This window comes from Phocoena phocoena, chromosome X (genome assembly GCF_963924675.1).
Source record: "Phocoena phocoena chromosome X, mPhoPho1.1, whole genome shotgun sequence".
NCBI lineage: Eukaryota > Metazoa > Chordata > Mammalia > Artiodactyla > Phocoenidae > Phocoena > Phocoena phocoena.
The window spans coordinates 93,413,686-93,557,864 of NC_089240.1; the positions used below are offsets into that span (position 1 = coordinate 93,413,686).

The 144,179-nt window shown below is 42.3% G+C and overlaps 1 protein-coding gene across 8 annotated transcripts; it reads right to left on the reverse strand.

Annotated features, from left to right (window-relative positions):
• Positions 1–12,516: 12,516 nt before the first annotated feature.
• Positions 12,517–121,150, reverse strand: CHRDL1 (chordin like 1). Of its 8 annotated transcripts, none has more exons than XM_065900733.1 (11): positions 121,054–121,150; positions 97,973–98,085; positions 95,264–95,357; positions 59,154–59,296; positions 57,647–57,740; positions 34,000–34,067; positions 27,549–27,717; positions 23,934–24,128; positions 17,782–17,949; positions 15,440–15,529; positions 12,517–12,647 (listed from the first exon to the last, which is right to left on the reverse strand). In XM_065900733.1, the coding sequence occupies exons 1-11, from the start codon at positions 121,148–121,150 to the stop codon at positions 12,517–12,519; spliced, it is 1,362 nt and encodes a 453-aa protein (XP_065756805.1). The 8 variants fall into 8 exon arrangements, with proteins under 8 accessions (XP_065756805.1, XP_065756803.1, XP_065756802.1 ...); XM_065900731.1 differs by having other exon boundaries at positions 17,782–17,946; positions 23,919–24,128; XM_065900730.1 differs by having other exon boundaries at positions 23,919–24,128.
• Positions 121,151–144,179: the final 23,029 nt, after the last annotated feature.

Genomic DNA, 144,179 nt, shown 5'->3' on the forward strand with positions numbered 1-144,179 from the left:
TGTTATGCATTAGCTTGGCTGGCCATCGGTGGTCAGATTAAACATTATTTCTGGGTGTGTCTGTGAGGGTGTTTCCACATGTGGTTAGTGTCTGAATCAGTGGACTCAGTAAACTGCCCTTCCCAATGTAAATGGGCATCATTCGATGTGGAGAAGGTCTGAATGAAACAAAAGGTGAAGGAAGGAGGAATTTGCCCCTTTTTTCTTGCCTCACTGCTTGAGCTGGGTCATTTCATCTCATCTTCTCTGGCCCTTGGACTGAGTTATACATAATCAGCTCCCTGGTTCTCAGGCCTTCAAGCTCAGACTGAATTATACCACCAGCTTTCCTGGGTCTCCAGTTTGCAGATAGAGATTCATCTATCTAGCTTCAAAAATTTGAGCAAAAAGGGCGTATATTTTCCTGAATACATATCCTGAATATATATTTTTATTTTCCTGAATATATATTTTTCCTGGATATATTCAGGAAAAAACGCATACGCCCTTTTTGGCCCTTTTTGTCCGACCAAGCAAGCGGGCAATGCAAATCTGCACTACAAAAAAGTCTCACTTCTCACTGGTCAAAAGGGCCATCCGAAAAAAGTGTAAAAACCAGAGAGGCAGGCCAGGCCATGGAGAACAGGGAGCCTTGAAACTAATGTTCTAGTATGATGAATGTTAGAAATGGGCTCTTCTTTGTAAAGTGAAAGGTATTCAATATATGTGGATTAGCTATAATAAATTGAAGACACTCCCTATCTTTATACGAACAGAGTATACGAATCCACCAAGGCTTTTACCCTATTAAAACCTCCGTAGGCTGACATGAATGACTGAATCTCAAATGCGTCCTGTGCTCAGCCATTAGGTGAGGAGGATTTCTGACTGCATGGTGTCAACTAGAGGATATGTGCTGTGTCTTTCATAAGGATGTGCTCAGAGCACTTAAAAGGACAGAGACCTGGGGCTTCATCAGGTTTATGGAACAGGTTTCATGATGTGTTGTGCCTACTGTGCTAATAAATAAGGTCTGTATGAGGCACAATTTTATCTAAGCCCTTGTTTTATTAAAATCTGGCATGGAGGGCTTCCCTGGTGGCGCAGTGGTTGAGGGTCCGCCTGCTGATGCAGGGGACGCGGGTTCGTGCCCTGGTCCGGGAAGATCCCACATGCCGCGGAGCGGCTGGGCCCGTGAGCCATGACCACTGAGCCTGCATGTCCGGAGCCTGTGCTCCGCAACGGGAGAGGCCACAGCAGTGAGAGGTCCATGTACCGCAAAAAAAAAAAAAAAAAAAAAAAAAAAAAATCTGGCATGGAGAGCGTAGAGGAATAGCTCGACTTCTCTGCCTCAAACTTCTTTGCCAGCTATCATTATTTACCAAATAATAGTTGTGCATTACCAAGCGACATAGGTCAGTTTGCATCAGCTAGGTAGTATTCTAACCATTTTGTGTTCATTAACTCATTTATTTCTCAAAGCAATGTTAGGAGACGGGAGCAAATAATATGATAAAGCAGTAAGATGAGATGCAGAGAGATGAAATGACTTACCCAAGGTCATACCGCAAGGCCAGGGACCCAGGCTGTCTGATTTCAGTGCTGGTGTTTGGACCACTTCATTCCACTTCACTACTTGTTGTTTTTTAATCATCATCTTGGAAGAATATACCAAGTCAGATAAATGATATCAATAGGAATCAGCTTTCTGTGAAGCTGAGGACACATTAAATTCATAGGCTCTGGGTATTAGAGGTATAAGGGGCTCAGATATGGGGAGCTTAATATGGCAACTGTACTGACCTCAATACTCCTGATGACATTTGTGGTTATTTTTTTTCAAATAACACCTTTATTGAGACATAATTCACATACCATAAAATTCACCTTTTAAAGTGTACAATTAAGAAATTTCTATTATATTCTGAGCTGTGTGTCTCTTTTCTGTTAGCTCTGTTTGGGGAATTTGGTTCTTTTGGATTTGTGACAGTAGTCAGACTTTGATTCACAGCCTATTGTTTGGCCATCTTCGCTCCCAAAAGTCAAACCCTGGGTGTTCCACCAGCTTCCTCAAGCATTGATCTTCGTGGAAGTCATCCAAATGAGCATTTAGGGTGACTCCCTGAAACATACGCATTTAAACTTTTTTTCTTTTGTCAGCTATTAACTAGCCCTACCCAGACCTCCTATGGAAAATACACCTGTGAGGTAGATGGGAGAAGCTCCACCCTACCTTACTGGCCCAAAAATATCTTTGGTATGAAACTTTTAAAGAGATTAAACTTCCTGTTTCAATCATTTCTTCTGGTTCAGACAGTGGTTCTTCTGAGGCCACAATCCTTCAGTGAACCAGGGAGTTATCATGAGGGACCTGAAAATCTACCTGTGGATGAGGCATTGTCTTTATTTTGGATAAATATGTCTTACACGTATATTTACTACTTATTTATAAAACGTACATGGATGCTGTTGTGATTAATAAAGCACAGAACCTTCCAGACATGTAGCTGAATTCCTAGTAACTTTTCCTTGTATAGTTTCTCAATCAGCAGATATGAAAGTACAACCACCATCAAGAGATAATCAGAGAGTTTGGAGCCACAAAAGAAGTCATGTAGATTCAAAAGAGTTGAGGAATCGCTGAGTTAAATAATGAACCTACTTCATAGGATACAAAGTTTTCACTTAGTAGGACATCAACTTATCAGCGGTCATTAGTATGGTAGTCTGAATTCATTGGATTGCTTCAGGGTAGGCAACTGAACAACTCCACCATAAAATCAGAGTGGGGATCAGAAAACACCTCAGGCAGGTCTAGTGGGCCAAAAAGGTCAGCCTTCGGGGTACCATGTGTGCTTGGGGAAATTGATTCTTTTTGTATTTATGACAGCAGTCAAACTTTGATGGATTATTGTTTGGCTGGTACCACTCTAAAAAGCCAAACCCCAAATGTTCTCCAGCTTCTTCCAGTGTTGGAAGACACTAAAGGATGCTGAGCACCAAGGGTGGAAGCTAAAAGGGAGGAGGGAGCTGCCAAATACGTGACCAAGACCAAATCTGCCCACTTAGTTTGTTGGGAGTGCCAGGAGATAGTAGTGTCTACCCCCAAACCTTAGCAGACTACTTGAGACTTCTTTTGAACTTCTCCTTTCCCTTTTCTTTCCCAGAATCTCCTTCCCCTATACTTGCTTACAAACCTTTCCCATCCCATCCAACGCAGAGTCCCACTTTCTCTCCAAAGCCGTTTAATGAGCTTGAATTGTCTCGTGTTTTTCTGGAGGGGTTCCCTCTTCAACATTGCCAGACTGTCTCAATATTCTTGGAGCTTGTCCTCAGTTTCCAAAACTTCAGGGCATCCCATAGGGCACAGCTCTGACTTCAAATGCACACTGACCTTTTCCTCTCAACCAAACATCCTTCTCCTTCCCCTTTGCATTGCATTAGAGCCTCCTCAAGCCTGTTGTCTTGCTCCAGGCATGCCCCTGCCTGCGGCTTGGGGTTAATATCTGGTCCTTTCCAATCCCACCCCATGTGATTGTGTCTTTGTTTCAGATCCAGGAGAGTAATCATACTCAGACTGGGTCTCCACTAGCCAAAGCAAAAGAGACATTTGAGGAAACAGTTGGCCAGTTCCTGCAGAAGGGGGTTTTGGGTTGCCTGACAACCAACTGATTGCCTCAGTTCTCCTTTCTGCCTGACATGACCTCAGGGCCATAAATGGCTACTTTCCTTGGTGCTAACAAGGCAAGTGTACAATGACTTTAGTTGCTTGAGAAGAGGCTGTATCCCAAGAGGTACTCCTGAGAACTTATTTTCTTAGAATTGCGGAGTAAAAGGTTCCTGAGAACTGGGTTGAAAACTTTGTGTCTGCCTCTCTCCAACCTCTGTCTGACTGCCACCTAGTGGCATATGAGGGCGGGGGGTGAGGGGGTAGGAGTGGGAGTGGTCCACAGGGTGCAGTCAGTAAGTGGGTGTTTTGTCTCTGGAGAATTTGAAAACAATAATAGAATCGACTAAAGATTAGACTTATTATCACCATGCTCCAGCAATTCTAAACAATGTCAGTGATAAAATACTTCTCACTTTGGTATGTCACTTCCCCCATTCCAGCATCTAAGCAGTTCCCTTCTCCCCGCTGGAGAGCCATACTTAATGCTGACTTCGCAGCTAATCCTTCAGATTCACATCTATTCCCTTCATCAAAATTTCCCTGTCTTGATGAAGGGAATAGATGTGAATCTGAAGGATTACCTGAAAAGTCAGCATTACATGTAAAACTAACACAACATTGTAAATCAACTATACTTCAATAAAAATAAATAAATAAAAATTTTTTAAAAATTTCCGTCTCTTGTGTTCCATCCCTTTAGGGCTCTGCTATCTACTTTCCTTGGTGGAATTTCTTTATAGGGGAGGACTTCCAGTGGCTACCCCGCGAAGAATCAGTGCTTTAGTTCAATGCTTATTTAAATTCTTTTAAAGCAGTGAAACCTTGTTTGCAAACAAAATACTGTGTGGAACTCCAACTCCTAAGTCTTCTTTAAGCCTGTCCTTTAATATCATTTCCTCAGGGAGATTTTCTTTGCTCCTCCATGATAAAGACAAGCCCCCATGATCTACATTCTCGTAGCACGTTGGACTGATTCTTTCATCCCACCCATCACACCTGGAATTACGTGTTCTCAGGTAGACCTTAATCTCAGTGTGTGCAAATGCCAGGTTTCTCTTGTTCACTGTTGAAACCCCCGAACCAAGCATAGCACCTGGCCCTCTGCAGGTGTTCCATAAAGAGCTGATGAAAGAAGGAAGCCTACCTATTACTATAGCCTATAAGTAAATGAACACTGGAAATGGCCAAGTCGCATGTCACACTGTGGCTTTTATTGACATCATGGTCAACAACAACCTCCAGATCATTTTTCAGAACCGAAAAAGTGGTCAACCACGTTTTCATACCTTGTAGTCACGTAATGACATTTTAAAACTAAATGCAGCAGCCCCAGCTCTCAGTTTCTAGTGGGTAAATTTATTCCTCCCCTCCTTGGCATTAAAATCAGGTTCTTGCTCTTACTAAGTCCTGGCTGAAGTCCTGTGGGGACATGCCCTCTCCTTTTCTATACCAGGACCTCCTTTTAGCAATCCCAGGTTGGCATTTCCTTTAAAACCAGGCTCTGATTCCACTTTCTTCCTGAAACAACCCAAGCCTAGACTGTTTCCCCCTCTCTCTGAACTACTAGAGTTCAAGAACAAATGGTTCATCTAACTTTAAAAACCCCGGAATTTACTGTGCCCTTGTTACATGCCGGTCACCATCATGAGCACTTTACATGATCTCATTCAGATGTCACCACAACCCTATGAGGTGAGGATGATTCTTCTCCCCATTGTACAGATAAGGAAACTGAGAGTAAGAGGTGTAGGAAGCAAGGAGAAAGGGAAAGAAATGTGAATCGTTTGCATGTATTAGCTCCCTGTCTCCTCCTGGTTTCCTGATGGGAGTGGACTCCCTGCAAGGTTTGACCCCAAAATTCTTATTTTATTTTTCATTTTGCTGAGCCTTTAAACAGAGGTGAACATCTGGATCACAGGACTGAAGATGGCTAAAGCCCTTCTGCAGTGTTTCCTCGGGCAGCTATTCGGACAGGAACAGTAGGAACGCCTTGCTTACTCGGTGCCGCCTACTTCCTCCAGCGCCCCCCCCCCAAAAAAAATCAACCCTCCCAACACACACACACCTCCCTCCTACCGTCTCCATTGTCAGAAGGTTTTCGCTCACCCCAGCCCTCTGCCTGTCATCTTGTAATTGGGGAATTCATTTCAGGGTAATAAAGAGTAGTAAAGTCTTTAGAAGTGAAAAGGTATCTGAGGGTTAATCAACTCTCCTTCACTTCACTGAACCTGCTTCCTTCTGAAGGCCCAGACAGCTGCCCTGAAGGAACTCAGGTTCTGATTGTTGAGTGAGGTAGCTAATGGTGGAGTCCAAGGTTCTCTGAGGAGCAGGCAAGCCTGGGTCTGGGACGGCGGGATATGAAGAGGGGATGACAGCACGGGGGACCCAGAGAGCATGTGTGATGAAATGGAGAGACGAGGCTGGCAAGTACAAGCTTTGCCTTCTTTGAGATTTTTGCCTGGAGCCTGCTCTTCACCCCCTTCTCACCCGCCCTGCCCAGAAAAGTGAAAGGAAACTCCCTGCTTGCACATCTCTCCACCCCTCTGCCCGTGCCCCCAGGACCGAGCTTAAGCAGGTACTAATTAGTGCTCTATATAATTTGGCTACGTTCAAAGTTCAAGAGGCTTGTGTGGACTGGCCTGGAGACCTGAGCATCAAATAGAATGTTTCTATAAGAAAATGCATGCTGGATTCCAAATTTTGGGCCAATATTTCATTCCTAGATTGGGGACTGCTTATACTTGGAGGCAACTCAATTCCTCTTGTCTGCATTAACTTAAAGCCAGGCCTTGGGTCTTTTGTACTGTCCATTTTGTGAAGGCTCTAGATACACCATGTGGGAGTCTAATTATTCACTCAAACACATATAGACATGTAAGTTTTGTAATATGTACTGTAGCTATTCTAAATCTTGCACTACGATATAGATAGTATATATAGAAATATAGACGCTATACTTATCCACAATATTGAAGGGTAAGCAAGAATCCTTCACAGCTGTGAGGCTGATACCACAAATGCAGGGACATCTTGCTTTAAGCACTAAAAAAAAAAAAAAAACTCTATGTGTAAATCCAATATTTATCATTGATTTTAAAAGATACCTTATGCCATAATGGAAAAGAATATAAATATAAATATATATATATCTGAATCACTTTGCTGTACAGCAGAAATTAACACAACATTGTAAATCCACTATACTTCAATGAAAAAATATAGAGAGATAAAAGAAATAAAAGACACCTTACAGAAAATCATTTTTCAAGGCAAACAAACACTTTTTCATTTGTATTTGTTAACCCAGATTTTATTCGTTTTCCTTAGGTACAGAGAAAATGTCCTGAAGGCTGGCCTCACCCTTGGATATTTAAGTAATCCCTGGACTGCTTTCTTTCCCAGCTGGAGAAAGAATCTCATCACATTGACTATTCACTTGGCAAATATTTATTGAATGTCTGGAAGTGCTGGGCACTGAGTCCCTGCCCTCTCAGAGCTTTCCAGACTTATCAGGGAGACTGTGGCTGGGCAAATGCTTTAAATTTTAACACATGAAGGCATGTAAAAGGTGAATGCACTCAATGTCCTTATCTCTAAAATAGGTCAATAATGGGACCTATCACATTGGGCTGTGGTGAAGATGAACTGGGAAAACATACATGTCAATCGATGACTACAGTGGCTGGCACAGGGTAAGTGTTTTGGTTGTTATTTCCTAGGAGAAGAATGAACTGTGCCTGAAAGAGGTGGACAGTCTGAGATGAGCAACGTGAGTTTTAAAAAATGAGTATGTGTTCGTGAAGGAGAGACATCAGAGGCTGAATGTTCCAGGCAAATGGAGCTGTGTGCCAAGGCACAGAAGTACTAAGGACACAGTAGGTACCTGGAGAATGGATTTGGCATGTTGGAGGATAGAGTACATAGGGAGAAATGGAAAATGGTGGCAAACTCCGGGGAGGAGCAGGGAAGGCTCCAGAGAGGAGGTGGCATTTGGACTGGGTCTTGAAGGATAAGTAGGAGTTTGCCAGGCAAAGAAGAGGGAAGAACATACTAGTGGTGGGAAAACATACACAAAGGCACAAACTTGTAAATGTGTATGAAATATTTGGGAGACGTCATGCTGTAGCTGGGGCTCTGCATTCAAGGACTTCTCTCTTCCGCTTGGAGGTTTCAGAGGTATCCGAACTTGTTTGGCAGACTGGTGGGGTTGGGCTCCCTGAAGTCAATTTGAACAAGGGATTCATTGGGGAATAAAAGCAGTACATGTGCACCGAAGGAAAGAGGGATGAGGGGAACAGACTCACATCTGTCTTACAGGCTTATACGTGCAGACCTCAGAGATATTGCAGGTTCAGTTCCAGACCACTGCAATAAAGCAAATATGGCAATAAAGCATATTACACAAATTTTTTGCTTCCCTAGTTCATATGAAAGTTATGTTTACACTATACTGTACTCTATTAAGTGTGCAACACCATTATGTCTAAAAAAACAATGTGCATACCTTAATTTAAAAAGACTTTATTGCTAAAAACTGCTAACGACCCTCTGAGCCTTTGGTGAGCTGTAATCTTTTTACCATAGTAACATCTAAGATCACTGATCACAGATCACCATCATAAATAGAATAATAATGAAAAAGCTTGAAATATCACGAGAATTACCAAAATGTGACACAGAGACAAGGCATGAGCAAACGCTGTTGGAAAAGTGGCACCGAGAGACGTGTTTGAGGCAGGGTGGCCACAAACCTTTAATCTATAAAATACACAATAGCTGCAAAGCACAATAAAGTGAGGGTGCCTGTGTTCGGCAGAACCTCTCCATATTGGCAGCTGAGCCCTGAGAAGAGCTGAAAGTGGAACCTAAAGGGCTTGTTAAAGGCTTGTTTCCTTGAGAAACTCCAGGAGACTGAAGCACAGGAAGACTGTGCTTTGGTCCATATATTATGTACTCATCAACTACGTGTTAACTGTTTAATGTAAGGTGGCAAAGTTTAACATCGCAGGGGGAGAGAGGAGGGCCTTCTCTCCACTTGTGCACGGGATACGGTGCCACTGTGGAACACTGAGGACTCCAGAGCAGCACCAACGTGTTCTGATGGAGGCAGCGGATGGCCATTTTTTCCAGCAGTACCTCTCACAGAGGATGACCAAAGCAAGAATGAACTAAAAGGGTGGGTAATGTGGTCGCAGGCAGGACTTGTCCTTGTGCCCTTATGAGATGATCTTGAGGGCTTTCTGGGAATTCCTTGCAGGGGTGGGTAAAGACTATACAGGGAGGAAAAGACCCTGCGACAGGAAGATAAGAGCAAAAAGCAAGAAACATGGGCTACATTGAGGAGACCAAATTGATAGGACTTGCTGAAATCTGGATGTGGGCGATCAGGAAAAGGGAAGCCTGCCAGATGGAGCCGAGGCGTCTGGTTTACATGGGGTTCCCCCAACGGAGGCGGAGCAATATTGGGATATACAGCCCATCATTCCAGAAGAAAGTATGTCAGGCATAAAGAGAGACCAAGCCAACAGAGATGACGGGAATGAGGTGTAGCTAATTCACAGTAAGGGGATGGCAACCGAAGGCTAAAAAGCTGTCCAGGCTGTGGGTCAGGAATTGAGTTTCGAGGGCTCCTCATGGGGGCGTGGTTTCTCATGTAACCCACACAGCAGGCTCACCCTCCTTTCCCATCATCTTCCACCTGTTCCTCTCTATAGGACCCCTCCCTGCACTATTCACACATGGCCAAATATCTCCCATATTTAAGACAAAAACTTTCCTTTGACCTCATATCCTTCTCCAGCTACTTCCATCACCTTTTCTCTCCACTCTCCGTAATTGAGCATCTCTAAATTGTGACCTTGAGCTGCTGTCTCCAATTCCTCATCTCCTCACTCACTTCTGGCCTCTGCTCCTCTCACTTCTCCAATATTTCACCACCAATGACTTCTGTGCTGCTAACACCAAGGCGTCCTTTTCTGTCTTTACGTTGTTTGACGCTGCAGCTCTCATATCTTGGCTTCTGTGATAGCAGAGATTTAGCTGGTGTTAGGGGTTTGAGGGACTTTAGTTTGGATCAGCATATGCGACAACACTTTTACCCTGCTCCCTGTGCCAATTTGCCACTGAGCAGCGACCCAAAGTGAGGCCCTCTTGAAGCCCAAATCAATGGCCTTCTGTCCCCAAGCTCTTAAAGTCTTAACCCAAATAGAAGCCATAAATCAATGGCTGTTTTCAGTGCCATGCCAGTTTTGAACATCCACGGTCATGAATGAATGCTCACTACGCACAAGACCCTGGTCCAATCACCTCACACGAACTGACCAAATTAAATCTCACTGCAAGATTGAAGGCAAAGGGCAACAGTGCTACTATTATCCCCATTTTATAGCTGGGAAGACTGACACGGCTGCTAAGTGCAGAGCTGGGATTGAAAACCAAGGTCAGCTGACCGCAAAGTTCTTACTCCTAACCACAAGGTGGTAGTGTGAGAGGGGCGTCAAGCTGAGTGTGCAAAAGCCGGGCCTGCCCCTCACCTGTTACCCAGTCCAAGGTCAGTACTGCCCAGACTCAATCACTCACACAACACTCCTGGACAGGATTTTTCCAAATTAAGTTTTTTATTAATTTAAAAATCCAGAAATACAGTGACTACATAAATAAGTACCATATTGAGGTACATGTCCTGTGAGAAGAGTGAAAGGGTAATACTGGTATGTTACTCTTACTTGTTTACATGAGTTAACTAGACAATGGCTATAACTGCTAAATGGTGCTTATGGGCTTTGTTGTTCCGAGTGTTTATGGTATAAATAAATACACAAGAAGAACCACATCCATTCCTCTCTACTAACTGCAGGCGGTTTGGCCTCTTCTCTCTCCGTCCTACTCTGTACGCAACACTGAACACTGGAGGGATTCTACGTTGGCCTCACACAGCGCCCCAGCTCCTGCTTCACACAGAGCTTGGCAAAGGTGTGTCCCAGGGCCTGGGGGAAGGAGTCTATCTAGGGAAGCTCCCTGGGTGTTCCCTTAAGGTTGAGCTTTCAGAGAACACCTGGGTGGGAAGGCTTTGCGGTGAGTCATCTGCAAGGGGAAATCACTGCTTTGCTTCGGGATCCGGTGACTCGTTTCCACACTACGGGGATATTGTCACCTCTGGGAGGGAGGCAGCAGCTACTTAATCACGCCCCCAACCCCCTCCTCCACCAATAATGCTCTGTGGCCTTTCAGCCCTGGATGTCCTCCTTCCTTCCCTCCCCTCCCCAATCCCCCGCCCTAGGAGAATATGTCTAAGAGGCTCGTCCCCTGAAGGCCTGACCACCAGGCCCCTGCGTCTCTTTTATGAGAATAGACTCCTTTATGCCAGCTTGCCATAAAGACTGGATCTTTTACATTTTTCCCTATTGGTGTCAAATAAGGAAAAAAATTTTCCTCTTACCTATGGTCACAAAGTAGGAAACATGGGACTTCTCGGTCCTTAATATTTAAGTACTCACTAGAGTTCATCCATGCCCCTTCAGAGGAGATAAATCTAGAAGGCAGGCTTGAGATCCCTGCTGTGGAGAATTTATAGTTTTCCCACAAAGATGATTTCTAAAGCCAGGCCTCAGAATGGATCATCTGGGCTCTGGTATTAGGCTGCAAAGAGACATTTTCGGAGCAGCCTTCTCTGGGATCCATGATTCAGATCCATGCTTGGTGCATGAGAGGAGAATGGTAGGAAGGTTTAGATCATTATCAGAATCCCCATTTCCCCAAATAAGCAATAATTCTCCTAACTGAAGCTCCTGAGGACAGAACCCCTTTGCCAAGTAAAAACCAACTCCCATAAATGGAGAAGAAGGGAAACCGCCCTCTTAAGAAGCTTCTAGAATTTTATCATCTAACCGAAATTTGTGGACTAGAGAACTACGACTTCAAGAGAATAAGTGAGGATTGAGCTGTTAATTGGTGAGTTTTGTTGACTTGAAAACATACGGCTGGCCCTGCTGACTTCTATCAACCAACTCCTCTCTTCAATAACTATTTTGTCTTATATGGATTCAGTTTCTGAAAAGTTTACCCAATTCTAACTTCTTTATGGAGGCCCCATAGGTTCAGGGAGAAAAGAGAAGTGTGTCATTATGGAAAAGTTATTTCCCACCTCAAAGCGAAGGCAGCCAGGAAATGGTGTTCCTGCTCTTTCCCAGGGTTGGTGCCATCAACAAGCATACCACAGACCCAAGGGCACAGGCTTCTGTTCACAATTCCTTATTCATCCTCCAGGGTACCAACCGCCTCCAAGCTACTTGAGAGCCAGGCAAGGGAAAGAAGGGGAGAGCCTACACTGGCCTTGCCTCCGAATGAAGGCTGTAGTTCACTGTGCATGCGTGTGTGTGTGCGTGTGTGTGTACGTGTGTGTATGAAGATGGGGAGTTAATTTTTTTAAAACACAAGACATTCTAAAATTTGAAGAGCAGAATTTCATACAAATATTTTCTCTGTACTAAAAAACTCCTACTAAGCAATTCCCTTCTCTTTCTTTCACTGGAATAACTTCCTAGATAGAAACCCGGGGGTCTTGTTTACTCCTTAACCCATAAAGAAATGTGAAATGCGATTCTCCCAGAAACTAGAGCAGGGTTGCGGCGGCGTTCTAGCCCTCTTCCTACAGAGAATTCAAGACTCTTCCAGTCTCTTTGGAGGAGACGTTTAAGGGCTGACACACCACTCCAATAAAGGAGCAAGTTATGCTGTGCATGGCGTGAATAACTGACTGCATTTGAGTTTGGGGTTTTAGGGCACTGTTGATTTAAGCAAGGTAAGCCTGCAGTCCAGCCGCAGCTTGAGTTTTCTTGCTTTACTCTATCCAATACTGTCTGTCTCGTCTAACAGTGGCCCTTTTCAGACCTTTCCAGGTACAAAACTTTGACCAAATCTTCAAGCTCCGTTCGGCACACACGACTTGAACACATCTGGCTGATCTGGGCTTCTCCTTCAGTGAAGATCTTCCACTGGCCTAAAAGGCAAACACAGAGTGGCCCAGAGACGTGAGAGGAGGGCAGAGCCAACGAGGTGTAGAACCGATATACCCCACCCTTCCCCACGCACTCACGGACCTGCCAGGGGAGCTGGAAGATGAGCATCACGTGATTTCAGCAAAATAGCCCCTGAAACACTTTTCTGGGGACAGGTACGGAAAATGGGCCACGGAGTCTTCATTTCAACACACAGCATTTGTAAGAATCCCAAGAATAATACAGAACTGCCTCCTCAGAAAAACCCGAACAAACTTTTTCGCCAACCCAGTATTGTTCTTGGGATTTTTACAGTTTACTTAGCATTTGCGAATCGCTCCGCTATCAGGTCGTCAGCTATTAGGTGGCTCACCTGGCAGCAGGTCAAATAAGGCACTTTGGAGACCAGTACTTGGTGCATTACCGGGGCTTTGCTTACTCTTTGAGGCCTGAATATTAGTTTGGGTTGCTTGATTATTTACTGCTCTTTTCCCTATTCCTGCCGCCCTCTGTTAAAAACTGCTCCCCTCTGCTTTGTCTTCTGCCCACACGCTGGCCTCACACCACCTTTAGCAGCCCTTCCAGCCTCCTATGGCTCCGCAGAGAGTTCCAGCCTCACATCCGCCACGTGATCCCTCTCTGCTCTGGTTGAACACGGCCGCATCCCTTCCGTTCCTTGTCATCCCTGCTCCTGTCCCCCTCCACTCCCTGTTGTCTCTTCCCCCGCCCCCTGGAACTGTCCATACTTCCAGCGTGTCCTCACCAACTTCTCTATTCCCCCTCCTGAGCACTGGAAACCACCTGATGTCTCTGGACCATCCCTTTCTAACTTTCCTGGTCCCTCAGTGGTAAGACCATCCTTCCCCGGCTATCATCTTGCTCTGTCGAATAGCGTTCCTAACAAAATGTCTACCCTGGACGCCCTCTTCGGCCTTTTCAATCCTGTGCTCGTGGTGCTGCAAGCTGGAGAATTCTGCGAGTCCAAGGTCGGCAAGCGCCTCTTAATCCAGAACCGCTGTTGAACCTCTTTTCTTTCTCTCGCCACAGAAGACCATGCCCCGCTTCCTTACGGCCTCCATTTCTCTGCTCCTTTCTCCCTTGGATTCTTCACTTTTCCCTATTCTCTTGGATTCGATGAGAAAGGAGAGATGGGTCGGGCAAGGAAGCAGCTTCTACCAAAGCCCTGCGGTGTGCCAGGATCTGACAGGCACACTATATACAGGAGTCAGGCTTGCTCTGCTCTGTCCCCAGGTGACCCTGTGGGATCATCTCATTACCTACGTCCTTCAGAGGCACACATCATCTACCTCCATTATGCACCCTAAATCCTAACTGTGACAGGAAGACTTTGTTTAAATCATCTTTCAAGTGCCCCAGTGCCTAGCACAGTGCCTGGCCCACAGTATGAACAAATATATGTTCTTTGAAATTAATTGGTAATTTCAAGCCACATTATTGATCCTATAGACTCTGCCTTCTTATTCCTTCCAAGAACTTCCAGTTCGTCCATTTGAATTCTCCTACTGTCCAGTTGTCTACCTGTCATCCTAAGCTCATTTCTCTCTTTGATCCTGATCGTGATGGTTTACCCTCAGCCCCTCACAGGGACCCCTCCTCCCCTGTCTAACCGACTTAATACGGTCTAACAGCTTCCTGTTAGACTATCACCAGCTCTCTCACTAAAAGCCCACCTGCCACTGCATCCAGCAAGTACCACTTTCTAAAAAACAGATCTGAATGCATCGTTCGCTTGCTAAAACCCCCCACTGGGGTTCTCCGGTCTGGAGACCAAGTTCAACTTCTCAGCATGGCATACTGGGCTCTTTAGAATATGGCTTCTCAAAGTAGGTGCTTAATAAATGCATCTGACAGCCGAGAGACATCTTTCTAAAGCCCCATTTTGACGCCACTACACTGTGTGTAAGTTGGCAGCAAGCACCCATGCTCCTTCCGGGCCCTCTGACTACTTCCTACCTCCAACTCTTCTCAGATTTCTGTGCACCCTATGTGGCCTTTGTAATTCTTCCTCACCCACACCCATCCACCCACCTCCACATTTCTTGTTTGCTCCTGTCGAGTCTTCTCTTACACTGCACCTTCTCCCTAGACTGATTTCCTCACCTGTTGCCCAGTCACACCCTTCTCTTTCAAAACCCACCTCCTCCCTGAAGCCTTCCCCGACTAAGCCCACCTGGCTCTCATCTCATTGTTCTTTGCAGATTCCCCTGAGCACTTAGGTATTTAACTCTTCAGAAGTATACTAATTCATAATGAAGGCATTTTCATGTTCTGTCTCGCCCATTAGAATTCCCTGTGGATAGAAATTCTGTGCCTTTTATTCCTTCAGAAGTGCTTACCCCCACCCCCCCACGCAGTGCCTAGCAGGATCTAGTCCCAGGCTCCACCTAGCGTAGAAAGTGGGAGAGCCGCAAGTACGCTTGAGTGTCTGAGTGCTTTTAAAGAAACACGACCAACCGGGGCAGTTCCAAACAGTCAAACAGAGCTTTGATACAACACAAGAATCGATATGCAGTCATCTTCTCTCTTTCTCTCTCATCCCCACCACTGAGGACATAGCCTTCCAGATGTGAAGTCTCCACAGATAGACCAGACCTCCCACCCTCTTGAGAGTCTGGGTTTAGTCACCCACAGGAGAGAGAGAGAGTATCCTCTAATGCTGACATGGACCATTGCTCCTGTTCAGTGAGAGCACGGTGGGTACTTTATTTGGGGCTATGTGACATTGAAAACTGGATGTGTTTTCCAGGGAGGAGTAAAGAGAGTCACGACTTACTCAGGGTTGTCCTGGTCACCAGCTTGAAGTGATGGAGCTCCTCAAACATCCTCTTGGAGATCTTCTCAATATGGAAGTGCTGGAGGATGCCTGGGGCCAAGCACAAAGTGGGGCAGGTGGTCAGGCGCTCTCTATCTGGAACCACCAACCCCTTTTTCTGCTTGGGCTGAGCATATCATCTCACTACTGGGGCTTAGGAGTCTCGAGCGGGGCTGTGTAATGTGCTTAACCAGGAACTTGGACGGCTCGAGGGTTATAACTGACTCCATTTGTTTCCTTGGCTCACTGACCTCCCCCCTGGTTCTCTAGAGGACAGAGATAAGGGAGACAGAGCTGCTGACCGTGGGACCCGCTCCTGGAGAAAGCCACAGAGAATCAAGCATGGATGCTGGATGGAGTTTCTGCAGCCAAAGGAAGTATTAGACATTCTGCCCTTGCCCCTGGTCTGGGTAGACTATGTCCCTGCCAAGCCACCGGGCTACCCTCCTGGCTCGGCAGCGAGAACCAGCAGTGGGTCTTGCAGACAGGTTGTGTAAATGGAGAAGCCATCCTTATTCCTGAACTCACCAGAAAGCATCTTTCCCTTTGGGAAACAGTCACAGCTCCTTTCACTTTCCCTTATAAAAATGGGCAGAGTGAAAATAAGGGGGCTCCCACAGTCTCAACCTTGCCTGAATAGCTTTTATCGGAATAACACGTGAACAACTGAAAACTGCCACTTAAATAATCCTCGAGAGGTCTACAAGGAGCAACGGACATGGAGCCTGGGTTTTCCTCTATCCACTATGCACATATCTTGATTACCCAGTGCTGTGAACAAGAGCTTACTTAGAGGCGACACTAGCAAGTTGAAAAGCATCCATGCATTTCTGTGAGGCGAGAGATGTGGGGCGATGGATGCGTAGTGAGGTCACCGCTAGGGAAGCCAACAGAACAGCGCTTAGTCCTGGTGACCAGTTACAGAGGAGCTAGGGAGTTAGGGATGGCAAATCAACATTCCTGGGTCTAGAGCAAAAACAAACAGGGATGAGCCTCATATGTGTGTTCTAGCATATTTTTAAAGGGGTAGAGAGGAACTTGTTCTTTTGAGAAAGAAAGAAGGGAGAGAAGAAAGGCCCACAAAATACTAGAGCAGTTGTTTCTCAAAGGATGGGTCCAAGTGCCACCTGTATCAGCATCACCTTGCTATTTGTTAGAAACACAAATGTTTAGACCCTACTGGAGGCTGACTGAATTCACACTTCTTGGATGGGGCCAGGTAACTGTTTGTTTGTTTGTTTGTTTTAAAATAAATTTATTTATTTATTTATCTTGGTTGCGTTGGGTCTTCATTGCTGTGCGCGGGCTTTCTCTAGTTGCGGTGAGCGGGGGCTACTCTTTGTTGCAGTGCGCGGGCTTCTCATTGTGGTGGCTTCTCTTGTAGCGGAGCACGGGCTCCAGGCGTGCGGGCTTCAGTAGTTGTGGCACAGCGGGCTCTAGAGCGCAGGTTCAGTAGTTGTGGCACACGGGCTTAGTTGCTCCGCGGCATGTGGGATCCTCCCGGACCAGGGATCGAACCCATGTCCCCTGCATTGGCAGGCAGATTCTTAACCACTGTGCCACCAGGGAAGTCCCGGTAACTGTGTTTTAAACCAGCTCCTTGTGTGATGCTGAAACTTAAGTTCGAGCACTCTCGAGCCTTATGCGGGAGCCAATTGAAAAAGGATGTGCGTTATTTCCCAATTCCTAGAAAACTTGACCAGACTAGATCAGCCCTAGTCTCGTAGCTATGGGATGGTTTGAATAGCTGCAGGGATGATGGTTTAAATTTGTCTTACTGCAGAGTCCCCAGCATGGTTCGAGAGACTCAGCTGTGCACTGAATGATTGCATTTTCATGTTTGTTGAGCTTCCTCTGGGAAACAATGGTAGACTACAGTTTGGGAGTTTAAAACCCTGGGTGTACATCAGAATCACCTGCGGAGCTTTCCGAACAAACCCTTAAGCCCAAGCCCCACCTGGCCAATTAGTCAGACCCTCTGCAGGTAGGCTCAGGGATTTGGTATTTAAAAACCTTCCCGGACGATTCTGGTGTGCAGCCAGGGTTAAGAAGCACTCCTCCAGCCTTGGTTGTGTGAGAAAGACAACAAAACCCAACAGTCAATACTTACCTTTTAGCCCACGTCCTGGTTAAAGCTAAAGGCCACAACAGCAACGGTGGGAGTCATATGTTAGTTTCTAAGCAATCGGGAAATCTTCTGACCCAGAGGAACAGGTTGAAGCAAAATGAAGGTGAGTCTTCCATTCCTTCCCTGTGTCCCCCTTACAAAAATATTGACAAGAAATTAACGTCATCTGGCTCACCCTTTCGAATGGTCCAAACGTGGACCTCTACCTGAGGCGGTCTCTCTGTCTCCAGTGCTATTTTTCTGGTGGTCTCCCCATCCTCCATGAACACAGACTCATACACGGGCATGGTTTCTTCTCCACAAAAGTAGCCTTTGCTGTCAAAGCTTTGGCCAGGAAGTTCTTCTGGAATCAGGAAGCAAGTAGAGATTTGTCATGGTTTTCCAAAACTAGGAGCGAACCTCTGTATTTATGCATCTCTTTGTTCATAGCACCACACAAGCATCAAAAGTGGACAATCTACAAGAACATTCCTACAGAGATAGAAATCCCACCCATATTTCACTGGCTCGGCTGAGGCTGCCCCTGTAACAGCCACGAAATCACAAAGAAGCACATGACTTTTAAGTCCGCGTGATGACAGAACACTGGCCCCAAAGCTACACTGGATCCACCACCACCGCGTGAGAAGTGGATCTTCACAAAGAGGAAGAATGTGACGAGGTACAAATCTGCTGGGCGCTTAAGGGAACACAGGATTTTCGATGCTGGGTCAGGATCATGGTTGGGCTAGCTCAGCGTTGCCAACAGAGACCCAAGGAATGGGCTGACAGAACGCCTCGGTTAGCTTCCCTGACGTCAATTAGGTATACTTAGAAAACATTTATGACACTCATTGATGTGCATATACTTGCCCAAAGGATCTATCCAAATTGGCTTGACATTTCTGAACGCTCTTTGATTCGTTTGTAAGCGGAATGCTAATACCGGATCAACACCAGTGCCAAAACCTAGATGTCAGATTAGTCATATGTATGCTATGCCAAATGAACGGTTGGAAGACACAAAAAAATTGGTCAAATCCCTCAACTATGGATCATTTAAAGTATAAACTAACTTGTTGGATTTCAGCTTCCAGGCATAAAGGTACCAGCCCCCTCTTACTCCCCATTCTGCTCCACCCTCCTCTTTCCTCAGCCCGCTACTGAAAGAAGTTTCCCTTGGTTGGTTATCCATGACTTAACTTGCTTTGCTGGCCTTGTAATCAGCACCCTCTTCAGCTGTGCACTTAAAGTATAACACTCAAATCGGGAACAACAAAGACAAGCTGAGGACACCCTGAAAAATTCTGAATATGCGCAGAAGCCATCTGTAAGCACATCTGATGAAAGCGGTGGGTGTTGAGTGCTTTGGGCCCGTGACTCTAATTAGGGGGACTCATTGTTAGCCAATCAGAGGCACTTGGACTAGAGGTTGTAATCAAATTGCTATCGCATGTCTCTTGCTGACCTGATTAGCTCTCCCATCCCCACCACCATTTTGGCACTGGAAGGACAAAATCCTAGTCCTCTCTGGATGATTCCAGGTTGGATTACTCAATTCGTAGATTATCCTAGAGTCAAGCTTTCTTTCTCCTTTTGTCTTTCTTTTTAGTTATTTAATTACTCGGTGGGCTGGTCTTTGTTGGCGATGCATTAGGTGATGAAGGGACTTGCACGAGCACTTTTCAGTAGGTGGAGGGGGGAGGAGGCCATGGAGTATACAGGAACCTCTATGTATTTAATTACCACCTTTAGAATGAGAACCGGGTTCCTGTGTTAAATCTTGCCCACCAGCTTAATACTAGCTATAGCTATCACAGCCATATGAAATCCGTGATGGCACTGAAGTACCTATCATACACTACAAGTCCTCCCAGTGTCCTGAAGAGTTATCCTGCCCCACCACCCCTCCCCTCCAAGAACTTAATTTACTCACCAGAAGGGATCTATAAACAACAAGATCCATTAGTGACTCACCCCTGGCTGGCGCATGAAAATATTAAGAGTAAATAAACAGAGCGTGTCTTTCAAACTACCTACTCGGCAACCTCTTCATTCCACATGGTCCACTTCAAGGTGCTTCCTGATCACTGCACGTGAACCTACTTTCATTTCCTTCTGGGGAAGTATGCCATACCTGAAGTAATTTCTGGGCATTTCCACTTCCCACGAGAATGCTCCTGTCCTGAGCCCTCCAGAACTAAGAAATTGAGAAACCACTCCATATGGAAGTGGGGATGACTGATGCAGGAGATGTAATATCCCAGCCCAGGAAACAAACTTGAAGTCTTACCAGGGGCTTTTTATGCTGTAACCCAAAAGGAGTGTGTTATTACGGGAATTCCAGGTATATTGGGGTGGTATGGTGGGGTGGAAAGGTGAGTTGGGGAACCTTCAGGGAGTAGAAGTCCTACACAACCCTGCAGATGGCCACTGACACATGAAGCAAGGCCAGCCTCCACCAGAGCAAAGACGAGAGAGAGAGAGAGAGAGAGAGAGAGAGAGAGAGAGAGAGAGGGAGAGGGAGAGAGAGGTGGGAGACTTTCAATTTGCAGACATCCATGTGTGGCTTGCTGAGGGCAGGTGACAGAATGGGAGAGACACTCTCTCCTTCCACGTTGCCCAGTAAGTCCTCTATCTCTACACGTCTGAGCAGCACGGGAAAGCGGGAAAAGCCACTCTTCCAGAGAAACACATTGTCAATGAGGCTCTTCAGTATATTGCCAATTGGGATTCTGAGGGCAGTTTTTAAAATAATAGCCTCTATTACTTTTTCTAATTACAAAAGTCATACGCGTTTATTGTTGAAAATTTAGAAAATACAGATAAACAAAAAAGAAGAAAATAACTACCCATCATTCAGTCACCCAAAGATGGCCACTGTTACATTTTGCCATATGCCCTTCCAGTCTTTTTGTTTTTGGCTAAGCATATTATCAACGTTTTCTCTATTAAAGAGAAGAAAACTGAGGTGTATAAAGTGAAGTGACTTGCCCAGAGTCACAGAAATAGATAAGAAAACCAAGGTTTGGAACCCAGGTCACTTCCAGCCCATTGTTTTTTCCAGGCCAGCAGAAAATGTTGACTGATATTTTTTTTTTTTAAAAAAAAGGCAAATCAGTTACTTAAGTGTTGGTTTTGACACACGAGCTTGAGAAAAATACAGTCTGTAGTATTGGGGTGACAGAGTACTGGATTGATGGTCAAGAGTTCTAGCCCTGGCTCTGCCACTGGTTTTCTGTGTGACCTAGATCATAATATACATATTGTTTTCTAGCTTGAAGATTTTGTACTTAACAGACATATTGCAAGTATGTTTCTGTGCCATTAAATCTTGTTCTATAGTGATTTTTAGTGGCTATATAATATGCCACAGTACAGATATACCGTAATTTATTTAACCATTTCCATACTGGTAGACTTTCAGTTTGTTTCCAATAATTCACTATTGTAAACAGCACTGCAGCAAAAATCCTTGTTTGTATATCTCTGTACGTCTCTGATCACTTTCTTTGGATTTCTATAGCCAAAGAGTATGAACATAAAGGTTTTAATAAATGCCACCGCCTGAAAGGCAGTGCCTGTCCTGTGTACTGGGCCCACACCTTTTTGATTCCTTCGCTCTTATTTGGATCACGTACAGCAACACAATCCTAACCACACAAAGAAATGGGATGTGGTCTGAAGGTGTGAGATTCAAATTGGAATATGATATAGTGGGAGGGTTTATCTTACCTGGGTAGTTTAGGTAACTATTAGTTTGTGTACGAAATTATCTTGTATTGCTTTTATGATGATAGGCATTAGACCCTTGACAGGAGAGAAAATTGTGCTGGTAGAACTACTTCCAGGTGACACTAAAAGGCCTGGGGATCCAGTGAGGTGGCAGACTTGGAAGTTACAATAGGTCCATGGCTGGGTGGCTGCCATGTTCATATCCTCAGAATGTGCTCTCTCCGTGCCCCTAGCGAGTACATTTCCTCAACAATTTTAATGCCCCGATTCTCCACTCCATATCAGATAGCTCCTGTCCGTCCTACCCACACTCTGGCCCTACTCTGGAAGACGAAGCTTGTTACATTAAGAAAGATTTTGTTCGTGCCATAAATCAGTGCTTCCCAAACTTTAATGTGCATTGCACTCACCTGGGGGACCTTGTTAAAATCCAGGCTCTGATGCGGCAGGTCTGGGGTGGGACCTGAGAGTCTGGTTTTCTCACTAGCTCCCGGGTGCTGCCGGTCCATAAACCACACTTTGATTAGCAAAACCATGAGCTACCCTGGGCCTACAGCAGTGGTTCCCAAACTTGTCTGCAAATTAATGTTATGTGGGGATCTTCTAAAATTCCAAACCCCAGGCCACAACTCAAATCAATTAAATCATAATCTCTGGGGATGAGACACAGGTATTTTTTTTTTTTTTTAGTTTTAAGAGTTTATTTGAGCAAAAATTGGTTCAAATTGGGCAGCATCTAGTCTAACAGATAGAAAGGAGCTCCAAGGAGCTGTACAAAATGAAAGACTTTTACAGGCAGAAGGGAACAGGAACAAGGAAGTTATATTTGGAAAAAAAGTGGATTGGTTATTGCCAGGGCACTTTCCTTTAAGGGATGGCATGGGTCTATCAGGCAGGCGACCTCACTAGTAGTGCTGATCAGGTGACTCCTGATTGATTGGTGTAGGATTTCATTTCTGGGAGAGTGAAAATTAATTGTCTCGATTTGGTGACATGGGGCTTAGCAAAACTGACTCCATGTTGGGCCTGTTGTCTTGTTTTTAGCAGAAGAGACCACCTGGTCCTCGTTTCCATCCTCCGTCCATCCTGGCATCCTTCCACACTGCCCTCTGGTCCTTGGTGGTCCAGCCACACTGACGGCCTACTCATCCCCGGGCCTGTCTAGTCCTCAGTTGTTGGTCCAAGAGACACAGGTATTTTTAGAAGCTCTCTGGGGGATTCCAATGTGCAGAGAAGTTTGGGAACCATTGGCCTACATGAAGATGCTCAAAATGCATATATACTGAATACGCTGACGAAGTTCATGTCTGTCTGCTACTCATGAGGAATTGCTTAAATTGAATAAATGATTTAGCTCTCTGCCTACACTTAAAAACATTTTTTTTAAAAAAAAATATTTATTTATTTGGCTGTCCCGGGTCTTAGATGTGGCACACAGGATCTAGTTCCCTGACTAGGGATCGAACCCAGGGCCCCTGCCTTGGGAGCGTGGAGTCTTAACCACTGGACCACCAGGGCAGTCCCTAAAAACATTTGGTTTTTCATCTGTGTTTACAACAGTGCTTTGCAGGTAGATATAAGAAATGATAAACTCATGTGCCTGGAAGTGATTAATTCATTCAGTCCTTGAATGTTAGAGCTGGAAAGACCCTAAGAAATCTACTCTAACCCTCTCGTTTTGCAGAGAAGGAAACTGAGGCTCAGAGAGATGAAGTGACCTGTTCTAGGTCACACAGGAAACCAGTGGCAGCGCCAGGGCTAGAATGCTTAATTATCAAGCCAGTACTCTGTCACCCCAATACTACGGACTGTATTTTTCTCTAGCTCGTGTGTCAAAACCAACATTTAAGTAACTGATTTGTCTTTTTTTTTTTTTTTTTTATCAGTCAACATTTTCTGCTGGCCTGGAAAAAACAATGGGCTGGAAGTGACCTGGGTTCCAAACCTTGGTTTTATTATCTATTTCTGTGACTCTGGGCAAGTCACTTCACTTTATACACCTCCGTTTTCTTGTCTTTAATAGAGAAATGATAGTATCATTATAGCATTTTAGAATTGGAAGGAAGCTTAGATATCAACTATTCCAAACTTTTCATTGTATAGATGCAGCCTAGAGAAGATCTGGCACATTTCCAAGGTCACCCAGCAAGTTAGTTATTAGGACCGGAACCCACTCTCTTTCCACTATGCCTCACCTGTCTCTAGTCCTATCTGAAAGAGAAAACGAAGGTGATTGTGCTTTGATGAGTTAAACGGTGATATAAACGAAGGGTGCTATTGTCCTTCCTAATAATCACGATAACCTAATTACTATTTAGAAAAGCAAGGCTTAAGTTCGGCCCTTAGGGCTACGTGGGACCAAAGGTGTGGTAGACACAAGCAAATCCCCAGCCTGTTTCTGAGAAGTCACTTTCTTCCAAGCAGCCATCTTATCAGCCCTTCAAGAGAGGAGCGAACGTAGCTTGTTGTCAGTTATTAGAACTATTACCATTACAATTATATGGCAGGTTGTGGTTATGTTTCTGATACTCAAAGAACATTGAGAATGACTATGTGGGGATCTCAGTCAACCAACGGCAGGGCTTCCAACCAACGCACCTTTTGCCTTTTTACCTGGACACACCTTGCAGCACTTTCCATCTATTTTTTGAGGATACTTGCAGGGGTATCGACTGGGGCAGTGGATTTTCTTGCACTCTTGCTTGGTGACATTACAGGTGCACAGCACACACTCCACAATGCCAAATGCCCGGAGGTTTGGGTGCCAGGACTCGCCGTGGGAATAGGTCTTTCCATTGGAAACACACACTGGAAGAGAACACAGGACTGGAAATTAAAGGCTAGGGAGCTGAAATGGGGCCCGGTGCTCAAAGCCCAAGCCCTGAACCCCTTAAGACATCAAGCATCCTTTGTTCTTGTTGTGCCCGTGGAGATGTGTTTACAGAACAGCCTCTGTAACCGAAAAACAGCGTGTGCCTTGCTCTCCTGTCAGCAACTATTCAGGATCTTCAGAAGAGGCCTCTGGATGCCCACAAGGGCCTGACACATAGTAGGCCCTCCAATAGTATGTTTTAAATGGAGGAATGAATGGATGCATGAAAGCAGAGTTCTAGCTGTCCAGGGTGTCTGATAAGGAACATCTGCTAGAATGTAGTGTTCAGACCTGTAGTTCCATAGAGGATTGGGATGGCCCAAGTGGATGTGCTTCTAGGCATGAAAATCTCCCAGGAAGGTTTGCTGTCCAGGGAGACTAGTTGCAAAAACTACTGGTCTTCTCAAAGGGCCAAGTTTTTTCCAGATTCTGAAGCAAATCCATTCAGAATGTCAAATGCTATGAGAATCTGATCTGCTAACACAGATGGGTACGGAGCTCAGTGGTGCTGGCTTACTCTCTGGAGCGGGAAGGAAGGTGCTGAGACAAGACTGAGAAGGAAAGGACCCACCCCTCCCGGGTAAGTGGTGAAAGGTAGCCTTTTACGCCTCTAATCTTCTGGCAATGTCCTGTATCCTCATAGTAGCTGCAGAGATTTGGCTACAGCGAATCACTGACTGCTCTAGAGATACCCTTTGGTGGTCTCACATTTGCTGGGTGGAAGAGAAGTCACCGGCTCCATGTTTTCTGGGGGAGAGGTGCGGTTTGCAAGAGCAAGCATCCGGGCTGCAGGCTGAGGGGCCTATGAAGGGAAGGAGTCACAGGAACATCCTTCAGTGCAAACCAACCAAAACCTATCCGGCTTTGACTGTGAGGCACGGAGCTAAGCTCCAGTATAAGACCTGCACAGAGCCGCAAATAGGGAGGTCTGAGAATGAGTTCTCTCTTTTTTGAAAGTGCTGAGACATTCTGGAGATTTCCAGCCATGACGGGGACTGGGTGTGTTTCTCATTATTCCCATCACCTCATCATGCCCAGGGAGACCTGTCGGTATCCCAATCAACAACATCTCTAGGGTGGGTTGTATCACTTAAGGCGGGGCGAGGGTGGGAGAAGTAGCTCCACTTGGGGCGTTTCTTAGGAACTGACTGATTTGGCTGCAAGACAATGGCCTCAGAAGGATGAATCATTGGGCTATTTCTCTCATCAAATCCACTGGGTCACATTAGGAAATATGGACGATGTCGGCTGCCTTTTCCTGTCCTCTGCAAGAGCTGCTAGAGTACTAGACACTCTAACAGGTCAATCCATGTAAAGATTTCCAAGAACCTAAGCCAGAGAAGCTCCTAATCGTACAGTGAGATAGAATAGGGGCTTGAAATCTAAACTGTTGATGGAATCACAGGACAAGATGGACCAGATGTGTTGTTCTCTCTCCCGCCAACCCCTCTTCTCTCTCCTCCCCAGACAGTGACACACCCTTCTAGACAACGAGATCGTGTGGGTGCAGACTCTGCTTCAAGAAAGTTTAGGCTGGACTCAAGAATGGTGGGGTCCTACTGCTTCTCCTCTTGAACTCTAGCAAGGGACAAAGTAGATGTATCACAGAAGAACACATTGTTAGCAGGAGGGCTAAGGAGCGGGGCAGGCAGGACCCCCAGGGTTATATAGCCAGGTCCCCTGTCCCCTAAACATTTGGACTAAGGGAATAATCCAGACTGGGTAAGAGCCTACACTCTGAAGTGCAATAGGGTGAGATCAGCTCTCTAGGGGGAAACACAGCCTTCTCCCCACCAACAAATTCTCAAGATGATTTCGATCATCCAGCTGGGGTGCTGGGATTCGGAGACAGGGACAAGTGACTCTCCAATGAACTATAATAGAGAAAGGTCAGGAGAGAACAGCTGCATTCAAATCAGTGGGGTCAATGAATAAATGTAAACCAGCTGGGGCTTTTGTAGGACATGGAGAAATCAAGGGATGAGCCTCTGCCCTGAAAATGAAGAGGCCTGTGGAAATTATGGGATTTAGGATTTTCAAAGACCATTTCCCCACACGTTTTTTAAGGCTTTAAAATACTTTCAGAGCAAATGGAATCTATTGAAGGCAATTTAGGATTGAAAATCAAACTGCATCCTTACCTAACTCCTCCTCCTCATTTCATAAATTCATATCAGAATGCCTTGGAATTTAAAAATAATAAATTTCAAATCAAACCCAGATCAATAGTAAATATTTCCAATTCTTCTAATACCTCACCATTTTTTATTAAGAGTTTTATTTTGAATGTTCTTTTTTTAAGCCTGTTAGTTTCAAAAGCAATTTAATTTTTTTATCTGTAATCTGAAATTTACATCTAACTAGTAACAGATGTGATCAACTGGCTTTGGCCTGACCAGCTTTGTTGAGATTTATAGTAGGAGTTCTTTGTAACGGATTGTTTTTCACCCATGTTATTCAATCATTTGGTTTAATAATTTATTACTTTTAACCCATTCAGAGAACTGCCTTTGATTTGTTTTTCCTTTAAAGGAAACAAAACATGTTTGTGGTTTCATAAAAAGGAACCAGCTGAGCTTTTGCTCTGAAGAGCTGGTTGACAGGATGCCTAAAGGAGTAAGAAGCAGTCAATTGTTTGATCGAATTTCTCCTCCCCCCACCACCCCCGACCCCCGCTACTGGCCGGGAGGCGGCGGGGGTGGGGTGCACGCAGTGGCTGGAGAGCTCTGTGCAGGAAGGAACAGGCGGTGGACGTGCTTGGCCGAGTGGGTGCTCAGCCAGGAGGTTTCTGGATTTCTCACTGGATTACTCACTTCTAAGCATAATCTCCTCCTATGAATTAGAATCTCTGAGTGGGAAGCCTGGAATAAGTGCCTTTAACAAGAGCGCCAGGAGAAGCTGGGGCAATGAGGGGTGAGAATTACTATCTCTACGGTTCAGATGAGAGCTTTAGAGGCGTTTAAAGCCAACTACCTCTGAATATTGGGTGTCCTGCTGGAAAACAAACCGCCTTTCGTTCTGTTAAAGCCCCAGCAAACTTTCCCAAATGACCTTCAACCCCCAGAGGCAACGGAGAAAATGCTGGAGGGGGCATCAGGTCCACGGCTTTCTCACCTTTGGTCCTTAATAAGGACAGATACTCCTGAAATATAAACTATGGTCTTTGGACTGTATTTAGGAAAGTCCTAACAGTCCTCTGGAGTCACTTGTCCACACTCGCTTGGTAGACCGGATGGTGAGTGATCCACATGGGAATGTCTGATATGTATGGGAGAAAGGGTCCTTTCCCAGCTCTCCAAAGACCAGGGCTGCTGAAGCCCCGACAGGGTGCAGTACCAAAGAAGCACGTCCCTTACCCTGGCCATGCTTGTGTTTGTTATTGATGACGATCTGCACGATGGTTCCTGACGCTTGCTGCGAATCCATGAGCGCTCCCCGGTGACTTCTGGCTCCGGGAAAGCGGGGCAGACCTCCAGCCTGTCGGCTTGCTGGGGGATCATAGTGCGAGCGGTGGTAAGAATGTCTCTGTGAAATGACAAAGGACAAATTCAGCCCCCCCCCGAATCTACCAATGAGAAGACTGAGATGGACTTAGCTACCTCAGAAGCTGTTTGACCGTTTTTAGTGACGAGCTCTGATCTTAACTGCGTGTCCACCAAAACCAACAGAGAGACTGGGATGTGGCGGAAGAACAGCGCTGGCAGCATGCCGAGATTTCTCTCTCTTCTGGCAGGAGACTGGACTAGATTCACAGACAAGCTCCTGAGGGAGAAAAATAGCCCAAAAGGGTAAAGTATCTTTCCTGCTCCCAAGAATCTCACCTTCAGGTTTAGGAATTTACATAGTCACCTGCAAGGCAAGGCAGAGTGTGACAGAGGCCACAGAAGAAGGATAAAATGCTGTGCAAATTAGGACGAGACAGAGAGCTTCTAGTTGGGGAGGGTTTGTGACCTGGGCCATGAAGCATGAGTAGACTTTTTACAGGCAGACTTGGTGAAGAATATTCCAGGCAGGGATTTCCAAGTTGAGAAGGTGTAGCAGAGAACATAGAGTCCATAAAAGGGAAGAGCCGAAGGATAACATTCCAAAAGTGGGTTAGAGCCAGATCATGGAGGACTTGCAATGACAGGCTAAGAGGCGAGGACTTTATTTGGTAGGCAACAGAGGTGAGGGTGTAGAAGCCTTTCAGGGATTTATTTTTTTTAAGTATGTAAAAAAGTCAGAACTGTGTTTCAAAAGCATTGAGCCCTGACAATGTGTACGGTGAACTGGATAGGAGGAAGAGGTGGGAGGCGAGTCTGGTCTGGATAACAGATACTGAGACTCCAAACGCAGGCAACGGCATGAGGGCACAGAGCAGGGCACAGATACCCCAGACGTTTTATAGACAGAAGAATGGACTGTGCAGGATGGCACTAGAATGTCAGCTCCACAGAGGTGAGGACTTTTGTTGTGTTCACTGCTGTATCTCCAGTGCCTAGAACAGTGCCCAGCATCTAGAAGGTGCTCATCAAAGCCTTGTTGAATGGACGAAGGAAAGCTGCAGTCCCTCATGAAAGTTTAGAGTCTTGTAGTACAGACAACCCCATCATTGCTCTTTCAGCAAGGGTTCAAGACACACGATGAGCCCACTATTCTGCTACCCACCCCTCGCCCAGGAGATGAAGTAGAATGGGGTTACAGGAGGATGGAACGGATGAAGAATAGAACCTTAAGGCTTAAAGCCCAATAACACTGTGCGTTAGGGGTAAGGGAAGGGGGTGGTGGGTCCCACGAAAGAAGCTTTTGCAGCAATTACAAAGGAATATCCTTATATTCAGTGACAGAAATAGCAAGGAACATTGAGAAGGTAGTTATGGGATCCCCTGACCCCACCATCCCCTAAAACATTTATTTTAGTTGTGTTCCACAGACACACATGTTGCAAACTTAGCTTTGGGGATTATTATTACTCTCCTGGTTAGGGGGTGGGGAGGCATGGGTGAGAGGAGGCGAGAGCGAACAGGAGCTGAAGTAAGAGAAAGAGAACATTATCCTATATCTAAGGAGAGCCCATGCTGGTGCGTTGCTATAAAAACTCACACAAATAAGAGTTTGCACCAATTTATTATCATGAGCACAGACAGGATTCTCAGTGCAAATATTTTTCATTCCCACAATGGCTCATATGTCTCTTTCTGCCACAGTCACTCACATTCCACAAAGGCCATTACAGATTGTTCTGTCCTTTCTGGAGTTTGGCAAAGTTTTGCCAAAGGAACACAGAGAGGGACAGTTTGGCTGGTGGGTGTCCTACTGATGCTGGAAGGAGGGGGTTCGATGGGGCTAGAACTTGAAGGGGAAGGTAGCTGACCCAGGATAAACTGCAAGTACAAGGAGTTCTCTGATTCATGAGGGTGAACACGAATTGAAAAGCTGTTCTTCGGTACCGGGGACTCTGATCCTGGACATATGATAAGGGGAGAAAAATGATTCAAGACGCACAAAAAAGGAACACAGGGCTTTTGATCAGAGGCCAACCCAGCCCTCCCCAAACCTCATCTAAGTCTTTTATTTTACAGACAGAGAAACTGAGGCCAAGAAGAAAAGGGGTTTTATTTGGGGTGAGAGTGATAGTTGAGCTTTTGGAGACGGCAGGAGAGTGGGAGAGCGGGAAAGGAGAGAGGAAGGGGACGACGTGGGAGAGATCACATCTGCTTAAGCTCAGGGATCCCCAAACATTTGCTTAAAAGCTGCTCCAAAGAAAAATTCTCTCCCATATAGAAGTCTGCTACAGTGTTCACAATCACACACGCCACTGGTCGCCATCTCGGGTGCACACAGAATCACCTGGGGAGCCATAAAAACACTAATCCCACCCCCAGGGATTCCGATGGATCTGGTCTGGGGTAAGGCCTGGGCATCAGGATTTTTATATACTCCTCAGGGGACCCTAATTTGAAGCCAAGGTTGAGAATAACCGACATAAAGGATCTTCTGTTTCAGCCCCAGGGTTGGGGTGGTGGTGTGGGATTTTGATTTAGGAGTAATGGCTCTTTCAGAGTTGCTCCCCTGAACGGTCAGGGGCTGTTCTGACCTTGGAACTTATAGCGAAGGAGAAAAAGGCATTAACGCCTTGGAGTTGTAAGTGAAATTGGAGCTTATCTTTAAAACCAGCTGTGAATAGGCTGTTTGAGAGAGCAGGTCAAAACCAGTTAGGTAGAAGCGATCACATGTCTAGGCTTTGTTTTCTTCTGCTCAATATTTTGGTATTATTTGATTTACTGACTTGAAGGACTGACAAATATCTCGGGCTTCTGAGATGGCTGTTACACAGTTCTTTCCTGGTGTTGGAAAATCTCCGCCATTGAAGAAGTTACCCAGGAGTTTCTCTTTACTTGTTCTAAGGTCTAAGATATAAGGGTTTTAACGGCAGAAACAGGAAAACATGGAAGTTTAGAAATGGCCTCAGAAGTGCCTTCCTCGTTCTGATCCTATGCTACAGTTTTGCAAGATGTTACCATTGGGGGAAACTGGGTAAAGGGTACATGCCATCTCTCTGTGTTCTCTCTTACAATTGCAAGTGAATCTACATTTACTCACAAAATTAAAAGTTTAATTTAAAAAATGTCTTCAGAATTCATTCGAATCCACACAGCCATGAGCACATTACACCTTAGTCATGAGTAACCTAGGACTATCCCTGTCTGGGAGATACTTAGGCCAGTTTCCTATCCAGAGCATTGTTCTGAAAATGTGAATGAGACATGGATTTTTATGTGTTTCATATTGTTTCTATGCCAAATTCTTTCACTCTTCTAATGGTAAATCTCTGAGTAATCTATTGGGGGCAAAATCGGAGTTTGGCTGTTGTCCAAAACAAAAGTATGCTTGCTTTCATGTTTTGGCTTTCCACCCTGTGCCTATTTCTCTCTCCTCACATTCCTCCCCCCCACCCCACCCCCCACATACACTTCCCCCGATGGTACAGGGACCCAGTTCATATGAAATTATGATCTGGAAATCAAACAGAAGCCATTTCAGGTTTTTACAAAGTAGTCATCATTAAACCACTGGTTCTCCTTTCTGTGCACTTCGTAAAACTTGGTTAAAATGATGGTTTTGAGCCCACTTGGCAAAATAAACCAATCAGCTGTGTTTCTGTTGACCCAAGGTTGTGATGGTTCCCTAGGAATAGGAACAGTCTACTAAAAGGGACACTCTACTGAATCAGAAATGTGTTTTTTTTCTCCCATATGGAAAGTTGGGCCTGCAAATGCTTTTCAGAAGGGATTCTCCTACCTTCTAATAAGTTGGAAGAATTTCTCTCTGATTTGGGACAAAGTCCTATGCATTAACATTAAGGAGAAGCCCCCCCACCCCCTGCCTTTGCAACACACACACATACATTTCACTCTACCTTCCACGCCCATTCATTCAACACATATTTATTGGGTGCCAACTATGTGCCAGGTACATACTTTTCTGTTACTACAGATGCTATTTATTATTTAAATCATATCCCGCAATATCTATCCCTTGTAGAACAAAGGAAAATATTTATTTATAATAAAGTGGAACCATCTGGACATTTTGGCCTACCAGGCGCAAATGTTCATTTCTAAAGATAAGTCTTGAACTGCTTTGAAAATCTATAACTCTTTCAAGGCCCTGCCTTCTATATCTGACCTCTTTTGCTACAGGAAGTATCAGATTAAGTCCAGCCCTATGACCAGCAGTTTAGGAAGAACAACGAGGCTGAAAGACAATGATGGAGGTGGGGACAGCATGAGACAAAGTCAAGAAGAAAGACTAATTAATGGCATTACCAGCAACACCACTGAGGGGCCATAGTGCTTAGTGTTGGGGGCTAAGGCACCCAGCTTAAGGTGACTGAGACCTAACTTTGGCTTAGAATGGCATCTGGTTGACAGCTACTAATTTAGCCACTCTCGACTTCCTACCATGATTAAAAAAGAAAAAATTGGGGCTGAGGAAATTCACAACACAGAACAGGGAGACTGACATCATCTCCCATCAGGATCTGGAAGGAATCTCACTTAGTATAAAGCAGATACACTGCTGGATGGAGAAAGTCTTTCCTCGGGGTCTATGTAACCCACAAACTGGGAAGCCCACACTCTCTTGCAGGAGTGCTGCTTTTTTGAGATATCCAGAGTATTATTCTCCACTCCACTCACAAATCCTTCTCCATTCATTTGGAAACAAGAATGTCTAGAAAAGAATATGACTAGACAATAAAACAAATACAAATCCTTTCATCTCCTTGCCGAGGGTGTTGGCAAGCTGGGGGCATGCAGGTCAGAAGTGGCATATGTGATGGCCTTAGCCACACTGTAATGTTGGTATTGATCATTTTATTAGGTCCTGGATCAACACCTTCTTCCATACCCTCATGATTCTTGGGCCTGACCTATGATTCCATAGACTCTTGCCCTAATATCCAATGTTTGCTGAGAACTAATTTCCAAGGTTTTAAAAATCATTTAAATTTGATTTATTACAAAACTAATTCATGCTCATTGAAAAATATCAAATAATACATAAGATACAAAATTAAAAATCAAACGTTACCTTTCCTCCTGCCCACTTGCACCCCTCTGAGAGTATCACAATTAATATATGGGTATGTGACCTTCTAGATCTTTTCATATGCATTTACTCACAAGCACACACAATTTTTACATAAGGAAATGATAGTATAAATTGTATCCTGCACCTTGTTTTGTTTACATACTATATCTTGGCGATCCCTCCACTTTACTACATTTTGACGTACCACATTCTTTTTAACAAATATATGGTGTCTTATAGATTGGGTGTGTTTAACCAAGCCCCTATAGATAGCATTTAGGTTGTCTCCATTTGTCTTGCTTTTATGAAAATAATTCTACGTTGAATGCTCTGTATGCTTCTTTTGTATGAGGGTATGATGAATACCCATTTATTTGCAACGAATGCCTTGGTACGTTTTGTACTTTTTGTATACTCTTTTTATTGGATGAAAGATTCTTTAAATTCTATAGTGTTTTACCATTTTCAAAAGTTTCACACTCATGATTTCATACAATCCCATATGGACTCATATAAAGTCCCTTAATGTGATAGATCCTTTGAACTGGAACATCTTCTTTTTCTGATTTTTAGAGGTTTGAAGTGTTGCTCTACTTAGACATATATTTCTTGGAGGGATTCTCTTTTGTTAATTACTTCAAAATAAAAAGGAATAAGAGACGCTACTACTATACATAAAGAGATGCCCACTCATAAGGCTTATTCTGAGATTAGCACCAAGAAGAGAAATGAGAAGATGTTGCAGGTTGAGAAAGGGAATCTGGCTGCTACCTTTCCTTTCTTCCAGCTGTATGACTGAGAGCCTAAGGCTTAGGGGAGGTTTCTATGGACATGTCCAAGGTACCTGTGCCCAAAGGATGGGCTGACCTACCTTACGATCCCACAGAAGGTCCCCACTGTTGAGGCTGGGGGTGGTGACTTGCCTTCCTTACAGAAGACAAAGATTTGGCAAGTCATCCCGAAAGGGTACCAACTTCTAATCTAGATGAAGGGTGCCTAAGGGCTGGGCTATGACTTCTTCATGTTCATGTCCTGGCCCCAGTTACCAATTATACAATGCACTTAAATGGTTCCAGGTTGGTGATGATGGCATTCACACTTCTGAGGAAAGGGAAGAAAAATGGTGTTAGAGATGGACCCTTTTATGGCATTGCTGGGACAGTACCCATGGAGGGAGGGGAAGTCTGGCCTGATGCTGTGAAGTATTGAATTATTTGAGCTATTCACACTTACTGCTTCTCTGTTGGCAGGTTGCCTGACGATATCACCATCAGAGTGTTCCCACGACAATTCTCCATCCCCTGTTTATTAAAAAGAAATAAAGAATTATACATACATAGAAGGGGAAAACATTAACCTGTGACCCAGTTAACATTTTGGGTTCTATGATCCCAAGGTTCTTTACATATTTTAGCTGTTGTGGCTGTCCTTCAAACAGCAATGTTGAAAGATTTCTCCCTGGGTGTGCCTCATTTTTCAAGACAACTCCGAAGAAAGTTGCCACTTTCTAAAACAGACCATCCAGCAATATTACACAGAATTTGGAAAATAAAAGGGAAAATAATCACTTTCCACTGTAATATAGCCATCATTGTCACATTTGCTTATTTTATTCTGAAGATAGTTAAGTCTTTTACAGGTCATATTCAACTTGTGTTTAAACTACCCTTCAAAAGTGAGAGTTTTGAGGATTTAGTCTGTCATGGTTTGTTAAATTCACCATTATGCCTCTGAGAAGTTATGACTTGATCTGAAAGTTAAGGTAAAACTTGCTGTGGCTAAAGTGTTTACATAACCCATATCTTCTATTTTTGTCTGAGACACCTTTCTCTGGGTCTCCACAACCCACTTTTTGAACAGCGAATCCCTATCATTGCTGTCTTCCAGACTAACTGCTTTTAGGGGGAAGATTTTACTTTCAGCCTTGAGAAAAGCAAACTCACAACAGATATGGATATTCCTCAGCTGATTAAAGATAAAAAATAAGAGGATAATCTCCAAAAATACTGCCTTGTATTATCTATGACCAAACAAGCAGATGGGAAGAGCTCGGTCTTAGAGATATTTGCACCACTCTAAATGAGTACTATTTGTGTGTGTGTGTACGTGTGTGTGTGTGTGTACCTGGTTGAGGACAACCCAGTATCTATTCAACCATATATTTCATGGGATAACACGGAATACAAAAATGTATAAAGATTAAGAATTTTCTCTTCTAATTCATCTCCCAAGCTTTCAAAACCTAACTCTAACTAGTAATGTGTTACTGGTTCAAGTACTGTTACTGGTTTAGGGCTGGAAAAAGACCTCAAGATTAATTTGATACCAATATTATCATCGGGTAGCGACATAAAACATAGCATGGCTTTAACCTCCATGATTCAAAGATCATCTTATGGAAAAAAATTACGAATTTTGAAGATTTAACTATGATTGCTACATTCATCTTCCTAAAACACCACTTTGATTATATAATCGTATCATTTCCTGATCAAAAAACCCTCAGTGGGTCCCCATCTAACACTATCTATTATCAGCCCCCACCTCATCTTTACTGAGCACCTACCTCCGACCCAACTATCTTAGCTACTCTACAATGGGAACCCTTTGACCTCTTTACTCTTCATTGAAACTGTGGCCCCCATTCTTGGTTCCATGTTTTTGCTCATGCTGTTTTTCTTCTGAAATTACTTTCCCAGCTCCCACACTCTGTAGCTCCTGTATGACTATAAAAACCATGAAGGTTTTCCTCCTCTGCAAAGTCTTCCTCAAGTTCTCTCACACATTTCTGATTGCCTAAAGGACTTAGCATTCTGTAGCCTTCGAGATGTACAGGACTTCAGGCATAATTTTGTCCAACTGTTCCATGTAACAGGTGGAGAAACCAAGGCTCAGAGAGAGCAAGGAGCCATTTACTCACATAGCGAGTTGATGAGAGCTTACAACCCAAATCTCAGATTTCCTGGTTCCCAAATAAGTATGTCTATTCTATAAGAGCAGGGTTTATTATTTGTGTTATTAATGGCTGTATCACCATGATCTATAACGGTGCCTGACACATAATAGTCACTCAATAAATACTCATCAAATGATAGGTTTGGGAGGCCTTCTCTTATCACCTATCTAAAATTTCAAATCCCCTCTGATACTTCTTATTCCCCCTCTTTGCTCTTTGATCTTAGGACTCAACAGTATCTTACAGTTTATATATTTTATTTGTTGTCTTCTTTCTCCCACTATAATTCCCCTATGAGAACGAGGATTTTTGTCTATCATGTTCACTGATGTAACCCGCAGCACCTAGAACAGTGCTGGGCACATAGTTAGTACTTATTCAAAATTTCTTGAATGAATGCTTAAACAGTTTACAATATTTTCTTCTGTTAAATGTTTCTTGAGCCTGCCTTGTCTCCCTAAAGAGACTGTAAATCCAAGGACCATGTCCTAGACCTCCTTCTGTGTCACCTATATCACTGGTTCTCAAAGTGTGGTCTCCGGACCAGCAACATCAGCATAAATTGGGAACTTGTCAGAAATGCAAAATTTTGGACCCCACCCCATACCTAGTAAGTCAGAAACTCTGGGGTGGGGGGTCAGTGATCTGGGTACACATCAGGTGCTCAGTATATGTACTGAGTTGAACTTCAGTAAAAAATACAGAATTAAGTACTTAGCCAATAGCATACTTGCCTCTTCCTGGTTATTCCATGTCTGAGTAAAGATGGTAGACAGAGATTACACTCAGACTATCTGGAAACCCTGACTAACTTTGTAAGAGTGAAGATGCTTTCACCTTTGTTTATGTCAAAAAATAATGCCCAAGTCATAATGGCCATCATTAAAAAGTCCACAAATACTAAATGCTGGAGAGGGTGTGGAGAAAAGGGAACCCTCTTACACTGTTGATGGGGAATGTAAATTGGTGTAGCCACTACGAAGAACAGTATGGAGGTTCCTCAAAAAGCTAAAGACAGAGTTGCCATATGATCCAGAAATCCCACTTCTGGGTATATACCTAGACAAAACTATGATTCGAAAAGACACATGCACCCCAATGTTCACAGCAGGACTATTTACAATAGCCAAGACATGGAAACAAACTAAATGTCCATCAACAGATGAATGGATAAAAATGATGTGGTACATATATACAATGGAATATTACTCAGCCATAAAAAAGAAGGAAATCTGCAGCAACATGGATGGACCTAGAGATTATCATACTAAGTGAAGTAAGTCAGAAAGAGAAGTCTAGACAAATACCATATGATATCACTTATATGTGGAACCTAAAATACAACACGAAACAGAAACAGACTCACAGACACAGAGAACAGACTTGTGGTTGCCAAGAGGGAGGTGAGGTGGGGGAGGGAAAGATTGGGAGTTTGGGATTAGCAGATGCAAAACAGTATACACAGGATGGATAAACAACAAGATCCTACTGTATAGCACAGGGAACCATATTCAATATTCTGTGATAAACCATAATGGAAAGGAGTATGAAAAAGAATATATATATATATATATATAAAACTGAACTGCTTTGTTGCACAGCAGAAATTAACACAACATTGTAAATCAACTATACTTCAATAAAATATTTTTAAAAGAAAATAATAATGCCCAAAAGTCAGTTAACATACATTGAACACTTCTTGGGTAGAAAACCTGATACTAAGGCAGAAGGAGAAGAGAAATCAGGGCTGGACCCTTGCCCTCAAGACGTTTACAACCTGTTTGGAGGTGACAGGAAATCAATATAGAAAAGAGCCTAAAAAACACACGCACAGAGTAGCAACTGGAAACACAAATGGAATATACGTGCTTAGGAGATATTGAATGTGTGGAGTGAGCAGTCAGATGTAATCGTGGAAAGCATCCCCAAAGAACTGTTAAGTCATGTTTTTAGAAGTAGATACTGCAGGGTATAAACAGTCATATGGGCAGAAGGTATTGCCAACTGGAGGGAAAGGCATTTGCAAAGGACCAGACCTTTGGAAATAGCAAGTCACACAGTGGACACAGCAAGCAAGGTGTGGCTTGAGTGGAAACTTCAGAAGTGAAACAAGAGAAAGGGGGCTGGTGGAGAGATAGAAAGGAAAGGAAGGAGGGTGGGAGGGAGCAAGGGAGGGGGGGACGGGTTGTTGAGATAACAGGGTGGTAAATAATTCCTGTGTGGACTTCGAAAAGATGCTGAAGGATTCATATTTGATCCCGTTACCAATTTTTAGGTAGAGGTGCATATGGTATAAATGATATCTGTGGAAGCTTATCCCGGCAAGGGAGTGCTGACTGGTTGGGGAGTAATTGGAATCTGGGAGGCCAACCAGGAAGCTATCGTAGTAACATGTGATAGGCCATGAGAATCTAGATGGAGAAGAAGGGGTGAATCACATTACTGCAGATAACAAGAAAATGGTAAGACTCTGATGGAATATTTGATAAAGGAGGAGGAAGGCAGAGGAGAAAGTATAAAATGACTCTAGGGTTGCAATCTGGAGAGCTGGGGAATGGCGCTGCCCTCGACAGTGACTGAGTGGGTATGGACTTGGATTTACTTGTTCCGTTTTAGCTGGCAGTGATGGGTCTAAGCTATGTCCTGAGCCAAATGAAAATATGGCACCAGAGAGAAGATTTGAAACCAGACAAGATTTGCCAGCAAAATGGCAAAACAAAATGTAAAGGCTATAGTGTGTGGTTTCAGGCCTAATCAAAGTAGCCGAAAGAGAACAAATAACAAAAGAAAAATGAGACAATAGCTCTCCTCATGAAATGCCCTTTTTAAATGTAGACTTAATGATTGGTATTGACATGAAATGTTTATTCAGCATGACCTTCTAAGAAGCTCAATTTATTGCATTTAGACCCTAGAGTCTTAAAAGGGCTTTTAAAGAGTATCTTTAAATACTTAATAGTCCAGACAGAATCTTAAAGCAATACAGAAGCATACAGTCCCTGTTAAATAAGCAGAGAGGCAAGATAGCAAAGCAACGAGGCAAGTCAGTTACCACACAGACTATTAAATACCCTGTAATACAAGTTCAGATGAATGTGTCATAACCACCTAAGCATTTGCAGACAGTTATGTGTACCTAAATTTGAACTATTTCACTTCATCAAAAACTACTGGAGCCATTACTTCCGCGCGCGCGCGCGTGTGTGTGTGTGTGTGTGTGTGTGTGTTCTCTCAGTATTTTCATTGCCTTTGAGCTTTCAAAGTCTTCAAAATGGCATTCTCTAAGCTTGCACGTTCTATAAGCAGCCACTAAAGGTTTCAACATTTTAGTTATTTTATACATGAACCATAGTTAAACTTGAATTATCTTCTTAGATGTTCACATTAGTGGTTCTTTAGACTGGGGCAGGGTCTATCTGGAGAGCTGAAAATAGGTTGGTCCATTTACAATCTTATACCTTATACCTTAGATATTATAACTTAGATATACATACATAAAATACATAAAAGAAAAAAGTAGGCACCAAAGCCCTAAAAAAAACCTGTTTATGTGCTTTTTTTCCTGATTCACTGGACAAATTATCTTGAGTGAGAGGAAGCCTCTTTTTTCAGCCAAGTCATTAAAAAAAAAAAAAAAGAAAAACAATGATTCTAATGGAGACAGATGGATTCTAGCTAATTCCGAGAAGCAACAAGATGTAATTTTAACCAATTTTTAAAACCAAAATGAAAAACAACTCTAGTGTACTGTATGTCAAACAATATTCATTTAACCTTAAAAGCCACATGTGTTGTTTATTCAAACCTCAATTATACTCTGAGTGGTACCCTATGGAGATGGAATGGCTTGGCTTTCTGGTAATGGGAGAAATGGAGAACAAGTATTTGAAAAATGGTCAAGAGCTAGGCTAAAATTCAGACTGTTTATAACTCCCATTGCTCCCATTAATCTCTGGTTGGCCGAAGCAGGTCACAGAAGTAAACCCTGTTCTCTCAAAAGGACTAAGTGTACAATGAGATTATGAGATACCATGAAGATAAACCTCAGACAGCAAAACTACGCCAGCATGTGGCCACTTCTGAACCACACACAACATCATAAATAGGGTGCCCATAGGTCCTGATTTATCTGGGACAGCCCAGTTTTATGCCTGTTTCTCTGACAGGCATAATTATTAAGATTGCCTCTCTCACTTTCAAAAGTGTCTCGCTTTGGACAATAAATTATATGGTTACTCTAATCATAAGGCAGATAGAAATTTTAAATGAATCCCCGAGACAGGGGGAAGTGATCTCCGTGACAAGGGAAACTGATCTCTGTATTTCAGAGGCACAAGTTGAAATCAGCAGAATCAAGGCAAACGGTTAAGGGTTTTCGAGGAAAAGTGGGAGAGGGCAGAGAGGAAGAAACTGATGGTGAAGTCTCCACCTACTACGTGCCAGGTTCCCTGGTGGGCCACTTTACAGCCAGTATTCAATACCCAAGCTGGAGACGAAAGAGGGGATGGAAGCAGATGGCTCTGGGGAGGCTTCCGTCAAATATCTACTTCTACAAATTCTGTGGAGAGGGATCAAGCATGCTGAAATTTGAGGGAAGCTTTAAAGAACACTGGTATAAGGATTCGGCATTGGTAGACATGTGAGCTCCCAATGATACATAGTATTGAAGACGCCCTCCAGTGTCTCATAAAGTGGACAATTTTTTTAGAAAATACCTTGTTGTCAAATAAAGCACTTTATTGCCTGGGCTGCCAATACAAGCTCTTAGCATTTTAAACAAAATATCTGCTTGAGAAATACTAAGACGCAGACAAGGGAGGTGGGGGGACTCCTGCCCACAGTGGCAAGCCAAATCCAAAGAAGAGTACTAAAATATCTAGAAAAATCAGAAATGTGTGTTTTTTTAAAAGTGCATTGTGAGAGTGCATATGTTTGCAGGAAGGCATCATGGGAGAGGGAATAAAGCAACTTAGCCAGTGCCCACGACCCACATTCTGCTCTTTCAATGGAGATGTGGTTAAACAGATCCAAGTTCATGGTTAGAAATGGGGTCTTTGCGTCCCAGAGTGGTCCCAATGAATCTGCTGGAAGTGTTAGCATATCTGGCCCCTGGGAGCACAGTCATCACAAAGTCTGCTCCTCCCGGTAGCCTCAGAGTTAAGAGTGCCGGAGGTTGCTTCACATCCCCAAGCTGAGAGGCATCATAGTAATAACGGCGAAGAAAACAGCCTGGAGCCAGACTGCGTGGGTCCAAATCCTGGCTCTTCCCCTTCTCACCTGTGTGGCTCTGGGCAAGTGAATGAACCTCTCTGTGCCTCAGTTGATAAAATGGAGACAATAATACATATCCCATAGGGTTGTGAAGATAAAATGAATTAGTATATGCAAAGAGCTTAGAACAGCGCCCGGTACACTGTTATGTCAGTGTTAGCTATCATTCCCCCTCCCTCTTCTTCCCATCCTTTCCCTCCACTTCTTCCTTCTTCTCAAGAGTAGCTTACAAAGGGGAAAACCCAACTTAAGGGACCCTCACAAGGGTACTATGCGTTTAACAAAGGAAAGCGTCTGTATTAAACAAACAAGTGAAGCCTAGCAGAAAGAGAAAAGGAGTTTGCGTTTTAATTAAACCCCTTTTTCTCTCTTGGCTTAAAGTAATGCTAGAGAGGACAGATGTCTGCTTCTTTGGGAGGCAGTGCAATTTACATACTCATAAAGTGGAGTGGTAAAACTCCAAGTACCCAAATAAAGTACAGTCCTGTGCTACCACATTCATAAATGGAAAAGAGCAAGCACGATGGAAAAGGGAAACTCAGTGATCCACCAATGTTTACTGCCTTGTCAACCTGGAAATGAAAAGCAGTCAGTTTAAGGTCCTTCTTCTTTCCACTTTGGCTTCCTGGCCCCATCCAAAGAGGACTGGACTACTTGGTGGGAGAAGGAGACGTGGGTCTGGTTTTAATAGCCAAAGCTAAGGGAAAAGTGGATGTAGCTATTCCAGCAATTTGCTTAAACCAACTGGATAGTTATATCAATTTTCCACTTTGCCTGCACCATGGAGACCTGGACTTTGTAAGTTCTTACAGTTATAATGTAGATAATATTCAAATATGATTCCTCCGCCTATCACTCTTCTTCCTCTTTTTCCTCTGTTTATACTGTCAGTCAAGAAATCAGATTAATTTCCACAAATGTTGCAGTCTAATTTCGTGAAAACTATTCTAATAAGAGTAATGGGCATACCCAGCAGTATGTTTCTGGGCAGTCATGGTATCCCTTGAAGTAGTTAGGAGGACAAGGCTGAAAGAAGAGTGGCTTTAACCACCCGTGAAGAAATAATTGCTCTGAAATGCTTCACTGGGAATTTCTTATTTTTATTGTAGAGCCAGACTCATACACACATGAAAAACCCTCCAACCCAGCAACAGGATGGGGCATTATTGACCTTGACAGGATATCCCAGATGGCCAGTTAAGAATCATCACTCTTAATTTGTTAAACTCAGTATGAAAGTCAATGCTGTCCCATCCACCGTCTGAGGGGTTTTCTGTCCAAGAAGAAACATTCTAGACATAAAAGACATGCCAGGAAGGAACATGATGACCTCAGAGGGGTGGGAGTCCTGTGATAGTCAGCAAGCATGTGGAGGTGAATTCTGAGTGCAAGGGATGGAAAGAGAACAAAAACCACCTGCAAGTTTCCATAGAAGGAGAAAGCTTCCAGTTGCAGTTTAGAAGAAGAGGAGAGGTAGACAAGGATAGAAAATCCCTAAGATGAACATGAATGACTCACTTTTGAAAAGGAATTACTACTGGTAGTCAGACTCTTCTACAGCTATGAAAAGACTGGAGTGTTTCAATACATTTTGAAGTTTAGGTGACACATACAAAGTAGTGTTTCTCATTAGCAATGTTTCCTTCCTATCATTATGACCAGGAGATGGTAGTGTTTCTGTAGAAAATGTGGGCAAAACCAAAAAGAGCTCTAGACTGATATGTGAGGATCTATATTTGGAGTGTTATTTTCTCTAGTTTCCTGTGATTTTGAAAGCTTTGAAAAATTTGGTAGATTTTTGTGATGTTAAAAAAATCAAATATCTCACATACCACTTCCCTCGAGATCTCTGGGTTCCAGCCAAGATGGCGTCTGAGGTGTAATTTTGCTGCTTTTTGGAAAGAGAAATCAAGAGTCTTACATGAAATGGCAGTTGTCTTGAACACTGACAAATTGCCTTTAAACAGTTGCTTCCAGTTTCAGTCACCTTGAAGGAGTTAGCAAAAATATCTCAATTTCATAAAAAGAGATTCAATTGTCATGCTGGGCTCACTGGAGATGTTTTGGAGAAATGGGCTTGGGATGAGTAAACTGTGAGGTCAGTTATTTCTCCTGCCTCCCTCCCTAGCCAGCACTGCACTTGGAGTGCTTGTCAAAAGCTTTTCATAACTGTGGCTCTCTTTCCTTTTAACAAATCCATCACAAGCTATAAACTTAATACTATGCTAGGGGATACAGAGGAAGAAGATGGTCCTTTCCTTATAGAGCTTCCCAGTTGAGGAGCCAAGATCCACAAAACAGTGAACAGTACAAGAAATATTTTTAAATGCTGTATTCTACAATCAGACCAAGCCCTGAAAGTGGTCAAACAAGGAGACCAATGAGGACTAGAGTGATCAGGTAAGGCTATTTAGAAGAGATGCAATGTCAGCTGGGGTCTTGAAAGATGGGTAGGATCCTAATTGGTAGAAGGGAGGTGGGAAACTATTCCAAGCTTGTGGGGAGTAAGAGTCAAGAGAGGCACATAACAGGAGGTAGGATCAAGATGGCAGCGTAAGAAGATCCTGAACTCACCTCCCATGGGCATACCAAAATTACAGCTACTTACAGAGCAACCATCTCTGAGAGTGACCTGAAGACTAGCAGAAAAGATTTTCCATAACTAAAGATATAAAGAAGGAACCACAACGAGACAGGTAAGGGGGTGGAGATTCTGTCTAGTTGGGACCCACGCTCCTGGCAAGGTGACCCATAAGTGGGAGGGATATAAACACAAATGTCCTACCCAAGGAGTGAGGGCTCCACATTGGACTCCCCAGCCCAGGGTTCCCACACCACACCAGGAAGACAAGCACTCAAAACATCTGGTTTTGAAAACCAGTGGGGCTTACATTTAGGAGAGCTGGAGGGCTGAAGGAAACTGAGACTCTGCTCTTAAAGGGTGTGTGCAAAAATTCATTCACTCCAAGTACCAGCACAGAGGCAGCAATTTGAAAGGCACCTGGGTCAGACCAACTTGCTGATCTTGGAGAGCCTCCCAGAGAAGCAGAAGGCAACTGGGACTCTCCTGGAGACATAGATGCTGGTGGTAGCCCTTACTGTAAGCTCATTCTACTGTGCTGATACTGGCACTGGCAGATACCATTCTGGAATCCTCCCTTTAGCCTCTTAGCGCTGGGGACCGCCCAACCCACCAGTGCACCCACAGCAGTTGTGAGCTACCGGGTTGCACAACCAGCCATGCCTGAGGCCTGCCCTACCCACCAGTGTACCTGCAGCATTAAACACCACCAGATTGCACAGCCAGCCCGGCCAGGGTCCAACCATGCCTACCAGCGCACCAGTAGCAGTTAGCTTTGCCACAACGGCATGTAGCCCATACAGGGGACACCCCTGCATCATCTGGCTCTGGAGACCAGAGAGAACCATGCTGTTGGGTCCCATAAGACATCTTTTACATAAGGTCATTTCTCCAAGATCAGGAGACATAAAGTCCCTACCTAATACATAGAAATAAACACAGATAATTAGGCAAAATGAGGAGACAAAGGAATATGTTTCAAACAAAAGAACAAGACAAAAACTCAGAAAAAGAGTTAAATAAAATAGAGATAAACAATCTACCTGATAAAGAGTTCAAGGCAATAATCATAAAGATGTGCACTGAACTTGGGAAAAGAATGGAAGAACGCAGTGAGAACGTCAACAAAGAGTTTTAAAATATTAAAGAAAAACTATCAGAGCTCAAAAATACTGTGACAAAGCAAGAGAGAGGCATGGACATATACACACTACCAAACGTAAGGTAGATAGCTAGTGGGAAGCAGCCACATAGCACGGGGAGATCAGCTCGGTGCTTTGTGACCACCTGGAGGGGTGGGATAGGGAGGGTGGGAGGGAGGGAGACACAAGAGGGAAGAGATATTGGAACATATGTATATGTATAACTGATTCACTTTGTTATAAAGCAGAAACTAACACACCATTGTAAAGAAATTATACCCCAATAAAGATGTTAAAAAAAATACAATGACTGAAATGAAAAATACGCTAGAGGAAATCAAGGGTAAATTAGATGATACAGAAGGATCAGTGACCTGGAAGAAAGAGCAGTAGTAATCAACCTAGCAGAACAGAAAAAGAAAAAACAATTTTTATAAATGAGGATAGTTTAAGAGACCTTTGTTACAGCTTTAAGTGTACTAAAATTCACAATAGAGGGGTCCCAGGAGGAGAAGAGAGTGAGAAAGGGGCAGAAAACTTATTTGAAGACATAATGGCTGAAAACTTCCCTAACCTGGGAAAGGAAACAGATATCCAGGTCCAGGAATCACAGAGAATCTCAAAAAAGATGAATCCAATGAGAGCTACACCAAGACATATCATAATTAAAATGGAAAAAGTTAAAGAGAAAATTTTAAAGGTAGCAAAAGAAAAACAACTAGTCACATACAAGGGAAAGTTATCAGCTGAATTTTTAGCAAAATTTGCAACCCAGAAGTGGGTGGCAAGATATATTTAAAGTGCTGAAAGGAAAAACTTTACCACCAAGAATACTCTTCCTGGCAAGGTTATCATTCAGAATTGAGAGATAAAGCATCTACCAGACAAGCAAAAACTAAGAGTTCATCATCACTAAACTGGACTTACAAGAAATGCTAAAGAGTCTTCTTTAAGTGGAAAAGAAAAGGCCACAACTAGAAATAAGAAAATACATAAAAGAAAAAAAAAAATCTCACTGGTAAAAGCAAATATATAGTAAAGACAGTGGATCAGCCACTTAGAAAGCTAGCATGAAGGTTAAAAGACAAAAGTTATAAAATCAACTATAACTAAAATAAGTAGTTAATGGATACACAAAGTAAAAAGATGTAAAATATGACATCAAGAACATAAAACATGGTGGGGGGACAGTAAAAATGTATTGCTTTTAGAATGCATTGAAACTTAAGTGACTATCAGCTTAAAACAATCTGCTGTACATCTAGATCAATATATAAACCTCATAGTAATGACAAACCAAAAACCTACAATAGATACACAAAAAATAAAGAAAAAGGAACCCAAACACCACACTAAAGAAAATCATCAAAGCACAAGGGAAGAGATTAAAAGAAGGAAGGAACAGAGAGAACTACAAAAACAACCAAAAAAACAATTAACAAAATGGCAATTAAGTACGTACCTATCGATAATTCCTTTAAATGTAAATGGCTTAAATGCTCCAATCAAAATACATAAGGTGTCTGAATGGATGAGAAAATAGAACTCATCTATATGCTTCCTATAAGAGACTCACTTCAAACCTAAAAACACATAGGCTGAAAGTGAAAGAATGGAAAAAAGATATTCCATCCAAATGGAAACAAAAAGAAAGCTGGGGTAGCAATACTCATATAAGATAAAATAGCCTTTAAAACCAAGACTGTAAGAAAAGGCATTACGTATTGATAAAGGGGTCAATCCAATAAGAGGATATAACACCCACCAATATTTATGCTCCCAACATAGGAGCACCTGAACATGTAAAACAAATATTAACAGACAAAAAAGGGAGAAATTGACAGTAATACAATAATAGTAGAGGACTTTAACACCCAACTTACGTCAATGGATAGATCAACCAGACAGAAAATCAATAATGAAACACTAGTGTTAAATAACACTTTAGTCCAGATGCACCTAATAGATATATACAGAACATTTCATCCCACACCAGCAGAATACACACTATTTTCAAATGCACATGGAACATTGTCCAAGAGTGATCACACGCTAGGACACAAAACAAGTCTCAATAAATTTAAGAGGACTGAAATCGTACCAAGCATCTTTTCTGACTAAGCGATATGAAACTAGAAATCAATTAGACAAAGAAAAGTGGAAAAAAACACAAACATGTCGAGGCTAGACAACATGCTACTAAACAAAGAAAATCAAAGAGGAAATTTAAAAATACCTTGAGAAAATGAAACTGACAACACAACTTTCCAAAGTCTATGGGACATTTCAAAAGAAGTTCTAAGAGGGAACTTTATAGTGATACAGGCCTACCTCAAGAAACAAGAAAAATGTCAAACAATCTAAACTTACACCTAAAGGAACTAGAAAAAGAGGAACAAAGCCCAAAATTAGTAGAAGGAACGAATAAAGATCAGAGTGGAAATAAATGAAATAGAGACTTAAAAAAATAATAGAAAAGACCAATGAAACTAAGAGCTGGTTCCTTGAAAAGAAAAACAAAATTAATAAATCTTCAGCCAGACTCATCAAGGAAAAAAAAGAGAGGGCCCAAATAAATAAAATAAGAAAGAAAGAGGCGATGTTACAATTGACACCACAGAAATACAAAAGATCGTAAGAGATTACTATGAACAATTATATGCCAGCAAATTGGACAACCTAGAAAAAATGGATAAATTCCTAGAGACACAAATCTCCCAAGACTGAATCCGGAAGAAACGGAAAATCTGAACAGACCCATCACTAGCAGTGAAACTGAATCAGTAATCAAAAAACTCCCAACAAACAAAAGTCCAGGACCAGACAGTTTCACAGATGAATTCTGCTAAACATGTAAAAAGACTTAATACCTATCTTCCTCAAACTATTCGAAAAAACTGAAGAGGAAGGAACACTCCCAACTTCATTCTATGAGGCTAGCATTAACCTGACACCAAAACCAGACAAAGACACCACAAAAAAAGAAAATTACAGGTCAATATCCCTGAGAAGCATAGATACAAAAATCCTCAACAAAATACAAAATGCCCACTCTTGCCACTTTTATTCAACATGGTAATGGAAGTCCTAACCACAGCAATAAGACAAGAAAGGGAGACTAAAAACATCCAAATTGGAAGGGAAGAAGTAAAACTGTCACTATTTCCAGATGACATGATACTATAAATAGAAAACCTTAAAGACTCCACCCAGAAACTCTTAGAACTATGGCATTTTTCACAGAACTAGAAAAAATAATCCTAAAACTTGTATGGAACCACAAAAGACCCAGTATAACCAAAGCAATCTTGAGAAAGAAGAACAAAGCTGGAGGCACCACACTCCCAGACTTGAGACTATATTACAAAGCTATAAGTAATCAAAATAGTATGGTACTGGCACAAAAACAGACACATAGATCAAAGGAAAAAATAAAGAGTGCAGAAATAAACCCACACTTATATGGGCAATTAGTTTATGACAAAGGAGCCAACAATATACAGTGGGGAAAGAGAGTCTCTTCAATAAATGATGTTGGGAAAACTGGACAGCTACATGCATGAGAATGAAACTGGATCACTTTCTTACACCATATACAGAAGTAAACTCAAAATATATTAAAGACTTAAATTAAGACCTGATACCATAAAACTCTTAGAAGAAAACATAGGCAGTATGCTCTTTGACATCAGTCTTAGCAATATTTTTTGGATCAGGCAAGGGCAACAAAAGCAAAAATAAACAAATGGGACTACACCAAACTAAAAAGCTTTTGCATAGAGAAGGGAACCATCAACAAAAAGAAAAGGCAAAAAAAAAAAAAAAAGAAAAGGCAGCCTACTGAATGGGAGAAGATATTTGCAAATGATATATCTGATATGGGTTTAATATCCAAAATATATAAAGAACTCACATATCTCAATATCAAAAAAAATAATCTGATTAAGAAATGAGCAAGGGACCTGAACAGGCATTTTTCCAAGGAAGACATAGAGAAGGCCAACAGATACAGGAAAAGATGCTCAACATCACTAATCATCAGGGAAATGCAAATCAAACCACAACGAGATATTATCTGACACCTGTCAGAATAACTATTATGAAGAAGACAAGAAACAGTATGTGTCGGTGAGGATGTGGAGAAAAGGAAACCCTTGTGCACTGTTGGTGGGAACGTAAATTGGTGCAGCCACTATGGAAAACATACGGAGGTTCCTCAAAAAATTAAAAATAGAACTACCATACAATCCTGCAATTCCACTTGTGGGTATTTATCAGAAGAAAATGAAAACACTAATTAGAAAAGATACATGCCCCCTTATGTTCATTGCCGCATTATTTACAATAGCCAAGATATGGAAACAACTCAAATGTCCATCGACAGGTGAAGAGATAATGAAAGCATGATACACACACACACACACACACACACACACACACACACTGGAATATTATTCAGCCATAAAAAAGAATGAAATCTTGCCATTTGTGACAACACGGATGGACCTTGAGGGCATTTTTCCAAGTGAAACAAGCCAGACAGAGAAAGACAAATGCCATATGATCTATTCTATGTGGAATCTAAAACACAAAACAAACAAACAAAACAAAACAGAAGCTGACCCATAGATACAGAGAATAAACTAGTGGTCACCAGAGTGGAGGTGGGGTGGGGTATGGGTGAAATGGACGAAAGGGATGAAGGGGTACAAACTTCCAGTTATAAAATAAATAAGTCAAGGAGATATAATATACAACATAGGGAATATAATCAATAATATTGTAATAACTTTGTATGGTGATAGATGGTTACTAAACTTATTGTGGTGATCAATTCATAAGGTACATAAATGTTGAATCGCTATGTTGTACACTTGAAACATATAATATTTCATGTGAATAAAAAAGAGAGGCACATAACAGGGCTAAAGGTGGGGAGGAACATGGCATATTATGAAAAGAGAAGTGTCAGCCTAGTGGAGAAGGTGTGTGTGTTGGTGTCAGAGAAATGAGGATGGGAAGTGGGTTAAGGAAGGGTCCGACTGTTTGACAGAGGGCCTTTAAAAACAAGCTGCAGAACTGAGATTGGAAAATATGGTAAGAAATGGTAGACACTGGCCAACATGATCAAGCAGTTCCTTAAGAAGTGAAGTCTGAACTTGAGTATATGCAGCGGGTGCAGTGTAGGAAGGACAGTATAGATACTCCTGCAACATAGAGTGGCTGGTTTCATGGTGGGATCAGAAGTCGAGGATCCTGGGAGGATAGGACTGCCACCAGTTATCCCCCCAACTTTTTTTTTTTTAAACATCTTTATTGGGGTATAATTACTTTACAATGGTGTGTTAGTTTCTGCTTTATAACAAAGTGAATCAGCTATACATATACATATGTTCCCATATGTCTTCCCTCTTGCTCCCCCCAACTTTTGAGTCAATCCTCCTACACCCTGCGATGCAGAGAGCAAAGAGGAATATGGTGTGAGCTGAGGCCGGAGAGATGGTCGTCTTTAGAGTCCTCCTTCACCTCTCTGAGTAGATCGACCCCTGTCCATTACTGGCTTTTGTAACACCTTTCCTTTGCAGCATGTGGCACAGTTGCGATTTTATATTTACTTGTCTCGACATTTGATAAATGTCTGTCTTTCCCACTAAACTCCGCAAGGACTGGTTCCAGTCCCGGTCTGTTTTGTTTACCACTGTATCTCCGGTACCAGCACAGTGCCAGGTACTCAATGGTTGCTCGACAAATGTTTGCTGAATGAAAGAAGGTAGACATTTATACTCGGGCCTCTCTGAGCCTAGAAAGAGAGAGTGTTCCCCTATGGTTGGGAATGGGTAGGTTGAGACCTTGATGGGGAAAGATGGGCAGTGTGGTTACTCTCTTGGGATTATCTGCCTATACCAGTGTGCCACGCATGTCCTCTCTTTCCCTTTACCCCCCTGCAGGAGGAGGGGCTCTTGTCACACTCCTCTGGATGGCTCCCACCAAACAGCATAAGAACCTGGGACTCCAGAGCCAGGCCAACAATGTTAAAATTCTAGCTCTGCCACTTACTACCACGTATCCTTGGGCAAATCACTTAACTTCTCTGCCTCAGTTTCCTCACCTGTAAAATGAGGAAAATAATAGTCCCTACTTTGTTGTGAGGAGCAAATGAGCTGTTACACACATAAATGCTTAGACCACCACTTGGCACAGAGTAAGTGCCACATATGTACACTGTCTACCAAATGCAGGCTTGGCTCTCAATACAGCCGATAGCTTACCGAAATATGTCTCCCTTGCCGAGAGTCCAAGAACACAGCCTTCCCTTTGCTTTGGCAAGATAGGAAGAAGACAAGCAGAAATGATCAACGGTGGAGGGAAGCTGGGTGTGGGTTTGGGTGTGAGGCCTGCCTGCCCAGAATGTGGCCGTGGTACAGTCTCTGAAGAGATTTTCTTCTGATAAAGTTTCCCTTAAGGTTCCAGTGGCTGTTTGCACTATGCTTCCAGTCCAGATGAGGTTTGCTGAAATGCCAGCAATGACACACACCCTGCCAACACTCTCCTGACTGTCCTAGCCTCAAAGACATGTCTAAACAACTGAGGCTAGGGTTTTGATTCAACACATGGCTAAGATTGCTGCCTGACCCAGGAAGTGACAGTGTGGAGAGCCCGCTTCAATGGGGCCCTTTATATGAAGGTTTGCAAGTTCAGCACTCAAAAAGGTTATTTCTTCTGTGGTATTTTGCCTGCAATTAGGGCAGCCAGCATAGGGGAGAAGTGTGTCTGGGTTGTCTGCTGTATGAGTAATACGCTTATACAAGGTATACCTTTGTTAGAAATGTCATTTCAACAGAAAAAAAAATAACTAGGTGCTTCAGAAATAAGGACTTCAAAGGAGATTCAATCACACTATATACAACTGAAACATATAAAGAAATTAAAGACAGAGAAAAAAGCATCAATTTTATGAAAGTGTAGGATTTAGTCTTTAGAGGGAAAGATGAAAGAGAATGGTTTATTTAGGCTGGAGAAGAGAAGGCAAAGAGAGAACTTAATGAATTGTCAAGTATGTGAAGGGGCAATACATGATCAATAACAACTAGCTTTTACCCGTTGCTTCTGAAGACATAACAAAAATAAAAGAAATTTAAATTGTGACAAGAGAACCGTTGAGAAGATGGTTAGTCCCACGATGTGTTGCCATGAGAAGGACTAGAAATATAGTTCTTTATATGGAGATTAAGTAAGTAAAAAGGCAAGACTATGAGAGATAGAGAAGGTACAATTCTACTTAACCCCAGGGTAATAAATAGAGTCATTATTATATAAAATATAATAATGATCACTTGTTAAGCAATAACTCTGTATTGGACTTTCTCCTAGCTTCTATGTCATCTCAGTTAATTTTTATCACCTTTCCATAGGTTGTAGATATTATAATTATCATCTTCACACCTGAGAGAACCGAGGTCTTGAATGGTTCAGTGTCTTGCCCAAGGTCACATCACTAGCGGACAGTAGCTCTGCCAGGTCAAATCTATGTCCTTCTGGCTTCAGAGCCTATCTCCTTTGCATTATATTGCCGATTGGATGCAATAATATGTCTTTTTGCAGTTTCCTTTCTTTTATTAATTGCTCTTCAGTTTAGATTTCACATTATTTTTCCCCAAGCAAAATCACCTTAGCCCAACAAATGGATTGTAGCAATTATCTGCTTATATTAGTAACTACGTGTACACCTCTGCTAAGAATGAACTCTCCTGGGTGTGGAGAAAAGGGAACCCTCGTGTACTGTGGATGGAAATGTAAATTGGTGCAGCCACTATGGAGAGCAGTATGGAGGTTCCTTAAAAATCTAAAATTAGAGCTACCATATGATTTAGCAATCCCACTCCTTGGTATATATCTGGAAAAGACAAAAACTCTAATTCGAAAAGACATGTGCACTCCAGTAGCCAAGACATGGAAACAACCCAAGTGCCCATCAACAGAGGATTGGTTTAAAAATATGTGGTATATATATATATACACACACACACACACGTATATACAATTCCATTACGTATATATAATGGAATATTACCCAGCCATAAAAAAGAATGAAATATTGCCATTTGCAGCAACATGGATGGACCTAGAGATTATCATAATAAGTGAAGTAAGTCAGACAGAGAAAGACAAATATTATATGATATCACTTACCTGCAGAATCTAAAAAATAATACAAATGAATCTATATACAAAACAGAAACAGACTCACAGACATAAAAAACAAACTTACGGTTACCAGAGGGGAAAGGAGGTGGGGAGGGATAAATTAGGAGTATGAGATTAACAGATACAAACTACTAACATAAAATAGATAAGCAACAAGGATTTACTATATAGTACAGGAAACTATATTCAATATCTTTAATAATAGCCTATAAGGGAAAATAATCTGAAAATTATATATATATATATATATATATATATATATAAAATATATAACTGAATCACTTTGCTGTACACCCGAAACTAACACAATATTGTAAATCAATTATACTTCAATTTTAAAAACCGGACTCTCTTCCTTTTGGAACAGACTCAAATTAAGTTGGGGCAAAGATTGAGAAAGGAGGCAAGGAACAAAATACCCAGCTTTACTGGCAGAAATGTCACAGCTGTACTGAGGGACAGTATACACACTGTGAGAAACAGGTATGGGAAGATCCCGGGCCTTAGTGAAGCATAGATCAAATTAGGCTGCAACTAAATCCACAGTGACTTGTGAGGGCTGGTACAAACAGCATAGTAAAAAGGATGAGCATGTACGGGTACTACGAATAAGGTAATTTCTTTCTAAAAGAAATATTAATTAGAGTGTGCTAAAGTGAGGTAGGGAAGAAAAAACAATGTGGAGGATCGGGAATGACAACAGGTAATTTCCTACTGACCATGAACCAATGTATAGCCAGTACCATCTACCACATTCAATCAGTAATTCAGAGGAAGAAAAAACACAAACAATATCCTATTTGAGTAGCATCTAATTCAAACCATGACTAACTTTCTGGCAATATTTCCAAGCTAGTGTGCATTCATTCAAATAACACCTACTCTGTGCCCGGTGCAGTGGGGGGAAAAAAGATGAGCCCAAAAGAGTTTCTGTCTTACGGAGCTTACACATTAGTAGCGATGATAAGACATGGGCACACATAATAAAAGACAAAATGTGCCCGGGTGATTAACTCTACTGAAGAAGCACAGGTGAGGCCCTGAAGAGTCAGAGAGATGAGGGAGTTTACTCCTAAATGATAGGGTTAAAAAAAAAAAAAGCTTCCTGGAGGAGGTGGCATTCGAACTGGCCTCTGAAGGAGAAGCAGGATTTAGGGGTGGAGAAACCGGAATGAAGGTGGGAATGCAGAGAAGAGACAAAGGCCTTCCGGCTAGTATTTATTCAAATGTAACCTGAGGACTACCTGCGTTAGGATCCGAGGAGGCTGCATTTCAGCTAGGTCTTCAAGAACTGGCAGGATTTCTACAGGCAGAGATGGAGGAAAAGGATTTTCCAGAGAAAGGCAACATTCCCTCCTCTCAGGGTTACTGTACATGTTAGATATAACCTAGAAAGCCGTTTTATCTCCTTTTCCTCCCAGCCTTATCATGAAATGGCTGCTGTTCATTCACCCCAAACTGGCTTGCCATATGGTTGGAATTAGATGTTCTGACCAGAGATTGACATTGGTTACTCTTCTATTGGCTTACTCAGGCTTCAGACTTTTAATAGGCTCAGTTTAAGTGTACTAAATTCAGATGTAAAGCCATCACTTCAGGCCACTCCCAGTCATCTATGTGGTCTTAGGAATGGTTTCTCAAAGTCAAAGTCTATGGACCACCTGCATCAGAATGGACAATGGGCCCTGTTTAAATGCACATCCCAGGGCCCCTTCCCAAGGCCACCAAAACAATCTCCGCAGTTGTGCTCCAGGGATCTGAATTTCAACAAGTTCTCCAGGTGATTCTGAAGCACACTAAAGTTTGAGAGATATTGAGGGGCAGAGGAGAGAGTAAAGGCACAAAGGTAAGAGAACACAAGAACAACGTGGGTAGAACCTGAGGTGCAAGAATGGAAGAACGTGGGCCTATAAAGGTAACTTGAGGCTAGAGCATGAAAGGCCTTTACTGTCAGAGTCGGGGGTTGACAAGTACGCTGCTGGCAACAGGGAACCACTCATTTTAGTGGCAGAGTGCAGTAGTTAAAAGAGCCTGGAGTCTGGAGCCAGACTTCCGGGGTTCAAATCTTAGCTCTTTGCCTCACCGGCTATATGACCTTGAACAAGGATCCTAACCTCTTTCTGCTTCAGTTTCATCATCTATAAAAAATGTGGATAACAATCATACTCCCCACACAGGGTTGTCATGGGATTAAATGAGTTCATATCTGCCAAGTGCACAGAATTGTGACTGGCATAGAGTAAGCACGATATGTGTCAGCATAAAGCCTTCTGAGTAGGGGTGTAGCACGCTTAAGGCTATCTCTTTGAAAGATTAAGCCGGCGGCAATGTATAGGAGTCAATTACCGATTTGCTACCAGCAAATCCTATAATCTTTTCCCTCTAACTCAGTGGCTCTCAACCTTGGTTGCACATTGGAATCACCTCCCTCACCACCACCCCCATCCCCAGTCTGGACATAAATTTACCAGAATAATTCCAATATTCACCCATAGCCGAGAACCAATGCTCTAAATATACAGTCTTCTCTCAGTATCTGCAAGGAGTTGGTTCCAGGACCTTCATGGATACCAAAATTTGAGGATGTTGTGTCTCTTATATAAAGTTGCATAGTATTTTCATATAGCTTACATGCATCCTCCCACATACTTAAATCATCTCTAGATTACTTATAATACCTAACAGAAAGTTAACGCTATATGCATAGTTGGGAATACAATGTAAACACCATGTAAACAGTTGCCATCACATGGCAAATTCAAGTTCTGCTTTTTGGAACTCTCTGGATTTATTTTTTTCTCCGATATGTTGGAACCATGGTTGGTTGAATCTGTGGACGTGGCACTTGCAGATATGGAGGGCCTACTGGATTTCAAATTTGTCCAATTTTCGTTACTAGTTCTCACTATATGCGAGACAGTCCTAGGTCCTTTTCCTGCATTATCTCATTTAAACCTCACAACCATTTGGAGGTAGGTGGTAACATTATTGTCACTGTAAAGATCGTTAGAAAGGTGAGTACATCCTGTCTCCTGATCACCCAGCTAGAAAGTAGCAGGGCTGGGATTAGAATCAAGGTAGCCTGGTTCCAGAGGCCCCCAGTCTGAACCACTACCCTACACTGTGTCCCCAGACCAGAATCCCACTCTCTCATACCAGAGAGACTGCTAAACCCATCCTCCTGGTCTCTCCACTTGTCTTATTTCCTCCCTCCAATCTAGTCTGGACACAAAAACAAGTGAGATCTTTTAACACATCAACTAGATCATGTCATGCCCTGCGCACAACCTTCCCGTGGGTTCCCAATGCACTTAAAAATGGAAATCCAAATTCCTTCCCATGGCCTTGAAGGTCCTGCATGGTCTGACTCCTTCCCGTTCACCTCTCCAGTCTCATCGCATGCCAGTTATGACCACAATCACTATATTCCTACCACACTGGTCCCTAGGCTCCTTGAATGCTATAAGCTCTTCCCTGCCTGGTCCTTTGAACTTTCTTTTCTTTCCGCCTGGAACGCTCTCCTCCCAGGACCTTTGCATGGATGACTCCTTTTCATCTTTCAAGTCTGAGCTTAAATGTCATCTCAGAGAGGCCTTTCTGACAATTCAACCTAAACGCCTTCACCTCTTATTTTCTATCTTGGTCCTTTGTTTATTTCCTTCACAGTACTCACACTGTTTATATTTAGGTATTTGTTTTCTTGTTTGTTTATTATTTGTCTTCTCAGGTGAAATGTGAGTTCCATAAGAGCAAAGAACATATCCTGGCTGCTATGTATGCCACATACGGTTGTACAGGTTGTGTCCTGCACAAGGGTGCCTCAGCTAAGGAGGTACATTCACAAGGATTTTCTGGTGAAATGGCAGTCAAGTATCTTAAGTAAGGGGATCCTTTCTGTAATTCACATAAAGATGCCATATAGTCTAGCAGTGCCCTGTATGTCTACTATATTTACCATTATGCATCCAGCTTCTAGCACAGTGCCAAGCATATAGTAGACATTCAATAAGCACATTGGATGGAAGGAAAGAAGACAAAATTAGGAGGGAAAGGGGGAAAAGGGGGGGGATATAGAGGACTGCTGATAGATTTGGTAATTTGAGAAGAGGCAATAAAAGAGAAATTAAAGGTGATTATGTTTGATCTTGGAAACCTAAAGAAAAAAAAATTGGTACTGTCATCAAAGAAATGAAACCCAAAGAAGAGAAAACTGGCTTGAGAAGATGATGATTCCATTTTGGATATAATTTGAGAAGACGATGCTTTCCATTTTGCTTTTATTAAGTTTGTCACCACTTTACTGTGGGATTTAAAAAATACACCTACATCTGCCCTGCCTAATCTTCAAAATGGTCACATCAGTGCTTTGGGAGGCCCATTCTTCCTTCTAAGGCTGTGTATGGAAATGCCCTGTGTTTTACAATACAGTAATGTAGGGGCAAAGCTAGAAGGGATTAAGGAAGGAGAGACAAAGATACTTTCACATTAGAAGACTCTCACCCCTCTCCCCCGGCTGCACTCCAGCCCAGTGCAGTTTCTTTCAGGGAGTGACCCTTAAAAGCAGTGCTTTTATTTTTTCCTTTTGTGATTGAAAGCATCCTTAGAATCTAAGGCTACCATAGAAAATTCCCTTTCCCTAGGACACTGGGCAGGTATTTTCCTCTTCTAAATCTTGCTACTCAGGATGGCGGCACCTGGGGTCTTGGGAAACAGGATACCTACCTCTGCACACCCGGCAGCAGGAGTCAGGAACAGAGACTGGGAATGCACAGGTTAACTTGGGGCAAGTCTTGAGACCACAGTACACATTGCCCTCCTGCCAAAGAGGAACAGAATTAAGGTCAGAAGGAGCTGCAGTACATGTAAAGGCTTTAGCTCAGTACCTGGGATGAGTAGGGGCTCAAACGTCCTTCCCCCATGCTCTTCCATAGTCAGTTATATGCACTTCCTAACTTTTATGATGCGTTATATTTTTTCTATTTACTATTTCTCCATGCCAGAGACTAAGTCACAGGAGATGGCAATTCTCATCAGGCATGCTGGTCTAAGATGAAACAAAGTAGTCAGCGTGAGGGCTGCCGTGAGACTCCAAACCACCAAATACAGTCTTGCCCCTCTCTTCTCTGTCCATTCTGGTCCCTATCGTGCTTCAGCTGGATGTTGGGGCTTTGGGGGAATGCAGATTTGCACAATAGCTGCCTTCCGTAACACTCACTAGAGTTCTCCCTTCCAAAACAAGTAGACAAGCTCTTTGGGGTGACACAAAACTATAAAAGATCATCTGAATGGACAGCTCAGTCCAGCACAAGGCGAGGGAGAGGATCAAATGCACTTGCTGGTTATGTTTGTCCTTGCATAATATCCATTCCCTAAAACTCTGTGTTCCAAACATCATTCCTTGAGCCTTGATCTTAGTTCTTAGAAGCATACAGTTCTGGAGCTACGAGGGTTCCTGAAAGGTCATTAGGGAAGCATGGCTACGACCAAATTCTCCCGAACTACTGAGATGCTATATTTTTACTAAAAATCCCTAAGCAAAGAGATTCTTTAGCTTCCCTTGTCAATCCAGTGTTTCATACCCTTTATAGGCGGAAAAGTTGTTTCTACATCTAACTTCATCCCCTCATACTTCAGCTTAAACACCCATTTTACTCCATTTTTCTGGTTCTGTTTATTACATTCTCCGGGCCGCACAATTAGATGATGATGTAATCAGTATACCTCATTCATGAAGTATACAATTCTTTTGACAAATAATGTCACGGGAATCATCATAATCAAGCATTTGTCTAGAGACTTTTCTGGTTAGTGGACTATTTCAGAGATGGGAACCAAGAGACACCCCATTTTCTTGTGAATTGGACTGAGTGGCCCCAGATGGGCGCCAGTGGCTTTTCCACCCATGGCATTTCCAAGGCTTATCAAATAACTGAGTTCTTCAGATGAAGGCTCTGGTGGTGTAATTATTGTGAAAAGAAGTACAGATCAAGATTATCAGCTCATTTTTGTCCTTTTAAGCAGTGCTGAAGTTTTAAGACTGGTAGATGACTGGGTCTGACCTCTTCAACAGAGTTGATCAGGGTTGATTAAGGTCAGGAAGGTCATGATTTAGATGCGATTCATCTTCCAATCAAGCACCCTACAGTGTAGGCTTAAACTAAAAGTACAAGTATGGAAGCGCTCTTATTTGGGTAGGGGATAGCAGAGACATTAAGATACAGGGTCTTACCGAACAGCTGCACTGTGTGCATTGGTTGGGTTGCCGGTTCTGAAAGAGCCCTTCAGCCATGAACAGCTCACCGTGTTGGTAAGTGGTCCCGTTGTACTCACACGACTTGCTGGTCACCTTATTGTTCGCTGGGGGTAAGGAGTCTTCTGGGACAGGGTGGAGAAAAACCACACCGAGTATTGGCATCATTGCAAAGAATTTCACAAATCCCAACAGCAGATGGGGCTGTACCACACGGAGAGAGTTAAAAATACTCCCTAATTCAGTGGCTGATGACTTCGATAATATTCAAGCAGCCAGACAGGAATAACAAGTGACATGTGACTATCCATCCATTCCTTCAAATTTGGGGCATTTATTGAGCACCTACTATGTACCAGGCACTGTGACAGGCACTAAAGAGATATCAGTGAAGAAGGACAAGGCCCCTGCCTTGATGGAGCTAACAGTGTTAGATGAATAAGGTATTAACTTGCCTGGAAGGAGGGAGTCTTTTCTGATAAGGAACCACCTATTATAACTACCCTGGTAACTTTAACCCCTCCCATGTTTTATAACACTTGGTATACGCTTGTATGCTTGTTCTAGCCTCTGGAGTCTTTGCTTCTTTTTAGTCTCTCCACCAAGATTGCCCCCTCCTTGCCACTCTTTTCCATCAGTCCTGTCTGATTCTGAAGGCTTACCAAAAGTCCACTTTCCTCCATGAAGTAGTCCCTAACAGCTCCAGCCCATGATCTGCACCTCTCAAAGCATCTGATGTCTGAGGCACACCATTTGGCACTTGAATATTACTGTAACTCATATTTGCGAATTACAGTCACCTAGCCAACAGTTTACAAAGAGCTTTCACATACGTTATTACAATGGAGCCTCATAAGAACACCGTGAAGCAAGTAAGGCAGATTCTTATCTTCATCTTTCATTTGAGGGTGACAAGTCTCTGATGTTGAATGACTTATCTGAAGTCACAAAGGTAGTGAGTGATGAAAAAGGGAATTGATATCTGGTCCTCTGTCTCTAAATTCCGTTTTTTCCGACCAACCCATATATACATTTGTATATATTGCTTTTTGAAGACTTGGGACTCCGCCTTACACGTGTCTTTCTCCATGGAGTCTGGCACAGGTTTGCCATGTAGCAAAGAGGTCGATGCACTTGGTGAGCTGACTCTAAGTGAATGGTTTCGAGAAGTCTTTTCATTGGGCTTCCTTAAAGTACGTGCTGTGCACACACATACACACACATATGCACACACCAAATATCAATGAACAAGTGCCCAGGTTAAACTAACCATCAGTGTACAAATTAACAATAGATAATTGTTATTATCTACCAGCAGAGCTTCGAAAGTACATGCTGTGGGATAGTGGAAGAACAGAAATTAGCGGAGTTGTGGGTTTCATTAGAGGGAGGCTTAAAAAGTTAGACCATCCTGGTAGCTCTTCTACATTGCTGGTGGGAATGTAAATTGGTGCAGCCACTAGGGAAAACAGTATGGAGGTTCCTTAAAAAATTAAAAATAGAGTTACCATATGATCCTGCAATCCCACTCCTGGGCAGATATCCAGAGAAAACTCTAATTTGAAAAGATACATGCACCCCAATGTTCATAGCAGCACTATTTACAATAGCCAAGACATGAAAACAACCCAAGTGCCCATCAACAGACAACTGGTTCAAGAAGATGTAGTATAGGGACTTCCCTGGTGGCACAGTGGTTAAGAATCTGCCTGATGGGTTCGAGCCCTAGCCCGGGAAGATCCCACATGCCACAGAGCTACTAAGCCCACGAGCCACAACTACTGAGCCCGCGTGCCACAACTACTGAAGCCCATGCACCTAGTGCCCGTGCTCCGCAACAAGAGAAGCCACTGCAATGAGAAGCCCACTCACCATAACGAAGAGTAGCTCCCGCTCGCCACAACTTAGAGAAAACCGGTGTGCAACAACAAAGACCCAACGCAGCCAAAAATTAATTAATAATTAATTAATTTTAAAAAGATGTGGTATATATTTACAATGGAATATTACTCAGCCATAAAAAGAATGAAATATTGCCATTTGCAGCAAGATGGATGGACCTAGAGATTATCATACTAAGTGAAGTAAGTCAGGCAGAGAAAGACAAATATTATATGGTATTACTTATATGTGGAATCTAAAAAAAAATTACTGTACAAATGAATCTATATACAAAACAGGAACAGACTAACAGACATAGAAAAATTTATGGTTACCAAAGGGGAAAGGTGGGGGGGAGGGATAAATTAGGAATATGGGATTAACAGATACAAACTACTATACATAAAGTAGATAAACAACAGGAATTACGGTATAACACAAGGAACTATGTTCAATATCTTGTAATAACCTATAATGGAAAATAACCTGAAATATAAATACACACACACACACACACACACACACACACACACACACACACACATATAACTGAATCAATTTGCTGTATACCTGAAAATGACACAATATTGTAAATCAACTATACTTCAATAAAAATTTTTTTTAAAAAGAGACCATTCTTTCTTTCCCATCACTCAAAACTATGATGAAAATGAGTCCATTTTATGGTGGGTAAATTATACCTCAATAGAACTGTTCGAAAAAAAACAATGAAATTGTTCTCAGGATCTCACTGGAGTGCATTAATGTACTCAACAAGAGATGGAGAGAAAGCAAAAAAGAAGACAAAACAGAATCAAAGAAAAGGAAACCAATTATGGTTATGCTTAATGCTAATTTTACACAAGAAATTTATCTTAACTTCTTCCTATTATTATTGCATTCTTCTAAGATCCCTAATGGGGTGAGGGGAGAATTATGAAAATGAGGCTGCTGATACCTCAAAAGGTTTGGTCCATGTCACACAGCTATTAATAGAAGAGCCAACTAAGAAGTATAGTTTTCCTGCCTTGAAGTTTCCTGTTCTTTTCACACAGTGGGTGTCAAAACTGGAGGGCAGAAAGGAAATGAAATCAGTCCCTGGAAGAGATATCTGCATTCTCATGTTTATTGTATCCTATGTTTATTGCAGCATTATTCACGGTAGCCAAGATATGGAGACAACTTAAGTGTCCATCCCATACCCTTAAAAGGACATCCTGCCATTTGCAACAACATGGTTGAACCTGAAGGACATTATGCTAAGTGAAATAAGCCAGTTACAGAAAGAAAAAAAAACTGCATAATCTCACTTAAACGTGAAATCTAAAAAATTTGAATATATAGAAGCAGAGATTAGAATGGTGGTTACCAGGGGCAGGGAGGTGTGAGAAATGGGGAGATATTGGTCAAAAGGTACAAGGTTGCAGTTATGTAGGATGAGTAAGTCTAGAGATCTAAAGTATAGCATGATGGCTATAGTTAATAATACTGCATTGTATACTGGAAATTTGCTAAGACAGTAGATTTCAGGCGCTCTCATCACAAAAATAGATGGTAACCAGGCGAGGAGGAGATGATGTTAATTAGCTTAACTGCAGTAATCATTTCAATCTGTGTATGTATATCAAATCAGCATGTTGTATACCTTAAATATATACAATTTTTACTAAAGAAAAGAAAGTTTTTAAAAACTGAGGAGGGCAGCATCACTGAGTCATAATCCCAGCTCGGGTACCCACCTCCCATAACCTTGAACAAGTCACTTTACCTCTTTGGGCCTTGACTTTTCTATCTAAGAATAGGATATGGAACTCAAATCTCCCCTTGCGTCTTTGGAGGGCTAACAGCATGCAAGGAACTCCAGAGGCAAGAAAAGCCACCTCAGACTCTACACGCTCCCTTCCCAGATTTTCCAAGGTGGCTGGGCTTCTAACCAACAATCCTTGGAACACATTCTGTGTTCCTGGCCAAAATCTGGCAGAAAATCAGTCTGAAGCAAGGCTGGCTTCAGGAGCCCTCAGGGGAATGCTACAACAGAAGTGACCAGGTTGCATGGCTTCTAGCCTCTGCCATTTCCCATTTCCCATCAAATCCCACACAGCACTCCGAGGAAGAGTGGGGGAAGGACGCTGTCGGGTAAGCAGACCAGCACTCAGCCATCTGACTACAATTGTGTTGCCAAAAGGAACTGTTCCTTCTCCCCCATGAGCGATGATCTTATATGTAAGCAGAACTATAATTTCTGGGGTGCTCAGAAAACACTCCCTTATCCTAAATGTCTCTTACCACTTCTTCTCTCATGGATGCCTAAAATGCCATCATTAGAAGTTCATTCTCCAAACTTCTCTGAGAGGATACACATCGTCAGTAACATCTCAGTGTGAATAACCTTGTGACAGACTTTCTCCCCCCCTTCAGAGCAACTGGCAAGTTTTACCAAAAAGTCTGTGGTCCTTTCTCACTTCCTTTGATACACCGATCTCTCCCTCCTAGTACTACCCCTCCTCCCACCCTCTGGAAGCCAACATCCTCATGCTGGTGGCTCTCTTCTCCACTCTCCCTACCCTCAAATTTCTACTTCCTTAGTGGGCCAGTTCTGGGCTAGTCAGAAAGGCCACTTGTAAGTCAGCTCCCAGTGTTGATGAGATAAATGCAAACCTGTCCAGAGCTCCCAAGTATGGTTGCTAATCTCCGTGACTCCGAGCTCTCCCTTCTTTTGCCATTGCTATTGTTACTCAGGTTCCTATTTTATTCTTGATGGCTGAGCCTGATGCCAGTGTTTCCAGTCTGGTTCTCTCTCATTCTAGTGGTGTAGTCCCAGCACAGCCACAGTCCATTCTGGAGGCGGTGGTGGAGAGGGTAATATGGAGATGAAGGTAGAGGGCTTGGAAGAAGAGGTTATGTTCCCTTTAATTTCCTTGAGACAGACAGACAGACAGACAGACACACACACACACACACACACACACACGAATACTATTCAGCCATAAAAAAAGAGAATGAAATCTTGCCATTTGCGACAACATGGATGGACCTTGAGGGCATTATGCTAAGTGAAATAAGTCAGACTGAGAAAGACAAATACTATATGATCTCATTTATACACGGAATCTTAAAAAAAAAAAATCTTGCAGATATAGAGAACAGATTGGTGGTTGCCGGACGCAGGGGGGTGGGGGGGTGTTGGGAATGGAATGTACGTCATGGTGAGTATACTTAATAATACTGTACTGCATATTTTAAAGTTGCTAAGAGAATAAACCTTAAAAGTCCCCATCACAAGAAAAAAATTTGTAACTATATATGGGGACAGATGTTAACTAGACTTATTGAGTTGATCATTTTGCAATATAAACAGATATTGAACCATTACGTTGTACACCTGAAACGAATATAATATGTCAATTATACCTCAATTTAAAAAAACGACACCAAGATAACCATTTTTCTTATCAGATTTGCAAAAATCCTAAAGTTTGATTAATAAACTCTCTCAGCGAGGCTGTGGAGAATTGATACAAACACTATGGAGGCAATTTAGCAATATCATTCAATTTTAAAATATATGTATTTTCTGAATGTACATGTATATAACAAAAATTAAAAGGAGGTCCAAGGAAGAGTGTGAGGGATACACTTGTCTTTTAAATAAATGTTTCCAAAGCTTATCATTTCGTCTAAAGTGAAAGTAAAACAGTTACTCTTTTGACATGGATTCTGTCATAAATATGGCTTTAATATTCTCTCTGCTCGTTATATGTAGATATATTTTATTTCCCCAAACCAGTTATAAACTATTTGACGTTGTAGTTTATGGGCTCTGTTCTTTTGTCCATACCATAGTACCCAGCACAAAGCTAGGTGGAAAGAAGATATTTAACATAAGCCTTAAGAAGAACTAAGGTTTTGAAAACGAATCTACTTTTCATGCTTATACCTGAATTCTATGAGAGAAAATAAAGTTGTTGATGTGGCAAATAAAAAATATATATGTGTGTATTTCTGACCCAGCAATCCTACTTTTAAGAATTCACGCTACAGATATACTTGCGTGTGTGTGAAAAATCTAAAAGTTATTCACTGCACCATTATTCGTGATGGCACTAATACAGAAAAACAGATTATTAAATGAAAAAAATCACAAAGTGCAAAATGATTTGGATAATATACTGCCTTTTATGTAAAGAGAATATAATTGTTAAGAGTATGTATTCATATTTGCTTATATTTTCATAAAGAAAATCTGGAAGGATACATAGGAAACTACTAAAAGTTATAAGGGGAGACTATGTTTTGAGGAGAAAGGTAAGAATTGAATGGATGTGGGACAGGGGTGAATTAGACATCTTACTGCATACTTTTACATATACCTTTATGAGCGTAAACATATATAATCATATATACACATACACACATATGCATTCATATTCTTGAATGACACAAATGTATTTCCCACTGAAAAATTAAATTTGAAGAGTGTATGTTTAAAAAAAACTCTAACTCAAGGCGAGGGGCTGAACTTGACGACCATTTTGGGTCCCTTCCAACCGTGGAGAATCAATCCTACAGAGCTGGTCATAGAAGCCAGCTCTATTCCTACTAGTGGGACAGACCCTAGCTAGGACTCTTGTGTTCCCAGTGTGACTACAATGAGACGGTTTTCTCTTACAGACACTATTTAGCCCCTTTGGGGAGAGTGGGGGGCTATTACACTGCTCTCTGAAACAAATTGTTTTAAATGAAGTCTGTAAATTTGAGCTGACATCTGGGTCTTGGCCCAGCTAGGAAGAAAGCAGGCAAAGAAGGGTGCTAATGGGAAACCTCCTGTGCTCCTCCAAGGAGGGAAGAACAGCTGGGCACTGCATCCTGGTCAAGCTAGGTCACAGCATACAGCAAGGATGTGACACATCTTGCAGAATTAATGCATCCCAAACAGTGGGTATGTATAGTTTCCCTCCAAGAACCTTGCTCACCCTCTGAGGTCATGTGGGTTCTTCTTTGGGATGCTCACTGAAATCAAAGGTATTGCTTCAGATGGGTCCATGAGCTAAAGCAATGATGCCTACCATTTAGATTTCTTCCTGTCAGCGCTCCAAACACTATCACTTCTTTTCGCCCTGGGTTGCTCAAAATGATGGCTTATCTAGACCTGCTGTCCTTAGGCAGAGACCTATGATTTTCATATCTTCCCCAAACTCTCCTCCTCCATAAAAACTTAACTCCTCTGTGTCCCATCACATTGAGGCCTTGATAGGGGGGCTTAGCACTCATCTTATTGACTAATTCATATCACGGTGAGAATGGAAGACAGTGTTTGAAAATAGGTTTTTTTTCTAGATAATTAAATTGTAACTTAGGCCTTTGATGCTTTATCTATAATGAGGTTGTAGAGCACAGGGCAAGGAGTGTGAAACGTTCCAGAACTTAAGGCTCAATGTAGGGGCGTTTACTAAAAATACGGCCTCCGAGAGCTGTCCTAGTGGGAGGAAAGGCCTTATTTCAGGGTGTCCAAATTGCGTTCAAATTCCACCTCCACTATTAATTAGATCCCACTTATTAGCTGAGCAAGTCATTTAACATTCTTGAGCCTCGGTTCACACATCGATAAGATGGGGCTGATAATAGTACCTACCTCACAGGTTGTTGTGAGGATCAAATGAGGTGAGACCCATAACGTGCTCAGTATAGTACCAGACGCATATTAGTGCTCAATGAATGCTGTTATTGTTACGTTACTATTAGCTGTAAATGATAAGAGTTTATGGAAAGCAGAAAGCAGGTTGGGGCTGCCTATTCCTTACAGTGCCTGTTACAGGCTGAATGTTTGTGTCCCCTTCACCAAATTCATATGTTGAAAACCTAATCCCCAATGTGATGGTACTTTGAGGTGGGGGTCTTTGGGAGTTGGGGCCCTCGTGAATGGGATTAATGCCCTTATAAGAAGAGACAACGGGGGGATGACCTCTGCTCTCAGCCATATGAGGACACAGGATGAAGACGACTATCCACAAGCCAGGAAGTGGTCTCTCACCGGACACCAGATCTGCTGGCACCTTGATCTTGGACTTTCTAGTCCCTAGGACTGTGAGAAATACATGTTTGCTGTTTAAGCCATTAGTCTATGATATTTTTGTTACAGCAGCCCAAACTGACTAAGACAACCGTCTTTCACTATCCTGTAGAACTTCTCAAATATTGCCGGATTCTGAGTGGTGACTAGAGAGTCACTTCTGAGCCCATCACGTTCGCTAAGAATCCTTATATAGCTCAACTTCCAGCTGACTCCATTTGCCCTATCCCCCTATCTCAGTGGGGAGCCCACCAGGAGTGATTTCTTTAGCCAAGCAGCTGAGTTCTGGCCAGAGCCATCTATCCAACCTACAGTCTCTGCTTTGGACTTCCTGAGGGTCCCAGAGAGGTGAATTTATGAGTCAAAAGGGTCACGAGTGTATTTGTGATTGAGTGGTCTTGAAGGGCAAAGAAACCACCTTTCCCACTGCATTTTGGCCATCATTTCCAGCCTCCTCTCCTGCTGCATGCTTTCTAGAGCTGCTAAACAAAAGTCACCGTTGACTGGTTTGAGTTTCATCTTTGTTTTGGTTCTGTATCTGAGCTGTTCTTTGGAAAGTAGTTCATATTTTTCAGTTTAGAATGCTTCTCCCTTTCTCCCCTTCATCTATTTTCCTTCTGTCCACCCTTCATGGCCCAGCTGCAGTGTCACCTCTTCAGGGAAGACTTGTATAACTACTTCTGCACTCAAAGGTCGCTTTGGGGGAAGGGAAGATGATTGGTAGAGCAGACTGCTCGTGCCATGCTAGAGCTTCCAAAGGTGGCAAGTTCACTCTGTCCCTAAGCTCTCTTCTTCTTTGCTCTGCCAGAGTGCCTGACACGGCCCCAACTTCAAGCATTAGTTAGAGTAGGGCCCTGCCTTTCCCAGAGGTTTAATAAGTTCATAGTAATGAATAATGAAGGTTGGAGCAGTTCCCCAATAAACAGCAACATCTTGGTAGCGGTGAGGAGAACAAAAACCACGGTGAGACACCACTTTGCACTCACTAGGACAGTTATAATAAAAAAGAAAATAATAATAAGTGTCGGCAAGGATGTGGAGAAAATGGAACCTTTGTACGCTGCTGGTAGGAATGTAAAAATGTCAAATGGTACAGCCGCTGTGCAAAAAAGCTTGGCGGTTCCTCCGAAGTTAAACCTAGAGTTACCATATGAACCAGTAATCCCACTTCTAGTATATACTCAAGAGAACTGAAAGCAGAGACTCAAACAGATCCTTGTACACGAATCTTCAGAGCAGCGTTATTCACAATAGTCAAAAGGCAGAAAGCACCCAGTGTCCATGAGTGGGAAGAATTGATAAACAAAATGTGGTGTATCGTACAATGCAATACAATTCAGTTAGAATGGATGAACCTTGAAAACATTATGCTTAGCGAAAGAAGCCAGACACAAAAGGTCACATACTGTATGATTCCATATTTATGAAATATCTACAATAGGCAAATCCCATAGAGACAGAAAGTAGCTCAGCGCCTGCCAGGGGCTGAGAGGAGGGGAAAATGGAGAGTTCACTCCTAGCAGGTATGAGACTTCTTTTTGGGGATGATGAAAATATTCTGGAATTAGATAGTGGTGGTAATGGCAATATCTTGCAAATGCACTGAAGCCAATTTAACCGTACTATTTAAAAGAATAAATAGGATGCCAATTATATCTCACGTAAAGCTGTTGCCAAAACTCCTGGACAAAACGAAGGTGCTGCGTACCCTGGTGACAGGGAGGCAGGAGACGAATAGAAAGGTAAATGACAAAGGGAGAACCACAGAGGGGTGGAGGGGGTCGATCCCAATTCATAATCTTGTCCATGGGGTATCCACCCTGGGAGATGGGGTAGGTCTGCCAGACAGCTGAGCTAAAGGAGGGGCGATGGGGGGAGGACCTTCCCGTTTTGAATCGTCAAGGAGACTCTTCAGCACGACTAGTGGCCTCCCTACTCCGACCCCCCGGCCCAACCCCTGGTGGGGTCCCGGGCCAGGAAATTCCTGCAGCAGATTCAACAGATCACTCTGCAGCTCAACAGACAGACACAACACTCTGTCCCAACGAAGAAGGTGCCGAGTGAGAGGAAACAGTCATCTGCCAGTCCAGCTGGACAGAAGAGAGGGGAAGAGGGCACTGAAAGCTCACACCCCCGGTGTGATCCCAGCTCGTCCCCTCCTCATCTAGAACCCCTCTGCAGGCTGTTTTTTTTTTTTTTGCGGTACGCGGGCCTCTCACTGTTGTGGCCTCTCCCGTTGCGGAGCACAGGCTCCGGACGCGCAGGCTCAGCGGCCATGGCTCACGGGCCCAGCCGCTCCACGGCATGTGGGATCTTCCCGGACCGGGGCACGAACCCGTGTCCCCTGCATTGGCAGGCGGACTCTCAACCACTGCGCCACCAGGGAAGCCCTGCAGGCTGTTTTTCATCCCACTTCCTTTCACGTTTCAACTGCTGTCAGTCAGTAGCTGACCCTGCCTGGAAATGCCACCTTGTCAGGCAGATGAGGAGAAGGATGACTTGAGGAAAGGCTTTGTGCAAGAGGTGAGCATCCCTCCGTGAGGCAAGGGGTGACAGCAGGCCGGGCACTCGATCTGGGGGAGAAAGGGAGCACGTGTATTCTTGGCTGGGTCGGGCCATTGACTTGCTGTGTGATGGGACTGCTGTCCCTTTGCATCTCTGGGCCTCGGTTCCTAAAGAACTTTCTGCATTCGTGAGTACGTGTGTGTATGTTGGGGGTAATCATTTCACTTGCTTCTACTTTACAGGGACGTGGAAGGAACAAACCAGATTCTATTTTTTGAAAAGGCCTGGGGAGAGAAGAAGCTACATGCAACGTGGACAATTGATTCTGATTATCTCCAGCTTACCAAGTGCAGTCTGTCTGAAGGCCAAAAGAGATGTATAACTGAGTCTGCTCCAGCGGTTCGGCGTCCAGAGCCTAAAAATCCCATGAGGGTTCCGCCAACTCAGAAAAGACCCCTCAGCCTTTCAGGTAGGAGTTCCAGCCTGGCTGTGTCAGTCACCTGCCTGTGGGCAAGCACCTGGAGCTGAAGCTCTGGGTACGAAGCAGCATCACAGCACGGCCCAGCCAGGGTGATGAAGCACATCTCAGAGACGCATCCCTTCGGCTAAAGAACACTCTACTTTAGACCAGCCGGTCCCCATCCCCACTGTGCCCCTTGCCAGCTCTGCCCTGACTCACGCTAGACCCAACCACGCCCACAGACTACCCTCTGCTTACTCATATCCTACCCAGCCCTCACTATCCGTCAAACACACTCTGATTCCTTGCAGCAACTCTAATGGTCTGCCTGTCTGTACCCTACAGCCTAGCACCTGCTAACAGGTAGACTGCTTGCCGAGTGATCACCAAGTACAGAGCAGGTGGGGCTTCTGTCTTGACCTGTCTATCTCCTCCTGGCTCTAGCACTGGAACAAAGGGACAAACACCCAAATAGTGACATGTACTCGAATACTGAGGATCTATTATTAATTTTGTTAAGCGATAAGTGTGCACCTCCAAGAGTGAGGTCCTTCTTCATTTAAGTCCTAGAGAGCTGGAGAGAAATAAATAGGATTCTCGAAAGTGATTCCGAAGTGCATTTTGAGTGTATGAGGGTACGTGCATTCTACTGGGAGGAGGGTCCGTGGGTCCCATTAGATTCTCAAAGCATTCCATGATCCAGAAGAGGTGCCCCCACTACTTTAATACAAGCGAGGAGCCTGTGGGTTCCACCTCAGCATCACCGGATATCTGCAGGCAACTCAGTCCAGTTTCTAGGGCTCTAGGGCTAGGCACGCTTATTTTCAGCTTTCTGTGGGCTCAGAACTGTTACTGGTGAAAGCTTCCCATAATCCAATCTTCATAGGGAACCTCTACGTTCTTTCCTGTCAGAATGTCTTCTTCCACTTTACTGAACAGCTTTATCATCAGCTCCACTATTCAGCTCATGGACCATTCCAATCTCATTACATAAGCCTTCTAGGGTTTCCCATGTATATCTCCAACAGGAAACTGGAAATGGCCTTCTCTTTTGAGAGATGGAAATGAGGCCTAGAGTTTCCAAGGGGACACCGTTATTTAGTGCCAAAGCCAGGATTCAAACTTAGGTTTCCTAATTTTACACAGAGCCACAAAACCTGAGGGCAAGAGAAGCCTGCTAAAATCAAGTCCAACAATTGAGGAAGAAGATAAAACACAAATCCCTTTGTTTTCAGGGGCTAATTCCCAAATCTCCTATGTTCATCTGAACTTGGGTGTGTAGCCGAACAAAAAGAACCCCTTCTGCAGTGGATCTGATAGGTTTCTCTTATTCTTTTGCTACTATATGATTTTTTTTTAATTTTTAATTATCCAACAATGTAATAAATGGACTTGCAGTTGAGAGGAAAATGTTAAATCGATTCTTCTGCATGACGCCTAATTGTTAATGACAGGTTTTGTGGTAGCATGTGTGTCACTCACTGCCTTCCTCTTCTCCCTAAACAAAGAATGGGTTCTACTATTACTTGGTTAGTTCTAATCCTTTGGGAAACAGGCTTTTTTTTTCTTTTTTGAAGGTCAATGACCCTTTGAAATGGACAAATTAGTCACTACCCTCAAGCAGCATTTACAGAAACAATGTGAGGCATCTGGCTGAGACAGTGGGGAGTGCGGTCAAGCATTCCTTTGTATCGCCTACACCAGCATTTCCCAAGTCCGCTCTGCAGAGCACTGCTCGTCCACAAGACGCTCTGTGAAAACAAAATTCTGTGCTTCAGATAAAGCTGGGAAAAGATCCACAGTCTCTGTTCACAATATTCCTTTCGGCATGTTAAAAAGGATCTCAGAAATCCCACAGTAAAGAAAGCTGTTTAACTACAACCCAACATTTTATCCAACTGACTTTCCTGAGCCACCAGACCTCTTTTTTCTCATCTGTTTAACAGCTACTTACATCCCAGGAACACCCTTTGGGAAGCACTGTCCTATACCACATCCAATAACTAGATATTTTGAGAATCTGGATATTTGCTAGAAAGTACTGAATTCAGGACGCCTCTCCCACTTCCGGTCACTCAACCTTCAGCTGAGACCCAGCTGAATGTTTCTCATACCCGGCTGCATAGCATCTCCTGCATCTTTTGTTTTCTTTCACGTGCGAGCACTGCAAACCAAGAGAAAACGCCCCGTGTGAAATACTGTCGAGTGCTATTAACTTGAAACATAGTAGTCTGGCCCTAGGAGTTGGGATTGTTCCTGTATACCACGAGAAGCCAGAAGCCAGTGAAGTGATCTGAGCAGTGCAGTTATTCGATGAGATTTACATTTCTGTAAGACTGTTCCGGGATGACCGGAGGAGAGGCCGTGAGCTTGGAGGCAGGTCCTGTCAGGAGGCTAGTGAAAGAGCCTATTGCCATCATATTACAGACTAAAGGAAGAAAAGAGGCATTCAGTACTTGAGGATTAATTGAGAAAACTTATCCCCAAACACGCTTTTTGTTGTGTTTGGAAAAGTGTTAGCAGCAGGCTTCAGAAAGTGGTCCCTGGAGGCCATTGGCAGAGGCTGCAGGGAAGGCGGTGGCAGATGAAGCCTCGGGGCTGCTGGAACATCTGCCATGTCACCGAACTACTAGAGGAAAACAGAAAAGAGCATGTTTCTCCTCCTAGGAAATCTTTTAAGAGCCAAAGCCAAAGTCCCTGCTGGGCAAAGAGGAACTTAGGTAAGCGTACGCAATACAGACAACAGAAAGGACGTGTTAGGGAATCTAGATTCAAAAGGACTCCACTGCTGACTGCCATAAGGTGGTGACTGTCCCTCAGGAAACGGAGGCATGAATAGTAAAGAAATGTCAAGGATTCATGCACATTTCCAGTTTGAAACTGGGATTCTTCTTTTGGCAGCCAGGTGCTCATACGATGGCCCCTCTCCTCACTGTAAAGTTATTAGTGGGAAAGGTGATCGCAGGGGTCAGGGATTAAAAAGTAAGGTTTGTTACTTCTCAAAAAAGCGTCCTCAATTCTCAAGCAGACCACGGTCTCTGGTGGGAGTAATTTCAAGCTCCACCCATCGGCCCACCCTAGATTGGGAATCACTGAACATAGTGAGAAATGTCATTGATGGGAGTGAGGCATATGTGGACAATTTAGAGGCAGAAAAGAACTGACAGCCACAGTTCCAACAGCTGCAGTAGTAGCACCAATAACATTAGCAACTGATCATTGACTCGTGCTTAACACTGTATGTTCACGTTCGTTAGCTCTCTTTCCCCTACGGCCACCCTATGAGGCAGGGATTGTTCTTATCTCCCTTTACAGATGAGGAAACTGTTAGGAAGTGGTCAACCCAGAAGTGGAGCCAAGGTCTTGGGCCCAAGACATGGAGCTGCATGGCATTGCTCTCAAAATCTAGGTTGCATTGTCTGAAACTACAACTGGGATAAAATAGCCCCCCACACAAGATCTTTTTTGTCACTCTAATTGCTTTTCCTAAGTTCTTCTCACGGTTGCCTCTGAAAAGGAAACCACTCTCTCTCTCGATCGCACATTCAGGCACACAGAAGGTCTAAAACAAATAGAAGGCGGCTGATCAAAACGAAGTACACGGCCACCTCACCTCATGTTAGCCTCAAACGGGTGGTCCCTTCTTGAGAATTATTGATCCAAAGCAGTGATTCAGCCTCATACTGCTTCTCTAGCCTTGGTAAATCCAAAGATGGTAACAAACCTTACTTACTTTTTAATCCCTGACCCCTGCGATCACCTTTCCCACTAGTAACTTTACAGTGAGGAGAGGGGCCATGTATGAGCACCTGGCTGCCAAAAGAAGAATCCCAATTTCAAACTGGAAATGTGCATGAATCCTTGACATTTCTTTACTATTCATGCCTCCGTTTCCTGAGGGACAGTCACCACCTTATGGCAGTCAGCAGTGGAGTCCTTTTGAATCTAGATTCCCTAACACGTCCTTTCTGTTGTCTGTATTGCGTACGCTTACCTAAGTTCCTCTTTGCCCAGCAGGGATTTTTGGCTTCGGTGGGTGGGTGGGTGGCGCTGTAACCTCGGGTTGCGTCTGCTTGAGAATGGTAGAGAAAGGGAATGTTTAAAAACTGCAGGTGACCTTATTAGTTACTGGGCCAATGAAATCATCTTGGAACAGAACAATTCCCTCTACAGAACCTGAAAATGGCATCGGATGGCCAGTTCCTCTTCTCACAGACCACCAACCCTCTGCCGAGATGTGGTATGGGGACCAGCAGCGTTAGTGTCACCTGAGAGCTAGTTAGAAATGCAGAATCTCAGGACCCCCCCCCCTCCCCGCCCAGACCTCCTTAATCAACATCTGCAAATTCCCAGGGATCATGTGTACATTAAAGTTTGAGAGGCACCGCTTTAGGGCTTCTGGTCCTAGAGCTCATTTTCTTCAGAACCTTCAATAAACGCCCTAGAAATGAGGTGCCTTCTCAAAGGTTAATGAGTATTGAGAAGGCTTTTCACTCCCACTTCTGAATGTTTGCGGACGGTGCTTGTTCGACGGTGCTTGTTCCACGCTGCCTCAATCTATGGCCCCTGGGGGTACAAATGCAAGCGACCTTAGAACTGTGTTCCCTGCCAACCATAACCTTTGTCTCCAAATCCCATGTCTACAAGAAATGGCAAAATACATATAATTAAAGACCAGGATCCTAAGGCAGTGAAGGTATCTACGCAAAATCACAAATACTTTGGGACTACAGCAGTGGTTCTCAACTGAGGGGAATTTTCCCCCAGGGGACGTTTGGTAATGTCGGGAGACATTTTTCACTGTCATGAGTTTGGGAGGTGCTACTGCATGGAGCAGAGCCCCCCTCCCCACAGCAACCGCCGCATTGTGTTTAGCCACTAAGATGTGGGGATTGTTAGGGCAATTAGCTTATCCTAATTCTTTTGTCTTTACTCCCTCCTCTAAAATCAGGAGCCATAAGTTTCACGTTAGCCCATAATTTTGCATTAATATCACCTACTATCACTACGTACAATTCACTTTCCACCTCCCTCTTCCATCTTGACAGCTGCTCTCCATAGCACGAAGGGCAGGAACTGCCCAGAATCAATACGCCGAGAACATCCTCTCAGATTCAAATCCCCATTAAAGGCAAACCCAGAGGCCTGAGAGGCCCAACTGTTCTCAGACCCACTGCCCAAGGGTAATCAATCCTTGGATCCAAAGGCCTGAAGAACCTGTCCTGACTTTATGCTCATGGCTGGTCTCCACAGCCTTTTGAGGAATGATTACTGTCCCAGTGCTTTAGTTCCTAAGCTATCTCCCCATGTGTCAGTGCCAATGACCAGCAGGATGGAAGGAAGCCAGGCAGGGTTGGGCAAAAGAGACCTTAGGCCAGATCACCTAAGGGCTAGGCAAGGAAGGACATGAAGAAGAAACCTGGGAAGGAGTTCCTGGAGTGTGTAGTAGACATTAGGGCTAGTTATCAATATTCCAGCTCTCCTCCTGCCAGGCACACGGCAGCGCTGTACTTCCCTGTGCCCTAGAAGTCAAAGCGTGGCCACGTGGCTTGCTCCAGCCAACGATCCATGAGCAGAAGTAATCTGTGTCACTTTTGAGCAGAAGCCCTTAAGATCCAGGGCACAACTTGCTCTGTTCCCTTCCCATGCCACTGGAATTCATCTCCAGATGGCAAGGCTCTGTCAGCCAGGGTCTTCGGGTGAGAATGACACGTGCTAAGCTAAGACAGACATGCAGTGTGAGTAGGAACAGACCTTTGTTGGTTCAAGCCACTGAGATCTATAGGTTGTGACTGCATCATAATTCAGCCTGTTCTGATTGTTATAGGGTATCCAACACTTGATCAAGAATGGACTTTCATATTCAAACTGGGAAAGATGAAAAATACTCTGATTTTTATATCTCTTCCCCCAAAGAACTGAGGACAAAACAGTAGTCACTTCCCCAAAGTGATACTCATAGGCCCTCAAGCAGCTGAAACCAGCTCTCCCCTACTAACTGGACTTAGAGTAGGTCTCTCCCCTACTAACTGGACTTAGCCCATTGTGCCTAGAAAGGGGATCATGGGCCAAATCTGACCTGCAATTTGTCTTGTAAATAAAGTTTTAGTGGACCATACCCATTCATTTATATATTGTTTGTGGCTGCTTTCGCACTACAGTGGAAGAGTTGCTGTCACAGAGACTGTATGGTCTGCAAAGCCTGAAATATTTATTATCTGGCCCTTTGCAGAAAAAAAAAATTCCCGACCCCTGGACTAGAAGAAGTCAAATGAAAACGGATCCATGGAGTGTCTGGAAAAGAAATCCAACGTGCATTGCCACTCGGAGTGAAGAGTACATACTCTTGGTAGCTACGTAGCCATGAGCATACACAGATCAAGAGTTGGTACTGGCAGGATTTTAATGAGTGCTTCAGGCCTTTTAGGAGATAGAGAAGCAAAGGAAGCCCCGATACAAATGACTTCCAATAAGCACATCTTTATAGTTCTGTTGTTTAGTACCCCCTCTCCCCTAGCACTGGAGTGGGGACAGGATCAGAACAAAGGATATACACAGTATATGTCAGGATTAGTGAACCTGACAGTCCTCAGGATGACTCAGTGGAAAGTTGCTTAAGTGCTGGCTCAAAATGATTCACTGCCTAGAGATTCCATGGCAAGTGAGATGCTTAGGCTAAACTGGGCGGTACGGTCTGTCCACCTCCCTGAACTCAGCACAGGGCAAGCAGGCCGGCCCTAAGTGAGGGAGCAGGCTCTTGGAGGGGTTGATGAGGGTCTCAGCCCACTGGACGCAGCGTCTGCTGTGGCCACTGGCTGCCCTCTGGGGGTGGGGGTGTATATGGTGTGGCTGGAATGCTAGGAATTCTGGGCTGGCTTAGCAGGCACTCCAACTGGCTTGGTGTTCTACATGCTCCAAAGACTTTCTCCAGTGTCCTTGGCATCCAATGACTATACTTGGGCTTAAGATTTTTAGGGCTGGGCGGGTCCCTGGAAGCCTTCTGTCTCAGCACTGGATCACTCCTTCTTTAGGTGGTACCAGCAAACGAGCTGGCCATTCCACTGCAGATGGGACGCAGGCCACTTGGCTCCCTTCCTTAGCCTGGCTCTGGGCAGGGCTGCCTGGAGGAGCCAGCTGCTTAGCTAAAACTCAGCTTTAGGTGGCTGTGAACAGGTTTTGCTTCAGTTCAGCTATTGCTGAGTTACTGTTGGTGGCTCTGGGTTGGGGGTAAAGGCCTGGGCTGGGAAACAGGGAGAGAAGAAGGGAGATGAGCAGATACTTTGCTTGGACCTATGAGTTAAATTGTCTTCCTTTTCAGCTGTTGATTCTGAAGTTAGTTTGGAGGGGTGTTTTCTCGCCATTTCTAAGGTGACCAGTAAGATATGGGGCCCAAGTCCTACTTGTGGTACCTTCAGTTCTTAGGTGATTGTGTTTGGCCAGAGGAAAAGTGGAGAAGGGACGGAGTCACGCCCGATGTTCCTGGTTACCATGAAGTCTACAGAATTCAGAATGCAGATGGGGCCTGGAGTGCAAGAGCTACATCATTTTCACGAGCCTGCTAGGCAGCTTTGCAAGGTTCTCTGGTCTATACCCGAACACCTGCATAAGCCATGGCCACATCCGCAGAGCAGAGGCCCCGTCTCCCTCGGCTGAGATAACGTGAGCTCTGGCTAACTCAAACACACTGACTGAGACAACAGATTTTCTTGGAAAATATAACATAAAAGATAATACATAACAGGAAAGGCTTAGAGAATTAATTCATTCCCCAAATATTTGTCCAGAGCCTACACTGTGTCTTGGCACATGAGGAGATAAAGATACTTGGGTTCCAGATTATTTTCAGTTATCAGGGGATTCATCTCAGTTACAAGCAGTGAAGAGAGTGGAAAGGAAGTGGTTATTTGTTCTTTTGAAACTTCTCTGCCAGGGAGATGGCGCAGAAGCACAGTCCAGGAAGCAAGGAGACCTGGGTTCCAGTCTCCCCTAATTATAATGAGCACTGTGGCTTCAGGTAAGTTATAGAGTCTTTCTCAGTCTCCCCGTTTGTCCAATGTGAGGGGAGGGGGCTGGACGAAAAAAAACCCTTCAAGATGTAATTTTCTGTGGTCATAGAATATGATTCCTGCCCTCAAGAGGTTTAGTTGCAAGACACCGAACAAACGGAAGGTACATACTTAAATTTAATGCAGCAGAAAAGTATGCAATAAATGGTCTAGAGTCATGCCATCTACTATAGAACTTTTCTGTGGTCATAGAACATGATTCCTGCCCTCAAGAGGTTTAGTTGCAAGACACTGAACAGACAAACGGAAGGTACATACTTAAATTTAATGCAGCAGAAAAGTATGCAATAAATGGTCTAGAGTCATGCCATCTACTACAGAAGCCACTGGCCACATGTGTCTACTTACATTTAAACTCACTGACATTAAATAAAATTTAAAATGCAGTTCCTCAGTCATACCAGTCACATTTCAAGTGTCCAGCAACCAAATGCGCCAGTGGCTGCCATATTGGACAGTTCAGATGTAGAATATTTCCATCATTGCAAAAAGTCTTACTGAGCAGCACTGGTATAGACAACACGCCCCAAGGATATCCAGAGAACACAGAACTTCCCCTCCGTGACTCCTAGGCCCTCGGCTCATTGCGTCTGTTTAGCCATGAGAAACGCTGACCATCGCAGACAGTGGGACTCTGCTCTGGCCACCATGATTGCCCCACTCAGGGTGCTCAGCCACTCCACACTTCCTCCACTGACTGCTCCTTTGATCTTTCCCCAGGGCCTTTGGGAGAGCCAGAGCCTCCCAGCCCTCTCATGAAAACTTCCCTATTAAACAGAACTATGAATAATCCAGATAATCCAGCAATTCATGCATCTTTTAGAGCTCCCTGGGCTATTTGCCCAAGAGGTATGGTATGCAGAGTCTGACAGAGCCAGTGTGATTGATCAGTGAAAGTCAGAATTGTATTTATTAGTTGGGAGAAGCAAGCAAGGCCAGCACTGAGGAGAAAGTCCTTACATGCTCCCTCCACAGCACTACTAATAACATGAAAAAAATTATCCAATTTAATCCCAAAGACTGATTTCAAATCAAAACAAAGCAAATAAAGCAAAGCAAAACAAAAGGAACAGTGAGAGAGGCACAAGGGCTCCCCAGGGTTCCTCTGGCTTGTGCGATGGGTGTGGGTGTGAGTGAGTGAGTGTGGTGGAGTGTGTACATGAGGGTCACGGCGGTGTGAGGGGGGATGGTGAGGAGGGTAGGCAGGCTTGGAGGCTTTGGGGGTGAGGGCTAGGCGAATGTGCTCTGACTCAGAGGAGGACTCTCCCTCCGCTTGCTTCTCTCAGCGGGGTGAGGAGAATTTCACTTGTGTCAACCTCATGCCCAATTCCTCTGAAGGGGGGCAGGGAGGACAGTGTCTAACACAGAGAGTGTTAATGGCTGCTATTTTAACAATCTAAACTCACTGCCCCAGGGCGCCAGGAGAAACTAAACAGTCTTAACTGCAAAGGGTGCAATTTGATAAAATCAAATAAATAGCTGAAGGCACACTCACACTGAACTTGTGCCCAACTCAGTGTCAATCAACAAGTTTCCACTGAATGCTGGACAAGCCACCCCCTCTTCCAAAGAGAACACAGAAAACATTGCAAGTTCAGTTTGGGGGCAGCTGGATGATCTTATGTATCCTGTCCTTCCCAGTTTTTTTTCCCCCCCTTTTGCTCATTCCTTCTTCAGCTAAGACTTTCGTTCCCTCATCCAGCCCCTCCCAAGTTGATTTCTTTCTAGTGCATCTCCCTGGCTCTGGCCCGCAGTGCTATGCTGCTTCTAGTCTGTGTTCCTACACATGAGGACAGACCTGCTGGCCTGGGCCTCCAGGCAGGGCTGCCCCGTCTGCACAGCAACAGCTTCCCACCTGCCACGTGCCCCAAGTGGAGACCGAGAAAACAAACCCAAATGGACACCAAATTATGGCTCCATTTGCCAAAATTTACATTTTGATAAGGCACATGCTGAAAAATTCTATTGTTCTAGGCTTAGGATGTGGTCTAGGCACCTACTTGAAACTAGCCAAACACGGCCACTAAGTCTTAGCATAAAAGCCTCATCTCCATCTTGGCCAGTGTGTTCCTACTTCCCCAGACTGAACCCTGGCCCTGTATTCTAAGATAATGATGAGAGCTTGCATTTATGGAGGGCTTACTATGGGCTGGGCCCCATGCTAAGCGCCTTACATGTACTAATTCATCTAATCCTCACGACAGTCCCTTGAGGCGGGAACTACTTACCTACCCGCTGGCGCACACACACACAATCTCACCCACTCAGACACGCACCTCACACACGCGCACACTGGCACTGAATGCGTGTCCACTCAAGGAAGCCTCTCTGCTGTCTCCTCAATGCTCGGGTCTTCAAAGTCCCCTCCCCAAAGTCTCTCCACTGGCATCTAGGATTCTATCGGTTGTGATTTCTTTTAGTTAAGCATTCACCGTACCTGTTGATAAAGAGTGAAGCCCCCCCCTCCGGAAGGGGTAACCCAGCCTCCTTCCCACCAGGTGACAGTGACAATGGGAGAGCTGAGTGGCTGGGAGAGAGGGGAGCATGTGGAGGACTGAGAGAGAGGAAAGGGGGTGCAAAAAGATGTTTGGGAGTACTAAACACAAATGTCTCCTCCTCCCAATGTCTGCAGTGGGCTGGGTGTATGTCAAACTCTAGGACATATGAGGTCCTTTGAGACTAGGCCTCCATCAACCTGACCTTTCCAGCCTCTTCCTTCCCGCACAGTCCATATTCACTCCAGTCATGCCCCCCCCCCCAACATGCCTTTGTGCATGCCCTCCCCTTCCCCCTTCTCCAACTGGCAAAGTCCCATTCATCTCTCAGAACCCAGCTTGGATGTCAAATATGGACTCCTCTCTTAGGAGTTTGGCTCCCAGCTCTTGTACAGGGTCTCTCTATCCTGTCTCTGCCTGATGGGTTCTCATCCATACCTCTACTGGGGTACTCATCACACCGTGTTGTAATGATTTCGTTATGCCTGTCTCCTCCACTAGATTGTGAGCTCCTTGAGGCAGGGACTCTGAAACCTCAGCACCATACGTGGGACGTGGCCCCAAGCTTGTACTCAGTGAAACGAATGAATGAATGAATGAGTGAATGAATGAATGAGTAGACGTGCACCATCAACTCTGGCTGGGAGGAGACTCCCTTTCCTGGGCTTCTCTGGGTGAGGCGGCTATCCAGTGTTTCTCAATAGGGTCACCACTGGAACTTCGTTGTTCCTAGTCACTTCTTCACTGCACTGTGTTCCTACTCACCGTGAAACATTTAGCATCCCTGGTTCCTGCCCACGAAATGCCAAGGACATTCCCCAATCACTGTGATGACCAAACAGTTCCTCAACATTTCCAAAGCCACGAAGGTGGTAGGGTGATCCTCCCTGGTTGGGAAGCAGCACTACAGCAATGGTTTCTAGCCCTGATCCCGGTGGTCTGAGAGGCCCCCTGCAGTACAGTCTTGCTGTGCTCCTGCACAAGGTGCTGGATGACGGGCTCCAGCCAGAATGTGAATTAGTAAGAAAGTGGCGAGTGAAGCAGTCCTGGCCTGCTAACAGGAATTATGGCAGCCTAAACACACAACAGTACAAAGAATCCTGCTCAACGTTTTTACGACTGGGGGCAGCGGGAGGGGTCAGACCTAGCCAAAAAACTGAAAAACCCGTAAAACTTTCAAGGCAGCCCAGAGATTGTTACCTTGTCTCTGAGTGCATTCTCAGCACTGCCCCCATGTCTCTGGCAAGGCTCACTCTACTTTGAAAACATCAGCATTACTGGGCATCACCTTCACTCAGGGCACCTCTGAAAATCTAATTAGAAAGAAATAGAAAAGAAAGGCAGAGGTGATGCCATTTATTTTATCCTTCTGCCTGACACTCATTAAACCAGTCACCTGTTTCCTTTAGACACTCCACAGCTTTCTTTTTTTTTTTTTGCTTATTTTTTTTAGTTTTATTTTATAACCATTTTTTAAAAATTGAAGTATAGTTAATTTACAATGTTGTGCTAGTTTCAGGTGTACAGCAAAGTGATTCAGTTTATATATATATATATATATATATATATAGTCTTTTTCAGATTCTTTTCCCTGAGGCTGGAGACATATGGTCAGTGCCTGGGCACGCGGCTACTGTCATTGGGCTCTACGGGAACAAGTACCGAGTTTCAGGCTTTGCCCGCATTCTCTCTTAGAGTTGCAATCTGGGGACTCAGGATTTAAGTTCTTTCTCTCCCCTGCTGTACACTGCCTTGCATATATATACCGCTTTATACTTTTCAAAGCAATTTCACACATCCACTTGGTTTTCACTGTCAATGCAAACCTTCAGAGAAGGTAGGAATTATCACTCGCATTTTGCAAGTTGAGAAAACAAGCACAAAGACGCTAGCCGGCTCTGTGAAAGTCCCACACTGAATTAGGGGGAGAGCAGGGTTAGACCCCATCTCTTCACTGGCTGTGTGCCTTCCTGCCTCCCCCACCTTGATAGCAGCCTCACCTGGGGGGAGGGAAAGCCGTACCCATACAACTGGAGCTCTCTCTCCATCCCAAATGTGGTCCTGATTCTGGAAGCCAAATGGGCCCTCGAGTCAGTGACATAGACCTGAAGCCAGATGGCCTCATCCAGCTGCCGACACACTGGTGCGCTGTGCAGCTTGGAAGTCAAAGCCCCAAATGCCTTCTCCCTAGTTCCAAGGGCATACCTGAAGGACAGAGAGCACACCCTTCTCCGGACTTTGGTATTGCTCTGCTTTGTGCAAAAACAAGCAGACAAAACCCAGACCAAACCAAACCACACAACAAGAAGACCAAAATAATATAGACAAGTAAACAAAAACAGTAGTCCCCAAACGGCCATATGCACATACACAATTTTCTGCTCGATTGTAACATTTAAAGGTCTTCTGGTCACCTTTTGCCTCCAATCATAACCACCAAGACGAATGAAAATGTAGTGCCATTTAAAAATATGTTATGCTGGGAAATACAACTGACACACCTAAAACATAAGTGTACAGTTGAATTGAGGATTATAAAGCCAACACCCTTGTAACTACCGCACAGGTCAAGAAGGCTCCATCCCTCCCCACTGGAGGTAACCACCATCCTGACTTTTGGGACAATCACTGCCTTGCTTTTCATTATAGTTTTATTACATTTATGCACCTCCCTTAGCAGTATAGTTTAGTTTTGCCTGTTTGGAACCTCATGTTAATTGAATCTCATTACATGCATTTGTGCACGTCGGTGCATCTCGCTCTTACTCAGCGTTAAGCCTGAGGTATGATCTACTGACTTTCCAAAGACTTCTGCTCCCCTTATTTAAGCCTGGAAATCAATTTCTTCCTTGTACCTAACTTTTTATGCTGAAGCTCATTTCTGCCCACTCTCCCCATTTGGAGATGGAAGGAGAAAGCTGGTTAGCATCCTCTAAGACCCATTTATCTTTCTGACGTTTGTTGAAGTCCCTTTAGTCGTTCTTTCACCAGGCGCAGTAATCACACTTTTCCTTCAACATTGCCTCATAGGTTTGATACTCTAATCCTTTAATAACCTTTCTAATAAAACCATACTGAATAGTTCCAGACATGATTGCCCTCAGAAAGCAATCTCAGAGGAGGCCTTTTCGGAGATGTACTTCTCCAGGTAAAGGGAAACAGGGATACAGGTCTACCCCTATGGGTTTCTCCAAAAGATAACAAAAGCTGCCAGTAATCAGCTCCTAATACATGATGCTCTCTGAAATTCCCTGGGAAACATTAATAATGAATATGTCTGTCTTTCAAAACCCAGCATTTCACACAGTCATTACTGGCGGTTACTGCTTGTCAGACCTGTCACTGTCAAAGACAATGCGGTCTCTGCAGTCTTCCTCATCCTCTGAAAACTATGCTCAGAAAACCAACATTTGCTAGATTCTTCTAAGACCCCTTGGTTATCTCCTGACTTCGCTTTCTCATCTCTACCACCAGCCTCTTCTCAAATTTCTTTTCCATTCTTGTCCCCATTTAAAAAAGAGACATGCTACAACATGGATGAACCTGGAAGACATTCTGCTGAGTGAAATGAGCCAGGCACAAAAGGAAATACACCGTATGATTCCATTTACATGAGGTTCCTAGAGGAGTCAAATTCACAGAGACACAAAGTAGAATGGTGGTAGCCAGGAGCTGGGGGAGGGGGAAATGGGGAGTGGTTTATAAGAACGGAGTTTCAGTTTGGGAAGATGAAAAAACTCCCGAGATGGATGGTGGTGATGGCTGTCCAACAATGTATGCGTATTTAATGCCACAGAACTGTACAGTTGAAAGTGATTAAAATGGGAAATTTTGTTATATACACTTTGTTACCATAAAATTTTTTTAAAATAAAAAAGAGATTTTTTAAAATGGAAGGAGGAGAGGGAGGGAAGAGGGAGGAAGGGAAATAGAGAAAGAAAGCGAGGAAAAAAGCAAGCCACATTTCCCTGCCCGTCTTGTTCCCTAACCCTAACCCCCATTTCTCTCCTATTAAAATAGTAAAGGAATACCGCTTATAAAAGGTAGGGTGGTGAGCGTGGACTCTGGTTTGGCCTTAGATCCCTTAAGGCAGGATCTCGTGAATGTGAAGAATTCAAAGCTGCATGAATTTGCTAAAGGAAAGAAAATCGAGCTTCCAGGGACACTCACCTTATCTCTCTGTTTTAAAAGTAACCTCTACTCCCAAGTTTGAAGTCTTTCCTTTTCTCCCCAATTAAAAAAATATCCAACCAACCTTCTTCCTCCCCCTCCTGCAGACAACTTTGATTTATCCCTTTCTTTAAAGATACAGTACATATACTTCATAGACTCTCTCCAATTGAGGGAGTATAGCCCTAAAAAAAAAACAGAAAAAAACCCCCTGTTTCAGCAGTCACATATCTATTGCTGGACCACTTCCCACACTCTGGGTCTTAACGTGTATGTGGCGAAGACAAAAGACAACACACCATGATATCTCTAAAACAGACTACTTTATGGCCAAAAAGATGGAGTTCTGTGAGGAGGTATGTTTTGGAACAGACTTTAATAACTGTCACCCCCAATCTACCAGTTTCTAAAATCACTTTTAGGGAATAGCTGACGGTGTAAAAAAATCTAGATACAAAAATCAGAGGAAAATCAGTCTAATAAAGACTGCTGTTTATCTTAGTGGCTGCAAGTAATCTGGTAAATCTTTTGGGCTATAGTTATTTTGCATTCAAAACCCTGAAGTGAAACCCTTTGGCTCTAGACAACAGATAGCAAGGATATTTGGTTACTTCTGAAACATATTGGTTTTAAGTTAAGAACCCCAAAGTGAAAAACTTGAGAGAGTTAGCAGCTCATCCTAGAAACCACTGTGTCTTCTGCCACGAATACAGAACTTATCCTTGATGTTACAGAGAGGCTCCTCCTTCACCCCTACCCACCCCCCGCCCCTGCCCCTGCATAACTCTTCCAGGTACCCAGGTTAGTGGCCTCAGGATCTTTCCCCACTCACCCCCCATTCACTACCATCAGATTCTGCTTTCTAGATCCTGTGTGCTAGTTAAATTAAAAATGATTAATAAGAGTTATCACCTCCAAAGACAGATGAATTCATCAAGAATCAAAGTCTGAATTCAAAAGATGAAGCTGTAAGATTTTAATAGCATTTCAGGTATCAGGCAACTTGGCAGGGAAGCAGGGTGCGGTGGGAGAAGGGGAGCCTGACACAATGCTGGCTGGACAGGTCACGGGAAACTAAGGTAATCATCTCCTGCTCTGCTTACTCAGAAAGCAGGCCCTGGTTTCTGGATCAGCCCTGCAACCAGGAAGAAAGCTCACTAAAGGACATTTTGCTAATCCTTCCCTTAAAATACCCTAGATGTGACTCTTATTTCAAACTAAGTTGAAAACAGACTAAGCTGAAAACACTGATTTTATTTCAAACTATGTTGATTGCTTTTCCCTTTGAGAGTTTCATTTGTTTATCAACAGAAATTCCTGGGCTAATTCCGAGAAATGCCATTCATTTCTCGCCAACAGCAAGTCACAGACAATGGGTGGGGTAGAGGGGTGAGCTCCCCACGGAGGGTCCTTCTTTCTGGACCTGACAGCCAGGGGCTCTGAATGTGGACGACGGCAGAAGAGAAAGGCTCTGGGTGGGAGCTCTGGGAAAGCAGGGAGACCAGCCAGAGGGAACAGTGAGTACATGTTACTGCAGGGTTGGTCCTGGAGGAGTGTCACATAGGCAAAGTACGTTTCTGGGGGTGCCTGTGCTCCCCATTATCAGAGAAACAATGTTGTCAAGTTGCCCCCGGCTCTCTGCAGATGCACAGGGCTTTGCCCAGGATCTTGCCCAGGACTGCTCTATGCAGGCAATGCTCTCACCTCAAGACCTCCCCTGGGCCCTGTTACCATAGTGCCATCCCCCATGCAAGTGCAACAGAATTACTTGAGGTGTTTGTTTAAAATGCAGAATACCCCCTACAGCCCAGCTGAATCAGAATTTTTAGTGTAGGGCCCGGCAGTCTGCATTTTATTAAATCCCTTTAAGCACACTAAAGTTTAAGCAACATTCATTTAGGGTCTTGTTCTAAAACGGTTGCTACTCTAATGAACTTCTCCAAACTAAGATACTGTATTTACCAATAGCTTATTGCTGTAATATAAACAACTTTTAGAAATTGAATGGCATAATCCAAGACTTCCTAAAACATATACTAAAGAACACTAATCCCGCTAATAAGTACTCTACAAAAACCAGGTCCCATGGCTGAGTAAGTTTGGAAAATACTTCGTCCCATACACTCACTTATAGATTCATAGTGCTTATTAACATACTAAAGGCTTTGCGAAGTCCTGCATTGAAAGAAACCTGTCTAACTTTCTCTAATCCAGAAACCCTCAAGTTTATTTGACCATATAAATGTTTTCTCTAGTTAACCCTATTAATTGTCCCATAAAATTGTGTTCCTTGCAGCAAACTTTGGGAAACAATGTCTTAGCCAAGAAGAATGATTGTAATGGTGGAGGTTTCTTAAATATAGCAAGCACGTGGGAGATTTATTTGGGACAAATGGGGTTTTTCAGTATCCCTCAATGATGTGCCACCTTCTTCACCTTTACATGGGGCCAGCTTTGATTAACGTCCATTGAAAGAGTTCTGCTCTACCATGACGGAAAGCCATAGTTTTCCTAAATGTCTTGTTCTTGTATGGCATAAGGGCTTCTAGAATGCTAACAGGAAATCACATTCTTTTTAAAAAAGGAACTAAATCCCCAGGGTTTACCAGAGACAAATATCACCTCACCTGGCAGAAGGCAAGTGGGATGCCACTTTCCTGGAGAAGTTTTAACCCTTTATACCCTGCAGTGTTCAAAGACCAAGTGTATGAGGAAAACAATGGAAATAAACCATGGAAGACAGTGAAAGAGGTCTAAATGGTAAGACGGCAGTTAGTATAGACATGGAGGATCTACTCATCAACAGTGAACGTCTCTGTGGCCACCTCTCAATAATCAGTATAAGAATGCTAACAGTGATAATAATAAAGTAAAACCTCTGCTATCCAGAGACCAACATTCTAGAATCCTCAGGCTTCTGGATAGCTCTAGACCCAGAAAGAGTTGTTATTAATATACCAATCTTTGGGGAATTGCCTGGCAGTCCAGTGGTTAGGACGCTGCGCTCTCACTGCCAAGGGCCTGGGTTCAATCCCTGGTCGGGGAACTAAGATCACTCAAACCATGTGGCACAGCCAACAAAAACAAAGAAATAAATACCAATCTTTGGCAGGCAAAGAAATGACACTTGATCAATCATCTTGTATACTATGGCTTTTGTAGTTCCCTCACAAAAAAGGGAAAAGAATATGCTAATTAGCTGTTACTATGTAAAAGGAATTGATCTTTTTCAATCAAACCCAGGAGGCAAGTGAATACAGAATTCAGAAAAGAGCAAAAGGAACGAGCAGAGCACAGTGGCGATTAGACATGGATGATGGCAACAGCAGCAGTCAGCAGCAACCATGAGGATGGCAGCAGATACTCAAAGAGATTAATCAAAAGAAGATGGGATAGCTTTAAAATCTGGGAGAGATTCCTCAGTAAGTTAAACACAGAATTTCCATACGACTCAGAAGTTCCACTCCTAGGTATATACCCAAAATAATCGAAAACATATGCCCCACAAAAACTTGTACATGAATGCTCATAGCACTATTCACAATAGCCAGAAGGTAGAAACAACTCAAATGCCCGTCAACTGATGGATAAACAAAATGTGGTATATCCATACAATGAAATATTATTCAATCATAAAAAGGAATGAATTACTAATACGTGCTACAACGTGGATAAATCTTAAAAATATTATGTTAAGTGAAAGAAGCCAGATGATGCAAAAGACCACATATTTATGGTTTCATTTATGTGAAATGTCCAGAATAGTAAAATCCATAGAAACAGAAAGCAAAGTAGTGGTTGCCAGGGGGCTGGAGCAGGACAGGTAATGGGGAATGACTGTTTAACGGGCACAGCGTTTCGTTTTGGGGTGGTAAAAAAATTTCAGGAACTAGGCTAGTGGTGATGATTGCAGCAATATTGTGAATGTTCTTAATGCCACTGAATTGTACACTTTAAAATCATAAGTTTTATGTTATGTGTACTTTACCACAACTAAAAATAGATGAACCTCCCCCTTGAACTTTTGCCCTTAAAAAAAACAAACAACTGGAGGGAGCAAAAAAGGCCTGTCTACCTGATTCCTAAAACACTGGAAGTCACAGACATGGAGACAGACATAGTCCTAAAACTAGACTCCCTTTTTATATAAATGTACCGGAACACAATGTGCAGACAGGCCAGCGATTACAGACCAAAAAACAGATTCAGAGTGGCTGAGTGACTTGCAGTCCTCACTCTAAACTGTCCAAGGCCAAATGCCATATAGCTACCTCCTATCTTATGTAGTCTGCTTCTGCTATAGTATAGATTTGTGTAATCCAAACTTGCTCATATGTGAGTGGTAGATAAGAGAAAGATGTTGGTATAAAACAGAAATTGCATTGGTTCATACATAATTTTCCTTAGCAAATTCATATTTTGTACCATCAAGTGACAGCAACTGAATGCCAAGTACACTAGCACAACCGAAATCAGCGAACCATGAAGGAACACAGTACTCTATCCTATTCCTGTTCACCTCACATTCTCCCTCTTGGCTCAGTTTGGCCGTACGCTCGGTCTTCTAAATGCTTATCACATGATTCTTTCTGATCTTGTGCATTTCTCTCTTGTCTCTATCACTCAGCGGTCTCAACCTTTCCTTATACCCCCCTTCCTTCAAGCTAAAGTCGCCATTTTAAAGGATGAAGTCTCTGCTGACTGTAACATTCTTTATTAGAAATCTAAGGTGACTTTTTAAACCACGCTAGTATTTTATTAGTTACAGAGTTGCGTAAGTTTAGAGTTGTTTGCTCCAATCCTGTTTTTTCCTTAAGCTTGTTATTTTTCAGCGTACAGTTTTGAAGAATGGGAGGATTTTCAGAAAAGCACATACCGCATTATAGCAGAAATGCCTGTATTCACTAGCTAGCTCACTACCCAACTCCTGTTGAGAAATGGCATAGGGCTTCCAGCACCTCCTTATGGGAGCACACAGACTATAGTGCATCTGTGGAAAGGTTATTTCCTTACCCTGCCTGAAATGTGAAAGACTGGGGTGAGGAGTGCCTCTCTTGGCAAAACCGCACTGTCACTCTCTCTATTAAAACCATATCATAGAACTAAACCTCTTCATACCTAGCTGAAAAGGAAACACTGGATTAGGTCTCTGGTAAGAGATCGAATCAGATATTTTGGCAAATTTAGAACAGCTCTTTAATGACCTGGGAATGTTGGAATACCTCTAAGGGAACCCAAGTTTATTCATTCTGAATAGCAAATTCTTAATGGAATGGCCATTTCAGAAAACTGTTAGTGGGGCTTCCCTGGTGGCACAGTGGATAGGAATCTGCCTGCTGATGCAGAGGACACAGGTTCAATCCCTGGTCCGGGAAGATCCCACGTGCCGCGGAGCAACTAAGCCCGTGCGCCACAACTACTGAGCCTGTACTCTAAAGCCCACGTGCCACAACTACTGAGCCCGCGAGCCACAACTACTGAAGCCCACGGCCTACAGCCCATGCTCCGCAACAAGAGAAGCCACCGCAATGAAAAGCCCACGCACTGCAATGAAGAGTAGCCCCCCGCTCACCGCAGCTAGAGAAAGCCCGCATGCAGCAACGAAGACCCAACGCAGGCAAAAATAAATAAAATAAGAATAAAAATAAATTTTAAAAAAAGAAAGAAAACTGTTAGATAATATCGTGATTTAGGCTCCTGGTCACTATAAAAGTCGTCTTTTGGTGATAAAAATTATACATGAAGAACAGAAGGAAGCAAGTCATGTTCTTTCTCTCCCCCTTGCCCCGTTACCATTCAACTCCACCAAAAGAGAAGATATGGAATTCCATTCCTACAAATCTTTCATCAAGGACAACAGAGAGTCCTGCTTAGAGACTGGGATGAATTTAATGACCTTTCTCACTCCTGTGCAGTCTTGACTTTTTCATTATGAACGTTCTACCTTCCACGTAGCACCAGCCTCTGGACCCAGCAGAGCCCTGTGGTATGTGACCAAGACTTGATCTCTGCTATGGAGGCCTGGGGAAGTGCTGGAGAAAAAGTTTTCACTTGCTCTTCATGGGAATCGGTATCGATTTCTCTCTGGTAATTCTGGAAAAGCAGTCTGCATACTCTGATTTCCACAGGTCAGCAGGAGCTACAGGAGACAACCTCAAATGCAGGTGAGAACCTTGGAAATTTCAGGGGGTAAGAAGTTTAGAAAGCTAGAGCCCTGGGACACACAGAAACAGATAGGGGGTGAAGTCTCCTCTGTTCCCTCCAATGGAAGATGGGCTCTAAGCATGGCAGGTAGACTCTTCCCACAAAGTCCATCACTACACAGTAAACACTCCCTGAAGTTGCTACTGCTGTAGGATAGTATGTAAAACCTTGCATATATGCCTTCCTTGTTTGTTTTCCCTTTTTGATATAGAACTTGTTCATCATCTTGGCTTTAAACATTCTATTTTTCAGTGAAGACGGTTTCATCACGGTGCCTTCCATTGGCTTAAGACAGAACAGTAGAGCCCTTTCCTTTGACCAAACATTCCTGTGGCCCTGAAGGCATGAGTTTCCTCATGTCTAATAATCATTGGGGTGGAAGGAATACAGAGGACTCATCACATCCATTGCCCTGTCTCAAAGCAAAACTGTGCCAACTCTCTCAAATGGGTGGGTAGCTTTTTATTTCCAGAAATATGCAGTAAAGAGACTAAAATCCTCCTTAGTCATTTATTCTAGGATTTAACAACCACTGTGTCCCAAAGTTCTTTCTTTTATCAAACTCCATTCTTCTCTGCTATGGTTTAAACCTGTTTATTCTTGTTTTATCTTCAACAGAAAAAAAAATAGCTGGTTTGCATTCCAGTTCCATATGGCATAGAGAGCACACGAGAAAACGCCCTGCTACTTTCTGAACAAAGAAGAGTGAGAGACGAAATATAAAAGTAAACATAAATAAATAAATAAAACTGCAAAATCATCCTCAGAAACAAAAGTGAACTCTCTATGAAATGAAACACAAGCAAAAGTACAGCAATAAATGGGGGCCAAAGTGATATGGTCCACCGGCAGCTGGGACCAGATATAGACAGTTATATCCAGACAGCTGAGTAAGAACTATGGCCTATAAATGGCTTCCTATGTAAAGATGGGGACTAGAGTCACACTCCTCACATGTAAACACGGGCTGACATAGCTCTGCCCACCCAAGGTGGTTCCCTCACATGGACAGATTGCCCAAGATGGGCAGCTGCAGCTGAGGTCCCAATCCAAGGTCATTATCAGGGACTAGCCCTGCATAAGAAAACAGAGGTAGAAACAGACCATCTAGATATGAGGAAGCCCAAGGTGGGACACCAACTTATGACCTGGTTTAGTGCTAAGTGAACTACAAGGCCTGAAACAATGCTACCACAAGAAAGGAAGGACTTATGCAAGACAAAAACCCCACGGATGATGAGTTTTTAAACAAAAATTTTAGAAAACAAGCGGAAATCTGGAACTAAGAAAAGCTATGAAGAAACCCAATGAAAGTGAGAATTCACAGCTGAAAAAAAATGGATATCTGAACAATCAGAAATGGACTTTAAATAAATATTTAAATACCTTAAAGAAATAAATAAGAGAATAAGACCCCAAGAAACAATAACAGGGGTTTATAAAATGGCAATTTGTAGATTTTTATGTATCAATAATTCAAAATACAGTTATTGGGGAAAATACAGTTATTAAAAATAAAACAACAAATAAAACCCAACAGATAGTCTATATAGTAGGCATGGAAAAGCTGGAGAAAGAATTCATGAATTGGAGGACAGAGTTGAAGTAATATATCATTATAGGGAGTATTCCAATATATCATTATGGGGAAAAATAAAGGAGACATTAAGAGACTCAGAGTGTAAATTAAATGAGCTGCAATGACATATACCAAAGACAAGATTAAGAATGAACAAAAAGAGAGAAGGAGAGGTAATTTTCACAAAAATAATGACTTAAAATTGAAGAGAAATTTGAGTCCTTTGGCTGAAAAAAAATCACGTGCTGAGCAGGCTAAATACAAACAAATCATACATCAAAACACCTCATTGTGTGCATCAAAGAAAACAGAATATCTTAAAAGCTAGAAGAAGAAGAAGACGGATTACCTATGAAAGAACTATAATCAAAGAGCAGACTTCTTATCCACAAACAAAGGAAGTCAAGAAACCATTTATTAATATCTTCAAAGTGCTGAGGGAAAATAAACGTGCACCTATAATTTTATACCCAGCCAAATTATCATTCAAAAATGAGGGCAAGGGACTTCCCTGGCAGTCCAGTGGTTAAGACTCTGCACTCCCAACAGGGGGCCCAGGTTCAATCCCTGATCGGGGAACTAGATCCCACACGCATGCCACAACTAAGAGTTCACATGCCACAACTAAGAAGTCTGCATGCCACAACTAAAAAAAAAGATCCTGCCTGCTGCAACTAAAGATCCCGTGTGCCGCAACTAAGACCCAGCACAGCCTAAATAAATAAATAAATAAATAAATATTTTTAAAACATGAGGGCAAAATAAAAACATTTTTGCATATAAGGATTAGGGAACTTCAGTATCACTACCCACAGAAAGAACTGTTAAAGGCTACAGTTAACACGAAAAATGAACTCACAAGGAAGTGACCTGCAAGAACAAGAAGGCAAAGGAAATGAACAGCTGGTTTCTATACTCCATAAAATGGGCTTTTAAAGTCTTAAAGATAATGGTGTTTATTTCTTTCCATTTTATCTTTTCTGGGACTTATGACCTCAATTCTTTTAACACTTTCTTTTTCTCTCAAAAGAACTGCTAGCTTATACTTTCCGTTTTTCTCAGTAATTGCTTCCTGTTATGCAGCTGGGGTAGATGACAGCCATCTTCCACTCTGTGCGCTTCCACCCTATGCTCTGTGTCTGGGCCCTGCCCCAACCTCCTTCCCAGGAAAGAACAATTTCTGCACAGCCATTTAGATCAATTCCTATGACATTAGACCACTTTTAGAGACTTCTGGGATAAGCAGCTTTTATAAGGCTATTTGACAGGCAACCTGCCAGATGAAAAAAAAAGAAAGAATCCTCCCATACTACACCCTTGTAATCCAGTTTAAATAGAAGAAGCAAATAAACACAGACAAGAATGGTACACTTCATTTAGGGATTTATTTTATTTCAAAGAACAACTTTTAGGTTGATGATATGCCAAGTCAGTCTCTCATATCCTGAAGCATATACTATGGTCACCAATACTCAGAATGATAAACCTGTGACATGGCATGATCTTTTGCCATCTGGGAAAGGATCCCAAAGAATCAGAGTGTATTTACCAATGTAAGAAAGTATACGTTATAAAGGTGGTGACAAAAAGGGCTTGGGGGTTTCTTCTCTATTCAACAAAATCTCCATTCCTGTAACATTTCAGTTAACCGAGTTGTCACTGAACCTCATTCCTAGCCTCATTCCTACCATTTTTGCCCTGACACTTTTGGTTTCTCTAGTGGTTCTTCATGTTTTTAGGGTCATGAACACCCCTTTAGGAATACCAATAAAGCTATGGCTCTTCTCTAAAGGAATTTACACACATACATTGTTACACCAAAAACTGCAAACAATTTTAAAAGGTTTGCTAACCCCCTCCAAAGTCCACCCATGGACCCCAACTCTGTCCTCAAGGGAAACAGAATCAACTCACAGGACTACAAAGCTTCTACTACCTAGATGGCAAGATGATCACTTACCTAGGACTGCTGTCAGGCCCATGGGCATTCTCTGAATCATTCTGTGCTTGCATGCCTCTGGTGTGGGAGCCAAGCCCCAGACGTGAACAAAGTGTCACTGAGACAGCCCCTGCCTCAAACACCCTAGCCACAAACCATGAAGGTAGACGTCCTAATAGCCTTGGAGAAAAGTCTCTGCCTGCCTTCCCCTTAGCCTTGCTCTGAACAATGTATACATAATAACTGTACAGTCTGGAGCAGGCAGGCAGCTTTATACTGTCATAAACCCCACTGGTTCAGCTCCTTTGACTTTTTGAATAGCCCCTCATCATTTAGAAGCTATGCTCAAATGCAATTCCAGCACTAACTGTGTAGGACACGTGCCTCCATGCTACAACTCCCCTGGTGTCTGCTGCCCACGGCAGGAAGAGACTGGTTATGGAAGAAAAATCTCTGGGCCACAATTCCCTTCCCCCAGTTGACATCCACCTTCAAATGATTAAAAACCTATGAAAATCTGTTACTGGGTACCCAATAACTTATTAGAGCCTTGAAGAGCCCACTTGGGCTATAAACAGTATTTGGAGGCTGGTGCACGCGCTGCCTGAAAGTGTCCTATTGTTATTCCTGCCTGGAAGTTTCCCCTTCTGAGGAATTAGGGAAAAGGGGTGGGTTGGTGGAAGAGGGAGAGCCAGGAAAGAAAGAGGCGAACTGGTTTACCTGGGCAGCGCGGGCAGCAAAGATGAGGAATATGCACGGGAGAGAGGCAATGAAGGCTTGGACATCTGACTCGGCTGCAAAGCACATTCCCGTTCTGAAAGACAGAGGCAACAACAATAACAAAATAAATGTTTTTCAAGGTCACTGGGATCATGCCAGTTTGGGAAACAGTCATGCAGGGACTCACCCAGACAGTGAATAACACATTCCCGAGAAACTGAATGAAATCAGCATTTTCTTTCCTTTTCTCATCACTAGCACCTCCGCTGGGTTGGTTGATAGCTTACTGGCATACTTTTCTAAGGATCACTACTGCCACAGTTTTCAAAGCCTCCCACAATTACTGGGAGGCTTCTTCTGACTTGGCTCTGTGACGTTTCTACCACTCCCCAGTTCTTCACGTCTTTTCCAAGAGCCTAGTGTGATTTCATAATCACCTGTCCAATGTCATGGAAGGAAGGGATTAATGAGCAATGGGTCCCTTGAGCTGCTACCCACCCCTGCGCAAGGAGATAGCCCTAGCACATGGACCCTGGATTCCACATAACTCTTCCTTGGTCCCGAAGACTGAGTGCTCCCTCTTCTCATTTCCTTTTCAAGTCAGAATTTTACTGAGAACAAGCTAGAGTGTGGAATTGAACTGATTAGCTAGTATGACTGGGGGAGGGGGCGACTGGGTCCCTGCCTGATTTACAGTGACAAGATCCCTAGCTCTGACAGCTTTCAGCCATTGCTAGAACAAAGGAAGACTTTGGAAATCAATTTTGCATTAACATTTTCCATCTATAATTCATCGGAAGTATGGGCTACTTGTATCCATCAGGGTTTTGTGGGGGAAGAGGGTAATGAAGAGGATGTAGAGAGAAGATGCCTAACACTTGAGCCATTGGCATTGGGATCACAGTAACATTTTCACTGCCCTGCAGATAGCAAAGCCTCATCCCCCAAGGGTTAGCTGTCCATTTATAATGCGTTGCGTCAAGAATCTGACACAATCGTGCCATACCAGGCAGTTAATCAGTCTCCAGATGCTCTATTTAATAACTGCCCTAGCTATTTAAAGATGCAGGCTTCTTTTACCCCAATTTGAATCCCCTTACCACAAATCTTTTTCTTTTCTCATGTATTTTCTAGAATAAATTTTTGGAGCACTGCGTTTGGAAACACCACGGAGCCTCCTTACATGTCACGCTCCTCAGAGCCAGGTGGTGTCATCTTGAAGCAAGATCACCAAAGCATATCAGAAATCCCTGCACCTGGCTGAGGTCTCAACTGATTCCTCCTTAATGCCTTATACTGATTTCTGTTCTAGAGTTAATAGGTTAATAAAAATAATAACCACAATGATAGTGATGTTATGCAGTTAGCATTTCTCGAATATTGACTGTGACCAAGCACTGTTTTAGGTGACTGAGATGGATTAGTGAATTTAATCCTTACCATAACCCTATGAAATAGGTAATACCATCATACCATTTTAAAGGAGAAGAAGTTGAAGGAATCTCAGAGAGGTTAGATAACTTGCTGAACATAACACAGCTCAGAAGTGGCAGAGCCAGGCTTGGAAACTTGGTCTGTCTTGATTCTAGAGCCCTGTGGCCTGTTAAGACCACCTAATGTTGCCTGAAGGTTAGATTTCCACATGCTCAAAATTCTGAAAGCCCAAGTTTCTATTCAAATGGCAAAAGAATCAGGCTTGCAAGCGAGTGTTCCTGTTCTACCTGGGCGCTAGCGAGGAGTTGCAGTTCATCCATGAGGTCTCAAGTGAGAGGCTAGTCTTGAAAATTCTTTCTATATGTTCAGAATTCTCAATCCTCAAGGCCTAGTACAAGGCCTCCTTTCCCAATTGGCTTAATGCATTGGTTCTCTACCAGGGGCCACCTTGCTCCCCAAGTAACTTTGGCTATGTCTGGAGACATTTCTGGTTGTCACAGCTGGGGTTGGTGCTACTGGCTTCTAGTGGATAGAGGCCAGGGGTGCTGCTAAATATCCTACAATGCACAGGACAGCTCCCTACAACAAGAAATTATCTGTCCCCAGGAGTCAACAAGGGCTGAGGCTGAGAAATCCTGGCCTAGTATATGATGGTAGAGGCTTGTTTGGAAAGGTGCACCATAGCTGTGGTCCTGGGTCAGGGCCATGGAAAGATGGGACTACCTGCTTTGGCTATTGCAAAGATGGCATTTAAACTGTCCAAATGCCTCTCTGAGTGACTGGACTGGAGCCAAGACCAAGCCAAGAGAACTCTAATCCTCACAAGGTACAGGCCAGGGTTTCACAACCTCAATCCTAATTACAGTTGTTGGCTGAAATAACGTAAAATACACTCTCCATATGAACCAGTTTATAATCTGTCCTAATCTCTTCTCTAAAGGCCAGGCTTGAAAGTGGTATTCAAAAATGATACTGTCTCACAATCCAGGCATTATATTGAGCTTTCTCCTCCACTCCACTTTTTCCATGTCCTATATCATTTGGCTAAGAGACCATTAAGTATCCATCTATAGCAAATACTCATCGAGAGCCCATGAAAATCAAGCCAAAAGGCAACAGAAGAAAAAGACAGGAGATGTGTATTTTCCCTTACAATCTGCTTCCTAACTTCTTTTACGTTTTTATCACTCATGCTCCCTGGCCATCTAGGCACTTGAAGGCATCTCTGCACGCTGAGGAGCAAAGTAGGAAGTCAAATGCCATCGGAGATTGTACCTCAGAGCAGATGCAGTTCACACAGTAAACCAACCCATAAGGTTCCAGGTAAGGATGCCATCTCTCACCCACTCTGTACTTCTTGTCTTGAAACACACAATATGTCTCTGAATCTGTGAGGGAGGAGACAGAATATGCCGGTTAGAAAACATGGACCAATCACAAAATCCAAAGGCAATCACAGGTTCCATCCACTTTAGTGTACATCAAGAGAAGAGGCATAGGGGATATTTCTAGAACCCCTATGATGGCTCAGTATTTTACATGCTTTCCTTATTTGATTCTACAATGACCCAGTAAGGTAGGCACTATTAGTCTCATTTTATAGGTGAAGGAACTCAAGAGTCATATAACTAGTTAGTAACTGACATGAGACTCAAACTCAGGTCTGCCTGACAGTGAAGCCAAAACCTTGACTACTGCTATTATAATGGTAAGATAAGGGAGCATGCCGTGTGTCTTTTTGGAAAAGGCTGTGCTACCTTGCTTTGGAAATGGAAGCTAATGTCTGAAATGCTGATCTATCAGAACATTCTCAGAGCTGCCTGGTGGTGGTGTAGAGTGATGAATCAAACACATTGTCTTAGGTCCCTATAAAAGGCTTTGCTCACACATGCTAACGTCACTCCATCATTGAACAAATATTTGGGCACTTGATCTTTGTTAGGCACTATGCTAAGTGCTGGGGATAAAATGCTGAGCAGAAACACACACAGTCCTTGTTCTCATTCAACGTATAGACTTCTTGCTTAAACAATTCTCAATTAACTAAAAGTAATGTCTCCTTCCCCTTTGCTGGAATATAATTTTTGACAGCCACAGCTTATCTTGTACCATAGTTACTTGAGCACATACTGTGTTACTTGTCTTATTTTACATCTCTCATTTCTCCATTAAGGTAAAAGGTCCTTGAATGTAGAAAACATTTATTCTTCACTCTCCACCTATCACATGGCCCAGCACACTGTGGCCAATAAACGTAAGCAACTGACAAATGACTAGTAAATGAATTTCCAAATCATGTGGTTTGTCTTCCAATCCCACCCTCTTCTGTCTCCTGCTTCCCATCCTCCTTCCCATCATACAAGGTCAAAATGAACTGAGACACCTCTTGTTGCAAACACATTAATTTCCCCACACACTCCCCAGTAGATACTGCCTTGATGATCAAAATGGAAAGAATAAAGAAAAGACAGATAAGCAAGAAACAGGAAGAAGATATCTCCCACAAATAAATTATTAATATAAATACAATGTTAGCATCTGGAATATTTTCCATTCATTCAAATCGATAAGTAAAGGACCAACCAATCCAATAGAAAAATGATCTAAGCACATGAAGAGCAATTTAGAGAAGAAACGAGAGCAGGCAATAAACAGGAAAATATGTTCAACCTCATTAGTAATCAGAGATTCAAATTAAAACTACACTGAGGCTTCCCTAGTGGCGCAGTGGTTGAGAATCTGCCTGCCAATGCAGGGGACACGGGTTCGAGCCCTGGTCTGGGAAGATCCCACATGCCGCAGAGCAACTGGGTCCGTGAGCCACAGTTACTGAGCCTGCGCGTCTAGAGCCTGTGCTCCGCAACAACAGGGGCCGCGATAGTGAGAGGCCCGCACACCGCGATGAAGAGTGGCCCCCGCTTGCCACAACTAGAGAAAGCCCATGCACAGAAACGAAGACCCAACACAGTCATAAATAAATAAATAAATACATTTAAAAAAAAAAAAAAACTACACTGAGATAAATGCCTCAAGTGTTACTTATTGCTTCAAAGACCCTCTGTGGTTCTTTCCAGCTTCCCACAAGATAAATTCATTTTTACTTTTCAAATCTTTATTTCCAACTTCTTCAGGACGATGAACTGGGAGTCAGAAAATCTGGGTCTGAATCCTAACTAGCTCTAGTTGTGTGGCATCGAGCAAGTCATTTAACTCTGTCAATCTCAATTTTCAGCATCTATGAGACATGGATTATATGTTTCTCAAGCAAATGTTGAAGAATTAGATAAAGCTCTTTGTAAATTATAAAGTGCTACAAAACGTAGAGTGTTATTTTATACTAATTGATTATTTTCTAATTAGAAAGGTAATGGCTGCTCAGTGTAGAAAATTGGAAAACACAGAAAAAGAAAAAAGAAAAATGTAAAAGTATATAGAAAAAAAAGAAACATTCCATTCACACAATTCCAGCACAAGAAGAAACCACTTTTAATATGTTGGTAATTCATACATTGCCTGTGGATTGAAGGAAAAAATCAAAAGAGAAATTAGAAAGTATTTAATAATTTAATAATAATTATAATAATTTAAAGTATCTAGTAATTTAAAAGAAAATAAAAACACAGCATATCAAAATTAGTGGGATTCAACTAAAGAAGTACTTAGAGGGAAATTTATATCACTAAGTACCTATATTAGAAAAGGGGAACAATCTCAAATCAGTGCCTTAAGAAACTAGAAAAATGCAGAACAAAATAAACCAAAAGCAAATAGAAGGAATGAATAATAAAAAACAGAAGTCAGTGAAATTGAAAACAAAATCAATAGAAAATAATGAATGAGACCAGAACCTGGTTCTCTAAGACAATCAATAAAATTGATAAACTTCTAGCAAGACTAACAAAGATAAAAAGAGAGAAGATGCAAATTACTAATACAGGGACAAAAGAGAGGTCTTTATTATAGATGCTACAGATACTAAAAGGATAAAAGGGAGATATTATGAATAATCTTACACCAGTTAACATCTTAGATGAAATGGATGAATTATTTGAAAGACACAATTACCAAAGCTTACTCAAGGAAAGATAATCTGAATAGTCCTACATCTTCTAAAGAAAGACAAAGAAGCAGCATATCCAAAACAATTTTGAAAAAGAAAGATGTTGGAAGACACACACTATGTTATTTCGAGGCAATATAAAACTAAAGTGTTCAAGATAGTGTGGTGTTGGAAAAAGGTTAGACAAAATATGCCAATGGAATAGGATGGAGAGTCAAAAAACAGACAAGGACCCACACTTATGGGTCTACTGATTTTCAACAGAGGCTTACCAAAAAACTGAGTAGAAAGTACACAAAGTTCCCATGTATCCCCTCTTCACGTCACCCCCACTTTTTCCTGGCATTGAGGTCTTGCATTAGTGTGGTACATTTGTTACAATTAATGAACCGATACTGATATATTAATATTAAATAAAGTACATAGTTTACATGAGAACTCACTCTTTGCATAGTTCTGTGTGTTATGACAAATGTATAATGATATATATCTACCATTATAGTATCATACAGAATAGTTTCACTGCCCTAAATATCCCCTACTCTGCCTATTCATCTTTCCCCCACTCCACTCCCACAACGCCCGAAAACCACTGACTTTTTACTGTCTCTATAGTTTTGTCTTTTCCAAGACGTCATATAGTTGGAATCATAGGGTATGCAGTCTTTATAGACTGGCTTCTTTCACTTAGCAGTATGCATTTAAGATTCCTCTAAGTCTTTTCGTGGCTTGACAGCTCATTTATCATTGAATAATATTCCGTTGTATGATGTACAGCTTGTTTCTCAATTCACCTGTTGAAGGATGTCTTGGTTGCTTCCAATTTTTGGAAATTGTGAATAAAGCTGCTAAAAACACTTGTGTGCAGGTTTCTGTGTGGCATAAGTTTTCAACTCATTTGCATAATACCTGGGAGTGTGGTTGCTGGATTTTAGAGTAAGGCTACATCTAGCTTTTTAAGAAACTACCAAACTGTCTTCCAAAGTGACTGTACCATCTTGCACTCCCACGAGCAATGAATGAGAGTTCCTGCTGTCTCCACATTCTAACAGGTGTGCAGTGGTATCTCATTTGTTGTTTGAATTTGCAATTCCCTAATGACATTTGCAATTGAGCATCTTTTCATATACTTGTTTGCCAGGTATGTATCTTCTTTGGTGAGGTATCTGTTTAGCTCTTTTGCCCATTTATTACTTGCATTGTTCATTTTCTTATTGTTGAGTTTTAAGAGTTACTTGTATATTTTCAGTACAAGTCCTCTATCAGATATGCATTTTGCAAATATTTTCCCTCAGTCTGTGGCTTGTCTTTTTACTCTCTTAACAGTGTCTTTGGCACAGCAGAATTTTTCACTTGTAATAAAGTCCAGTTTATCAACTTTTTCTTTCATGGAGCATACTTTTGTTGTATCTGAAAACTCATTAACAAACCCAAGGTCACCTAGATTTTCTCCTATGTTACTTTCTGGAAGTTTTATAGCTTTGCATTTTAGGTCTTTGATCCACTTTGTAAGTTATTTTTTATGGTCATTTTTTGCATGCAGATGTCTAGTTGTTCCAGTACCATTTGTTGAAAAGAGTATCCTTTTTCCAATGAATTGTCCTTGATCCTTTTGTTGAAGATCAGTTGACTATATTTGTGTGGGTCTATTTCTGGGCTATGCTCCACTGATCCATTTGTCTATTCTTTCAATGACATCACATTGTCTAAATTACTATAGCTTCATAGCAAGTCTTGAAGTTGGGTAGTTTCAGTTCTCTAACTTTGCTGATGTTCTTCAATATTGTGTTGGCAATTTTGGGTCTTTTGCCTTTCCATATAAACTTCAGAGTTACTTTGTCGATTTCCACAAAGTAAATTGCTAGGATTTTGAATGGTATTGTATTGAATCTATAGTTCAAGTCATGAATTACTGGTATCTTAACAATACTGAGTATTTCTATCCATGAACATGGAATCTCTTTCCAGTTATTTGACTTCTTTCCTGAGAGTTTTGTAGTTTTCCTCATATAGATCTTATACACATTCTGCTAAATTTATATCTAAGTATTTCATTTTTGGGTGCTAATGTAAGTGGTATTGTTTTTAATTACAAATTCCAATTGTTCATTGATAGTATACAGGAAAACAATTGACTTTCATATATTAACCTCATATCCTTAAACCTTCCTATAATTGCTTGTTAATTTTAGGAGGGTGTTTTGGTTGATTCTTTGGGATTTTTAAAATAATCATGTCATCTGCTAGCAAAGGTAGTTTTATTTCCTCCTTCCAAATATGTATACACTTTATTTCCATTTCCCACCTTATTGCATTAGTTAGGACTTCCAGTACAACAATGAATAGGAATGGTGAGAGAGGACACCACTGCCTTGTTCTTGATCTTAGGGGCAAAACATACAGCTTCTCTCCATTAAGTGTGGTATTAGCTGTAGATTTTTTTATAGATGGTCTTTATGAAGTTGAAGAAGTCCCCCTCTATTTCTCGTTTGCTGTATAGTGTTGGCTTTTGTCAAATGGCTTTTCTGCATCTATTGATATCATCCTGTAGTTTTTCTTTTTTAGCCTATTGATGTGATGGATTATATTAATTGATTTTTCAATGATGAAACAGCCTTGCATACCTGGAATAAATCCCACTTGACTGGATTTGTCCTACATTGTTTGATTCAATTTGCTAAAATTTTGTTGAGGATTTGGGCATGGGAGATATTACTCTGCAGTTTTCCTTTCTTATCATGTCTTTGTCTGCTTTTGGTATTAGGGTAATACTGGTCTCATAGAATGAGTCAGAGAATGTTCTCTCTGCTTCTATCTTCTGAAACCGATAGTAGAGTAGTACTGGTATTATTTCTTCCTTAAATGTTTGGTAAAATTCACCAGTACATCACAGCGTGGTGCTTTCTGTTTTGGAAGATTGTTAGTTTCTTTAACAGGTATAAACCTATTCAGATTGTCTATTTCTTCTTGTGTGAGTTTTGGTTGGTTGTATCTTCCCAGGTACTGGTAAGTTTCTTCCTAAGTTATCACTATGATGGCATGGAGTTGTTCATAATATTTTTTATTATGCTTTTGGTAGTAGTGATGGCCTTTCTTTCATTTCTGATATTAGTAATTTGTACCTTCTCTCTCTTTTTCTTAGTTAACCTGACTAGAGGTTTATCTATTTTATTGATCTTTTCAAAGAACCAGATTTTGGTTTCATTGATTTTTCTCTATTGTTTTCCTGGTTCACTTTCATTGATTTCTGCTTTAATTTTTAAAAATTTATTTTCTTCTGCTTACTTTGGGTTTGATTTGCTCTTCTTTTTCTAGTTTTCTAAGGTGGAAGCTTAGATTATTGATATTAGGTCCTGTTTTTTTTCCCTAATATATTAATTCTATGCTAAAAATTTCCCTCTAGGCGCTGCTTTCACTATATCCCATGAATTTTTATGAATTATATTTTTATTTTCATATAATACAAAATATTTTGAAACTTCACTTGAGACTTCTATGACCTATGTGCTATTTGGAAGTATATTGTTTAATCTCTAAATATTTTGAGATTTTACAGGTATCTTCCTGTTATTGATTTTTTAGTTTAATTCCAGTGTGTTCTGAGAGCATACTTCGTATAACTTATATTCTTATAAATTTGTTAAGGTGTGTTTTATGACCCATGAATGTGGTCTATTTCGGTGAATGTTTCATGTGAGCTTGAGAAGAATGTGTATTCTACTGTTGTTGGATGAAATACTCTGTAGATGACAATTAGATCCAGTTGATTGATGGTGTGGTTCAGTTTAACTATACCATTACTGATTTTCTGCCTGCTGGATCCTGTTAATTACTAATAGAGGGGTGTAAAAGTCTCTAATTATAATAGTGGATTTGTCTGTATCTTCTTGCAGTTCTGTCAGTTTTTGCGTCACATATTTTAATGCTCTGTTAGCTATACACATAATTTTCCTTGCTCTGAAGTCTACTTTGTCTGAAAGTAATATAGTTACTCCCACTTTCTTTAGATTAGTATGTGTTAGCATGCTATATCTTTTTCCATCCCTTTACTTTTTTTTTATCTATATATATCTGTACATCTAAAGTGTGTTTCTTGTAGACAACATATAGTTGGGTCTTATATTTTTATAATCCACTTTGATAGTCTGTCTTTTAATTGGTGTATATAGACCATTCACATTTAAAGTGATTATTGATACAGTTGGATTAAAACTGATCATATTTGTAATTATTTTCTATTCATTTCCCTTGATTTTTTTTCTTTGTGTGTGTGTGTATTCCACTCTTTTCCTGCTTTCTCTGGCTTTATTTGAGCATTTTCTATTATTCTATTTTCTCTCCTCTCTTAGCATATCAATAATACTTATTTTTTCAATTTAGTAGTAGTCCTAGAGTTTACAGTACACATTTACACTAATCTAAATCCACTTTCAAATAACACTATACTGCTTCACAGTTACTGCAGGTACTTTATAGTAGAGTATTCCCAATTCCTCTCTCCCATCCTTTATAAAATCATTGTCATTCATTTCACTTTTCCATCAACTATAATCACTCAGTACACTGTTGCTATTATTATTTTGAACGAATTTTATTCTGTGAGATCAATAAAGAATGAGAAAAATAAAAGATTTTTTCTTACCTTCATTTATTCCTTCTCTAACACTCTTCCTTTCTTTATATAGATCTGAGTTTCTAACGTATATTATTTTCCTTTTTCCTGAAGAATTTCTTTTAATATTTCTTGCAAGGCAAGTTGATTGGTGAAAATTTCCTTCAATTTCTGTTTGTCTGAGAAAATCCGTATTTCTCATTGACTTTTGAAGGACAGTGTTGCTGGATACAGAATTCTAGGTTGGTGGATTTTTTCTTTCAACAATTTATTTTTTTTTAATAAATTTATTTATTTATTTTTGGCTGCATTGGGTCTATAGTTTTCTACAGTTTTAGAAGTTTTAGCCACAACAATCAGGGAAGAAAAAGAAATAAAAGGAATCCAAATCGGAAAAGAAGAAGTAAAGCTGTCACTGTTTGCAAATGACATGATACTATACGTAGAGAATCCTAAACATGCTACCAGAAAACTACCAGAGCTAATTAATGAATTTGGTAAAGTAGCAGGATACAAAATCAATGTACAGAAATCTCTTGCATTCCTATACACTAATGATGAAAAATCTGAAAGAGAAATTAAGGAAACACTCCCATTTACCACAGCAACAAACAGAATAAAATACCTAGGAATAAACCTACCTAAGGAGACAAAAGACCTGTACGCAGAAAACTTTAAGACACTGATGAAAGAAATTAAAGATGATACAAACAGATGGAGAGATACACCATGTTCTTGGATTGGAAGAATCAACATTGTGAAAATGACTATACTACCCAAAGCAACCTACAGATTCAACGCAATCCCTATCAAACTACCAATGGCATTTTTCACAGAACTAGAACAAAAAAAATTTCACAATTTGTATGGAAACACAAAAGACCCCGAATAGCCAAAGCAATCTTGAGAAAGAAAAATGGAGCTGGAGGAATCAGCCTCCCAGACTTCAGTCTATACTACAAAGCTACAGTCATCAAGACAGTATGGTACTGGCACAAAAACAGATATATAGATCAATGGAACAGGATAGAAAGCCTAGAGATAAACCCACACACATATGGTCCCCTTATTTTTGATAAAGGAGGCGAGAATATACAATGGAGAAAAGACAGCCTCTTCAATAAGTGGTGCTGGGAAAACTGGACAACTACATGTAAAAGAATGAAATTAGAACACTCCCTAACACCATACACAAAAATAAACTCAAAATGGATTACAGATATAAATGTAAGGCCAGACACTATAAAACTCTTAGAGGGAAACAAAGGCAGAACACTCTATGACATAAATTCTCTGGCATCTTTCAAGATGTTCTCTTTGTCTTTGATTTTCTGTAGTTTAAATATGATATGCTTAGGTGTAGGTTTTTTCATATTTATCTTGCTTTGTATTCTCTGAGCTCCCTGGATCTCTGCTTTGCTGTTTGTCATTGCTTTTGGAAAATTCTCAACCATTATTACTTCAAATATTTCTTTTGTTCCTTTCTCCTCTCCTTCTGGTATTCCTGTTACATACACGTTACACCTTTTGTAATTTTCCCACAGTTCTTGAATATTCTGTTGAATTTTTAAAATTATTTTTTTCAGCTTGGGAAGTTTCTCTTGGCATATTTTTAGCTCACTGATTCTTCCTTCAATCATGCCCAGTGTACTGATGAGCTCATCAAAAGAATTCTTCATTTTCATTTCTGTTACAGTGTTTTTGATTTCTTACATTTCTTTTTGATTGTTTCTTAAAGTTTTCATCTCTTTACATTGCCAATGTACTCTTACATTTTGCCTACTTCTTTCATTAGAGTTCTTAGTACCTTAATCTTATTTATTTTAAATTCCAAGTCTGATAATTTCAAAATGTCTGCCACATCTGAGCCTGGTTCTGACGCTTGATTTTTCTCTTCAGATTGAATTTTTTGTCTTTTAGCATGCCTCGTAATTTTTTGTTAAAAGTCAGACACGATGTACTGGGGAAAAGTAACTGAGGTAAGTAGAGCATTAGTGTGAGATTCTATGTTAATCTAGCTAGGAGTTAGGCTAATTTTACTGTTTTTTTGTAGCCATGGTGTCAGAGGCTAAAATTTGCCTAATGCCTTTGTTTATCCCCTCCCCACTGTTTTTGGGTTTCCCTAGTTCTCCTTCTTAAATAGTGTCTAAGGCTTGCAGTCCTTTCAATCTCCTGTTATTATACAGGACTCCAATTGATGTGGTAGTAAATTGTGGGGGAAGGAGAAGTGTTCTATAATCGTATAATTAGCTCTCAATCTTTTAGTGATCCATGTCCCTGAGCTGTGACCTTCAAAAGTGCTAATTAACTTTGCTCCTCCCCATCAATGTAGGTGAGACAGGACGGCTAGTGGAGTTGGGTATATATTCCTTCTTCCAGGTTGGTTAGGCTCTGATAAAACCCAAATCAGGGACTTCACTGGTGGTGCAGTGATTAACAATCCACCTGCCAATGCAGGGGACATGGGTTCGAGCCCTGGGCTGGGAAGATCCCACATGCCAGGGAGCAACTAAGCCTGTGCACTACAACTACTGAGCCTGTGCTCTAGAGCCCACAAGACACAACTACTGAGTCCACATGGCACAACTACGGAGCCCACGTGCCACAACTACTGAAGCCCGTGTGCCTAGAGCCCGTGCTCTGCAACAAGAGAAGCCACTGCAAGGAGAAGCCCATGCACCGGAACAAAGAGTAGCCCCCACTTGCTGCAACTAGAGAAAGCCCCTGTGCAGCAACAAAGACCCAATGCAGTCAAAAAATAATAATAATAAATAAATAAATTTATTAAAGAAAAAAAATCAGTTAGGCTCTGGTAAAATCACTTCCCTTGAGGCCAGGCCTTAGTTATGGAGAACAAAGAGCTCTGGGCTTATTTCAAAATGGTTACCTTTTCCCTCCTCTCCCGGAAACAGTTAGGAATTTTTCACCAAACCTGAGAACCTGATGGGGATTCTGGAGGTAAAACTCATGAAGAAAGAGTTTTTCTCTACCAAGCTAGAACATGCTCCTTTGCCAGCAATTAGTCAATTACCTGCTAAGTGCTCCTACCAGGATCCAGCAGTGGTAACTGTATTAGCCTGTCTTTCCAGTTTTCAGAGTAAAAAACACAAGGCAGTTTGCCCTGTGACCTCAATTTTCTGATTCATTTAAGAGGAGTTGTTGATTTTCACTTCCTTAAGCTTTTTGCTTATGGGAGTGACAACTTCGAAGCTCTTTACGTGTCAGACCAAAAACTGGAAGTTCCTTCTAGTCTCTAGTCTCTTTTCTGTGCATAAAGGTGTATAAAGTCTTTTATCATAAAATTAACAGCATATACAATATACTGGGTTGGCCAAAAAGTTTGTTCCGTTTTCCCATTAAAGTTTTCCCATTATGGGAAAACCCGAATGAACTATTTGGCCAACCCAGTACATTTTGTAAACTACATTCTAAAATTAACACATTGTGGACGTTTTTGTGCCATTAAATATTTCCCCCATACCACATGCCTAGTAACATGATTCTCCACTAACACAGCTGAACCATAATTTCTTAACCCATCCCCTATTTGGGGGTATCAAATTGTTTCCTTCTCTTTCTTTTTAAAAAAAGTCCATGAAAAATATCCTCGCATATAAGGGCTTCCCTGGCAGTCCAGTGGTTAAGGCTCTGCACTTCCACTGCAGGGGGCCCGGGTTCGATCCCTGGTCAGGGAACTAAGATCCCACATGCCATGCGGTGTGGCCAAAATACAAATAAATTTTAAAATATATATGTTCTTGGATATAAACCAGTGTATGCAATACTGGTTATTTTCTTAATATAAATCCTTAGAAGTAGACTTATTGGGTCAAAGGTTTTCAATGCTTTTAAACTCCTGATCTACATTGTCAAGCTGCCCTCCAGAGAAGCTACACTAATTTACTTTCCAATTGCAGTGTGTGAAAATGTCCAACACAGGATATTTTAATTGCTTAAAACTTTTCAAATTTGGTGAGGGAAGTGGAAACAATATTTCTTTTTTTCTTTATCAGGAAGGTTGAATACATATTCATGTCTAGTAAGTATTTTTATTTCCCCTTTTATGATATTACCATTATTATTATTAATATTGTCATATTAAGCTATATTCCTGGACCAAATGCAAGTGCTCAAAACCATTTATCAATTAAAAGAACTCAGAAAAGTCAAAATTACTTTGCAGACATAACTTGTATATTTTTCAGCCAAATCTTAGGAATACAATTTTCTTGGTACACACACAAATTAGACTTCTGCTCCATGGTGTTCTAGAATGGAGTAGGAAAGATTTTTAACAATCCCTGCATCTTTAACTGAGGAGAGACAATCAAGAATTTCCCAAAACAAACATCGAAATGAGGCACCTTTTGCAAACTTCCACATGTTGGTGAGAGGAGAATGACTGTTCCTCTATAATAAATTTATAATGTAAATGACAAACACCTAAGTTATTTCTATTTCATATATACAACTTATCTAGACATTTCAGAAAGAATCTGAATATATGCTTAGAAGCAAATCCATGAAGGAGCCTACTTAAGTGGCATTATTACGCTTGTATAAATTGCCTTACTTGTATGGTTCTTCAGCCACTTATCTTGGATGGAGGTAAGCTAGAAATTACTTTGTCGATTTAAATCCGCATCGCAAAGTAAGATGGAAGCTTGTGTATTATGTATTTGATTCTGGATTATTCTGTCAGAAATAATTAGCTCAATCAGAAGTTGACATCAGATCTACCTACTAAAAATATGAAGTTGGATGAGCTTTCATTATCAGCGATGTGATCTACATGGCTGTGTGATTTATTCCTTTCTTGACGAAAAAGAAATGGGATAATAAAAGATAAGGACCCCTGAAAGATTAAGCAAGCATTAAAATAAGACATGCTGTCAAAATATGGGTTTCAAGTGCATTTACATATTTTTAATACTCACATCCAAATTGTTAAAGATTCTAACTTGCAGGAAAGTCTGTTTCCAAAGGAGCAGTATACAGCGATGCCACAAGGAGGGTATTCTTTTATATATACCTTTTAAGCAAGTTGCTATCATTTCTCCGAAATATCTTTAAGACAGGTTATTTCATGGACACTATTAAATGGATCCTTTCAGTATACCTGAGCTCACCACTATTCATGAAAACCACAGATAGGGCTTCCCTGGTGGCACAGTGGTTGAGAGTCCGCCTGCCGATGCAGGGGACACGGGTTCATGCCCCGGTCCGGGAAGCTCCCATATGCCGCGGAGCGGCTGGGCCCGTGAGCCATGGCCGCTGAGCCTGCGCGTCCGGAGCCTGTGCTCCGCAACGGGAGAGGCCACAACAGTGACAGGCCCGCGTACCACAAAAAAAAAAAAAAAAAACACCAACAGATAATTCGAATAACTTGCTTCAGCCAATAGATTCTGTTTGTCCCAAATTCAGCCTCTAAATAGTATTGGTAGACAATGTGTGAAACTGAGTGATCTAAATTTTCCTGCTCCAAATTTGGCTCAAAGGCTAAGGAAGTAGATGATAAATGTGAAAAGGAGCCAAGGAACCAGGTCCTGAAAAACATAGAGCCAGATGAGAATGATGATAATAGTAATAATGAAAACAACAACAAAATTTGTTGAACACTTCCTATGAGCCAGGCTCTGCTCTAAGGGTTTTACATCCATAAATTCACTAAATTCTCACCACAACCCTACAAGGTAGATCGAATTATTAGCCCCATTTTACAGATGCGGAATCTGAGGCACAGGGAGGTTTGGTAACATGCCTAAGTTGACATGACTAGTCAATGTATGGAGCTGGAATTCAAACCTAAGTAGTCTGGCCTCAGGGCCAAGGACTGGAACCACTATAGCATTTTGCCTGTCCTGCTACATGGTTGTAAGGTGCGTGTCACCCACTTTTAGACCTTGAAAAATAATGGGCTTCCACACATTCTTGCCTTTTTCTCAAAATACCTTTCCACCCTACCTCTGAGACGCAGCTTTGCTCACCTTTTAAAGAATAAGGTGCTGTCTGTAGTGAAGTCAAGTCATGCTCAAATAGATTATATGAGATGGTACAGCTGGCAGACTGCATTTTGCATTTTTTTGGTATCCATCTCAATGATAAATCATAAAGTATGAAATAGTGCCCATGCTCTCAAAGGCTATGAAATCTAGTTGGGAAGCCAAGAGTACCCCAGCTAAAGGTTCTTTTTCATTCTCTTTATACGTATCAGCACTTTTTATCTCATATTACGATACTAGCGTCTTACAAACTATGCATCTTGAGGATGAAAATATCTTACTCAAACACTAACTTCGGAGAGAAACCCGACCATAAATGCAAATATAATGGTCTTCATCAAGTACGTTGGTCCTATTACCTCAGAAACATGGGATTTTGCCAATTATGCCCCAGACAGAAATCCACTTATTCCTGGAAGGAGCAAATTCAGGAACTGAAGGCAGAGACAAGGAGCTAAACAGTAACATCACTGGTGCTATTAAACAATGCTTCTGTAATTACTGACACTGTTTTTTTTCTATTACATAGCAAAAGTAAACACTATAATCTTTAAGACATTTTTTTACCGTCGCTGTCCAAGATTGAGCAGTTAGCACAATTATAGTTGATCTCTCCGTGAGTACACCGAACAATGATCACTTTTCAGAAACTACGATAAAGTCCATTTCAGCACATGCTTATAAGTCTGAACTTTTAAAAACTTTTTGCCATCAGCCAGGAGTGAATTTCATGAGTTACACAGCATCATTGACCACACCTAAAGTTCCAGTATATCATCTTGGACAAGAAGCACAAGTGAGCTGATTTTACTGAAACAATGATGCCTCGCCAACTTTTAGGAGATATAGGCAAGAAAAGCAAGCTTATCACTTGCCAGTACCTGAGAGATACCAGCTGGAGAATTCATGACTTACCACTAACTCATGGTATCTGTTGAGTAGAACTTGATCCCAAAGGAATTCCAATTAACATTTGAGATGGACCTTCAACCTGCATCATCATAGCTATTTTTCAAATGGTTCAGCTGGCCCTAATTAAAAGTGGCAATCCCTGCTACTTTAGGGGGCCCTGTTAACAGAAACAATGACTACAAAAAGTAAACAACAGGGATGTGCCACTATGCCATCAATGTTTTGCCCAGCCATTACTGTCTAGCACCCAGGACTAGGTCAAAAGGTCAATAACTTCATCACCAGTCTAAAGGCAAGAAAACATTCCCATGAGCTGTTTTCAATAAGAGCTATTACCGTAGACACATCATCATGTAAGTATAACAATAATATTTATTTTATTATAACACATACAGTCAGTAGAAAGGGAGAGATGGATCTTTGCTCTTCATTATATGAGAGGACAAATCAAGTAAACAAATTCCTTAAGAATATATTTTTTTAAAAAAAGACTACAATAATAGTGAAGGAAAAATTAAAAGCCCAAGTACTTTCCTTCTGCCATTCATCAAACTTGAAGCAGAATGGAGGAAGGGCAGGATGTAGTAGTTACTACAGAAAAAAAGGGTCCTATTTCTCTAGAAATTGGGTTTCTAGAATTGAAGTCTCAGTCAGATTTCCTCAGGGCTTTAAGACTTCATTTCCAGGCTGTGGAAGCCAATGAAAAAGGAAAGCCAGGAAAAAGCCAAGTTCTTCACTTTGAGCATACAGCTTATTCCTCTTTATCTGGGGGTTAATTACCTTATTCCTATTTGTTGGATCATTCGTCCAAAATCAATTCAACTTAATATATATTGAGTGGCCTATGCACACCACAGCCTTCCCACTACCTGCCTTTTCTACTAGCTTTTCTATTAGCAGGTGGGCAGACTCAACGAGAAGAAAAGGGTCCATATTTCAAAGAGGTTTGACAGTTGAACAAGGCGACATTATTGGCTAAGTTGAGAAATGGAGATTTTCCATGAAATTTCAATTCATTGTGCCCTTCTATCTCCCATTAACATGGATAACTGGGACTTGATGGTATTCTCATTAGTCTTCACTATGAGGCCACAGGAGATCCTTTTACAGAAAGGCTGTTCAGCTGGTGAAACCTGATCTGAATAATTTTTCTGGCCAAAATCATCTCTTACTTGTCATCTGGCATAGGACTTTGGGCAAAAATCAAAGCTGTTCTTCGAAAAAAACAAATTGTTTTTTCTATCAGCACCTCAGCTGCATAAGTCTCTGATAAAAGGGGTTTACTTTCCGCTTGGTCAAGAATTCAAGTTGTGCTCTTGAACTTTTCACAACAGGATCAACTTTGCATGTTCTGCAACTGGCATCTAAAATATTCAGCTTTCGCTTTAGACAACATGAATTATATCTCCACTGCAGGTGCATTTTAGAGAATCAGTCGTTAATTCACTACAAGACAGTGCTTCATTTTTATAAAACAATATGTATGTACAGCTGAGCACAGAAAAAAACACTAGAAGCCTATATGCCAATTAACCATGATTAACGTAAATGTTGAGATTACCAATGACTTTTGTTTTCCTAATACTTTTATGTACTTCTGAATGTTAAAAAATGAGCATATGGGCCTTCCCTGGTGGCGCAATGGTTAAGAATCCGCCTGCCAATGCAGGGAACACGGGTTCGAGCCCTGGTCCGGGAAGATCGCACGTGCCGCGAAGCAGCTAAGCCCGTGCGCCACAACTACTGAGCCTGCGCTCTAGAGCCCGCAAGCCACAGCTACTGAAGGCCATGCGCCACAGCTACTGAAGCCCGCGCGCCTAGAGCTCGTGCTCCGCAACAAGAGAAACCACTGCAATGAGAAGCCTGCGCATCGCAACGAAGAGTAGCCCCCACTCGCCACAACCAGAGAAAGCCCACGTGCAGCAACAAAGACCCAACAGCCAAAAATAAATAGAGTTGCCTCAGGTATATATATTTTTTAAATGAGCATCTGTTTTTAAATAGAAAAAATAACGTTAATATAAACTTTGCTTAGGGCATCTGAAAATCGACAATCCAGTCTAGTAGACATATTAAACAACCATTTGTATAACGTTTATATGTTCTAGCCTTCAATTAACTTATATCATCCAAAGTTAAAATATCTGGGCCACTTTTCCTTAGCACTTACAGAAAGACTTTTACTGAGTTAAAATTTAATACTTGCCCTCTTCCTTTACAGAGGGTTAATAAAGAAATGCCGAACACAATTCTTCTCTCTTCTATGAAATTAAGGTTACAGTCGGTGTCTTTGTACCACCCAGAATGTGCTTCATGCAAACATCCCATCATTAATACGGTTTGAGTAAGTGGGAGGTGGGAAATAAATCTCTATAGATGAAACTATAATTTTCTCTTGCCCACCAATGGAAACTTTCTCTTTTTGTCTTTTCAGGAATCATAAGCCAATTTAGAATGTGAATAATGTACCAAAGCAGGTGTTAAGAACATCTACCCTTTCTACTTTCCTCAGATTGCCTCCATTTTTTTTTCATCTTTTAGAAAGTCATCTTGCAACTATTGTTTCATGTATAACCTGTATCTAATCTTTTTAGAAGTAGGCAGGCTATAAATCTTAAATGCACAAAACACTCTTTGCAACAATCTTGCGTCAATGATAAAAGTCCGGGTGTGCTCCAAGTATCTAAAACCAGAGCCTTGGTTTCCCTTGTCCCACCTCCCCAACCCCTATTCTGGCATCCTTTAGTTTGCTGTCCAGAAAGCAAGAATTCCTCTCAGTTAGAGGGTAGAGAATCTTTAGTTCAGAGAGAGCATGAATGACTCAACCAATACCACACAGCAAGCAACAGAACTGACCAGAAACCAGGTCCCCTGACTTAAAGCACAGTCCACTCGCCATTAGACTACGAGGACATTCCAATCCTACTGAGAAGTCAGGGAAATCTAAGAAGCGTGGACATAAAGGCACATATTTTTAAGCTTCCTCACAAATTTCCTTTGGCTTAGCTTATTTAGGTTCCAGAATAACTTTAGTCCTAGTCTCTGTCTTTTAACTCCCAAATAGTATACTGCCTCTCTTAGGAATTCTGGTTACAAAGTTCTTTATTCACTTACTCGGATCATCTCATGTGTTAAGTGGCTGCCATGTGCAAAGGACTGGGCTTCTCTTCAAGAGAATGCACTGGCTTCCTCAGAGAACTGCTAGACACAAACTGGTGTAGTGAACAGAACACTGAATTTGGAGACCTGGGTTTTCATTCTGGCACTGCCTTGGACTTACTGTCTGGCCTTGTACAAAGTCACCTGACCTCACTGTGTTTCAAGTTTCTCATCTGAAGATTAAGGGGATAATATCATTTGGCTTGCAAGAGAGTTACTTGAATCGCTACCACTTATTAAAGACTGTGTGCCAGCCACTGTCACAAAGCACTCCATGTGAACAGTCTCATCAGTTCTTCAAATGACCATGTTGATGGTCAGTACACAACTGTACTGATAAGTACACAACTGTACTGATAAGACCACTAAAGCTGGAAAGATTAAGCAACGTTCCCAAGGTAAGTAAGAAAGTCATGGAGCTGGGGTTTGTATCTACGTGGACTCCAGAGCTTCCATACCCAACCCCACTGGCTCCCCCCCAGTATAAAAAATAATTATGAACATACTTTGAAAAGCATTAAGCTATCTAATTTTAAGGTATTCTTCATTTATTCTACTTCCATCTATTTAAACCCCTAAGATGTCAACAGGTCTACTCTTCTGCTAGCTTCTTTCTCTTGTCAAAAAAATCACCTCGAACGTCCAAGTGAGAATCTACAGGTGGAAAACTCAAGCCTTCTTTCTCTTGTCAAAAAATCACCTCGAACGTCCAAGTGAGAATCTACAGGTGGAAAACTCAAGCCTTTCTGGTTGGCTTTCACAATAAAGAGGCTGGGTAGGCTCCATAAGGCCATGATCCCCATGTCTCAAATTTTCTAAGTATCCTCTTCCTTCCCTTCACTCTTCTGGGGACTCGCCCTTCCTGGGAAGTTCAGAGGCCCATTTTCAAACAAATACAAATGTTGGAAGCTTTTCTCCTGAGGAGAAAAATGAATGAGAATCTAGTCCCTTGGAAGATCCAGCTAACTCACCTTATAAAGCAGGAATGGACGCCATGAAATACACGAACAATTTCTCTCCCCAGGATGACTGCCAGCCTTGGCACAGGCTGGTCCATTTGAAATACATAATTGAATATTCTTAACAACTCAATTCTTCTACCTCACTTTGATCAATAGTTCATTACCTAAGTCAGAATTGCCAAAAGAGGCAAACCCTTCAGCCTGTTTGTCCTATATTTGCATGAATATTAAGCACTGAATGTTATGCTTCTTTGAACTTCAAAAGAGCTTCCTGGCCTCTTTTGACTACAACTTTAACAACAGAGCATAATGGAGTTACACAAAGACCTTATCCCGGCTAAAGACCTCATCCCGGCTAAAGACCTCAAACCTTGCTGCTTCTGGACAGTAACAAACTTTTATATAAGCCATAAATGACTCATTCATCCACTGTGATGCACGTTCAGTATTTCCTGGGTTCCTGAACCTGTCTTCCCTCCTGTGAGAGCAAGGGAATTCTGGCTAATTAGCTACTAGTAAGTGGTAGCACCCACTTCTACTTTTCCTTGTGCAAACAGCTTTCTGCAATTAAAGCATTTTCTGCAGACCTCCTCAGATTCTACACCAACTGAGTGAGCATCTTTGACCATAACAGCATCCCCTCTCATTCCACCCTGATGCCTAAAACAGGAGAGCAAAACAGGCTACAGAGCATCTGCCTTGACCTAGAAACTTACACTCGAACCAGCCTGTGAAAAATCAAAAACCTTGGCTTCCTTGGGTAAAATGGTATCAGGGAACAAAGAGAGACGGGAAGCTTTATTAACTTTACACTTACATGTTTCCTGAAGTTTTTCTAGTGTTTTTTTAATTTAAAAAAAAACCCTCCTTTTACTCCTTCCACCTCCATACCTATACCCTTCTCTAGAACTCGACGGTAGAAATATGGGAAACAAGATGTCCTTTTACTTTAAAGGACTTTTACCTGTTGTAAAAGTAGTATTTGCCAATTGTGGAAACTTTGTAATAAAGAGAAGTACAAAAATGAACAAAAGTAACAGTCGTGCACCTACCACCCAGAGATAAAAAGCTAGTTCCCGGGGCTTCCCTGGTGGCACAGTGGTTGAGAATCTGCCTGCTAATGCAGGGGACACGGGTTCGAGCTCTGGTCTGGGAAGATCCCACGTGCCGCGGAGCAACTAGGCCCATGAGCCACAACTACTGAGCCTGCGCGTCTGGAGCCTGTGCTCCGCAACGAGAGAGGCCGCAACAGTGAGAGGCCCGCGCACCGTGATGAAGAGTGGCCCCCGCTTGCCACAACTAGAGAAAGCCCTCACACAGAAACGAAGACCCAACACAGCCAAAAATAAAAAAATAAATTAATTAAAAGAAGGCTCAACATTTAAAAAAAAATAGTTCCCTATTGCACACCATGCATGAATATAAATTTCAGATAGAACAGAGAATTATGGGTAAAACCCCCAATTATGGAAGCAGTAGAAGAAAATACAAGAATATGGAGTAGGAGGGAATTCCCTCATGGTCCAGTGGTTAGGACTCCTCGCTTCCACCGCAGGGGGCACGGGTTCAATCCCTGGTCAGGGAACTAAGATCCCGCATGCCGCACAGTACAGCCATAAAGGAAATGAATGACAGATCTGACTACAAGAAAATTTAAAACTTCTGTATGGGAAAATACAACTTATACAAAGCTTAAATCAAATGGCAGACTGGGAAAATAATACGTGAGATACAAAAGTTAATAAAAACATTTGATGTTATGTTAATAAATATGCTTTTGCAAATCAGTAAGACACGCACCCAAATGAAAGCCAATTCAGTGAAGAAATACAACTGAATTAAAAGTAATTGAAAAGATACTCCAGTAATAGGAAAGTATCACAACAAAACTGAGATATTATTTCCCCTATTAAACTGGCCCTAAAATACAAAGCTTAATAATTCTTTCAGTGAAGGAATTAGAAATGGACATGCATACAAAGATGGTGGAAGCATAAATTGATACAACTTTTTTTGAAGGAAATTTGACAGTTCTTACCAAGATTAAAACTGAACATACACTTTGACCTAACAGTTACTCACAAATACTTGCCTAAGTGCCTTAAGGCATCCATTAATGCCTTACTTATAGTAATAGCAAAAACTGGATACAACCTAAATATCTACAAAAGGGACTGGTTAAACAAACCATGGCACACTCATATAATTGGGAACTATGTAGACATTAGAAAGAATATGGTACTGTTACACTGCAATGTTCTAACATGGAAAGACGTCCTGGACACACTGCTGAATAAAAGCAGGTTACAGAAAAAAGTATATATAATATCCAATTTTTGTAAAAGAAAAAACCCTACAGACATGTATATATGTTTTTATAACACACAGAGAAAAGAGTTTGGAAGAACACACAGCAAACTATTAGTAACGGTCATCCCTGGGGAGTGGGATGGGTGTTGAGAGATACAGGTTCTTTATGAAGTTCAGATACTTTCATATCATTTTGTACAATGAGTATTATTTTTATAATTTAAGATATTTTAAAATAAGTTAATATAAGTATTTTCCCGGGCTATCAAATTTTCAATAAGCAGTGTTTGAATGGTAGCATAATAGTACATTACATGGATCATTTACGTGACCATTCCCCACTGCTTCTAACTTCTCTTAGAGCTGTAATATAAATCTCTGCGCATGTAGTGTGTGTGTGTGTGTGTCTGTGTGTGTGTGTGTGTGTGTGTGTGTGTATCAAGGCAACATACCTAGGGCATATGCTTTGAGAGTTTCCTTTTAGTGGAGGTAAATTTGCACATGTCTTCGAGACAGTTAGCTTGGGTGTGGCCACAAAGAATGATGCTGAGTGGCTCATTCAGGGAATGACCATGACCATAGCCTCATTATCTGACTATAAGCCTGAAACACTAGACCAGAACTGGTCCCCTAGGCCATCTGTTACATAATCATTTTGACACCAACTGAATATCAAAGGGGCTTGGGACAGATTCATAAGCAGTAGGAAATGTCAGCGTGATAGTTTTGGGAGTCTGTCAATCGTTTTTCAATCATATTTTTCTTTGGTTTGTCAGTTAAGCTCTATCTAAGTTGCATGGACAATATTCCTCAATTCTTCACGAATATGGAAGGCTTCCCAGAAGAGATGGTCTTCTAACAAACAGTTGCAAGCTTCCCCATGCTACCAGTAAGTCCATAAGGGAAGTTTCTTCCTGAGAGAGGAAGGATTTTTAAGCCCAGCTGCTTGTGAGTTTAGCTGAGAATGGATGGACAACTTTTCTATCATATCCACTTAAATCAAGGAGGACTTCTGGAAGAGGAGGGTTCTGAGGTCGATTACACATTCAAGTAGAAGGAGAAGGAGGTCCGTTGAGGACTGCAAGAGAAGAGGCTGATCCAAACTTCCTTAACGATACCGTGTCCTGCTAAACTTCCTGCTGTGCCTCGATCATACTAGATATCACCACGGATTACTCACGTTTAAAAGCCTAATCAAAAGCACTATTTCTCCCAGGAAGGAGACTCACTTTACTATGAAAATCGCAGTGGGGCAGAAACACAGGTAACAATGGAACAGGTTTGGCACTGTTCTCCCTGTCAGCAAGCCTCATGCCTGATATATTTAACTTATGCTGATAAAGGAGATAAATGTTTAAGTGATGGGCTTCAGATGCTGTTTCAGCTCCTACCAAGCATATTTGCACAGTTCCTTCTCATGAATAAGCTCAGTGGAGCAGAGAATGCCCCTCTTGGACCAGTTCCACTTTGTGCTTCTTTTGATGCAGCCAAAAAGGGGAACTAGAACGATGGCTTTTCCTTCAAATTTAGGGCCAGGGTCCACCTCAGAGGTGGCTGCAAGTGCCCAAAGAAGGTGAGGCTCACAGTGGGCAAAGGCAAGCAAAAAGCTCCTAACAAGAGCAGCGGTGTCAACGGTTACTCATAAATCTCCCAAATGTGGCTGCGAAGAGGGTTAATTACCCCCCTTTCCTGCCACTCTGCTTTCTCCAATGTGTCAGCCCATCACACGGATCGCTGACTTTCTAGAAATATTCCCTGGCTTTGCGGGGACGTTCCTTTCAATAAATGGCATCCAATTTGCTCACGGTCCCTGGAATCTCAATTTCCTCAAAGGATTTTTCATCTCAACCCAGTTCATGTGAAGGTTTTTTCCTTCTTCGTTTTTCAGCAGAAGGGAAGAGGCAGAGTCTGCTTTACATTTTTCTTTTTTTTTTTCTTTTTCTTTTCGGTGTTATTCTTTTTCATAAACTGAAAACCTTTGCTGAAGAGTCTGAAATTTGGGAAAAAATCCAGCTCATCTGTCAGATATTTCAAGAATTACGTAAAATGGAATGAGATTTGTACAGTTTAGAACAGGAAAAGGAAAATAGGCTAATGTGTCATGTGTCCTATGAGATGAAAACTATATGATAATCAGAAAAACAGCCCCAAATTTAGTTAGCCCGAGTCAAAGCTCTCATTCTTTCACCAACTCAGGCAAAAACCAGTAACATTCACTTTCTTCTCTTAGAATAATGGCACGGCCACATTTGGGCTAAATCACAATCTCTTCAGATTATAATCACATTTTCAAAGAAATTACAAGAAAGTATCTTGTTTTTTAAACTCAAGACACTTACGTTTTACTTGCTCTGCTTTGCTTCCTTCTAGGAAAAGAAAGAACAGCAACAAGGAGAAGATGTATCTCACGCCTCCCATCTTCCACTTTTTTCTCATTCTGGCCACTGCAAAAGGCAACTTGAAACTTTCAGGGCCCTGGGTACTCAAGCTGTTGGGAAGAAAGCAGAAAAAAAGACTTAGAACAGATCCTCTGGAACTGATGGAGATCTCTGATGCTTAGGCTCCTAACTTGCTGGGGGAAAAGTGCTGGAGAATTTACACAAGTGAAAGCATTGTTTTTCTGCTAAGAAAAGAGAACTTGCCTCTCCTGTCTTGCAGAGACTGTGGGGAGAAATTCAAGCGGATGAACATACATTCCTATACAACGCTGAGGCTAAATCCTTGCAGGCAAGTCATAGGAAAGTAAAAATAAATTTTGAAATCCTCATTTCTAAGGGAATTAAAGTTGATTTCTCAAGAGATTTTCTTTGGGAGAAAAGGGAAACTGGGGTTTGCAAAATGGCCATTTTGGCAAACAAAAATAATAGGCAGTGACCCAAACAATTTCTGAAATGAAAGTTAACTGATCTTAGCTTCAAGACTACCATTATTATTAATCCTTCAGGGATGAGGCACGACTCATCAATGTTTCTCCTGTGTCTCCTATGAGATCTATAAGGAAAAACTCTTCCAATGGGTGATTTGAAAATATTTAAATAATTCGAGAAACACCACATTTCAATCTGGGGTTAACATTGGATGGGAACTGAGCTCAACGATCTTTTCAGAGGGTCCAACCTAAATATTGAGTATAGAGAGCTGGATGGAATGCAAGATGATCATTCTGGAGAGCTGAATTGTCTTTGGGCCGTGATGTGGATGCCACAGCTCTTACTTTAAACGCTATGAAGCTGGCCAGGTAATTTAAAATCCATTGTTTCAAATTACGAGTATGTAAGTAACCAAAGAAAAACTGTCCATGGAGAATAAGTTATGCTATCAGCCAGGATTTGCAGAACTGGTCTGCCTCTCTACGTCCTCCCTGCTCCTTAAACAAGGATAAATTCTCCCGGGACATGTTCCTAGCCTTCCAAAGACCTGGGTTCTCATGTCTTGGTCCCCTCTGTGAGCTTTTGGCCCAGCTTCAATCACTGGAATGTCTACCTCTGTCCTCTGAGAGTTACCAGGTTCCACTGAAGCAAATCATTTCCACGAATGCTTTAACACAGCTACTCACCCCAGTGAGGTTTCTTCCTGAGCCTACTTTAATAAGCTTATCCCCCAAGCCTCCAAATGAGAAAGATTTTTTTTTAACCGCTGAAATCCAATTTATCACAATCACGTATGGGTCTCAGGGGGGATTTCTGAAACCACGGTTTTCGGGTCTCCCCATGCAAGAACCAACCGGGTTGTTTTTCTTGTACAATGGTTGGGTGATTCGGTGAACAGTAGCATTGCCTCATAATTCAAGCTGGCAAGAAAACAGATCTTAGAATTTTTTTGCTTTTCTTGGGTCTCAACTAATGGTATGAGCAAAGAGAAAAGTTGGTGACTAGAGAGCAATTAATCTCTTTTGGCGTTCCTGTCATCTGTGTGGCCTCCCCGGCTGGGATGTAGAACATCAGAAAACGAATCTCTTTATAAATAATCACTTTTGATTTACAAGATCCTGAAGTCCTGCCTTTGTATTCTGTGCGGAGCTAGAAACCTGGAAGAGTTCCCTCCCCAGGTCTCCGTTCAATTTCTCTTTATCGCTTTAACTTTTTCTTTTGGGGGAGGGGGGCTGTTCAAGACATTTGTTAGGGCTGCAGCAATAAACACCAGCAAGCATTGCTGAGCAAGCATGCCGACTCTTACACTTGCAAAGAGCCAAACTGTCCTTAATTTTTCAAATTACACTTTGACCCAGTTAACTGGAGTTATTTCGGTATTAACTCTCTGTCTGCTTCACACAGGCCGTTGTGCCGTTGAACTTGCACTGGCTCTTTTACAGGTTACTTAGAAATGTAGCCATTGACATATTTTGGGGGCATCCAGGCCCCAACAAGAAAACAACAAAGAAAACAAAATTCTGGGACAAACACTGCAGAGTGGGAGAGGGTGAGTGCACTTTACAAGAGAACAAGAAACAGGTCAGAACCTAAAGGAATGTATCCATTAAGATGCCTCCATGAACCAAGCATTCACAAAGTTCATTTGCGTCAAGCAAAGGGACCAAGGCTGGGACTGCAAGGCAATCTGGGCCATCAAGTGTCAGGGGTCTGTCGGTTCACAGAAGAGGTCTCCTGGGTAGAACAGAATCAGAGACGTTCCCAAAGGAAGGCTAAGGGATGAGCACATGGGCCAGCTCTTCAGGACCCACAGTGTTTCTTTAATCCTGCCGAGAGGCTTCAATGCCCTTGCAATCTCACATTCACTGTCATCTGTGGGGCAGCCTCCAGGGTAGCAATCCTCTTTCCAACAAACAATAAGAAGACACTGGATTCTCAGGCCCGTGTCCATCAGCTAAAATCCTCTCCCCGGTCTACCACCCAACAAGAAAAGCTCGGTTCACTGGTGGCAGGTTGTCACTGAAAAATGGCAGCTTCAGGCCAGGGTGTCTCTGGTCTGAGTCGAGATGCCTTCATCGCTGCTATGACTGAAGAACAATGCCCCGCCATTTGGCTTGCAAAACACCTTTGCTATCTATCATTTCATTTTATTCCCCACAACAACTCCACCTTCAAAATGGGCATCCTGGAGCCCAGAGAACTCAATTGCCCATTCTCATAAAGTTAGTGGCAGGGCCGGCAGGCACCAGAAGCCAGGCTTTCCAGGCCCTAAGTTCTGGCAACACTGCGCTGCTCCCCGAGCCTAGCGTCTCCAACCCAGACGCCAGTGGTCCGGGCCGGAAAATGAGGCAGATGTCCAGAGGGAGCATAGAGGAGCCTCTCGCCCAGTCCGCCCTGTTTGGTAAACCTGAGCACGTATGAACTACCTACGGGTCCAGGGCACCTCAGCAAGCCAGCAAAAGGCTCGGGACACATGCGATCACTAAGGGGACCGTAGAAACCCGTTACGTAGCTACCCAAGTGGCCTCCCCGCAGCTCCAGAGCCTGGAACTACACAGGCCGAGTGAGAGTGGCGAGTGGTGAGTTCGAATCCGGGGGCCTCCGACCTGCCTTGGTCTGGCGCCCTGGGCTCCACCTCCAGCCGGGCCGCGGGCAGCTGTGGCGGAGAGCGGGTTAGGGTGGCAGGTCGGGGAAGTTCTGGGCGCCCTGGGGGAAGACGGCCCACCTGTGCAAAGGCTGGAAAGGAAGGGAGGGGAAACGGGCGCCGGACACCGCTCACTTACCTGGCCACCGGCCTCCTCCGTCTTCCACGCGTGCAAGCGCTCCGAGCTCCCCGGGGCGCTCCTCCGAGGACGAGGACTCGCAGGTTGTGGCGAGAACTGGAGTGCGCGCGAGGGGGGAGGGGGGACTCAAAAGTGGGTGGGAGGAAAAACATCACCGCCCTCACACCACGAGGAAACAGCGGCTCGCTCGGCTCCCGGGGGCAGAGACAAGGCGCGGGCGCGGCGGCCCGGGGCCACCTGCCCGCCCGCCGCCCGCTCCCCACTTGGCCCGAGAGGCCGGCCGCTCGGCGCGGGCGGGAATTCCGCGAGCAAGCAGCCGCTGCAAGCCCGCACCCTTTCTCCGCCCCGGCACCGCCGCTCTCTCCCCGCTCCCCCGACCCGAAAGTTAAGAAATCGGGAGAAAGTGTGAGGCTCAGCCGGCGACTTTCCCATCACGCAGCGCCCACAGGGCACCCCCCTCCTCTGGCTAAGCGAGCGTTGGGGTCTTAAAGGGACCGCACATCTCCTCCCGCCCCTCCACCCCCTCTGCGCTGGATGCACCTAGGAGCTGCCCGCCGCTCGCGCGCGGCCTGAAGACCCCGGCTACCCTCTGACTTCCCCGCTGGAAGCCCGCAACCCCCTCTCCTCCCGCACGACGGCCTCTCTGCGTGCACCTGGCCTGGTCCTGAGCCGGTGCGCGGGACGCAGGATGAGTTGGCCTCGAAAATTATGCCCTAGCAGGCTGCTTATCATTTCCGGGCATCTCCCAAACCCACGTCGCGGCTAATGAAGTGACCAAGCGTTGGTGCCCTTAAAGGCAGGATGGAGGTGGGTGTGTGTGTGGAGGGACAGGGGACAACTTAGAAACCTGCTTTCGCCCACAGAGGGCTCCTAAGCCCCACGGAAAGGGCCTCTGATAACTGTTAGGTGTCTTGAAGAAAACTTAAGAGTGGCTCATCACAGCCATCACTGTTCTAAGAGTCCTTAGGATTTTGAGTTGGGTCAAGAACCCATCCTTGAAATCACAATAGCACTGCTGATGCCTTGGTGAGCCTGGGACAGACTAGTCCAAATTTGTGTTTATTCGATGAAGTATAGTTACAAAGAATTACCAGAATCCTCTAAGGGCCTGAAAGCGTTGCCTTGAGAGACAGTACCCATTTATATTTAAGCCCCTAAATTTAGAGAGAGCTGCAGGGCTTTTTTCGACATGAAACTGCATAATATGGATACTCCTAACATCTACATGCCATGTTATGGCTTACAGAGCACTTTCATATACATCTTCATTACTTTTTAAACTCTCACAACAAACTGAATGATCTCTGTGTGGCCTCAAGTGTTAGAGTTGGTGGGGACCCTCTGGACCATTCAGCTCAACCTCTTCCTGTCACAGAAGAAGAAATTGATGGAGGAGGTGGCCGGAGAGGTGATGTATCCAAGGTCACACAGCTAGTAAATGATAGATTTGAGATTCCAGTTCAGATTTCCTGACTTTCAATCCACTACTCTCTGGCTGTTATCTCCAGTCTATAGATGAGGAAACTGATGCTCAGGGAAACTGTAGCTTGCCAAAAAAAATCATACATCAGGAAGAGAGAACAAAGGAAATTTAAAACAAGAATAATTGTCCCTGGAAGTTGCTTCCTTTTTCTTCCTTCACAAGTGTTAATATCACCCAACTAGCCGCTGAATTGCTGGAGATGATTATTTCACTGTTAACAAAGAAAGGGGGGCCCTTTCTGAAACGTTGCCTTCAGGGCCCAAAATGTCTAGCTCCATCCTGCTGCTTGGGTAGCCATACATTTACATTGCCACATGCGTTCAATCTGTGCTGTCCTATATTAGTTTGAACTTGCTGATTTGTTGCCTTATAACTGTTCTCAAGCCATTTAAGGCACTGATGTTTTGTCTCACTGCACTGAGTTCTTCAAGGCCAAGGACTGGTTGTTCAATTTCCTTTGTATCTACATCCCCCAACCCCCATCATCACTCCCAACGTGCTGAGAGAGTATTCAGGAAAATGGGTTTCAGGGAACAGCCCGGGACAAACATGGATCTTAGCATTTAAAATCAGTAGACTCACTGAGATTTAAGAGCTCGTCTATTTGGCTACAACCACTGGCTCCCCTTGCTTGATGTAATACTCTGATTACTGCATAACAAACCATCCCAAAACCTTAAAAGCTTAAAATGATTTATTACGATCGAATGGTTCTTTTCAACTGGGCAGTTTTTGCTCAGGATCTCTTGTACACTTGGCAACTGTATAAGTGGGGTGCTGGAATTCTCTAAAAGGTTCTTCATTCGTGTAAATGCTGGTGGTCCTTGTATTAGTTCCAGTCTTGATTTCTGAATTGGGAACTCCAACATGGGTCCTAACCTAAACTTCCTACCAGATCTTATAAAAGCTAAACTGATGATTATCTCTATGCCTTATTTTTCTCTACTTATTAAATGGAGATTAGAGCATAGATCATCTCATATTCATTCTTTAAAAATGTTTTATTTTGAGATAATCATAGATTTATGTGCAACTGTAAGAAATTATTCAGAGGGATCTCAAATACCCTTCACTCCCAGTAGTAACATCATGCATAACTATAGTACAATATTACAAACAGGAAATTGACATCAGTGCAATCCATCCACCTTACTCCAATTTCACCAGTTTTATATGCACCCATCTGCCTGTGTGTATAGCTCTGTGAAATTTTTTCACGTGTGTAGGTTGATGTGATCATCACCATAGTCAAGATGCTAAACAGTGCCAACACTACAAGGGGCTCTGTTACTCATCACCTCTCCTCTTCTTCCTACTCCCTGGCAACCACCAAACTGTTCTCCGTCTCTATAATTTTGTCATTTAAGAATGTTACGTGTGGGCTTCCCTGGTGGCGCAGTGGTTGAGAGTCCACCTGCCGATGCAGGGGACGCAGGTTCGTGCCCCACATGCCGCGGAGCACGTGAGCCATGGCCGCTGAGTCTGCGCATCCGGAGCCTGTGCTCCGCAGCAGGAGACGCCACAACAGTGAGAGGCCCGCGTACAGAAAAAAAAAAAATAATAATAATATTACATGGAATCATACATAGGTAACCTTTTGAAACTGGCTTTTTTCACTCAACATAAGTCTCTGGAGATCCATTCAAGATGTTCCAGTGTCAAGAGTTTGTTCCTTTTACCGCTGAGTAGTATTCCATGGCATGGCTGTATCACAGCTTATGTAACCATTCATCTATTGCAGGACATCTGGATTGATTCCAGATTTCGGCAGTTACAAATAAAGGGGCTATGAACATTTGTCTACTGATTTTGCATGAACCTGAGTTTTCATTTCTCTGGAATAAATGCCCTAGAGTATAGTTCCTGGATTGTATGGTAAGTGCATGTTTAGTTTTGTAAGGACCGCCATATGCTTTTCAGAGTGGCTGTACTATTTATATTCCCCACCAGGAATGAATGAGAGATCCAGTTTCTCTACATACTTGTCTGCATTTCTTGTTGTCATTATTTTTTATTTTAGCCATTCTGATGGGGTATAGCGATATATCATTGTGGTTTTAAACTGTATTTCCCTAATGCTTAATGATAGCTACCATCTTTTTGTGTGTTTATTTAACATCTGTATATCCTTTTCAGTGAAATGTCTCTTCATGTATTTTGACATCTTCTAATTGGATAGTTTTCTTACAGTTAAATTTTAGGAGTTCTTTATATATTTTAGGTACTAATCCTTTGTTGCATACATGGTTTGCAAATACTTTCCCCCAGACTGCAATTTGTCTTTTCATCCTCTTCCCATAGGATTTTATAGAACAAAGTTTTCAATTTTGATGAGGTCCAATTTGTCAGTTTTTCCTCCTATGGATTCTGTTTTGACATTAAGTCTAAGGATGCTTGGCTTAGCCCTGGATCCAAATTTTTTTCCTATAGTTTATAGTGCTATAGTTTTAAGTTTTACATTTAAACCTATGATCCATTTGGAGTTAATTTTTATATAAGGTGTGAGATTTAGATCGAGGTTCACTTTTTTGCCTATGGATGTCCAATTGCTCCAGCATCATTTTTTGAAAAACTATCCTTCCCTCGTTGAACTGCTTTTACACCTTGGTCAAACATCAGTTGGGTATTGTATGGGTCTGTTTCTGGTTTCTCTCCTTTGTTTCATCGATCTCTGTGTCTATCCCTCCAACAACAGCACCCAGTTTTTATCATTGTAGACATTAGTAGGATTAATATCAAGTAGAGTGGCTCCTCCCACTTTATTCTTCCTTTTCAAGATTGTTTTAGCTATTCTGGGTCCCGTACCTTTCTGTATAAATATTAGAATAAGCTCTTCTATGTCTACAATACACCCTTCTCAGATATGGATAGGAATTGCATTAAACCTATAGATCGATTTAGGAAGAATTGACAGCTCTAATCTGTTGAATCTTCCAATCCATGAACACAATATGTTTCTCCATTTCTGTAGGTCTTTTCTGATTTCATATAGCAATGCTTTCTAGTTTTCAGCGTATAGATTCTGTATGTGTTTTGTTAGATTCATACCTACGTATCTCATTTTCTTTGGAGCAATTGCAAATGTTATTGTGTTTTTAATTTTGGTTTCCAGGGTTCACTGCTAGTATATATTAATGCAGTTGATCGTTGTGTATTGATCTTGTAATGCAGCGTGTTGCAGAATACAGTCATTTTATTTTTTTCCAGCTTTATTGTGATTTAATTGACATAGAACATTGTGTGAGTTTAAGGTGTACAACATGATGATTTGATATATGTATATATTGTGAAATGATTACCACAATAATGTTAGTTAACACGTCTATCACCTCACATAATTACATTTTTTTTGTCTGTGGAGAGAATATTTAAGATCTACTCTCTCAGAAACTTTTAAATATATAATACAATTATATTGTATATTTAACTATATGCTAACTATAGTCACCATGCTGTGCATTAGATCCCCAGGACCTATTTGTCTTATAACTGGAAGTTTGTACCCTTTGACCAGCATCTCCTCATTTCCCTCATCCCCCAGTTCCTGGCAACCACCATTGTACTCTCTGTTTCAAAGTTTGCCTTTTTTTTTTTTTAAAGATACCACATATAAGTGAGATCATACAGTATTTGTCTTTCTCTATCTGACTTATTTCACTTAGCATAATGCCCTCAAGGTCCATCCATGTTGTCAAAAGTGGCAGAAATGAATGTGAAAATGGAGGCATTACAGAATGATTAATGCTGAACAATGTTTTGAGAATACATATTTTAGCCTTTTTAAATGCTTCTTATCCCATTTGAACCTGGAAAACTCTGGTTATTTGATTAACTTTCAAATAAAATAGCAGGACACATAAAGATTAATGAGGAGTATATTACGGTGTATGTTTATTTCTTTATACAGAAAATCAGACCAACCTAAAGTTTGTATTAATCAAATATTTGATTCAATATTTAGAAGTTGACCTTTTAGGACCCTTAAGCTGTATTTAATATGAGCCCCTTTATCACGTGTATGTATTCATGTTTGTTAACTGAGTTTTTGTCCTTGTTGTATTTTCTTCCTGTTGATCATTTCTAAAAAGTGCTATAACACAGAATTGGTTGTCATTAGTGCGGTTCATCTAATATTTCCGTCTTTCTTCCTTTCAGGTTCATGGTAGAACTTTACCGCCCTTCCTGCTATGGGATTGAGCATGACCAACTGATTTGCTTTGGCCATTGAAATCTTAGGAAAAGCGACGCGTTACTTCAGGATGGAAACCAGGAGCTAGTGCGTAACAACCTGCCCCGTTCCCTGCCCACTACCACAGGAATCATGAATGCATATATTGAAATGAAGCCTGAGTTTCTGAGTGCCTAAGATGAGCAAAGCCCCCATCAGAATTATTTTGGGAGTCTAAAGTGAGTGGTAAATGGAACTTTGTGTATTAAGCTTGTGAGATTTGGAGGTTGCTTCTTTTTGCAGCATAATCTGACCAATCCTGACTGCTGATACCACCAGTAAAAACAATTCTGTTTCCTCATACTTTATGAAAACCAGAAAAGTAAACAGAGCAGCTTATAGAATCTTGGAAATAGAATTAATAGAAGCCATTATTTTTTGGTTCAATATGTTCCTTCTTAGTTAAGCTGTCATTTTTCCATTTATGCCTTTCAGTTACTGTACCAAACAAAAATAACCCAAGATATTTTTTATTTGTGCTTTGTGGTATATCTGAATAGTATTTTAAGGAAATGATTTTCCTTTGAACTGATTTTAAGATATTTGCGGGAGCATTTTATGCGATTCTCTTCCCAAAGGAGCACATCTCCAGATTTATAATAAAGGCCAATGAAAAAGCAAAATTTGGTTTATGGAAAATTTCGGGAACATACTTATTTTAAAAATTGAGGTAAACTCATCATACTGTGCAGGATTATAGTAAATATCTAAAAGATGAAAGGAAGTGTATTCCTTGATTCAAAATTGTAGCGTGCTCACAATAACCGTGAATGAGTCAAATGGGCAGAGCGTAAAACACATTCACTTCTGACTGAGGATTTTTCACGTAGTTTTTGTTTGTTTGTTTGGTTGTTTTTTGCGGTACGCACGGACCCAGCCACTCCGCGGCATGTGGGATCTTCCTGGACCGGGGCACGAACCCGCGTCCCCTGCGTCGGCAGGTGGACTCTCAACCACTGCTCCACCAGGGAAGCCCTTTCACGTAGTTTAACTACATTTTCAAGCAGTCTCACAAAGGTATGTAAACTTTGTAAACTAGGGACATTGTAAAAACAAACTGGAGATCTAGTATGTCCAAGTGTTATACTGTGCGTAGAAAATGCAATATGGCGGAATAGAAACTGCTTCCCTAGAAGCTCTATTGCTATAGAGCATTTAATCACTTTAAATTGCCTCTGCTTAGATAGCTTACTATAGAACCTCAAGGTACCCACAGCTCTTTAGAACTGCCGTGAACTTCCCACAGTCTTTGCCTTTATTCCAAAGCTAGGTAGCAGAGCATCCACTATTATTCTTCAGCAGAACCAACAGAAGTGCCTATCTCATTGTCTTAACCACGGTTTTAGAATCAAGCATTCCTGAGTTTGAGTCCCAACAAGTCATATAACTTTTCCGAGTCTGTTTCCTTCTATGTAAAAGGAGGATGATGATGCTGCTGCCGTGGAGGTTCAGTGGCCTAATATATGGGGAGGGTCTGGCTCAGCGCCTGACATATAGTAGACGCCTGTTAGTTCTTTCCATCCTCACTTTTCCTTCCTGCCCCCATTCCTTAGGCCAAGTGTGAGAGCTTTTCCACACTCGGTAAAGTCCTTTATTAGCTACTCAAGCTTCAGTTTCCCTGTCTTTAGAAGAGAGTGGAGAGAAAAGCAGGAAGAGAAAACCAATAATTAGCCCAGTTTTCCACCCTTTTCTTCTAGGCAGGGAGTAAGTTGGGGAGTAGAGTGCCAACCTGCCTTTAAGTAGAACAGTCAAGAGACTGATGCCAAAATGGAAGTCACTCTGCTTTCACACACATGTGCATCAGCACCGGGTAAGGTCCTGGTGCCGGGAGAACATCATAAAATATTAGATGCAGATTTGGGCCTAACATCCTCTTCTCCATCTTCATGGCACATGGACTAGGAAACAAGACACAAGCCAGAGTAGAATCGTGAGAAGCCACCTGGATATTCTCACATTCAAATTCCCTGATCTTTCAGTTCTCAAGGAAAGAAAGTTTGTTTCTCATTAGGAAATGATGCTGACAACTCAGCATCAGCGTTATAACCCAGGGAATAAGAGCAGGAAACAGAGGATCTAGAGAGCAAAGATGGCAAACTGCTGACCCAAAGGCTGACAAGAGCCTGCACACATGTTTTGCCTGGACTGAACAGGGATTTTTTTTCAAAATTTGAATTGGTTCCAAACAATCTTTAATGTTTATTATTAGGAGATTTCACACAAAAACCTTGATTTCCAGTTCCTCTTGAAAAATTAGAATTGCTGGCAACACTGGGCTGACATCTCTGCCTAGTAACATAGTCTGGAACAGAGGAGTGGCTGCTGCTTTTACATAGCATACGTGCCCATCAATTGCTACAGTCCCCACCACGCCTTACTGTGTCCCTTTTGTTACCCTCAGGCCTGCTTTACTCATTCAGATTACCTTTCTAGCTTCTAGGGCCATTTGAATTTGAACCGTGGTGTACAGTCATAACTGTCTAACAAGTGGCTCTCTAGGGAGAAAAATAATCCTGATTCATAGCAATTTCCAATTTCTGATATATAAATATCCCCAACATGGCTGATTTCAAGCTACCAGTATGTCGTCACTTAACGCAGAGCTGGTAAGAGATGCGCGCAATTGCCTCTCCCAAGCTGGTGAGACCTGGTACCAGAACACCACTCGAATCCGCTTTAAAAAGGTTCAGCAAAGTAAGTGGGATGGTCAGGGGTGTGAGCCAGGAGATCTTATTCACAGGCTAAGAGTCAGAAATCAATGAGAAAAAGTCAGATTCAACACCTGACATGGAACCCATCATTAAGTCAACACTACGTCCTTGTTCCCTACCTCTTTTTAAAAATCCCACAGGCCAATTATCCAGTTTGGGGGCATGGGTAATGTGCGAGGGAGGTGTGGACTGATGAAGGGTTGGCACTAGCTCGACGAGGTCAGATGACAAACTACAGGCCCCCTGACCGTGCTGCTGAGTCCTGCCTGTCAGTCGAATACTACGCTCCTTTTCTCCCTGTGAGAAGGGAGGGGACGAGGGAGAGCAGTGAGCTGCCTATTTAGAAGCCAAGTTGGGAGTGAAATGGAAATAGGCTGTGAATTACATCCAGAAATCTCTTCTCACACTAGAACTGCAGGGCTGCTGACCTCAAATGCAGATGGCAAAGACCACAAGTAGGGACATCCTCTTCTCACATCCCATACTGGAAAATGACTGAGTGTGCGTAGAACAGTATTCTAGAAGGTGAAAACTCTACAGCACCTTTGGGACAACTTAGTCCAAATCTGATTAACTTACACAGGGAGAAACTGAGGCCCGGGGAGGGGGCAGGGGGTGAGTAAGTTGCTCAACCGGGTCTGGAAGCCTGGCTTTCGGACAGCCAGTCTCAGACATTTTTTTCTACGTCATACTGCGTCTCAAGGAGTTAAAAAGTGGACGCTTCAGTCCACAAATGGGTTGTGTTGCCAAACCAGCAACATGAATAATATTTTTTGACTGAATCAACTGTCTGTTTAGGCATCATGTAGACACAGTCAGACACTCATCTCCAGTTTTCCCTGTGTTTGGATGGTTTTAAAACCTAACAGAGAATCTGCACGCCCAGGGAGTTTTGCCAAGAAAATCTGAAAATCTAAACAGCCACTCTCACATTGGCCCTGTAACCAAGTGTCCGAATTTTTTTTTTTTCCTTTTTCATATTAGAGAAAGTATGTTCTTGCCACAAGAGAAGCAGCATCAGAACCTGGATGGATCCTTGAACTGAGAATTAGGATTCTTGGCTCTGGTCCTGACTTTGCTTTGGATGGGTCACATCCTGACCTCCCTGTGGGCCTCAGTTTCCCCATCTGTTCCTTCACGCTCTAGCAGTCTTTGATTGTAAAATCATATTCCAGGTGCCCAGTCACTAAGCTTGTTGGTCCCTTCCAACCTGTGTTTTTGTGGCCACAGAGCATTCTAGAACCCAAGTGCCAGAGACATTGCCGAGCCTCTGAAATCCTGCAGGACTTGCTTGTTGGGCTTATTCTCCACAGCAGCTAATTTACATACGCAGCCCCAATGTCTATACTCATTAGGGACCCCTCATCTCGCTGCCTTTGAATTTTCCTGGTAACCTCTCAGTCATAAAAGCTGCCTGTAATCGAAAAAAAAAAATCTCCAAGAATCATATCTTTAAAAATAAAAAGCCTAAACCCAAATGAACCTTTTACTAGATTATGGGCTCCAGTGCTTATTCCTCGGGGGACTCTTGTGAAATCAGAGACAAAAACTTGAGAACAATCAGACAAAGAGAAATGTCAAATGAAGGTTTGGGTTTATTTAATTTTAGTGTTTTCAAATCCACCCTGGGTTGAGGGGAGGGTGGAAGAAGCACAGAGAAACCCCCTCCCAGCTGCAAAGTCCACGTGCTCAGCCATGCTTTTCTGTCACTTAGAGTTCAGCTTTCCCCAATATTAATGGAACTTAAGCCAAACAAGAGTTCCTTTTATGCTTTCTCCCCCCCCTCCCAACTCCGTGCTTGCTAAGTCCTGTGCAAACTTGCCACAGTTCCCAAGCACACAGCTGTGAAATGATCAGGGCTGGACTAATGCCAGTACAAACCAATTTATTGGGGTCCTGAAATTAACTAAAACCTAGAAAGCCTGATTAATTGTGGCACAGCACAGCAAGGAGCATTCAGGGGGCCACAGCACACACGGGGACTCTGTCCTGCCCCTTGATTGACACGACGCATAAAGAGTTCCTTCTGTGGACGGGGCTGTGCTGCTCTCACTACTTATTCATCCATAACCAAAATGTCATTGAGTCCAGCAGGGAAAATGGTAGTTAGTGGGTCTTAGCTACCTATGGAATCAGCCAATCCCATAATGGTAGTGCTTGGGATTAATTTCATTTAATTTAATTATCATCTTCTGGCCGCCCATTTGACAAGCTCGACTTTTTTCAAAACAACAGGGACTAAATATGCCTTCGGAGAGTCATCGTCGAGAGCTAGTGCTACTGCCATTTCTTGGAACACCTTACCACATAAGACAAGGAGAAGGAGAGTGAATCTAGGGCAAATCATCAAGGTCAAAAGATATTGGTGTCCCCTACAGACCAGTGCTTTTCTTCTCAGTTCCAGTGCAAAGCAATAGCAGACCAATGCATTGCAAAAAGAGTCCTCCTCTACTGGGGAGGAGGGATAAATTAGGAGTTTGGGGTGAGCAGATGCAAACTACTATATATCAAATACATAAACAACAAGTATCTTGTAATAAACTATAATGGAAAAGAATCTGAAAAAATATATATATACACATACATAACTGAATATATATATATTTTATATATATATATATATATAACTGAATCGCTTTACTGTACAGTAGAAACTAACACAATATTATAAATCAACTTCAATTAAAGTTGATTTAAATATAAAGTTCAGGGCTTCCCTGGTGGCACAGTGGTTGAGAGTCCGCCTGCCGATGCAGGGGACACGTGTTCGTGCCCCGGTCCGGGAAGATCCCACAGGCCGCGGAGTGGCTGGGCCCGTGAACCACGGCCACTGAGCCTGCGCATCCAGAGCCTGTGCTCCGCAACGGGAGAGGCCACAACAGTGAGAGGCCCACGTACCGCAAAAATAAATAAATAAATAAATAAATAAATAAATAAATAAATAAATAAATAAATATAAATATATATAAAGTTCAATTAAATATATTTCAATTAAAAATAAAAATGATAAAAGACTCCTTACCTAAAAGTAGTAAGTACAATGTCAAGACTCCTGAGGTGTTTGCGAGTGGAAGCTCTTGAAGGTAGAGGCAGTGGCAGCAAGGAGACTTCTCAACCTTGGGAACAAGGCATTGCTGTAAAGTGCTCACTTGTCAGCACGTAGGGGGTTTCCCCTTCTGCCCAGATGTCTTAGAGCCCTGGTGTGGGCACAGTTGTCTAACATGTAAGCTTCTAGAGTGCCAGACCCACCTCTGGCGGGTTCTCTTTGTCAGCCCCAGGCCTAAAGCCTGCCCTGAGTACATCCAGGCTGACTGAACAGTGCGCTCTGATGCAGTTGTGCCATTGTTAAGGCACTGAAAGAGTTCCTTGCCGTTGGGTAAAGTGCTGCTGTCTCAAGCTTCCCCAGGTGTCCCCTGCAGCCTCCACTGCTCCTGCCCCTCCCCTGGGACCCTCGGGCATTCCCCACGATCCATAGCTAAAGAGTTAATGGCTGGCACAGCAGAAGGCCTTCAGTACCCTGTGCCCATGGGCCTCTGGCATCTTTTCTAGTTGTTTATTACCCAAACTGGACCAGAAAGTAACTATTTTAGAAATCACCCTAAGTACATCACAAAACGATACCTTCATTGCTGGTGGTGATGAGGAGAAACTTACTGATAAAAGCACCCCAGGATCTTCATGAGAAAGACACCAAGCATCTGTTTCATTCCTCATGGCAGCCCTGAAGCCGTGAGCACTGGCGTTGCCGCAGGTTCCCTGGGTAGAGAGCATGGCATCTAGTACAAGGGCTGGCAGGAAGTGGGTGTGCAGGAAGTGTGCAGGGAAGCAGGTAATTCCGGCTGCTGACGAAGTTGCTCTTGCCACTCTCCTTGGCCGTGATCTTCCTTCAGGATAGGCCAGCTCTGGGAGATTGAAATCTCCCCATGGGAATAATCATCGTTATGAATAATCAGAACACTACCTACAATTTATTAGGTACTCACTGTGTGTGGACATGACGCCAAGCACTTTTCCATGTATTCTTTTGAATGTATTCAAAATGTATTTCGAATGATTTACATGGATTCGTTTACATGTATTATAAATGGCCTCAGAACAACACTGTGAGGTAGGTATTATTATTGTCATCCCATCTTTTACAAATCGGAAGGTCACATACATAGTAAGGAGTACAGCCAGGACTCAGATTCACGGCTGCTGAGTCTAAGACCCATGCCCTTACCCGCTCACTCTCCCACCAGTCTGTGGCTCCATGCGTTCAAGACTGCAGGCCATATGCCTACACAGGTCTTGGTTTGAATTACTGCCTCTATTTTCCTTTTCCCCACACTCTCTGATAGTGAATCCTCTGGCTCGCCTGTCCCTAGATTCCCCACTCACCACCTCCCCATCTTCATGGTGTTTCACAGGCAAATAAATAGAATAGGCAGGGAGCCAAAAATTATACACTGAGTCCTAAAAAAAATAAATAGACCCACCTTCTCTCTTTAGAGGTTGGATTAGAAGAAGAGGGCTGTCTGATTATATTCATGACCCTAGAAACCATTCTCAAGCAGAGACAGCCAAGCCAATAATATTTAGAAAAATAACAAAAATTGACTGTATTTAGCTCTGCAGAGGAATCCTGCTGCTTATTCATGGTTAAATATTAACATCTCAGCTGTTTCTGGCCATCTGAGTGACGGGCCATAGATGTGGATAAATGACCTTCTACAAACTCAATCTGGCTGTCAGCTTCTTAGAAGAAAATAAGAGTTATCTTCATATTAAGAGTTAGTGAAACCAGGGGATATTAGCTGTACCTGGTGCATTCAAAGTCCAAAGAAGCCCATATGAAAGTTAAGTTATAGATGGTTGGAGCTAAAAGGAATGTATAGATTGCACCTCTTTCCCTTGTATTGCAGATGAGGAACTGCAGACCCAGAGAAGGAAAGAGACATGTCCAAAGTCACACAGTGAGTTACTGTCAGGGTCTAGCCATCACCCTTATTTTATATGAATGAGACTGAGGCCCAGAGATTTGTCAAAGGCCACAAGGCCAGTTATGGTGAAAAGCCTGGGCTAATCAATATGTTTTGCCTCCGTATCTCATATTCCCAGATATCCAAAGGGATTGACTAGATAGCTTATACCTGCAGGGGTTTCTTATCTCAGGCCACGAGCTCAGTTGTGTAGGAAATGTAACTTAAATCTTCCATAAGAAACCTCATTTCTACATCAAGTCTTCCTTCAGGCAGGTAGTAGACTCTCAATCTTAGTCACTTCTGGTCCTCTAGATCATTTCTGGCCCCTCCTCTTTCTTCTGAGTTGTATGTAAGCTCTGAAGAGTTTCGAATTTGCCCAGAATGGCGTTGGAAAGATACGGGGGCTGGGGGCTGGCGGTGGAGATGCTGGCATCTACTTGCACCTGTAGCATCTTCTCTGGTCCTTGGCTGTAGATTCAAGTAGGCCACTGTTGCACTGGCCTTTCTTCTCCACCACAGGGCTTCCCCAGTTCCAGCTCTCCCTCAACCACTTCCATGCCCCTCGGGCCCATGGGACACAGGACATCCCCCCGTCTCTTTGGAGTTGCAAGAAATTCAATGGGGCTGCCTCAGACCCATCTGTAGACATTTTTTCCAATTCCACATAATCTGGACTATGGTGAGCTACAGGACCAGACTCCTCTCGGGTTCCCTAAACTAGCTCGGAAGTTCATGGTTCCTCCTGCCCCCAGGATCCCTCCCAGTGAAGTGTCAGACACGGAACCCTCACTCGGGGCTCGTTATGCTGACTCATTCCCACTTTCCTTGCTGCCTCTCTGACTACCCCATTTGAAAGATCTTTACATCGATGTAGGAGTGCAGAAGACTCTTTTCCCCACATCCTCTGTTTAATGCCCAGAGACTCAGGCTAAGGGATAAGGAAACTCAAAGCCTGTCGCTCTCAAATGATTATCTCTGCTATAAGTTTGTTGCTGTTTAATATTTTTTAATGAGTCCTCAGGTTCACAGAGGTGGAATCATCATCATACTTGCTTTAAGAGGATGTGTTCCACACATGACCCTCTTTGACTTAACTAGTTATTTAGTTTTAATAATTGTAATAGACACCCCAAACAACCCCACTCAAAACGAAAGCTAGAAATTTAGAACCTTAATAATAACCTACATCTAACCGTGTGTTCCTTCCCCCACCACACCCCTGCACCCCCCTGCCAACCCTACCTGATGTAATCATGATCCTGAATCCCATGCTCACCGTGCTTTCGCTTTCGTGTTGATTTAACGTTAATACATTTACATGTCTTACAGAAAGTACTTCTTAATCTTTAAAACCATGGTTGTCTTCAATTCTATGAAAAGGGTATCATGTCTTATGAAAATCGCCTTGGACTTTGTTTTTTTCACCTAATGTCATATTGTTGACTTCATCAACACTGTCGTGCATGACTCTAGATCATTTATTTTGACGGCTGTACAATGTTCCACCACATGAACATATCCCAGCTTACTCATCCAGACTCACATGGACAGGCATTTGGTTTGTTTCTATGTGAACTTTAAAAGCCAACAATTGACTCTTTCCTTTCTCCCGTTATTTATGCTGTGATGGCCCTACTCTGAAGCAATGGATGCTGATGCTGAGTGAATCAGCCTGAATAGGAGACAGGTAATGGAATAACAGGAAACGCCTAGAAGGAAAACGTAACTTTGGTTAATATATCAAAAATTATGTAGATGCAAACTCGAAGGCTTTTTACCTAATTAGACCCTAAGCATGGCATTCGTTGGTCAAAAGGAGCAGTCCGAGGGGGAGAGCAGGGTGGGGATGGTTCCTTGCAGCTGAGCCCAGGTACTGAAAGAGCATCTCAAAGAACTTGTTTTGTAGGAACAGAGTCTTTATAGTAAAAAAAAAAAACAGCCTATCACTTAGCCTATTTCCTCCTCCTCTTTCTCCTGATTAGTTTTGCTCAGAAGTCAGGATAGGTGGGGTGGAGAAAATTTAAGAGAGATTGTGGCTCCTGGCTCAGCAATACCATGAGTATCCTTTAGTCATGTTTTAGATTATCTCCCCATTTACTAAAGAACATTGACTCTGCTGAAGTTAACACCACCATTAGTGCCAAAGCGACCCAATCTAGATTTCTTAACATATTTCCCTTTCTCTGTCACAATTAAGTACCTCATGACACTGACAAGTGCCACTTAGAGGCAAAATGCTGAAAACGAAGAATTTTACTGGAGATTCAGGGTATGAAGTGTGTTTATAAGAAGAAGGAAGGTGGTTTATAAGTTTACAAAATTATTTAAAGGTGGGATTTGCTTTGAGGATCTTCTTTCCTCTCAGTCTATGGCTTATGAACTGATTTAGGGAAAAGATCAGGCAGCTTGTTGGTAGGGAGGGGTGCGTGATACTCACTGTTCATCTTCTTTAGCCAGTGGGTAGCCAGCTGCTGACTTCTACTCCTTTAATTTAACTTCTAACGTCAATACAAAGCTTATTCTTCAGACTGACACCATGTGCTTACAGCTCCAAGAAGCATTTGCTGGCAACTATGATCGATGTTTCAAAGGAGAAAGAAAGGTTGAAAATTATTTGGGGATACTGTTTTTTATTCACCCCCCACCAACATGGGAGTTACCAAAAAAATAAAGGAAAAAGTAGAAATATGCTACTGATAATGATTAAAAAATACAAAAAAAAAAGATTAAAAAATACATATGGTTCTGGGTGAGATATACTACAGATTAATTTCAGAGTTACTGTACCTTTTAAAAGCACAGTCTTTTAAACACTTTATTATTTTAAGTATATATATATATATATATATTTTTTTTTTTTTTTTTTACTACCCCATTTCTCCAGGACTCACTTCTCCCGTTAGGTGTCACAAGAAAACAGATAATATATATTTCATGCCCTCCACGGACATCACTTATCTTTTTTTTTTTTAACTTTAGTACAACTCTCTTTATTAGCTGTATTTTTGTATATTTCTTCCCATTGATATTTTAAGTATATTTTAATACACTTTTTATTTTGGAATAATTTTATATTTACAGAAGAGTTGCAAAGACAACGCAGAGAGTTCCCATATACCTTTCACTCAGTTTCCCCTAATGTCAACATCTTACACAACTATAGCACATTTTCCAAAATTAAGAGATTAATGTTATTGGTATATTACTCTTAACTAAACTCCAGCCTTTATTCGGATTTCACCAGTCTTTCCACTAATAGCCTTTTTGGGTTCCAGGCTTCCATCCAGGATACAACATCACAATTCAGAAACTGTATTTTAAATGGGAAGAACCAACCAATTAGAGAGACAGTTGAGAGAAAGCCCATCATGCCTAAAGCAATTAGTTATTAGATTTTGCAGTTGCATGAGTTTCTGAGGGAATGACAGTAGGGAAGGGCAGGTGGTGGGAGGCTGGGAAGAAGAATTAATTAATTAAAGGAGGCTTTTTTTCATATTTTATTTGTTATTATTAAAGAGCTCTAAGCCTCATGCAAATGGAGAAGGAGCCACAACTGCTATCAAGAATACAAAAGAACACAGAGACCCCCAAAATGAACCCAAACTGCACCTGACTCTCAGAGCACCCGTCTCTCATTTCTGCCTACCCTGACTCTACTCCCAAATCAGTTAACAATATTTTCTTAACAGCAAAAAGATTTCTTTTATTGGGATATATCCATCTTATCTTAGCAGGGAAATAAATATCAGGAAATCTCCATCTCAGTAGCCATGTGAGAGAGAAAAAAAATCACCATCAACTCAAGAATAAGAAACCAAAATATATGTATCTTTCAGTCTGTAACACCCCCGATTAGGCCCGAACACAGTTTCTTTTTTTCTCCCTCCCTCCCTCCCTCCCTCTCTTACCCACCTTCCCTTCTTTCCCTTTCTTCTATCCTTTTTCTCTTTTTTCCTTTCCCCTGTCTCTCATTTTCTTGTTCTTCCCTTCTATCTTTGGGTCTTTAAAGGAGGCTTTTAAAAAATATATTTATTTATTAAATAAATGTGCCGGGTCTCAACTGCGGCATGCAGGCGGGATCTAGTTCCCCGATCAGGGATCAAACCCAGGCCCCCTGCACTGGGAGCGTGGAATCTTAGCCACTGGACCACCAGGGAAGTCCCCTAAAGGAGGCTTTTATAAGAGTCAAATAATTTTGTACAGTTTTGTCAGAAAGACTTTTTCTTTCCCTGAGGCTCACCATGATGGCCAGGTTCAGGAAAATGTGTAAAGTAGTCATGGTGTAAGGAGGCGCTGTGGTTTAGAGAAATTTTCCTAATTTTAGCAGTTAGGATATTTGGGCTGTAGTCTAAACACTATCACTAGACACTTCTGTGACCTTCTGGAATTCACTAACTGGCTCTCTGCCTCCGTTTCCTCATCTATAAAATGGGAGGAGAGTTTTACTTAACTCATCTCAAGGAGGTGTTTTGAGAAGCGAATGAGATAATGCGTGTGAAAATTCCTTTGGGGCAAAGGGGACAAAAAGCACTATTCATATGCAAGGTGCACTTATTAATAAGAATAAGAATGTGATTATGTGCAAATCAGAGTGAGCTGATTCTCCATCGAGAACGATTCTGAAAGCTGAAGGTTGGCATTCTTGGTTTCATTCAAAACGTCTCCAGCCTTCTGGGTTCTTTGTGCTTGGATGACAAATTGATTGTGACCTATTGAGACTCAGATGTTTCCATTTCCAAAAGTAAGGCATCAGATTTTTTAAAAAATGAAAAGAAAAGGAAAGCAAAATTGGGCTTCGTCTTCCCCGTCACCCAAGGAGCTGGCTGAGAAGTGAAAAATTAAATCAAAGACATGTTTTGACTATGTGTAACCAAGCAAAGAGCTCCAAGTGACTTTGTCATTGTATTGACTAGATCTTCTGGTTGTCTGGGCGTCATAAGGGCAGTCTCAGAAGCAATTTTATATCAATTTTCCTATTTGTGTACCAGTTGGGTTTTGACACATCAAGGACACTGCGCCCCCAAGAATTCCCACTGAAAGTGGACTCCCCGTAGCCAAAATATATTTGATGCCGGATAGATTTCAACTGAATTGAAAATACTCTAATTACAGTAAAACATTTGGTCTTTACTCTGTACTTCCTTGGTCTTATCTCTTTTCCAGAAATGTTAACAAATTGATCCATTTTTCAGCTGCTTCAGAAACATAAATAAAAATGCTGACTGTATTATTCTCACCATTTTCCTGCCCTCCAATGCGCCTGAGAAGTACGTGTGGTGTCTGTGTTACAGCTCATATGTGCCAAAGAAAAAAAAATTCTGCCGATGGGCTCTAGATATGTGTTAATAGCAGCTCATCCTGGCTCAAATTGGAATTCCTTCGTACATTAAAAAATATTTACGCAGCATCTAATATTTATTAGGTAGTAGAGTTCCTTAAACCTCAAATAAATGCATATGTACTTGAATGATGGTTATTGAATAATGATAATTATAATAGTAATATGTGCCAACATTGAGCTAAGTATGCTTTATTTCGTTTACTCTCACAAGTCAAAGAAGTTGGCTTCTGATACTTCGTTCCAGTTAGGTCAGATGTTCATTCAACCTGGACATCTAAATTAGGAGCTCTTATCCTAATGGTTTTGAGCTACCTTGACTACTTTGTTTCTTCACATTTGCAAAGCACACCTTTTCTTCTTTGTTGGAAAGTTTAAATTAAGGAATCAATTTATTTTACAGTTATGGGGCTACTCAGTATTTGGGGTTTTTTGTTGGGTCTTTCTTTTAGTTTTTATTTTATTGTGATAAGAACACTTAGATGAGATCTACCTTCTTAACACATTTTTAAGTGCACAATACAATATTGTTAACTATAGACACAAAGTTGTACAACAAATCTCTAGAATGTGCTCATCTTGCATTACTAAAACTTTACACCCATAGATTAGGAAGTCCTAGGAACTCCCCATTTATTCCTCCCCACCACTCCTGTCAATCACTGTTCTGCTCTCTGCTTCTATGAGTTTGACTATTCTAGATAATTCATATAAGTTAAATCATACAAAGCATACTTTGACCCATTTTGCAGATAGTCTTATCACTTTAATGAATTATCTCACTTGAGGCTCATGAGTCCCATTAGGAAACTGAGGCTCAGGAAAGTTGAGTAGCTTGCCCAAAGTCATGCAGCTTGTAAATGGAGCCTGTTGTACTCCAGCACCCATGCCTTTAACCACTTTGATAACTGCCTTGATCCAAAAATAGAAGGAGATCCTAGGTTTGAGCTAGTTCATTCAGTAAAGATCAAATGTCGCCAATAAAAAACTCACCCTCTACTCTCTTTCATTCATTCATCCTTTCAACAAGTACTTATTGGGCACCAGCTCTGTGCCAAGCATTGTTATAGGCTGTGGAGAGCATCAGT

Coding starts and splice junctions, on each gene's coding strand:
- CHRDL1 (XM_065900729.1), bottom strand. CDS start 121,150: ATGAGAAAAAAGTGGAAGATGGGAGGCGTGAGATACATCTTCTCCTTG. Junction 34,068..57,646: donor CTGCTGCCGGGTGTGCAGAG/GTAGGTATCCTG, acceptor TTTAATAAACAG/GGGATGGAGAATTGTCGTGG. Junction 15,530..17,781: donor CGTTTGGACCATTCGAAAGG/GTGAGCCAGATG, acceptor GCTTGGCCCCAG/GCATCCTCCAGCACTTCCAT.